Raw genomic sequence first — 144,179 nt, forward strand, 5'->3', positions numbered from 1 at the left:
GCCTTTACTTATTAACATTAGATTAATTCCGTCAACAAATATTTATTTAACACCAACTAGCGCCAGTGTACTAGACTTTGTTTATTGTCTTTCGTAACATTATGTCCATCTTATTTACCAAGCGTAAGTCCATGCCCAGAACATAACAGATCCTAAATAAATACTCACTGAATGAATGAATGAAATGACCTGATACTAAATCCAATAAGAAATTTTGAGATGATTTGAGGGGGAAAAAAGGAACAGGAAAATATATTATTGTTAGACAAATTTATCTCAATCTTGCCTTATTGTTTTAGTACTTAATTTGCTTTAGACACATACATGGACCCCCAAATTTAGGCAATAAAAATAAACTTGTCATACAAAAGTCATTAAATATATTATTTATAAAATTACTGACTTAAGTCCACAGTACATTACTGAAAACTCTTGAGAAGAGGTATATTTTAATATTAAGATTCTTTAAGTGCAATTAATATAAGGTATGTTCCTTATATTATGTAACATAGTCAATAGGGTAAGGGCAATACCCTATAATAAATGTTAAACTTCCTATAGCAAAGACTCATACCAAATAGGATTGAGAAGGATAAGCATTCCTTTTTGTTCAGGTCAAGTTCTATCATTAAATGGATTTTCTATGAAGCTATTTAAAAAATTGATACCTTTGGATTTGGAAATAGCAGATAAGGACTGTGAACTTAAAATCACGTATTTTTCTATAATAATTCAATGCAGTATTTCTCCAAAATGTGTTTTTTTTAGCTTGATTTTTATACCTAGGCAGTTTCTTTCTTGTCTTTAATCCCACTGAACTAAAAACGCTATTTGACAAATTAGGTCACCGGGATGGCAGAATTACTTCCCTGCGTATGTCCTTCATTTTCACACGTAGCTGTTAATCCATGAGCACTGGTCACATGCTGTGTCCAGTCCACATCTGTGGGACAGCGCTTGTGTTCACCACACCAGCTTTTCTTCCTGAGTAAACAGGAAGACTGCATTTCCCAGCGTCCATGACGATTATGTCTGGGTAATAAGATATTACCAGCCAGTAGAGTACAGATAAGAGGGATAGAAGCCATTTCGAAGCCCATCTCTTACAAACAATCCACGAGACCTTTCGGCTTTAATTTCCTATTCCATAGAAGTCCTGGATATCACGTGTTCCAAATCATACATGCACAGAGCAAGGCTGACATAGGGGTGGTGGGCTCTCATGTGACTGAACAGTAAACTTTCACAGTGTTAAGACACAGATTTTGGGATGTGTTTGTCACATCAACACAATTCACAACGTAATCTTTTCCCTACATGAAAATCAATCCTATGTGAAAATCGAGGCATGAGACCTCAAAGATAGAGCAAAAACTGATCAGGCAATTCTCCCTTACATATGACTCTCATGTATACCACAAGTTAATTGGCATGTCGTGCAAGGCTGTGGACTGAAATGTCAGCTAATAAGTACTAGTGATAATAATTGCCTTTAAACCCTGACTGTCAACAATCCTTGATCAAGACATTTTGCTAAAAGCTCATTCAGCTTTCTGAGTTTCTCACCTCCAGTGTCCATAGCATCTGTGAGCTGCTCTACCCCAGGTTTTTCTCCAGAGCACCAGCATCTCACCCAGCCAGAGCCCACCAGTGCAGGGGAGTTAATGCCCCACCGAGCAACTCATCTACAAGATGGTGAATCGGTGAATGAAATGTCTAAACCTCTGTCACATGGTGGGAAAATTCCGAGGTTCATGCTACACAGTTCACTAGAGGATCCCAGTAGGACTGAGTTATGCTTTCCAGAATAGCCAGAGTCAATGACATACCCTTCATTGTCTTCCTAACCTCCTCAACCCTTTCTGCTTCTATACTCTGGCTTCCTGGGATTACCTCCCAAAATGAATGGCCTGTTCTGGGGAGAACCAAGCTAATTCACTACTTCTGTGCTGAATTTATCTATAAATTCAATCAGTTTCATTCCCAATTGGTTTATTAAAAAGGAATTATGTATTGTTTGAAAAGGATGCAAAAACAGACATTAGTCAAAACAGACAACAAACTAGTTATTGAGGGAACAGATTTCTGACCCAATAAAATCCACTTTTAAGGCTGGCACTTTTCTGTTTGGGCTTCTTTGATGTAAAATCCACACCAAAAATCATGTATTCCAGTACGTAGAGATTTATAGTCTATATTTTAAATGGGAGCCCGAATCATTTCTTATGTCCATGGCATTGTTTTGAATTATAGTTTGTGTACTTATATAAGGTGCTTATTTTTTTATCACTTTTTTCCTTCAGTGAGCCATTTTTGAACCATTGATCCACATTTGTGGGTCATTACAAAGACCTACATTACATTTGTGGGTCTTTACATTGGGAATGTAAAGAAGTATCATAATGATCAGTTGGAGCCTCTGGAAAGTAGATGCTGAAATGGAATTGCGAGTTCAAATGTTTATTAGGACCAAAGCTGTGACAGTTAAGAGGGGATGGAAGCAGAAATGGGCAAGGAAAATCTTCAACCTCAGGGAAAATCTTCAACCCAATGATGGGAATCTGACATCTCTGAAAGGAAAGGGGGTGGAGAGGAAGCAGGATTGGGAAGGAGGTCATCTGACCACAACATACATCTGACAGTCACAGGCAATCCAATAGAAAGCTTCAAAATAAAGATTTCCCACTCCAGTATTCTTGTCTGGAGAATCCCATGGACAGAGGAGCCTGGCAGGCAACAGTCCATGGGGTCGCAAAGAGTCAGATATGACTGAGCACACGTGCACACACACACATACACACACACACACACACACACACACCAGGCCCTAGGACTCAGACCGTGCTCAGTCATGGCTAGAGGGCAACTGCCCAGGAAGGCTCTGCCTTTCTTCAAAGGCCAAAAGCGGATCCTGAAGGTGCTAACAACTGGAAGCTCTCAGCTAACCACTCTCCTCGCAGCTGAATGGCAAATTCTTTCCTGAAAGAAGATCCAAGCAGCACGCCACCATCGCTGCCACGATATTAACAAATATAAACATCAATATGAAAACTACGTGATAAATTACCTATGATGAACTGCAGCCTATTAATGGAACATAAAGTGAGATGATCTAACCACGGAAATCCTTGTTGCCCATGTACAATCTTTTAAAACATGAGATTTGTTAATAACGTGGTAAGGTTTCAATAAAACATAAATAACATTTTAATTTTGTGAAATGTGAATAAGATACCATCCCTGCCTTTTTCTGTCCATTAGGTTGTGGCGAACACTCAACCTTATGTACCCTACCCTTTTGCTAGCCATTGGAGGGAAAACTGTAACACAAACTGTAGCTGACTCATGAGTGCTCAGGGCTTCCTAGGTGGTGCTAGTGGTAAAGAATCCACCTGCCAATGAAGGGGACACAGGAGATGCAGGTTCAATCCCTGGGTAGGGAAAATCCCCTAGAGAAGGGAATGGCAACCCACTCCAGCATTCTTGCCTGGAAATCCCATGGACAGAGTAGCCTGGCAGGCTATAGTCTATATAGAGTTGTAAGAGTCAGACGTGATTCGTGACTAAACCACCAACACCACATTCTCTGTTAAGTCCCAGGAAGGTGTGCCTGGGAGGAGAAGTTTCAATGTCAAGGACATGATAGAGTATGCCCCCCTAAGTGGAAGACAAGTCGTGGCACACAACACTGATGGGGAATCTTTTTGGATTCTCGAATCAGATTTACATAGCATTTGTGTACCTCTGAGCAATTAATTAATAGGTAATACAGAAATCTGCCCAGAGCAGATTAAGAGGAGATTTTCCAGATGGTCTAGACCACAAGGTTTCCCAGACAGCCTCTGAGCTTGTCTGATGGACGCACTGATCTGATAGTGTCCATGATGCAGGAAGCAGGCCAATATGTTATCAAGACACTCTGCTAAGCCTTGAAAGTAGTGTTACCACAGGAGATCCTGGGGTTTTGGAGCTACTTCATGTCATCATCAGCAGGCAACTGTTCTCTTTTTGAGCAACAACTCCTGGCATGCTTCTAAAACCAAATATGTGATTACAGAGTCAGGGTAAATATGCAGTCTGGGCGGCCCTTCATGAACTGTAGATCTGAACTGTCAGATCCAAAGAACCGCGTTTACCCTACAACACTCCAAGAAGCAGTATATGAAAGAATAAGCTTTATGGGCCACAATGCTATTTAAGTAAATGTGTTACTTACTTGGAACACAAAAGCATACATTCATATATTACAGGAAGTGCTTAATAAAAATCTCATTAAATAAAGAATAAATAGGTGAACCTGTTCTTAGCAATAAAAGATTCCTACTTATACAGGAGGCTATCAAATAGTTTCTGAAGTAAATTTTGCCACACATCAGGCTTCATTAATAATATTTATTTTAAAGATCACTTTTTATCGTAACAAATATAAAGTCATCAATGTTTTACAAATTGTCAAAAATGCCTTAAGTACAAAAAAAATTAGTAAAATGAATGTTATATTGTATATTATTTGGTATATACTTAATACTGTCAACATGCATACCATATGTCAGAAAAGCTCATGCATTATTGGAAGAGAGAAAAAAATGAAAGTGCTATATTAAGACTTCCCAGGTGGCTTAAGTGGTAAAGAATCCACTTGCAATGCAGGAGATATGGGTTCAATTCCTGGGTCAGGAAGATTTCCTGGAGGAGGGTATGGCAACCCACTCCAGTATTCTTGCCTGGAAAACCCCATGGACAGAGGAACCTGGTGGGCTACATTCCATGGGGTCCCAAAGAGTTGGACACAATTGAGTGACTGAGCACTCACACACGCAAAAGTGCTATATTATCTGATTACAAATTCATTGCTTCGGTTAGTTTTCTTTCTTCAGGAATACCATTTACCTGCAATATGTAAGAATGAATATGAGTGTGAGTTAGACATGGACAACTTTTAGACTTTGAGCAAAACAAATTATAGCAAGGTGTAATTTTCTATCTTCTTAACATAATTATGTTGCATTATTTCTTTGCATTTGGTTTTCAACAACAACAAGAAAAAAAAGAGGAAAGTCTAAATTAGTCCTCTCCTTCCTGGAGAAGGAAAAGACTACCCACTCCAGTATTCTGTCCTAGACAATTCCATGGACTGTATAGTCCACGGGGTTGCAAAGAGTCAGACATGACTGAACGACTTTCACTCTTGGGTCAAAGTTATAATGTTTTATATTTCTCAAAAGGTATGGTCTGAAAATTCCTCCCACAATAAACAAAAAGAATGGGTTCTGACTGTGGGATGTATGACTGCATTGTTTAATCACAGCTCTTTAGAAAAAATCATGTGGGTAGAAAGGACAGAGAAAATGAGAGAATCTGAAGGGATGTCAGAACTGATGGCTTCGGCTGGTCTAAATGGTATTACTACTTACTGTCAGCTCTTAACTGCTCTATTATCTGAGCCAGTGCGTAAGTGCAGGATTACAACCCCAGCAGTTAGTTCATTTCTTAAAGTTCTGATGATCTTTTAAGAGAAAACAACTAACTAAAGAAAACAAACTTCAAAATATACTCTCCATTGGCAAATTCCATAGAGGAAGCTCAAATAAAATATCTTGATATCCAAGAGACAAACACTGTGCTTAAATCACCTTCATAAAGAAAACTGTGATACCAACATAATGCTTTGAGGTACTTGCAAAAAGCAAATTATGTAAACCCTGCACAAATGTTGTTGCCTCCTTGTGATACTAAGATAACCAGGATGGAGGGACAGCAAAGTTGTGCCCATGGAAATTTTGACACATCCATAGCACTGAATCTACACATGTGCACACAGAATGGAATAAAATTGATAAACAAACTTTATTTTTTCATTCAAATGAATAGAAAGGGAGTAAGGAGTGTAACGTGCCCATTTAGCTCTTCTCTCCAGGAGTCACAAGTCTATTTGGTGTTACATTTATCAGAGGAAGAAACACAACAATCTATCACAATTATAAAAGATGCTAGGGTGGTTTCTCTCCCTTTAGCATTTAGGTACTTTGGGGACTCACTGAAAACGAGAACGAGTCGAAAATAACCAAGAAGAGATGGTGCAATAATATACCCCAAATAACAGAAAAATATAAGAAAACAAGAAGGTAATAGGCTATAGTGTTAACTAAAAAGGAGATGAAAGCTTTCCTGACTCAAGCAAAATGCTTGTTTCCCAAAACCTGTTTTAGAAAAATAACTTAGAAAATTAGGCTGAACAACCTAAAATCCCCCTAGGGAAATTCATTGGCTCTTATAACACTTGCTCAGGCATAAATTGTCTTTTAATTTGGAAATGGTGCCTATTACTAAAATGTAGCAAGCTAACAAGTCTACTTGCTAAGAATTTATGCAACTATTAAATAAATCTCTCTAACATCATATACTTAGGTTTCTTTATTTCCCCCAATGGGAGGGGAGAGAAGTAAAATCTAGATTTTGTATATATTCAAAAGAATATTTACTATTTTTCTAGATATTATCTTCCTTCATTCCTTGTCTGAAATAATTAAGAAACAGAGGAAAGACATCTTAGGAGAGATTGAAGCCTATGAGGAAGAAGTTCTAGCATTTTCACTGTAGAAATACCCTTTTAAAATTTTATCTCTTGAAAAAAAGTCATGAAATTAGTGGTAGTAAGGACTCATTTATTTCTTTGCTCTTTAGGCACATTTATAGCAGTTTGTTCCTTCATCAATCACCTGAACACTCACACAATAGAATCACTGCATCAATATATTGAACAGTCTTGTTGAAACATGTTAACATTTAATTAAAACATAGCAATCAAAACTCTGGGGAAAATTCGTATAAACGTTATCTCATACTTAAAATCTGATGAACAACTTCATTATACTTGCCTCAAATCTTTGAAAAGTTGTCAAACGAAAATCTCCTTAAATTCCCCGAAAGCATTAATAGAGAAGATAATTTTTTGAATGAAAATATGCACAGATTTTCTATATGTGCCTAAAGTTTTAACGAGACTTACTTAATAGCTTCCCCACCACAATACCACTATTCATACTCAGAATTCCACATCCAACTTACAGTTTTAAAACTTCTCTTGCTTTTCCAAAAGAGCTACAAAGGCATTACTGGTTGCTTGGCAATTAGAACTAGGAATCAACCACTAATTAGAAGACAATCATGAATAAGTTATCTACTTGGTACAGAGATGAATGAAATAATTGGCTGTGGAATATTTTTAGGGACACTTGAAAGAAATAAACTTAAAGAAAGCAAGTCTTAGGGAAACAGGGAGAATTGTCCGCCATCTTGTTATTGGTCATGTTATAACAGCTTTTTAAAGCTGCATTAAAACCAGGCCAACCATTTTTCCTTTATCCCCCTGAAGCCTCACTGATTAGCCACAATGGTTTTCTTTTGTAAGAGTCAGTTTCAAGCTGCTCACTTACTGAGACAAATCCTGGAAGCATCCAAGCTAAGAATCTTTCATACCAAGGGGAAGAATAGGGAGCTTTGCTGAAGGAAGGGGATTTTATTCAGCCTTCCTTAATTAGACAGGACCTCCATGGATGCTTTTGCTTTAAGATCATTTACGCTGTGTTTATCACTCTGATGCCAATCTATGCAATAATCTAAGCTATTATCCTGAGGTTCTAACTCTGATTAAAGAATGACACGACTGTTTTGCCTTACTTGGTAGAGCTAAAGCTTCATAAATTATCTACTACTAAACAATCTTTTAATCTATTAGCTTCATTCATAAACATCAACTTACTATTTTTAGTACTCACCTGTAGTCTGCTGTTGGGGAATCTGAGTCTGATGTGGCAAGTTCCTAGAAATGATTAACATTTTTTAGTAAAACTGTTTTTATTCACACACATGTAAACAGAGAGCAGGCACATTAGAATGAAAAACTTCATAGCTAGAAAGGACCCCAGAAATCATCTAATCCAGCACAAACATGGTCCCCCAACCCTCACAAGTTTATGGATGAGGAAACCGAGGTCTGAGAAAGATGAATAATAACAATATTTGATAAGATTCAGGGAGTTTCTGCTACCTGTTAAATTTTATCTCATGAGAACACAAGGAGGTAGGTATCAATATTATTTTTCCCAATTTACAGATGAGGAAGTAGGCCGAGGTTCAAGGCTACATAGCTAGGAAGTGGTAGATAAAGATGTGAACACAGGGACTCCTGGCTGCATGCCTATAACCTGTACACTTTCAGATCCAGGTCTAGATCACATGTACACACTCACAGAACAACATGTATCACCATCTTCAGTCACTGTGCCAAGTCCGTGCTCCTCCCTCCAACTTCCAGGAAATGACACTGGCTATCCACCAGCTGGACAAGTCAAAAGTACAGAAATCCTCACTGACTCTCCCCCCTCATTCAGTCCCCACATCCAATCACTTGGGAACCCTTCATGAGTCTCCTCAGTCTCCTGTGAATCTGTTCACATCTCCCCATCTCTACTGCTGCCTTGGTGGAAGCCATCACCATTTCTCATTTGGGTTTTTGCAACTGGTCTGAATTGTTTCCTCATTCCCGTTCTTGTTTCCTCATCACTTACTGTGCACACTGCAGCCAGATGATCCTCCAAGGCACAAATCTGACTATGTCATTCAAATGAACACATTTCATTATTTCCTTATACCTACCTGTGAATTAAGTTTCAAGTTTCTTAGTGTGGTGCAGAAGTCCAACCCAACATACCTAGCTCCTATATGGAGCCCTCCCTGCACTGCTTGAAACGGAACCACCACCACCATGGCCTCTGTGACCTCTTGCCGCCAACTAGCCCTCATTTATCCTTGCAAACTCAACCCAAAATTTGTTAGAGTGGCCTCTTGTTACTCCCATAATTTAAAGTATCCCACAAGGAATGTTAATTAAAATATTTAACTTATTACTTTTAATTTAGAAAGTAACATCTCAAGTACCACCTCTTCTATGCCTCTGTCCTCTCCAGGCATTCCTTCCCCAATTAGGTTACCATTCAGCATGCTTTCATACACATGTTCTCACTGTACTTCTCCTCACTTAATATTTAATTGCCCCAAAGTGCCTTAACAATAAGAATGTTCCTATTTTGTATAGTACCCCTAGCAGTAAGCATACAACGTTTGAATGAACACATACAAAAATGAAGATACTTAAAAAGATTAATGTAACGTGCATGTTCACTGACACACATTCACCCACTCATTTTCATATTATGATATGAAAACTAGTTTACAAAAATGTACAGTTTAGATTCCGTGTAGAAGAAATTCTAGGAGTCAATAGGGCTTAGATTTTAAGCCAGGGATTTTCAAGGTTTTTTTGTTTCTCTTCAGGAATGGAATTCCTTTTAATTGAAATCTTAAGCAGAACTCTTGATGTACAAAAGAGATAAATGTGAGGTTGCCTGGGTTGAAACAAGGGAGCCAGGAATGCCGTCTCCTTTGTTTCCTTTGCCTCTCATGCTGGCCCCTAAGGCATTTTAAAGAAACCTCCAAGAAACAGAGTTTGAAAACCACTGATCTGAATCATTTCAGCCAGGCAAATATTATGCTCCAAATACAAGGGCCTAAACTGGAAAACAGGACATGCTAGTTAAACATTGTTTAAACTCTTAAACTAATCCATAGGAATGTTAATGACCTCAAGTGATTTTTTTAAAAAAATTTCTATTCTATTTAAAAGATATGGTTAAGGAAATAAAATCAAATTTAATTCAGTTTGAAAAAGTTACTTTATAATTCATCTCAATAATCACATTCTTTTTTTTTTTTGCTATTACCTATCAGCCCTATTTATCCTTGTGAGGTCTCAAGGAGTATTTTTCTTTGTTTATTCTTTCAGTACTTCACAAAATGTATTTGTAAATGCTTTTGATCACAAAAGTAAAAAGATGAATTTACAAATCACGGAAAGGACATTAAGTTATAGATTTAAAGATGGAAGAACAAACATCTTTACTACCAAAGTCAAAAATGTAATTTCATTGGCATTTGGGAAGGGGATATTTGCCCCTTCAAGAGGAAACAAGAGTTTTGTTTTAACATCTTAGGTACAACTAACTTTGGGTCTATTCTACATTGGAAACAAATACAATATACCTTACACACACACACACACACACACACACATCCTCATTTCCTATCATCTCTAGCTCTATTTAGCCTATTGATGGATTAAATCAATACATTTTGACAAAACAGAGACACCAAATAGGACAAAGAAAATCTCAAAAACCCTAGATAAAGATAACCAAACTCAGAAATCAAGCTGTGAATGACGTGACTGCCGCCCACTCCCACCCCACACACTGGTCAGCCCTCTTACCCTTCTGTGGAGCACAGTTTTCAAATCATAGATCTGAGTCGATCTATACCCTGTAATTTCTTCTCTAGCCATCATTTTTTCCCCCTCTTCTGCTACAACTTTCTAAATAGCTATGGGGTTGGTTAGGTTTGAAGAGAACTGATTAGTTGAGAAAGTGCCACACACAAATAAGCAAAAAATTGAGAGAAGTATGAGCAACTGTGTGTGCTACATTGGTTTAGAGATTTAAAAGTATCTGCAGCGTGTGTCCCAGTTGGTTAACGATGTACATATGCTCCTTGCAACTTCAACGGAAACTTACATGAGTTGCATATATATAAGCACAGTGTGTACAAAAAGGTGCTCAACAAAAAATTTGTGGAGATTCAACCTCCTCTGTCTCCAAGGTGTATACACATACCTGATTTTGTGGTTGTTCAAACTTGTGGCTACGTGTGAGCCTGTGAGTGTTAATATACCTATGATGGGCATATTTGAAGTACGTATTTCATTTAAAGGCGGAAGGGATACCTCATAAGAGCGCTGCTTAAGGCATACTGAAAAAATGCCCCACTACTGACTTCGCTATAGCTGAGCAGAGAATGCAGTAAGAAAATGGAAACGTTTTCATCTTTGGTGAAAGCAGGTTGCTAAAGGCAATTAGACAGGAGAGTGGGGTCTGACTTCAAATAGAAGTCCTATAATCCTTCAAAGAAAGGACCTTTATAAAGTCATAAGACTATTTAGAATAATTAAGTTATTAAAGGACTAACAGAAAGATTATTATGGGTAAACTGAACTATGTAGAGAAAAGATTTACAAAAACTGTAATTCTCTGAATTATCAGCATTAATTATTTTCTATTTTACTACCATTAATTACAGGTATTTAAATAGAAAATTATGTAAATTAGCTATTGCACAAACTCTATCCTTTAAGATAGCAAAGGTAATAACTTGCAAATTAACAAATAAGTGATTTAGGGGGAGTACACAATCATTTATTATTTGTATAACCATTTTAAAGTAATTTGATGTTCTTGGATACCCCGTAGAGTTATTCTATGAGTAAGGTTGAGGATTATCAACTCATTATATTCCCACTTGCTTGAAGATCCAGAGCAAAGAAAGGTTAAGTGATTTCTATAAAAGCCACAGAATCTGTGCCAGAGTTGAAAACAAATGACATTAGTTTAGTAACGGGGAACACAAAACACTTCTCTTGTGAATTAGTATGGATTCATTTAACAATACGAAATAGTAACATCTTTGGGGCATTTCTCAATTATCAACAAAAACTGGTATTACCAAACCTTAAATTTTCTACAAATTCTTTTCTACAGAAATGCTGATTTGGGTCCTATGACTACTTTTACTAAGGAATCAAGTCATTATTTGGCTCAAAGAAGGAAGGAAGGACACAAAGAAATTGGAAACATCACCACAATTTTAAATTTCAAGATCTAATTTTAGTTAAAATCGATGTAGAATATACATGCAATATAAAGAAGAAAGGCGATATTTGTTTATTTTAGGTTTTTCCCTCCTACTTTTATAAAGCCAAAAGCAAGTCTACCACAAGTTTAAAATGGAGTCAAAATCACTAGAATCAAAACCCATCAGAGAGATATACTTATTGCTTTTAGTGTATCCTTGCTGAATTTTTTAAAAAGTCAATGGCTCTGACATATCCTTGGCTGCTTGACACTTCTTGTCAACAAGAAATTATTATCTTCATCTCCAGAAAGTCTCTTCAACTGATAATAACTTTTATTGAAACCTAATTTTTTATTTATGGAACTTTACCATGAAGTTGGTTCTCACTAGTACCCAAGGGAAGACAAATGGAAAAATACTTTAGGTAAAAGCAAAATGATTAGTTGCTAAATATCTATAATTAGAAGACTTAATTCTACTTTTATACGTTAATTTGTAAAAGATTAAACACAACCTACTTCCTGTTTTGAGGGAGACCCAATCACCCCAGATTAGGTGTTACGTTTAGCATAATGAATAAGGAAAATTTTGGTATAGCCAAGTAAAATCTTCCTGGAAAATGTCTGGATTACCTTCCCTTATCATTCCTTACATAAACTCTTCATTGAAGATGCCTCCCATGAAGGAAAAATCAACTGATATTGATGTTGGTATAAGAAAAAGATAATGAGGAGGCAGATCTACCCCAAAAAAGACTGCATGATACATTATAAATTTAAGAATAAATCATTTTTTAGAAAATTGAATATTGGGGAGCCTCTGGTCAATGCTGTCCATAAAACTGCAAAGTGAGTACAATTTCCTGGGTGGTTTTTATCCTTTCAAGGTTTACCATTTCTCCATCCCATTAAGACATCATTTTCTAGTCATCACTCACCTCTCACTTCTCCACACCATCCCCTTCTGCAATTTAAGGGAGTGTGAAAGCAGAGAGGTTGATGGGCATAATAAACTCACGAAGCCCAACAGTCTAGACTGCCACATGTTCCTTCGCACAGACCCCTCAAGGGGAATTAGGAGAAACTGTTTCCCTCCCACCACCCTCAGCAGAAATGCCAGAAAATCTGAATCCTAAAATGGAAGCACTTCAAATATTTAAAAGCTGGGATTCCCAATTTTATTTTTCCTGCTCCACCATAATACACCCTAGAAGCAGGGCCCTGGGATCTGTATTGTTAAAGTCTCACAGGGGAGTGTGGCCTCAAACTTGGTTTGGGGATAACCAGGCTAGATTATCTCTCAATAGTCCTTTTAGGACCTAAAATTCTATGCCTTGGAATCTGACTTTCTTAATTTAAATTACTGTGTGTTAGTCGCTCAGTCATGTCTGACTCTTTGTGATCCCCATGGACTGTAGCCTGCCAGGCTTTTCTGTCCATGGGATTTCCCAGGCAAGAATACTGAAGTGGGTTGCCATTCCCTTCTCCAGAGGATCTTCCTGACCTAGGGATTGAAACCGGATCTCCTGCATTTCAGGCAGATTCTTTATCATCTGAGTCACCAGGGAAGCTCATAATTTAAATGAATATAAAAGCTTACCTATGGGGCCTGGCGTGCTGCGATTCATGGGGTCGCAAAGAGTCGGACACGACTGAGCGACTGATCTGATCTGATGAGATACATCGTGTGTGCTAAGTCACGTCAGTCGTGTCTGACTCTTAGCAACCCTATGGACTGTATGTAGTCTGCCAGGCTCCTCTGTCTGTGGAATATCTCCAGGCGAGAATACTGGAGTGGGTTGCCATGCCCTCCTCCCGGGGATCTTCCTGACCCAGGGATCGAACCTGCGTCTCTTATGTCTCCTGCGTAGGCAGGCAGGTTCCTCACACATCAGTTAAAACTATATTATATTTTTGATATTATGTCTTTGGTAAGAACCATAACATCTAATCACAAAAATGATTCTTTGGGCAAAGAGAATTTACTCTTATTTTTAAGTTTTTTTTTTTTTTATATGCACAATTTTTAAAGTCTTTATTGAATTTGCCACAACATTGCTTCTGTTTCATGCTTTGGTTTTCTGGCCAAGAGGCATGTGGGATCTTAGCTTCCCAACCAGGGATCAAACTTGCACCCCTTGCACTGGAAGGGGGAGTCTTAATCACGGACCACCAGCAAAGTCCCTAAAGCAAACTGACTTTTAAGAATTACTTGAGAGTGTGCTTTCTAGCAATAAATTGTAATAAGTCAGGAAACTGCTTTTAGTGGAAAAAATTCTTCCTATTAACGGTCACATATTCACTAAGCTACAAAGACAAGCTGTTAAACACAGATGTAAGAAGTCTGACTATACTTCAGGGTGGGGGACATTTTACAGAAGACCTGACCAGTGCTCCTCAAGACTGTCAAGGTCATGAGAAACAAGGAAAGTCTAAGACACTGCCTAGAGCAGAAGAGACTAAAGAGATATGCCAATTATTCTGTCCTAGACAGAATCTTGGAGAAGAAAAAGCTCATTGAGGGAAAAACTAGTGAAATCTGGGCGGGGGTGGGGGGGAACAGTCTGAAGTCTGGTTAATAGTAAAGCAGAAATGTTGGTTTCTTGGGCTTCCCAGTTGGTGCTGGTGGTAAAGAATCTGAGTGCCGATGCAGGATACATAGGAGATGCAGGTTGAATCCCAGGGTCAGGAAGAAGCCCTGGAGGAGGGCATGACAATCCACTCCAGTATTCCTGCCTGGAGAATTCTATGGACAGAGGAGCCTGTGGGCTACAAAGAGGTGGACGTGACTGAAGTGACATAGCACGCGTGCGATGTTGGTTTCTTAGTTGTGACACATGTATTATGGGACAGTAAGACGTTAACAACGGGAGAACTGTGGTGGGGGCACCTCTGTGAACTCTGTATTATCTTTGCAACTTTTCTGTACCTTTTAAATCATTCCAGAATTAAAGTTTATTAACCAATAAAGACATTGGGGCTTCCTAGGTGATGCAAGTGGTAAAAAAAAGTCTGCCTGCCAATGCAGGAGACACAAGAGATGTGGGTTTGATCCCTGGGTCGGGAAGATCCCCTGGAGAAGAAAACGGCAAACCACTTCAGTATTTTTTGCCTGGAAGATTCCATGAACAGAGGAGTATGGTGAGCTACAGCCCATGGGATGGCAAAAGAGTCAGACACAGCTAAGCACACACACGAACAATAAAGACATTAGCAAACATCAAATAAATATGCTTTATATTTCTATACATGTAATAATTTTAAGCTCATCTGTGCTGTCTGTCTAATCTGAAAAGGAGAAGGAACAGAAAATAACTTCCTTTCTAGCAAGTCCCGTGTCTCTGGACCTGCTCCAGTTACCCTTTCTACTATCTGTTCAATCACATTGCCTGTAGCCTGAATCAGAAATCCTAGAGGTCAATGATCACAGCATCTATCGCTGACTTGCTATCAAGACTGGTAAATAATCTAATCCTGGTTTTGACCTGATTTAAAGTCTCTTATCCATACCTCAATTTTATTATCTGCCAATGATTAAACATTTTTTACTATCTAATTTAAGGGGCCAGTCTGGAGTCATATGAAGCCTTCTACCAAAAAGAAGGTTGTGTAATTGATAAGTGACAGTGGCAGCATCCCCATTACACAGCTTTCTCTAGACTGCAGTGCTACAAGGCTTGCTATACATCAGACTGACTTCTTTAAAAGACCCAAACAGGCTTCTATGCAGCTCTGAAGAAAAGCTTTGAACGTTCTTAAGCCTTGCTTAGAAGTCAACATAAACGTGCAACCCTATCTTATGCCTAAATATTTCTGATGTCAAATCTGAAGAATAAATACAAAATGATGTAGCTATCCACATTATGAACAATAAATTCAGTACAGTCAGTATGCCTATGTGAAGATGAAACTCATGCCCTTTTAGAAAAAGTTTAATAAATACCAGGCAGCTCTATCCAAGAATATACCTGGTTATCAAGTTCTGTAATGCCTCATCAAATATAATATCTCATTTTAACACTGAGAATTCAGTTTGATCCAAATGACCAAAATATTTATGTATGTGTGTACCTGAGCTGAAACAAACCTTCAAAAACAGGTTAGGAGCAAAAACTGAATTCGCATAAAGGACAATTGTGATGAACCCGATACAATAAATTCCCTATTTTCTGGCATGGTTGGAAAATGAGGTTAATCACATATTCTGGCTTATAGAGAGTTACCATAGAGACCATGCACATATTATCCATTTCCAAGAATAAAAGAAAGATAATATACACTCAACACCGAAACTACATCGAATGTAATTTAATTTTCCTCTGATGAGTCAGACGCACTTGATGATCTTGCAGTGGCTCAGAATAATCATTGTGAACATCATCAATTATCTATGTACCCTATTTATATAGAAGTGCTAGTTAATGGACTTTTTCCATTAGCAGAAATATGAATAATATAAAGGTTTTCTGGACTTAACAATACATGTATGGTCAAATTGTTGCAAGTTCAATAAAATAATCTATTGCATTTGCAAATAGGGAGATCTGATCAACATAATGACAGTCTTGATGGGGTTATGGAAGGACCAGGAAGATGCATTTATTTATAAACTAGACAGGAAATTTTATTTTACTTGGGTATTAGTAGCAACACTGTCAAATCCTAGTCACAGAGAATCAAAATAAAGCTTAAGGAGTTATCCTTATTCTCAACATATATAGTTAGAAAGCACATCTAAAAAATGACCCAGCCTTTTATCCTCCCTTAAAGTTTTACTGACTTATTGTAAAGTCACATTCAATTTCCCCTATTCATTGTAATGAATATTCTTCTCTTCTAAAATTTGACAGCATTGTTATTTTGTCAGTAGAAGATTCCCAAACTTCGTTCTTTACCTCTTCTGATCCTTTCCCATGGATTCACAGGGCATATCAACACACTAAAGGCTCTGAGAACTCCCCCAGTTTAAACCAAAAAACAAAAAGTCCTGTTTATCAAATTTATGTGACTGCTTCTTTTTTGAAGATATATATCAACCTTTGAAGAACAGGTATTGACATTTACTAGCATTCTTAGGGAAAGAATGTGAGAAATGGAAACTTGAAAGAATTCTTCAATTCTTTTCAGTTTGAAAATGAACAATAAAGCTTTTCATAATTTCTCCTGTCATCTAAGAAAGACAGGAGAGATTGCAAAATTGTGAACTATTACAATATTCTTGGATACTGTAATATTCAACATTCTTGAATTTCCTAATTTTTCTCAACGGCTTCTAATAATCCTAAGAAAGAGGTTTCACAGTGACCCCACTAACCATTTGAGGACATAAAAATCCATCAGTTCCGTTCAGTACAACTCGATTTTGTGAAACTTTAATATTTATATCAATGATAGAATATTGTTTCCAAAACTCAAACTTTTAAACATATGCCATTTTCCCTACTGCTAATAGATTGAATCAGTTACTCACAGACACACACATACACACACGTACACACAAATACATACCTTGGCCTATTCAATAATAAGAGCATACTGCTAGAGGACTTCAGGAAAATATTCATAATACTTTTAAAGAGTTTCATGCTCTACTGACTGAGCTAGCTAGGCACGCTTTCATAATACTTTTAGATTGGCAAAATCTTTTGATAAATTTATAGCCTGTCTATACTACTCATATTAATCACTATTTAATCTTCAAATTACCACATGTCATTTACATGGCTGTAAAACAAGCATTTGCAAAGTAAAAATGTACCCAATATGCTGTTCAAATAAATCTCTAACCAGTAAGAGGTTACTTTTATATCCTATCCTAATATCTATGTGTGAGTATCTCTGTATGTATGTATGTCTGTGTGTTTGGGGGTGAGAGGGATAGATATATTCATTCTATTTACAAAAGTCAACTGAAAAAGAGAAGACTCTCAAAAGTAAACTGTGACTTCCTTAGGGAAACTGAATTTAACCCATTTTAACATATGTTTAAAAAAGTAAGAGTCGTGTTCTTCGAAGTAAATGACACTTTCACCTACAAGCTCTTTACACTAAAACAGAGTTTCTAGATATATCATGGGTTCTCAGGAACAAATGGGCAATCTCCTCAACTAATTTCCTCTACACCTACCCCTTACAAAGGTGTCCTCCAAGCTTTCTGACCACAGTCCTTCTAGCACAACAGAGAAGGTCTGTACTAAAGTGTCTTTACAGCCAAAATTGGAACTATTCATTTTGATATATAAGAAAATCATTTTTAAAAAAACCCCAAAACTTAAAAACCCTGAGGCAAAAATTTAGATTAAATAGCTCTCTGGTAAGAACATTAAACAACAGGTTAACAGAACCAAATAATTCTAATAATAGCTTTAAAAAATAATCAATTTGCTATGCTTTAGGATATGCCTCTCTTTTCACAGTTATCTCATCTTTGAGCAAGCATATGTGAGTTCATTCATTGTGCTAACATTAAGGTGAATGTCATCTTGTTTAGACTAGTGAAGGAAAAAAAAAATTTCCTCAAAGTAATTTTATGTATGTGCCGTGGGGTTAGGATCTACACTATCAGTGTTCTTTGGGTACTTTTCTCCTCCAGTTATAAACAAACAAACAAATGCAACCATAATGAAGAGCTCTGGTCTTGAAAGACATTAAGCAGATACATTCATGCATTAATAGTGACGATTCCAAGTGGACACTTACTGCTGTGTTTGCATCAACGGCATATTGGTGCTCTCATAATTGTCTGTGTGTAGAGGGGGTATGATTTCTCCAGTCACAGGGTGAAATACAGGAAGTGTGGACAGGGGCCATGCTATCTCTCTATTCTTGGACATGTCACGAAGTTCTTTGGTAGATTTCTGAATAGCACTATGATGGACCAGTTGGATGCTAGGTCAAAAAGAAATAAAACAACACAGATTTAAAATCACATATTAGCTCCACAGATTATCAGTTTGAAAAAGTTACAAAATCTTTTTTTTTTTAAATAAGAAAACGTTATTGCACTTTGGGCATTCTACAAGTTATTTCAGAAAAAGATAAGTTTCACATACTTTTAACAACAAAACTGAAAATTAGAAACTAACTTTTAAATAAATGTTATTTCTCGTTAAACTAAGCTATAAAGCACTGTGTTAATATTACAGCCCTAGGTAGCAAACTACTATTCTATTTAATCTCTACGATTAATATAAAACTACCATAGCTTTTATACTGTTGCTTCTGATGGGGCATTTATATATACTCACATAAGTTTCATTTTATGGTAGGTTATTACTGTAGATTCAGGAATACGTGTATGAAAGGTCTTTTCATCTGTTCTCTGGTTTATAGAAATGCAGATTGGGAAATCACATAATATAAATGGCAAGTTAATATTCTGAACCTGAAATATTTTAGGTTTAATTTTTACCTATATAATCTTAGTTTTCACATCTTTTTTATTCTCTACCCCTCCTAAATTTCTCTATTTAGAAAGCAGCTTTCACATGTATGAAATAAACTATGAAAGATGATGAATGAAAAAAAAAGCATGACACATGTATGGCACGTGATGAGCAACTGAGACATGAGAAAGAAATGACAAGAAAATAACAGGAAAGAAGACACTTACTCTGGTGTTTGCATGTTTCTCTTTTCCCTAGAAACAAAACAAAATTTATGAATTAAATAATAGCATTGAAATTTGGAACATTAAGACTATATGCGCACAGATCTCGCATGAGGTGGAAATGCTGACATTGTTACTATTAAATGCAACCAGGCAGCATTTGCCAGCAGGTTTATGACATTACTTGGATGAATACACACACAGAAATGGAATACTGATGAGAAACACAGGAAAAAATGGGAAAAAATGGAGATTAAGCATCGAGCTCTTGGAAATAAATTCTATGACATAATGAAATCAGGCTACATGAAAAAAATGGAAGAATTTGTTACTTGCTGCTTTATTAATATTTTATCATTTGCTTTGTCACCCTGACTTCCAGATAATCTCAGGAGGTTATTTTAATTGACACAGATGTCCTGAAAGCACTAACTATTCATGAAGTGAAGACTCATTGCTCAAATTATCATTTTATTTTCATTAATTTACTCCTAGGTTTATATATATCTACATAGGTACTTTTAAACATTTAGGTTGTACTGCCCTGCTTGACATCCAGAAAAATTGCAAGAAGAAATCTTAACCATCATTTCTGATCAAACTGAGACTGAGACAATTTATTTAAAGTGCAATTACCATGTCAATAGGTTCCACAGTCTCTGCTTACACAGGACGGCTTATATAACCAAAATAGCTAGCCTCAATTATCCTTGGGACTGTTTTGGCGGTATGAGTTTACATTTAGCCTTAATCATTTTTGAATATAATAATTACAACCTCTAGTTTACTAGACTCAAAACTATTTTAATTCATTTGAAAGGAATAAAGTACTGTAGTTTGACTTGAACAAAATTTCATTTACAAGGTGTTTTATGAGCTAAATGAAACTTGGGTTTTAATGGAATCTTATATATTATCTTAGCAGTTCTATACTTTTTTATTAGTGTTTTAAAGTACTCACACTCCTTCCCGTCGGCAGCACATGATATAAGCGAGTATTAGAAAAAGGACCAGTGCTACCGCCGAGGGCACAGCCAGGGTAACTAGGAAATCCGTGTAATAGTCTCTGCTTTTCAAAGAGTCAGAAGGGGGTTTGTACTCTCCACCATCAGGCAAAATCCCTTCTCCACGAATCACTTCCTGATAGGTGGACACTTGCTTTGTTTTATCAACCTGATACAAAAGAAGATAATTACACATGAAATTAATAGTTGCAAATATTATGACAGCTTAAGATCTAGACATACCAAGACAGACTAACTTCTAAAAAGCAACCTTTCCTGATTACTTTATCACCTTGAACTTGCAATTATTTATGGAAACTAGGAAGAAGTAATAAATGAAAGTTAACAAGTTAAAAATTTATATTGGCCTTTCTAGGTCCTTCCTACAACATATATACATACATATATATGTACACAAAAAATGTGTACATGTGTATGATTGTTCTTTTTCACTTTACTTCCCCCAAAGCAAAAGTCCTCCACATGACTATGCATACTTCTTGTTTCTTAGTGACAAATCTCTAGTGCAGATGTCAACAAACCGTCAACTGACTGATAACCAGTATGCAGGTATGGTTTCTAAGGTTAGTGAAAGGGAGTCAAAAAAGAGAGGGAGAGAGATACTTTCTAAATGCTTGCAACTTTGATCCTCTGCCATCCAGCAGACAGGAGTCATTTTTAGGAAAAATAAACTATTTTCCTTAAAAATAATTTAAGGAACATTCAATGCTATTGCTTCAGTAAATTCTATCCCAGGCACAAAAAATGTATAACACTTGTACTATATTAATTTACCTCCACACTAACTGAATTGCTTTCACTAAGCTGCATTTAATTATGCTAAGGGTTTTATTGAAGGACACAATAAAACAGCCATGTGAAATTTGTTACTACATTTGTTCCCTGCCTTAAAAAATATTGGGGAGAATTATCTGCAGCATTTTTCAGTATCCTAGCCCTTAAACACCACTTGAAGAATTTTGCTACTGATATAGTGCTAGGATATCTTTTGCCAAGGAATTGATGCTCTGCCTCCTTTAAGAATGAGAACTAAATAACAAATTAACTTCCTCATTTTACCAGGGACATTAGGAAGCTTATTGTCAAACTTGACCTTAGGCTTTATGTTTTGGTAAAGTGCAGGTCCTGATTTTCCAGTTCTTTTATATTTGCTCTATTATGCTTATTTATCTGACTCTTATTTAAGCGTCTTGAAATCTTCTGTGGTAAGATGTAACCAATACATACATACATGCAAAAGAAAAAAACAAAAATTCCCAACCTTTCTTTTTATGCAGTCTCACCACAGAAAATGCAGTCTTCAAAGCATGTCATTTTTAAACCTTTAGAAATTAGATAATTTTCCTAACCATGAATAGTGTACAGCTCAAGCACAGGTAAAATGGCATCTCTAGGGCTCTCTGTGTGCTGCTTTGGTGAGAGGGATCTATTTAAGTTACGACTGCAGCCACTCCATCTTTTGTGCGCTTTTACGATTAGCACATGGCCAAAACATTGAGCTTTGTAAATTCAACATTCATTGAGTGGAACACGTAAACCACACAGCATCTGAATACTTTCACTGAGTTTGAGAAAACAGAGAAAGAGCATTATCTTCCTAAGGCACATGTGACGTGGAAAGAGGATGCTGGGGCACAGGGCGACGGGTGCGAAGTGCTTCAGTGTGAGCAGGGTGTTCCCCGTCCCGGATCTGGGACAGGCACCTGCAGCTGGTTTGCTAAGACATCACGTGACACTTGTGTTTGTGTGTCAATAACTTTGTTCAAATGTCAACTTTAAACTTAGACCTAACTCACCACCAATCATTAAGAGTGGACTGAAGTTAAATCTAAAGGTCACTAAAGGAGTAAACCAACATTCCTAGCTTCCAGAAAGGAGGATCAAAAATATAATAGAAATTATATGTACAATATCATATGTATCTGACATACATATGAAATCTTACTCACATGTTCCTAAGTCTTTGAGCATGCTAATTAAAAAGTGATTTGGAAAAATAATATTTAAGGGGTTCTGGGTAAGATTCTAACTTTCCTCTTCTTTTCCTTTATTCCTTGATCTTTCCCGACAATGAGTTTCCAGGACACAGAATCATAGCACACTTTTGCTTTAGTTTCAGATTTATCATTGCACTCCAGTCTTGCCTTCCAAAGTGGGACAAGGCAGCATATTTGAGGCTTCCTGCCCATGTTACACAGACTCCAAAACTTGACTTAGTAGCCACCTGGATGTCCGGGGGATCATTCAGACCACCTGCCAAGCTAATCCGGCCCCAACAACTAATCAAGAGTAGACTGAGTACAAAAGTGGAGGCACACTATCTTAAATGGAGGCACTGTCAACGGTCTCACCAAATCCCTAAAAGTCAAGGGAAGTCAACTGCAGTTAACAAAGTAAACCCAGGATTTGTTCCTAAAAGCAGTTCAGGTTTTAGTCAAATGCTATCTTCGGCCACATCACTTCTAGCTACAGTTGCAAAAACAAAATAAAAACTCACCAATGAAATTTTGCACCAGTCAATGTAAAATTGAGTACGGAATTTTTTGTCACACGTTATTACAGGCTCCATTTCTTGACTGCATCTCAATTGATTCTGAGGATTTTCAACTTCTCGTAAACAAGAAGAAAATGGGACGTCGGCACCAACCATGACATAAACGCTGCAAAAATGTGAAATTCTCAGGTTATCCTTTAAGAAAATTGGAAACACTGAAATAAATCTACCCTGAAAGCAGGATTTATCCTTTTGAATTGAGGGATTATCTAGAATCATCCCTAAGGTAGAGGCCTGGGCTTTTAAAGCAGTGATTCATGTAGGGGCTTCTTTCCATTCTTTCCTTTATTCAACCAATATTTACTGAGTGTTTTGGTGTACAGACACTCTCTTGACTTTGTTACTTCCTAAAAGTTTTTTCACCCTGTATCATATTTTGATTAGATTTGATAGACTCCATTCAAAATATTCTTAAATTGTTTAAATAATATTATCACTAAGATAATTATCAGTAATAATTCTTCATCTAATTTCATTTTAATAAGATTGTGATATTACATCCTGAGGTGTGGAACTGCAGGCAGATCTATTCTTTCTAATAGTTCTATCTTTTAGGCTTTTCTACGGCACAGAGTCCCTACTGGTAGGTGCCTCAATACAAGGTCTCTAAATCTTTATCTAAGAAGCTGACGTAAGAGAAAAACTCCTGTTTAGTAAACACAAATTAGGCAAACAAAATTTATTTTCTTGATATGTATCTTGGCAACTAGGGGAACTCAATTTAATTGACCAATAAGAGTTTCACAATAAAAGAGAAGACAGATAATAGTGTTTAAGTCATCTTGGAGCAGCTTGAGCAGCTAGGAATTTCAAAGGTCTTTTCAAAAGAAAAGGGAAAACCAGAAGATTACTCGAAATAAATATTAGTTATTTTCTTAATGACAGTGCCATTATTACTTATAAAATGGAATAAACCCATCAAAATTCCTGCCATCTTTTTTACAGAAATTGACAAACTGATCCTAAAATTCATATGAAAATTCAAGTGACCCACACGCACACAAAATTCTTGAAAAAGAGAAACACAGTTGGAAGACTCACAATTAGCGATTTCAAAACTGACTACTAAGCAGTAGGAATAAAGAGAATGTGGTACTATCATAAGGCTTGGCATGTAGACCAATGGACCAGAATTCAGAATCCAAAAAGAAAATCTTTAGCAAGTTGATTTTGTCACGGGAGCCAAGACAATTCACTGAGGGAAAAAACAGTCTTTATGGTACTTTAGAACAATAGGCTATCCAAATGCAAAAGCAAGAAACTGGACCCCTACCTCACACCATATAAAAAACTGACTCAAAAAAAAAAAAAAAATCAAAAGCTTAATGTAAGAGCCAAAACAATTAGACTCTGAGAAGAAAGCAGGAACAAATCTTAATGGCCTTGGATTAGGCAGTAGTTTCTTAGTTATGACACAGAAAGTTCCAGCAATCACAGGAAAAAAATAAATTGCATTTTATCAAAATTTAAAACTTTGTGCTTCAAAGGGCATCATCAAAAAAGTGAAAAGGCAACCCACAGAATGAAAGAAAATATTTACAAATCATATATGTAATAAAGGACTTACACCTATAACATATAGAAGACTCTAACAACTCCATAACAAAACGACAAATAACCCAATTTTAAAATAACAAAGGATCTGAATATACATGTCTCCAAAGAAGATATACAAATGTCCAATAAGTGCATGAAAAAATGTTCAACATCATTATCAGCAGCAAAATAGACATCAAAACCACAATGAGATACCACTTTACATCCATTAGAATGGCTATAATGAAAAATACAGACGATAGGAAGTGCTGCTCAGGATGTGGAGAAATTAGAACTCTCCTACGCTACTGGTGGGAATGTAAAATGGTGCAACCACTTTGGAAAACACCTTGGGAGTTCCTCAAAAGATTAAATACAGAGTTACTATATGATGTAGCCATTCCATTCCTAAGTACATACCCTAAGAGAAATTTAAACACATCTATCAAAAACCTTGTACATAAAAGTTCATAGCCACATTCTTCATAATAGTCAGTAAGCAGAAACAATTCAAGTACACATCAACCATCAAATGGATAAAAAGTAAAATATCCATATAACATCACTCAGTCGTGTCCGACTCTTTGCGACCCCGTGGACTTTAGCCTACCAGGCTCCTCCGTCCATGGGATTCTCCAGGCAAGAATACTGGAGTGGGTTACCATTTCCTTCTCCAGGGGATCTTCCCGACCCAGGGATCAAACCCAGGTCTTCCGCATTGGATGCAGACGCTTTAACCTCTGAGGCACCAGGGAAGCCCCCCATATAATATAACTCAGCCATAAAAAGCAATGAAGTACTGTACATACTACAACATGGATGACCCTTGAAAACAATATGCTAAGTGAAAGACGTTGGTCCCAAAGGACCACATATTGTATGATTCCATTGATATGAAATGCCCAGAATAGGCAAATTCATAGAAACAGCAGGTAAATAAATTGTGATTGCCTAGGGCTGGGGGTTGTAGTGGTGGTGACTGCTAATGCATGTGAGAAGGGAGTGTCAGAAGGATAAAAATGCTCTAAAATTGACCGTGGTAATGATTGTACAACTTTGTTAATAAACTAAAATATATTGAGTTGTATATACTTTAAATAGGTGAATTGTATAATATGTAAAATATATCTCAATAAAGCTGTTTTTTAATGAAATGAAATAAAAGCATGGCACAAAAATTCAAAGTTATGTGACTGTGAAGCCACATCCTTAATTAACAGCTGTGTCCCAGAGCACACTTACACAGATTCAGCTGGTTGTGCTTTATGTCAAGTTAAAAATTTATAAGTTCAGAAAAAGTAGAAGAAACCACTGGTAAAGAATTCACAGGATTAGTGAGTAGAAATAGATTCCATTTACAGGAATATTGCTCATTCATAAAAAAGAACAAAATAATGTCATCTGCAGCAACATGGGTGGGACCTACAGACTGTCAAACTTGAATGAAGTCAAAGACAAACACGATATGGTATCACTTATACACAGAATCTAAAAAATAGTACAAATGAACTTACTAATAAAACAGAAATAAAGTTACAGATGTAGAGCACAAACTTATAGTTACTGGTGGGAAAGTGAAGGGTGGGAGCAGGCATAAATTGGGAGACTGGAATTGACATATACACTCTACTACACAAAAAATAGATAACTAATAAGCATCTACTGCATAGAACAGGACACTCCACTCAGTACTCTGTAATGACCTATGCGGAACAAGAATCTGAAAAACAGCAGATATGCATATACGTATAACTGACTCACTTTGCTGCATACCTGAAACTAACACAACATTCTAAATCAACTACTCTGCAATAAAAATTTTAAAAGAGAAATACATTCCATTTAGAACAACTTGTTACTCTTAAGCTTCATATAAAGCCAATTTCTATCCTCTTATTAACTGCCTTGCAAAGACCATATTTTCCCTTGATAACTGTGAAATATATTTGTAAATACAGAAATTAAATATTTCAAAAATTGTTAAAAGTCCTCTTGCTTTAACATAACATTGATGTGCATTTATAATTAGTAAGATTTTAAATTAATTCACTTCAAGATAACATAAATAGGCATAAGCATCAGTTTTGGGTGCTCTGAAATGTTTTTTTTCCCCTTAAATTACAAAAGCAATATAAAAACATTACATAAAACTTGGGATATAAAAACAATTAATTTCTATTACCAAGATCATGATTTTCATTTTCCAATGTACCTTGCAGAATACTTTTCAAGTGCATATATTTTAACCTAATTGCAATCATCTCCAAACTATAATTTTGTATCCCACTTTTTCACTTAATGCATCATAAGCATTTTTCTCATAAGCATTTTTCCATATTTTATAGTCTTTGCAATTACATTTTTATAGGAATATAATTTTTAAGTGCACATGAATTTATTCATAATTATTTCAGAGCTGGCCACATAAGTTGCTTCTAATGTTTTGATGTTATAAATAATACTGTAAAGATGATCTCTGTGCATATTCTTTAACATTACTATCTTAAAAGAGATGCCTAGAAGTGGAAACATTTTTATGACAGTTGACACACACTGCCAAATTACTTTCATCTCCACTTGGACGATCCAGCAGCTTCACAAAGTTAGTATGTTCCGAACTGAGCTCATCATCACCCTATCCCACCTCCACCTGTCACCCCTTCCATCTTCTTCTCTCTCAGTGATTGGCAAGGGCAGATGCTCAAGCCCCAGTATCACTGACTCCCGTCCTTTTCCCTATCATCTGTCTCTGACATTTGCCCTGAAAGAGCTCTCGCACACACCTGTCCACTCTGTCCCTTCCCACAGCCAACACCCCAGTTCTAATCAAGGGCGTGAAGCAGCAGCACCCTGACTATGCGCCTGGAACTCAGTCTCCCTCCCTGTCCTCAGGGCGTCTATCTGCAGCAGGAAAGATACCGGTTTAGAAACAGAAGCATTTGTATATTTGAAAGCTGCTAAGAAAGTGGTTCTTACAAGTTCTCATCACAAGAAAATAAAAACTAACTGTGAGGTAATGGATGTTATCTGAAGTTATTGTGGTGATCACTTCATAACATATACTTCTACCAAATCTTCATGCTGTGCACCTTAAACTTATCCAATGTTACATCATCAATTATAACAAAACTGGAAAAATAAACAAGTTAATTTAAAAACTGCAAACAGACTACTCCAGAGAAGTAGATATTGGATTAGACTTGTAGGTTAAAAAATAGGTATTTATTGTTTTTTGTTTTGTACAGCCAGTAAGTTTTAACATCTTGGCTTTTTAAAAGATAAATTTGTATGAGGCCATGTGTAATAATTATAATAATTCATGCTATACATGCTAAAATATATTTTTCATAATCTGCTCTTTTCCTAGATCTTTGATATGCAGTTTTTGATTTACAGCTATTTTGACAGGCTAGCTTTTTGGTAGGCAGAAATTAAAAATTTTTATGAAGAGAAATGAGGATGATCTTTACATTTATGATCTTAGCCATGCTTTCAAACTTTCAAATATACGTAAACAGATGGCATGGCAGTGTATTATCAAGTACAAGGCTCTCAAGAAAATGTTAACAAAACACGGTGACTCACAATCTTAGGAATTGAGTACTCGAAATAAACCTTGCTCCTCTGAAGAATCCTTTTCTTCCAATTTGAACAACTCAATTTCCCTTGAGGTAAAACCCATTTACTATGGTCTTTACGCATACAAAGTGCAGAACCATGTTACAGGTAAAAAAAAGTATGTCAAAACTCTCCTGCTTTTCCAGCAATAGTCAGATAAACAGATCCAATGATTATATTGTTTACCTAGTTATCCAAATGATGAATGTATTTTATTCGTGATTTTATGTATATAAGAGACAGAGGATGGTTTAGAGAAGAAAGTGTCCAGGTACGTTACATGCTACCTGGGAACTCTTAAAAATGCATGTTGATTCTTGCCTCTGTTCACTTCTCTGTTCTGTGCATATCAGTCAGTTTAAAAATAAGATGAAAAACAAAGAAGACATAAAACTAAATAAAGCATCTAATTCAGAACAAAAAATAAAGAATAAAGGTCATTTCTAGACTCTACTTCTACTACTGTTTGTTACTCCTCTTTACTGAAGAAGGGAAGAATGATCTTATCAACTGGCACCCAAGACTCAGACCTTTCTGGGGGATTTTGTGGGAGGCTTTTCTTGCTTGAAGAAAGGAGGCATTTGGGTTTGATCTACGCTTTTAGCTTGTGCAGTGCAGGGGGCTCAGCAGGCCTACTTGCTAAAATGAAAATGTTAACATACACGATTGTTTGCAAGGTCCCTAGTGCTACCCAAGATAAAATCCAAACAGTTCTTCCTGGAGTACGAGGTCTTAACATGGTCTGGTCTTTGCCTCTTTAGTCATTATTATTTGTGGGTCCCTGTCCCCCATTTGCACACACAAAGCAACTTTCCAAATCCACCTGGCTTCTTCCCACCTAATGGCTCTTGCTCAAGCTGCTCCCTCTGCCCAAACTCTCCCTTTATCATTTTTTGAGCTGGCTTATTTGTTCATTTCAGTTCAGTTCAGTCACTCAGTCATGTCCGACTCTTGGCGACCCCATGGACTGCAGCACACCAGGCTTCCCTGTCCATCACCAACTCTCAGAGTTCACCCAAACTCATGTCCATTGAGTCGGGGATGCCATCCAACCATCTCATCCTCTGTCTTCCCCTTTTCCTCCCGCCTTCAATCTTTCCCAGCATCAGGGTCTTTTCAAATGAGTCAGTTCTTCACATCAGGTGGCCAAAGTATTAGAGTTTCAGCTTCAGCATCAGTCCTTCCAACGAACATTCAGGACTGGTTTCCTTTAGGATGGCTAATTTGTACTCATATTTTAAACCTCATCTCCTCTATGAACCCTCTGACATCGACCAGAAGTGGGGGAGGAGTCATCTCCATGAATACCTTAACTACGATACATACAACACTGTTTTCTAATTATCTGATTACTTCCTGGTCCCTAAGAGATGTGAGCATAGACTATACTCTTTATTTTTTAAATTTAATTTTATTTTTAATTGGAGGATAATTACTTTATAATCTTGTGATGGTTTCTGCCATACATCAACATGAATCAACCATAGGTGTACATATGTCCCCTCCTTCCCCATCCCATCCCTCTAGGTTGTTACAGAGCACTGGTTTTGAGTTCCCTGCATCAGACAGCAAATTCCCACTGGCTACCTATTTTACATATGGTAATGTATATGTTTCAACTGTATTCTTTAAATAACTGTACCCTAGAGAGTAATACATTATTCCCCCATAAAAAGTATTTACTAAATGCTAAACAATGGAAGAAAGAAAATAAATCTATGCCTAGAACTTAGAAGAATAGAAATTAAAGACATATAGTTACAGACATATAGATACAGAGTTGCATGGATTTTTTTAAATTGACTTATGTTTATATTTATAAAAATGGGCTTATATTGGCTTCCAATTATGTTATTAAAGGCTCAAAAAGTCCAATCTCATATCATCATTCCCTAAAAGAAAGAATAGTTGCATCAAAAATACAGGAGGCACATTATTTAAGAATAAAAGGCTATCTTATCAATCACCAACGATGGGGACTGACTGAGCAGAGCACTATAGACTGCCCCGGACCACGGCCTTGCATCAGATGAGTCTTTGGCAGCCTCTGACTTACATTTTCTTCTCCAAGTGTAACTTCTCTCTGAGCCCTTCACAGGGCAAAAAGCAGACAATTAATTAGAGTGCGGCACTCTGTGAGATTGTCTAGAGAATAAACTAGGATTCTCTGTTGCTGACTGAGGCTAGATCCACAGGCTTTGGTAACCAGAGGAAACAGTGGTAGGTTTGACAATCTCTTATGAAAAGTGAGTATATTCTTTAATCCTCACACCCCATCATTCCCTTCATAACCACCATTTACACCACATCACTCACCCTGAGTTGGCAGCTACGCCATGCTCAGACTGAAATATGAACCTGCTCCTCTTTCCACCAGCTTTATCCCAGGCTAAATGCATCCACGAGTCCTTAGTCTCTGGCTCAAACTCAAGAGCAAAAGCAGCCCTGAGACCACACCCAGAGACAGAGCACAGTTGCCCTGGGGTTATGGGTCTGGCAAGTGAAAGGGAATCTTTTCAGGAGGTTCAGCTTTCCTTTGCAGGAGCTTATTCACTCTGAAGGAAATCTTTACCATTGGTTTCTGTTAGATTTAGAAGTTTAAAAGCTGTCAGTGAGGTCTGCAGAAATGAGGGGGGGAAAATGCACATTGAGAAAGACGAGGAGCTTGGGCGCTGTAGCAGGGACTCCTGGTGACTGATATTTAATGCACTGTGGGCTGTGGAAGGGCTGGAGGCTTACTCTGAGGGTCTACTACTGAGAGCTCCTCTTGGCCATCTGCTGCGAGTTTGACTGATGTGGAAAACTTTTCAGTTAGTAAATTGTGGCTGCCATGCATGAGAATAGGAAATAATTTAAGGAGATTTTTTAAAATCACGGACTGAAACTCACTCAAAGTATAAAGCAGAACACAGTTAGTAGGTGTTTAATACTTCTGAAGTATATTTTTAAATAAAATTTTAGAAAATAAAGTGATGCAATTCCTTTGGATCTCTGACCATACCCTTGATCTTTCCAGTATTTCATTTTTAATGACATTTATAGGCCATATTACTTTCAAAAGAAAGTACAGAGGCAAAAAGTTTAATAAGTGGATTAGGAATCATGATGTTGTTATTCAGTCGCTAAGTCACATCCAATTCTTTTATGAACACATGGACTGCAGCCCACCAGGCACCTCTGTCCATGGGATTTCTCAGGCAAGAATACCAGAGTACATTGCCATCTCCTTCTCCAGGGGATTTTCCTGACCAGGAATTGAACCCACATCTCCTGCATTGCAGGTGAATTCTTTACTGCTGAGCCACCAGGGAAGCCCCCCCCAAAGTTCAACAAGTAAATTAAGAATCATGATATTCACCATTAAAAAGGAAGAAAGGCACAAGAGGTGAGTTAAGCACTGAATTTATTCTAAATTTAAGGCAAATATGGTAAAAAAAAAAAAACAAAACCTATTTTTGTTACCTTGACATTACATAACAACCAAAAAAAACATGCAAAATGATTTCCAGGGACAAATTTTTCTTATGCAATTATACTCAAGTAGGATCCTACTCCATTGGTGCTCATATAGGTACACTGGAGTAATAAAGTTGGCATTGGGTACAATTTATAGAAATTCTATTTTAAATGACTTACCATATGAATACTTTGCAAAGGTTGCAGCTTAACATTAAATTAAAACTCATGGAAAGCATTTCTAGTTGGGAAGGGATCTGAGACAACAGGGTCCAAATAAATGCCACGGGACTGACAACACATGCCTCCTGCTAGCAGGTGCTGGGGGTCATCAGCTAATGACTAGATTCCCAACAAGTACTTGTACAACAAGAAATTCTGTTCTTAATTTAGACTCACATGCTCAGGCCCAGCCCTAGACTCAAAAGATCCAGGATCTCTAGGGGGGATCAGAGGCCAGCAACCTAGATATATTTTTAATAAACTCTACTGGCAATTCTCAAGCTAGACACATTTGAACAGTACTGTTTTAAGTCAGAGTTTGGTTTAGAGAGGTGTTAGCTCAATTTAGTCTCTGTGCTGTGCTAGTCACTCAGTCACGTCCAACTCTTTGTGACTGCATGGACTGCAGCCCACTAGACTCCCCTGTCCAAGGAGATTCTCCAGGCAAGAATGCTGAAGTGGGTTGCCATGCCCTCCTCCAGGGGACCTTCCTGACCCAGGGAGCGAACCCAGGTCTCCCGTGTTGCAGGCAGATTCTTTACGATCTGAGCTACCAGGAAAGCCCTTAATTTAGTCTAGTGGTGGCTAAAAGTGCCTCTGTGGGTGGCGCCTACACTACTGATTAGGGAAGGGGTGAGTCCAGAAGAAAGCACAACCATGGCAGACTCTACCAATGACTGGTTTTCCTGTTGCTTCCTCCAGCATCTTTTAGTCATTGTTTTAACAATCACTGTGGAACACATTACTTTAAGAAACTGTTGAAAAGACTCCAGCGACTTCCCTGGCAGTTCACTGGTTAAGAATTTACCTTGCAATGCAGGGGACGTGGGTTCGATCCCTGGTGGGAGAACCAAGATTCCATATGCCATGGAGAAACTAAGTCCATGCACTCCAACTACTGAGCCCAGCACCACAGCTAGCCTGTGCATGGCAACCACAGATCCTACATGACACAGCTAAGACTCAATAGAGCCAAATCAACAAACATTTCTTTAATAGACTCCACATTTGGAGAATGTGGGAGATACTCCTGTTCATCTCCTCCTATGGTTCTACTTTAATTACTCACTGGGAAAAAGATCCAGGTTGTAACCTCTGAAGTAAAATGTTAAGCCCAGAATTCTGTTTTCAAAGAGAAAGCCAACCAGCAGACAGGCAAGAAATAAAGCAACTGTTTTTCTCCGAACACTTGCAGGTATGCTTGACTGACTTCAAAAACCCATTATTACACCATACGAGATACAACTGAATTCTGAAATTTGTGAGTTGGACTTTGCAGGTCATTGCTTATGCTTCCATCCCCTTTCTGACTACTCACTCTACCTTATCTGTGTCTATTTGGGATTTCTTCCCTTATTTCCAACAAAGTTCTCCTTTGAAGTTGCCCTTACATTTGATTCTTATTAATCCAGACATTCTGGTTAATTCCAGATGTCCTCTGTATAAACGTTACCAAGAATATGGATAAAAGAGAAGATGGAAAAGCATATGTTACGCACAATGTGATTTATTCTGTATCTTGTACTTTTATAGGATTTAGTTTTTTTTTTTTTAAAAGCAGATCTGCCTCAATTTGCAGATTAGAAATTAAACAGTAAAATTTCATCAATGTGGGCATTCAATCTGTCATTGTGCTCGGGTATAAGTGTTTTATAACCCCTACAAGGGTGTAAGTCACATTCTACATCTGTAAGACTTGAGAATAGACAAGTCCCTTTCAAATGCATTCTCTCTTTAATCCTCACCACAACCCCAAGGTTGTTCCCATTGGAGCAGACGAGGAAGCTGAAGCCCAGAGGGGTGCAGCAGTTTGCCCAATGTCACCCAGCTTGTGAGTGACAAGGCCAGGCTTTAGGAATGGGTTTCAAATCCACCCCAGCCATCAATCATCGCCACATGGTGGAAAGAATGTTAAAGGCGAAGAAATAGTTTCCTAGAATAAAGTTACAGCAATCTGTATGTCCTTCTGCAGCTGATAACTGGGGCATCAATTTCCTTTGAAACTCAGGGCCCTAAATAATCAGCTTCTCTACGGAAGGTACAAAAAAGACTTAGCACTGTAATTTATGATGCAAGTCCTGATCTACAATTAGCTTTCAAAGGACCTGGAACATCAGATATAAAGGACCATTAACGTAACCTCTTTGTCAATACAGAAAATTGCTATTTTTTTTCCACATCTCTGCAATACCTACCGCTTATTAAAAAGAAAAATGCCACAGGCCCTCTTCCATCTACACTAAGTTTGGTAATATCACCACATTTAAAAATCCACACTTAAAGCGATGAGATGAAGTCCGCTTACCCCTCCTTCATGTCGTTGATGGGCAGTGGGACCCGGCCGCCCCGGTCGAGGGCTGACGTGATGTTTATGGCGTTCAGGCGCTCGGGCTGCCACACATTTTTCACGGCCCCCAGGAAGTCTCCAAGAACCTCGCTGGCCAGCATTTCTTCTACGTTCATATTTTTAATGAAGAATTCTGCTTGATAGGGTAACGGGAAGTCTAATTTTGGTGGGAAAAGGGTATGCACACCTTTAATGAGGGAGTCTTTGGAAAGGGAAACAAAATAACTTGAGATTTGTTGACGTGTCACAGTCCTGGCTTTGGGGAACAATATTATTCCTGACTTCAAAGGCTTTCGGAGTAACAGAGGCTATATCTTATCTAAAAACACCACATACATTTGACCCAGAATTTTATCTATGATGTAATCAAATCCAAGGGACAGCAGGGCAGTTTGCAATTATAGGAAAAAGAAACAAAGAAAGAAAAGGCAAAACGCCAAATCTCGTATCTGTCTCTAACTTGCCAGTGGCCTGCCAGCCTCCTCACCCGGCCAACGTACCCAGGTAGAAGCAGCATTTCCAGAACTGAGAAAAATATTTTGTGTTTGTCTTGTTTTAAAGTTGACAGATCTTTTTCACGTTGTTTAATCATTACAACCCTAGGCAGTGCTATTTCTATTTGAACAGAGGAGGAAGCTGAGACACAGAACAGTATCCTTTCAAATAGAGAAGATATGACAAAATACCGGGACTTGTTTGTGGGTTGCTTATATAGGATATGGAAAACCGTATTTTTAATTTGCAGTATTATTGATCTTTTTAGAGCATGCTAAAACATTACATTTAACTAAAATAAATATTGACTGCATTTTCAATAAGTACTTTGAAATCATAACTATTTCATTCTTTGGATCACTCCATAATTAGATATTCTAGAGAAATCGTAAAGTTTCTGTTGAAATTCCATATCTCACATTGTTAGAGATTTACCTAGCTTTTTTCGTCCTCAACGTCTCATCAATAATTTCCCTCTAAAGATGCCAAATATTTTAAGCCAACCCAATGTCCAATTCAGACTCTTGATATAAGAAACTTGAAATAAATATAATTGATTTCAGCTTCTCAAATGTTAGTCTTGAATTATAAAATGTCATTTCCTATACTCTGGCTGTTCTATTAAGACAAAGAAGAGCTTTCTTCTCGTTTAGTAATATTTCTGTAATAATAAAAGCTACTTTCAAGGGAAACAGGTGAATTACCATATTTAATACTCACAATCAGAAAGCGAGTAGGTACTTGTATTTTTCTCCATGCTTTCAGAAGAGGAAGCTAATTTTTAGATCATATGAACTTACCTCACATGATTTTTACCTGAGCTAAAAGAGACTGTGTATATAAAGTGCTCACCAGAGCTCCTAATATACAGTAAGAACTTAGAAAATATTAAACTTTAGCAATTCTTATAATAATATGCACATGTTACTTATTTGGATTCTGCCGTGAAAATTTCTGGACTATCCACAGATTTAAAGTCCCCAATAATAATTACATTATGTATTGCTGTTGTTGTTCAGTGGCACAGTTGTGTCCAACTCTGTGACCCCATGGACTGCAGCACGCCAGGCTTTCCTGTCCATCGCCAACTCCCAGAGTTTACTCAAACTCATGTCCATTGAGTCAGTGATGCCATCCAACCATCTCATTCTCTGTTGACCCCTTCTCTTGCCCTCAATCTTTCCCAGCGCCAGGGTCTTTTCCCCTCTGACTTACTATAACTCATGTACTATCTGTCCATTCTTATTTAATAAATAAAAAAATTATGTAATAACTGAAACCTCGATGACCTCATTTATTATGAAACCTCTTTAATATTAAAGGACATTTGATGTCAGAGCTGAAGTCAGGAGATATTCTGGCTCTAGAGTTTTCAGGAGAGTTTTCTGGAGTGTAGTGTCTCTAAAGATTAAGTTTTTCAAAGCCCTAATCACAGAAGGCTTTTCACCCTTCTCCTACACTGTAATTTATTCTGCTTATGATTTTGTTAGATTTGTTTGATGTATAGCCCATCTGTAATCTTCTAAAATATGCTGTTTATTCTCTTTGATGTAGATAAGTTTCCTGTTTTATACAGATATGCTTCCTGTTTTATATAGATAAACAGAACCTTAATCATGTTACATTTCCCCCACCCCCACCCCATACTGAGAAACAGTCATGCAGAAAAATGTCAGGAAGAACAGTTTCTTGGCAATAAATAATATTTATAAATAATACCAAGTATAGTTTGTTGAGTAGGCTAGAATTCTATCATCTATTCACTTCATTCGGTGTTTTTAAATCCACTTGTCAAAAAAAGCATACAAAACTTTTTCCTGTTTATCATTGAGGCTCCTCCTTGGAGAGCTGCTCCCTGGCCTTCCCTAATGCCTGTGACCTTCCATGGCTCCTAAAGAGGCTGGCAGCTGCCACACCCTTCCGTGGCTCCAGGCAGTATAAGCTACCCAGCCAAGTGCTCTTGCCAAGTCTCCTAGAGATGAGTCACCGGAGCTTTCTAACTTTGGGGAAATCCCGCACCTGCTATATTTGGACACCACGGAGGCCAAGGGAACAGGAGGCCAACAGAGCGGTGGCACTAAAACCTGATTTAGAGACTCACTCTACATACTCTCCTTGGGCTTCACATTGTGCGATTCCACACGACTCATTTCCCATTAGACGTCCCAGAGCAGGAGGCAGCTCCCAAACAGCAGGAGACAGAACTGAGCATGGTTATCCTGATGCTCAGCTCCCGTTACTGCTTTTCCTCACCTTATCTGGGGGCCAACAGCCCACGTATAGGTCGCCCACAGACACATACCCTAATGACCACATGCATTCCAGCAAAAAGAGCAAGGAAAAATGACTGCCTGGTGGTGCACTGGTTTTCAGAGGTTTGGCCACTGCTGTTGTTCACCCAGTCGTGGCCAACTCTTTGTGACCCTTTGAATGGTAGGCACACCATGCTCCTCTGTGCTCCTCTATCTCCTGGAGTTTCCTCAAATTCACGTCCATTGAGTCTGTGAGGCCATCCAACCATCTCATTCTCTGTCCCTTCATTCTCCTCCTCCCCTCACTCTTACTATCTAATGCAATCTAATAATCTATAAAAGGAGGCTTTCTAAACCCAGATATTCGTTCTCTCCCAACCCTAACTTAGATAAATAGCCCCTCAGGCCAACTTTCAATCCTATAGTTGACTAGCAGTCTTCCATTAGTATCTGCTTGAATATGGTTCCCACACGTCAGCATCACCTGTTAGGATATAGTCTGTGTCAACTAGACTGAGACCAGACTTGAAAAGAAAGCAGTTGAAACCACAGGCCAGGTTATTTTTCAGTTTGTTGTTGTTGTTCAGTCGCTAAGTCGTGTCCAACTCTTTGCTTGTAGGGATTCAAAATACCTTGCAAAAGACTTCTGAGTCCCTCTGAGAACACACTAGTGAGGTTAGTGGTCCAAGCCCACTGTAATATAACTAAACTGACAGATCCCCAAGGAAAAGGAACGTCACAACCATTCTTCTCATTAAGGATATTCCAATTTTACATAGACAGCTTGACAGCAAGTACCCAATTACAACTGGGTACAAAATTACAAAAGCCCCTGGGAAGTGGAAAAGTGGACAGAGAATCTTCTGTCCTGGCCAAAGGAATGGGCACTTGGACTTTCTTCTCATATATGAAAGAAACAGTGAGAGTCGTACGGTCGTGTCCAGCTCTTTGCAGTCCCATGGACTGTAACCTACCCGGCTCCTCTGTCCATGGAATTCCCCAGGCAAGAGTACTGGAGTGGGTTGCCATTTCCTTCTCCAGGGGATCTTCCCAACCCGGGGATCGAACCCAGATCTATTGCACTGCAGGCAGATTCTTTACCAACTGAGCAGCTAGGAACAGTCATTTTAAATTTTAAACTAGCACATTTGTTGTCTGCAATTAATACAGCTAAAATGCCAAAAGGAAAAACTCATGTTAAGGGGTTCAAAATCATCAAGCATCCTCCTCAATTACGTATTGCATTACATTTTCATTTCTATTGAAATTACTTTCTTTCATAGAGTGTAAAGATAACTTTAAACACAGCCTTTATTGAATTACTATGAATTCCAAATTAGTAGGCCCTGATAAAATGTGTTGTACTAGAAAACAGACGGAGAAGGCAATGGCACCCCATTCTAGTACTCTTGCCTGGAAAATCCCATGGATGGAGGAGCCTGACGGGCTGCAGTCCACGGGGTCGCAAAGAGTCTGACGCGACTCAGTGACTTCACTTTCACTTTTCACTTGCATGCATTGGAAAAGGAAATGGCAACCCACTCCAGTGTTCTTGCCTAGAGAATCCCAGGGATGGGGGAGCCTGGTGGGCTGCCGTCTATGGGGTCGCACAGAGTCAGACATGACTGAAGCGACTTAGTAGCAGCAGCAGCAGAAAACAGAAGTAAGAATTTTCCTATTCAGGATACAGAATTGTTTTTCTGTGCTGGGATGGGGTGGGGGGAATATTGTATCAGTTCTTCTCCCATCACCCTCATAAATGATATCTGGTATAGCATCCCATGATTTAGAAATTTTAACCACTAAGTTTTTAGGGGTATGTCTTTCCCAACTGAATGCCAAAACAGCATCAGAATATGCTAAGTGTCGGAGTAACTCTTGTGTCCCTAACCTTCTAAATCCTAAGGTATCACTTAACAATTTGAGCATGTGTAATTCTAAATTGTTGATGGACTCCAACAATTACTCCAGCTAAATGATTAGCTATTTAGAAAGGAGACTGTGACCCAAATGATGACCCAAATGATGGTTTATTTCCATTAACATTTCTTTATCATCAACACAACTAGACTACGAGCTATGATAGGTTTTAAAATAAAATCATACCAATGATGAATTCTATGACCAGCCTTACGTCAAGCACATTTTGAGCCTTAAATGATCGCTTCCTTACCTCAGAGTTACAAGAGGAATGGTATTAGTCCCGCTGAACAGATGATTCAACCAAGGCCTGGAGAAATAAGTGGCTTCTATATTTGGCTCCCTGTCCTGAGGTTTTCAGCACCAAAACAAGTCATGATATTTTGTCATGAATTTTATTGCTTGTTTTCTTTTCTACATTTTACTATTTCATTAGGTATGGTAGGTATGTGGAGCTTTAAAATCCTGAACTAGATTTTATATACCTATAAAACATAAGTGAAATACTTGTTGCAAATAAGGAAACAATCAATAACATATTTTCCCATACCTACCTTCTGCTGACATTATATTAATTATCAAATTGTGCCTTGCGGTCTCAAAGGTACGCCTATTATAGGCTGTTATCTATTAGAAAAAGAAAGTCATATTAAAGAAGTGAAATGTTATTTGAAAAATGAAATTCATTAAGGGCTAAATGAAAACAAATTGTCGTTCTTTCCATTTTCATTATTTGTCTATATACTTACAAAATATTCCTTCTCTGAACAACAAGAATCAGAGCTTTTAGCAATATTATGGGAAATAGATAATTAGTCAGGTCTATTAAACATGCTAAAACAACAAGTTAAAATCAGAAAAACCCTTTTATAGAAGACTGTTAAGTGCCAGTGGCAATGCAGATGCATCATTAGTAAATGGATTAACTATTATGAATTACTTACCAGAGCCATTCTAAACTTGGGGAAAAAAAAAACATACAAAATCTATTTCTGTACTTTTGAATGGAACTTAAGGATCATACCAGAAAGTGCACTTTAAAACAAGCGTATCTCTGTGTTGTCTGCATTTAGTACTAAACTGCACACCAAACCGTCAGGAGATGTCAGGACCCCTTTGGAAATCATATCTCACGATGGAGCACAGCAGTAGGGATCACAGTCTAATGGCACATGCTCAAAACCACAAATCAATTCCTTCACAAAAAAAATTGGTAAATGTTTGTGGAGTCAATGAACTTACATCAAAGTCAACTCAGAAACAGCCACTGCAAACAACAAACAAAGCAAAGGCCAACAGCAGGATGTGGCTTCAAAAATCTAGGAATAATTAACTTTATAACAGATATGAAATCACTCAGACAGGCCTGCGGTACCTCAAAAAAACAAAACAAAACAAATGATAGTCTTAGCATCCCAGCATTGTCCTGGCAGTAATCGCAGCCACAGTTGACACTGAGACAAAAAAATAAGACAACAGAAATACCTTGCACACTCAGAACCAGTATCAAAGATTTTAAGCACCACAGATGAGCTTTAAATATATCACCCTCATCAGAAGTATCATTTGAGACAACAGTGAAAAATCAGAATTTGGAAATTAAAAATTCCCAAACTTTAACAATATTTAAAAGTACATATTCTGAAAAGTGTATTATTCCACAAAGATAAAAGAACTTCTCTCTCCACGATCTGTCAGATTTCTTTTGGATTCAGTGACTTCTTTGCTGCTCTCTGCTGGGACACATGATCCATGAGGTTCACAACCAAACACTAAAATTAAGACTAGTCGTTAAATAAATGGGGCATTATTGTTTGCAAAGAAGCAAAAGACATTTGGGAATGCTCATGAGTTTAAAAGTTTACTCTGCAAAATTTTAATCATGTTCTCAATGGAAAAAATACTAAATATTATTTGCTATAACATCTTAAAGCTAATGCTCAGGAAGAAAAAGTTAAACGTTTTCAAATTAACTGTAATATTCTTCTGGCTAGCCTTAACATAATTATCAGAAAGTTCATTATTGTAAATTTCATAATTCTAATAAGTTTTTAAAAATCATAGGCGACATAAGAGAGCGAAGAACATTTTCATAAATCGGGAGGAAGGATTTTATTATCCAGATTTATATTTAATGCTTAATTTTAAAAGCTATAACAGAATTCAGTTCTTTTGTCATTTCTAATGAGATATTTAAATACTATAATATCATCTATCAGAGTCTACTTATCATGATGTGAAGCCCTTCATAGCAAAGAGATACGCACATGTGTACACTTTTGGATACCTTATTTCTAAAACAGTGGCGGATTTATTTTAGATGCTTAATAAATATCTACTGAATAAATTATGGATGTAAGTGACTAAATATTTAAGATATGCAAAATCTTTTCACTATATTATTAAAAGAATTTTTTAAAATGCTAAAAATGTTTTTATAGATGGATATGAGTTATTTACAGATAAAACACTACTTGTGTTAGATGAAAGATATGCTGTTTTCATCATTTTTAAAGATATTATTTGATACTTATTCATAACCTTATATTTTGGTAGTAGGGTATAATGAACCCCTGTGAATCATGGCTCAACACACGTGTTTCTCTTCTGTCCTAGCTGCTTGCCTTTCTCCCACCAGAGAAACCATTTTGGATTTTGTGTTTATCATCCCACTAGTTTTAAATATAGTTTTATTATACATGCATGTATGTTTAAAATACATTGTTCACTTTGATAGCTTTTGAACTCTATAAAGACCATAAACTAGTCTTCAGAGGTGTGGGATTTTTTCCAGCATTATGTGTAAAGCATTTATTCCTGCTGCCAGGCAAGTCTAACTTCATTCTTGCTGTAAGTGTTCACTATGTGAAATAATAGTTCCAGGAATTATTTATCTACTCTCTTGTTGATGGACTTCTGGGTCTCGGTTGGTTTGTGTGTTTCCAATGTTTTTCTATGCAAACATTGCTCAAGGAACATGACTGTGCATGCCTTTGGGTGCTGGACATTTGCAAATATTTCTTTTTGTTTTGTATTTTGGTCACACCACATGGCTTGCAGGATCCTAGTTCCTCGATCAGTGATTAAACCCCAGGCCACAGCAGTAAAAGCACCGAGTCCTAACCACTGGAATGCCAGGGAATTCCCTGCAAGTATTTAAGTTCATACGTAGAAGTGGGATGGCTAGATCATAGGGTACCACGATATTCAGCTATGTAAAAGTGATTAGTCCAATTCCCACATCCACTGCCAAAGAACTTTACTGAGGGTGAAATTCTCACTGCAGTCTTAATCTGAATATTCCTTATAGTGATTAAACTTCTTTACTTAAATGGCATTTATGTCTTCTCTTTGTAAAAATGTCTGTTCATGTCTTTTTCTTACTGAAATTGTAGGTGTCCTTTTTCATATTTTACATACTTCTTATTAGTCAGTTATATATATTTCAAATATCATCTTCCAGTTTGTGGGTTGTCTTTTCTTTAAAGTTTTCTTTTGATGAATGGAAGTTCACAAGTTTACTATGGTAACTTGATCAAGTATTTCTCTTAAGTAAAAAAGATTTAGGTTTTATTTAAGATATCCTTTCCTACCCCCAAATTCAGAAAGATACTCCTCTACATTTCTTAAATTAATTTATTTTAATTGGAGACTAATCATTTTACAATATTGTGGTGGTTTTTGCCATACATTGACGTGAATCAGCCACGGGTATACATGTGTCCCCCCATCTTGAAAAGCCCTCCCACCTCATCCCTCTGGGTTGTCCCAGAGCACTGGCTTTGAGTGCCCTGCTTCATGCATCGAACTTGCACTGGCCATCTATTTCACATATGGTAATACACGTTTCAATGCTATTCTTTCAAATCATCCCACCCTCGCCTTCTCCCACATAGTCCAAGAGTCTATTCTTTACATCTGTGTCTCTTTTGCTGTCTCGCATATAGAGTCATCATTACCATCTTTCTAAATTTCATATATATGCATTAATACACTGTACTGGTGTTTCTCTTTCTGACTTACTTCACTCTGTATAATAGACTCCAGTTTCATCCATCTCATCAGAACTGACTCAAATGTGTTTTTAATGGCTGAGTAATATTCCATTGTGTATACACAGCTTCAAAAGCAGAGACATTACTTTGCCAACAAAGGTTCGTCTAGTCAAGGCTATGGTTTTTCCTGTGGTCATGTATGGATGTGAGAGTTGGACTGTGAAGAAGGCTGAGCGCCGAAGAATTGATGCTTTTGAACTGTGGTGTTGGAGAAGACTCTTGAGAGTCCCTTAGACTGCAAGGAGATCCAACCAGTCCATTCTAAAGGAGATCAGCCCTGGGATTTCTTTGGAAGGAATGATGCTAAAGCTGAAACTCCAGTACTTTGGCCACCTCATGTGAAGAGTTGACTCATTGGAAAAGACTCTGATGCTGGGAGGGATTGGGGGCAGGAGGAGAAGGGGACGACAGGATGAGATGGCAGGATGGCATCACTGACTCGATGGACGTGAGTCTGAGAGAGCTCCGGGAGTTGGTGATGGACAGGGAGGCCTGGCGTGTTGCGATTTATGGGCTCGCAAAGAATCGGACACAACTGAGCAACTGATCTGATACACAGCTTTCTTATCCGTTCATCTGCCAGTGGAAATCCAGGTGGCTTCCATGTCCTGGCTATTGTAAATGGTGCTGCAATGACATTTGGGAACATGTGTCTGTTTCAGTTCTGGTTTCCTCGGTGTGTATGCCCATGCCCCGCAGTGGGATTACTGGGTCATATGACAGCTCTATTTTCAGTTTTTTAAGGTATCTCCACACTGTTCTACATAGTGGCTGTATCACTTTGTACGCCTATCAACATTGTAAGGGGGTTCCCTTTTCTCCACACCCTCTCCAGAATTTACTGTTTGTAGACTTTTTGATGGCAACCATTCTGACTGGTGTGAGATGGTACCTCATTGTGGTTTTGAGTGACGTTCAGCATCTCATGTGTTTGTTTGCCATCTGTATGTCTTCTTTGGAGAAACATCTGTTTAGTTCTTTGGCCCACTTTTTGATTGGGTTGTTTATTTTTCTGGTATTGAGCTGCTTGTATATTGGAGAGTAATTCTTGGTCAGTTGTTTCATTTACTATTACTTTCTCCCATTCTAAAGGCTGCCTTTTATTCTTGCTTATAGTTTCTTTCATTGTGCAAAAGCTTGTATCATGTGTTTATTTTTGTCTTTATTTCCATTACTCTGGGAGGTGGGTCATAGAGGATCTTGCTGTCATTTATGTCAGAGAGTGTTCTGCCTGTGTTTTCCTCTAAGAGTTTTATAGTTTCTGGTCTTACATTTAGATCTTTAATCCATTTTGAGTTTATTTTTGTGTATGGTGTTAGAAAGTATTCTAGTTTCATTCTTTTACAGGTGGTTGACCAATTTTCCCACTTGTTAAAGAGATTGTCTTTTCTCCATTGTATATTTTTGCCTCCTTTGTCAATGGTAAGGTGTCCATAGGTGCATGGATTTATCTCTGGGTGAATCAACCTTCCTGACTTCTGACTATATTATAAAGTTACAGTCATAAAGACAGTACAGTACTGGCACAAAGACAGAAATACAGATCAGTGGAACAAAACAGAAAGCCCAGAGATAAATCTACATTTTTATATAATAGCTTAAAAATGTGCTAAATCTTCAATATACCTAGACATGAATTTTGTATTTCTTGGGAAGTAAGAATCTAATTTTATGTTTGCCATGCGGCTGAGTTTCAGCCAACAGGCTTCCTTTTCCCTAATCTGTGATATGTGGTACCATTTCTTTAGATATATACTGTTGTTCTTTAAGTACATGGACCTGTCTCTGGGCTCCCTATTTTACTCATTGGTTAATTTCTCTATTTGTGTATCAATACAAACTTATGATTGGTTACTACAGATTAACAATAAATCTTGATATCTGGAAAGGAAAGAAATTTTACTCCCTTTTTTTTTTCCTCTTTAAAAGGAAAGTCTTTAAAAGTCTTGATTTTTCTTGGCCATTAATTTATCAATTTTAGACCTAGACAATTTTAGTTGTCAAGTTTTGTGAAATAACCTATTGAGATTTTTTTATTTGAACTGCACTGAATCTATAGATCAATTAGGGAGAAATCAATGCTTTCATGATTTTGAGTCTTCCTATCCCTGAATGATAGGATAGCTTTTTATTTATTCAGGCACTATTTAAAATCAATAAAATTTTATAATTTTTCCCATATATACCTTTTGTTAGATTTATTCCAAGTACATTAGAATTTTATTGCTAAAAATGGTATCTTTTAAAAACTTGCATTTTTCTCAATACTTATTTAATAAATAAATATGATTAAGTTTTTTATATCAATCCTATAACTAACTGCCAGGCTTTCTTAAGATTTTAATAGCCTACAGACTCTTTATATCATTGACTATTCCATTTCTTCCTTTCAAACACTTATAAATTTCTTTATTTACTGCACTGGTTAGGACTTCTAAAATATTCTGTAATAGATGTGATAAAGGGAGCTATCCTTGTTTTGTTCCTGAATTTAAATGGAATTCTCCTAGTGTTTTCCCATTAAAAAAATGATGTTTGCTATTAGTTTCCATATATAACCTATTAGGTTAAGGAAGCTCACTTGCTTTCCTAGTGTGCTCAGAGTTTCTTTTCTCTTATCAAGAAGAAGTGCTGAATTTTAGTCAACGCTTTCTTTGAATCTATCCAGGTAACTGTGTTTTTCTTTTTGAATCTAGCAATGTGGTGACTTCCATTTATATACTTCTTTTATAACTTGACTACATATTTTAAAAATTATTTTGACAATAACTCCAAATAACTTTCCTATATCTACATATATTCTATATCAACACTGCCTTAAGAAAGCAGATTTATAGACAGACATCATCGAAAAGTCATGTTAATACAAACTTCAGTTCAGATGAAGAAACACCTTCTCTCAGTCAACATGGAAGTTCATATCCACAGTCCATGGCTGATTAAAACTTTGGAGAAAAACGCAAAGCATGTAGCCTCCTGAGAATTTGTAAAATTACTACAAATTTCTGGTGGTAGAAAACATGCCACCCATGGCCTGTGCAAACCCCTGGCAATTCCACAAGCAGTTCCGATGCTGGTGCCCTGGTCACTACCAGTAAGTCTTTATAGAATTGGAGAGTTAAGTTCAAGAGGGAGGGGACATAGGTATACCTATGGCTCATTCACGCTGATATCTAGAGGAAACCAACACAATATTGTAAAGCAATTATCCTTCAATTAAAAATAATATGGGGAGCATGGGTATACCTGTGGCGGATTCATTTTGATGTTGGGCAAAACTAATACAATATTGTAAAGTTTAAAAATAAAATTAAATTAAAAAATAATAATAATAAATTTTTTTTAAATTCCAATTTAAGATCTTAGAGGCATTGAGGCCTAAAACTGTAGAACTCTCTTGCCATTAATTGCCAGGGTAATTCTGATTTTGTTAGGTATAGTAAAGAGTGAAACACTTTTAGCATTTATATCCATTCATTAAAAAAAATTAATTCCCATTAAAGGTTTGATGTCATCGTTTTTATTGTCTTAATGTCTTTTTTTATTTTGGCCATGCCACATGGCATGTGGAATCTTAGTTCCCTGACCAAGGATCCAACCCATGTCCCCTGCAGAGAAAATGTGGAGCCTTAATGGCAACCTACTCCAGTGTTCTTGCCTGGAGACTCCCAGGGACAGAGGAGCCTGGTGGGCTGCCGTCTGTGGGATCACACAGAGTCAGACATGACTGAAGTGACTTAGCAGCAGCAGCAGCAACTACTGGATTTAACCACTGGACTGCCAGGGAAGTCCTTATTGTCTTAATTTCTAATATCTTCCAAGTATGATGTCAGGTACTGATAAAAAGCTGATTAATTATAGCACCACCATAACTCCCAAAGTCAAGGTCAAACATATCTGCATGGCTTACAGAGCCCTACAAGATCTTCCCGTATCAGCATCAACACCTCTGTTCCCATCATTTGGCCTCTGGAGTGCATGCTGTCCTCTAACTACCTCTAAAGTTCTCTAAGACCATGTGGTTTTGTTTATGCCTCAAGATTTTGATGTGCTGTATCTTCTTCCTAAAATAGCCTTCCTTCTACTTAGTGAATTTCTATTTACCCTCTTACAACTCTGCATCAGACAGCACCTTCTTATTATAACAGTTATGTCAGTGTTGGCTAAGTCTGAATTTCCATTCCAGTGCTTCAACCCCAGAACTGTAAGACATGGCAGGGGATGGCTACTATTCATTTTTCTACCATGAACACCTATCATAATGCTCAGTACATGGTAGGGGCTCAAAAGACATCTGTTTAAATGCTTGTATTTGAATGAACATGAAATCTGAATTTAAAATCTGGAGGAAATAAGTGGATTCATCTTCTTAAATAGAATTCATAGGAATCTATTTATTTTAAATGTCTTTTAATTTTTTTCACTAATTTAGACTGCCCTTTTTATATACAAAAGCTGAAACAGAAAACTCTGTAGATGAACAGAAAGAAATGGTATATTTCCAAATGTTATCTCATGTGTTTCCATGCATAAAATACTGAAAACCACTGCCATATAACTTTAATTACATTTGAAACTCAAATTACAAATAAACAAGAATATAATTTTGCTCTAAGTAAATTACCTCAATGACCGTTGGTTTCCCCACATTTTCGGCTGTTGGAGACCCATAAAGGACTCCATCGCTATATGGTGTTCTTTGGATATATCGAAGCCATCCAGGACGGTCTGGGTAACCCATTAAATTTGTGTTAAATGTTATGGGATCATTACTAATCTCACCTAGGTAAGAAACACAGAAGTGAGATATAAAAGTTATTTTCACGTGCTGCTTTGATAGTTTCAACAAAAATATGTCTGTCTAAAAAGTTTTTTCTTAACATTTGTAGCAAATTAAATAAAACCCAAAGAAATCCATCTGAGAATTTACATTAGGACCTCACATAAAGAAGAAAATCATTTTGGTGGTTTAGTTTGTCTAGAAATCTGACACAACGAAGAGCATATTCATGCAATTTTTTTCAAACCATCTTTTCCTTTAATTTTTTTTTGGGGGGGGGCGTGGGGTCACATAGCAGTGGAGAAGTTCTATCAATGAGACGACTAACTTTCAGGAAAATCAGGTTCCTATGCTCATTCTTTTGAGAAATCTTTCTTTCATTCAACTCTGGACACTATCAACTTAATCTTAAGGGATATCTCAAAATTATAAAAGTATCATGAAAACAAAAATAACGTAATTCCAAAACACTGGAGGATGAGTTGAAAAATCCAAATCTAAAAGAACTTCAATAACATGACATTTATTAATAATAAACGATAACAACAGCATCATTTTATTAGCATGTACCAAGCCTCATTGCTGTGTCTAGCCTCTACAGGCACTATTACTTCATCTGATTCCAAACATACCAATAAAAGTAGTACTATTACAGCCGTAATTTTACCGATGAAATATGTAATTTTCCATGTTAACTCCTCATAGTCAAATTAAGTGGGGAAACAAGAATTTAATCCTGGTTGACCCCAGAAACTATGCTCTTAACTATATGAAACTATATGTTTTCTTCTGCTGCTTAAAAGGTTTAGCTATACAGTTTGCAAAAGTACAATGCCTCATGAGAAAACATTTTATAAATAATTGATGAAAAGATTGCCTTTTTTTCTTGAATATTGGTGAAAACATGCTTAACTAAATGAGTATTTTCAGATATACTACTCATCATATCATCTACAAAAATAATATTTATGCCATACTTTTCAGAAAACTCATTTTTGTTACTTAAGTAAGAGTCATAATAAGAATATATTTTCTCTTGCTATTCTTTCTATATCTTCATTAACTGGATGGCATTTATGACAATTGAACAGAACATAATTTAAACAAATAGATGATTAAATAAGGCTTTGTAATTGGTATTACTTTGAAGAAAAATTAATCCCCATTATATTATCATGAGGTTATATAAAATTATTTCATATTGTAAAAGTTTTTTTGAGAATTTTCTTTTACCATTATTTAATTCTCTTCTATGATATGTGTATAATTTTCCAAAAGTCAATGTCCGAGGTAAGACTCTAAGTCTTAATGTGGAAAACCATAATTTTATAGCTATAATTATTTCTATGAGAATATAGGTAGATGATTTGTCAGAAGTACAAAACTCAAGACTAGACAATCAGAAATATGCTTTCTTCAAAATTCAAAAATGAATTATTTTCTGTAATTAAATGTTGAATCTTACAATGGGAAATATCCTATAACAATCAATTTATCATATATACTGACCATGTCAAACAATGTCAGAAATATCTGATTAAACATTATCTGGATTATGCACACTGAATAAAAAGAAAAAAAAATTTAATAAATTAACCTCTTTTTTTTTCCCCCACCAAGAACATACCAGGTTTGGGGTAAGGTGGAAATTCCCCCTTAAAATACTCTCTTTCCAAAACATGAACAAAGAGGACGCCTGCGGAGGGGTAGACATTCCGATCAGAGTGTACCTTGGAGAAAATAGTGTACACTGCAAACAAAAAGGCAAGAGAAGAGACAGAAAGACAAATAATGAGGTCTGCTTTTGCAGATTCACTTACACTGTCAAACCGGGTTTCACTATAGAGGCATTTCTGAGAAAAATGAAGCAACATGCAAGATAGTTAAAGTTTGTTTTAGGACAAAACATGGAACAACTCTCAACTTGGTGTGTTTACAGACTTTTCAAGCACTATGTCAGCAGATTTAGGCACAATTAATTTTTTAAATTGTTATTGAATAATAAAGACAACCACAACATCTCTTTGGTAATTTTTATGGAGATTATTACCAATGAAATACATCATGAGAAGTGGTCAACTATATCATTGCTACAGTATCTTTTTCATTTTACCTTTTTTCAAAGAAAAGTATAAAGAGCAAATTTTAAACGGTAAGAATCTCCACTGTATTAACTGTTTGCCAGACAAAGCATAAATACCATTGATAAATATAAGGTGACTTTCAGAAATACTTACAAAAAGGCATTGGGTACTCTTTGAGTATTAGTTCTCATACCTCTCCTAGAAATGATTTATTCCACTTTACCTGATCTTGACATTTAATAATTCATACATATAAGCTAGTCTATTACGCTATCTCCTAAATAAGCAAAAACAATTACATAATAAAATTCAGGGCAAATCACTTCTTTAAGTGAAATGGGGCAGATTTTACGATTTACTGGTTCCTGAAGACACATGATGTGAGTACATTAAAATGACTAAATTGGTTTGATTAGTTTCAACTTATCATTTTTTCCCTCTGATATCATCATCTCCACCAACACATTACTGCCATTACCCTTGTCACCTCTCCAATCTCTTTTGGTTTTCTATCTTCTTGTTTGGCTAGTGGCTGCAATTTTTAAACAGATAAACCCTATCAGGCAAGTTCTTTCTCTTAGTCACTGATGGATTTGTAAATGCAGTAATTAACCTTAAGAACCCAAGGCTGCTCACTCCAGGCTCACAACTAACTAAAAGCTCTGAAGAGTAAAATCACTGACAGTAATTTTTCAGCATAAAAATAGGAACTCACAAAAAACATTGCTGTATCTGTGAAAACTTGCCCCTGCAGTTCCATGGATGGCTGCCAAAAATGAGGAACTGAACTAAGACATTTGGCTGGTAGCTTCATGTATCCATAGCTTTACTACGGAAAACACAACTTCAAAAGCTAAAGTAACAGACGGAGGGAAGCAGCAAGTAGGTGTAACCGAGGTCCGTAGGGAGACTTGCTTCCGGACCTGTTTTGTACCAGCACTAGGAAGCATTCCCATGGTTTTAAGCACCAAGAGCAATTAACTCACCTGTGAACATGGTCTCATTCCAAAAAAAAGAATGAACAAATACATCGTAGAAATATAGTGGGGATGAGAACTGGAGATTTTTCACCAATCAAGATTCCAGTGTCCCCGGAGTGCTAGGTGCTATGGAGACTGTGAAGATGAAGGAAACCCAATCCCTGTCTTCTGTGAGTTCCCCTTCTGGTTGGGACAACGACACCCACCTAACTAGGTATGACTCACAGAGAGACAAACTGCTGTGGCAAGACCTGGAAAGATGGTGAGGAGCAATGGAAGCTGGAAAGATCTGGTAAAGGTTTACGGAAAAAGTAGAATTCAATATGGCTTTTTGAGTACCAGCAAGATTCTGAAACTCAGAGATGGACAATTTCGGTGGTGAAACATGCAAGATACAATCGTGGGAGACTGTGGGGCCCTTTTGAGAAAGGGAATTAAGCCACTGATGCTAGATCCTGGTAGGGAGAGGAAAACTGGGAAGAAGAACCAAATTACAAAGAGCTGTAAACTCCTGCTGAGAAGTTACTTCATGCTATACAGAAGGGTGTTTAAATTCTAGATCACAATCTCACATCCAAAGCACAGGAATGCTTTACATAATTTAAAGAATCTCTTCAGAGTTTATCCACTTCATTCTTTCTAGAGATTAAAAACATGTTAAGTCCAGCACTGGACTTTACCTGTGTTGTTTTTCTGGGCACCTCGGAGGTGTCTGGCATATGTGAATAATTGTATAAATGCCTACTGAATGGATTAATCCAATCTAATACATAGCAAAAGGTACAGGGAAACAGTTCTTATGTTTGTGTACTAAACATATATAATGCTTAACTTCAATTTCAGTTTCGTAACTTACATTAATTCCTATATGTGTGTAGCAGTTTATGAGTTACCATTCTTCATTTACATTATAAACTACTAACAGTCTCCCTTAGTTTCTGCTGCCATAAGGTAGCAAATGCTAGCTTCTAAATCAAAAATAAAGGTTGTTCATATTAAATAATATTGAACTGATTCTTTTTCCTATATGGCTTGTGGCCGGGCCTGAAACGGAACCATAAAAGGAGCCTGTCACTGCTTATCATCTCACTTCAAGGACTAGTATAGAACATCTCACTTTCTGCTTTCACACACAAAAATTTTTTTCTATGATCTACTGAGCCAAACCACAATCTACCATGGCCCTCCTGGGTTTTAAGATGACATGCATATTTCTTTATTCATGTGTACTCAATTGCCTTTCTGCAATCTGCTGAACTGCATACTTGCTGGTCAGTTACCTTGGTGACTCTGCTCCGCTTTAAGCACAGTATGCCATTCACTTGGAGGAAAACATGATACAGACGTACAGCACATTCATCGCCTTAGAAATGGAAAATGACTAAGCCACTATGTTTTGTTTGTGAAAATAATACTTCCTTTCTGTAGCATCAGTTTAAATGATGGGCACCCACACAACATTTTAAAGAAGTGCCCTTTACCTTACCTTTCCCATTTGTTACTTGCAAAACAAACAGCTCTTCAATAGAGGCTATTGGGGCAGTATTTACACCTAGCTTCCTTTCAAAAACAACAAATGACACAGAGAATTCAAAGTGATGAGCTCCTATTCTAAACATGGGCTATACAAACAATACTGAGCAAGTCTGCATTAACACCAACCAAGGCTGTTCCTTAACAGTGAACACATGTTGCACTCACAGATGTTTAGGTAGTCCTCACAAACAGTAAGTTTGGAGCATACTGTTTTCTCTCAAAGGAAGTTTTGAAAATCAAATTTAAACACTTGAAGAATCTCTGAAAGACATGTCTCTGAAATACACTGAACAGTCTCTGAAATACACAAGCATACTGTGTCCTGCTAATCAAGCTGAGGTCACAGGGTCTGGCCGCTCTGTGTATCGCATGGCTCTGCAATCGTCTATGGCTGCAAATCCATCACCTCTGCAAGCACATGCCATTGGATACAAATGAAACAGGAAACCAGTCTGTTGCTAAATCCATACAAATCCATCACCATTAATGGTCAAAACAATTAAACCAAAAGTCCAACTCACAGGGGGTCAAAAACATCATCTTCAAACCACAAGGGTAGCTAGATGTGCAAAGATTAAAAATTGAAAACAGGTAGTCATAAGTAACAGAATTTTTTACAGGAAAAACTACATAGCTGAGTTAAGAAGAGCAAAAGAATATGTGGGCACAAGTGGTTGGGGTAATATTTCACCATCTTGATGCAGCTCCAAAATCCCTTGTTAACATGCCAGCAAAATCTTTCCATAAAACTATATTCTCTGTATGCTTTCGTCATAAGGCATAGAAACTACAGACCATTTTCAACAATGTATATTATGTGAACACAGAGAGCCAAGAACCAAATAACAGACAGTGATGGCAGTAGCAATCAAGTGGGACCTCATGCTAGCTAAATAGCATCCTGTCTTTCTTTATTAATAGTCCATTTGAAATTTTCTCCCCATGGGAGCAACACTGAGATGAAAATAGGAGGGTGCACATTTGTGTGCTTATTTACAATTACTTAAAAACAAACGCAAATCTGCATGAGTTAACCAAACATCAAATCTGAAAGGACTGTGGTGATACACTGCCAACAAATCTAGAGCAGGACACTTCACAATTATCAAAATGATTTTTCAATGGCATATACATGTGCACAGACATATATAAAGTCCACTCTCCACAAAAACGTCCAGAGAACACTTACAAGCCTTTGTCTGCATCAAGAAGGAGGAGATGACTATAAAGATAAACTGGCTGCTGAGTGTGGGACCAAGTCTCAGCTAGACTGAAATCTTAAAGCCTCCTTTCCTCTGAAATCTTTAAGAAGTCATAAAGGATTGTCAGTATTCACATAGAGGTGACCTTTATTAGGCAGCTATTATGTTGATCTCTCTCTCATAGAATGCTTATCAACAAATTAATCACTTTCAAAGGTCCACTTACATTATCATCTTCTAATTTTTTTTTGCGGTTTAAGAGAATACGGTAAAATCTCAGTTTACCAGGAACCCCAAGGAAGGAAACATTTTAGAGAGCTGAGTTTTCTCAAGTACTCGGCGGTCGATCCTTTTTCATTATGGGTATAAGATCATCATTTAGCACATCAATTATTGCACTCCGCTCTAGTATACAATGACGCCCTTACAGGCGTTTGGTTGCCTTGCCATTTACCGATCATGCTAGTGCTTAGCAGGTAGCCGTCTGCTAATGCGTTTTGAGGTTGTGCGTTTTATAGATTTTCTGTTTTCTCATCTGTAGACAAGCTGTCAGCTGTCATTTCTCATTGCTGTCAGTAATGTTTCCTCTAACTGCTTCTCTGGGCCTTCTAATTTGCAGCTATTAATCCGCTGCAGGCTTAGAAACCAGACTACCAAATGAGGTGGGATTGCGTGTTAAAGTAAGAACAAATTTGTACTGTCGTATCACTCACAAGGCTCTGCTAGAGCTGAAAAAAAGAAGCCTGCATCTGCCACGTCTCTTTTGGCAACCCAGAGACCCTTTTGTGGCATATTTCCCGATTCTTCGTTGACACAGTATATTCTGAAAAGATGATCTTACTATAATTGGGAGCCAGCCATGATTTGAGGAGATGGCAGCATAAACTCTACATATTAAATGTATTCAGAGAAAAAAAAAAGTGTACCATAGAAAGCCTTTATTTAATCCATATGTAACATAAACAAACTGTCAAATCAAAATGAATGGATTTAATGTGCTCTATAAAAATACTTTCTTACATATTTGCTGGGTGGGAAATACACTGCACAATTTAAACAAAGAGAACTATTGATTAAGTGATCTATTACCCTTAGCAATAGTTAAATCAGTCTAAGACTACAACACACTAAAATAAGTAATTTATTAATAAGAAATTGAAGCCTGTTTACAAGAGCATTTCAATTTTGTTAATTTGCCTCTCTTGGAAGCTACTCACTGGGAAGCATGACAAGGGTGCCTTATCCGAGTGCAAATTAGTTAAATAAGACTGAACGTTTTTCAGATGTTCACAGTACTGCTTTAATAGTAAGTATTATTTGAAAAAAATTTTGGATAAAAATGATGAAGACGACTTTTAAATATGTTTAAGATACAAAGATAATACTGAATAGCCACTTACCTGGTACAGCTTCTCAAATAAACTTTTGCCGAAGCAACTAAATTTCCCAATTCCTCAAAATCCTATTTATAGAAGAAACACTTCTCTGCTAAAGTGAAGAATTGTATTATTATTAAAAAAGAAAGTTACACAAAAAATACAATCGCTGAAAACCTATTTTACTGTATGAGCTTCGCTGATAATTGAGAAGTGTAAGTGCTGACAGAAAAAATAACCTTTGCCTTCTCTTTACCCACTCCAGTGTTCTTGCCTGGGGAATCCCAGGGACGGGGGAGCCTGGTGGGCTGCCGTCTATGGGGTCGCACAGAGCCGGACATAACTGAAGTGACTTAGCAGCAGCCGCAGCCTTCTCTTTTATAGCTTTAATATCTAAAAGCTCTTTATGAGGCTCAGAGCCCTGTATACACAGCCCTCCAAGAAGCTTCTACCGATTAATCAGAATTGATTGTAAGAGATGAATTCCATTTTGCTATCTCTGCATCAAGAGAACTCATTTTAGGGTTTTCAGAGGCAGATACATCTACGGTTTTCTCCCTAATTTATTTTTCAATGTGTTATCTCTATAGTCTAATTGAAATTTAATTATTAAAGCAGATAATGTCTATAGAAAAATATTTTGAAAGGCATCAATATCCAGCTGGTATACAACCTGTTTTGCCTTTTTTTTTTTTCCTCTTTAAAAGTTACTGTGTGTTTTATCAGTCCAGCCTTATAAATCTTGGCTTAGAATCAAAAGCTTTTCTCGGCAGTCTGCCCTTCACCCCTTGAGTTTACTCAACATCAAAGTCCTGAAGACCATTCATTCAACAGTGGTCAGCTATTGTTTTTATTTCAGTCCCAGATAGTCCACACTTGGGCGATAGAATTCATCACCGGGAAGGCATTAAATTGCCTTTTCAAACGTCATTCCTCTAAGAGATAGGACCACTTTTCTTTACATGAGGTAGAAAAGAAACCACTACCTGGATCTTTTTTTCTACAAAAAAGCGGAAAAGTTTCTTCCTGAGATTTTTCCTCCCCAACCAAAGCCACTTACTAAAACCATTTTTCGACATGGAGTTAAATATCTTGATTTTTCCATGGAAAGATCACATGTGTTTGTTCTGTTGTTATTTTTTTCATAAATGTCAGTTGGAAAGTGGTTGCAAACCATTTTTTTTTTCAAACCATTTTTAATTGATAATCAATAAACTTGGTCACATAGAACACTGCAATTGAAAAGGGCTTTATATATCATCCGTCGGGATGTGCCAAACACCATTCTCTACTAAGGGACAGGTCATTGCACCACTTCCTATTTGGATATGGCCTCAGCATTCTACTCAACCCAGGATTCCTGCTAGTTAATACCAGAGTTACCATCCATAAAAACAAGTTCAGTCCTCCAATTTTAGAGTCAACAACATTGAACCCAGAGAGACTGAGGGACAGGTTCAAGTCTACAGGACTAGAAAGAGGAAAAGCCCGAATTTGAACTGGGAGTAGTTATGCATTTTGTTGATTTTGATAACATAAGGTAATACACTTGGTGGCTGTCCATTATTATACCCCACTACAGTAAACTCAGTGCTTGCTGCATATAGATATTTTAATAATGCAGAACTATAATAATAGGATTTAAATTAGAGGAGGAGACCAGGAAGGGAGAAAAAGCTAAAGAGTGAGTTCAAGAGAAACTGGGGAAATAAGAGAACACAGAAAACTGAACTGGTTGCCTCAGCAGATTCAAGATGTATTGACCATTTCTATTTTGAGAACTATAGTTCTGGCTCAGGTTCCAAGGAGAAAATCATTGTGAGGGCCAGTGGGAGCATGAAGCTTGAAGCAGGAAGAGATAAGGATCTCTTGGCAATTCTGAAAAATGTGACAGTAAAAGCCTTGGGATAGTATATTTCACTAAGAATACCACCATAGCAGAGGATTCAACTGAGCTTAACAGCTGGTGAGAGAGTATCTATAGAAAATCAAATAGGAATGGAGTGACATGCTGAAAAGAGGACAGAAAGTCTAGAGATCAAAGTTAAAAAGAAGAAACCAAAGAAAAGGGAAAAGAAGGCTGCAGGTAAGTGCAAAATAGTGTGAAGTCCAGAGGAAGGGTTTTGGTAATTTCATGTGAAGCAGCAGTAATCAGGGCAGATCCCAAATCCTTGGGAGATGACAGAATAGAAATACTATGCCAAATCTGGGGCCATAACTAGAAAGATTAGATAACAGGAAGAGTGGATGTGCGGAAGAAGCTGAAGGTCCTCAGCTTGATTAAGGAACAACCAGATAAGGTGATGCTAGTCACTCTCACTTTTCACTTTCATGCATTGGAGAAGGAAATGGCAACCCACTCCAGTGTTCTTGCCTGGAGAACCCCAGGGATGGGGGAGCCTGGCGGGCTGCCGTCTATGGGGTCACACAGAGTTGGACACGACTGAAGCTACTTAGCAGCAGTGGTAAAGAACCTGCCTACCAATGCAGGAGATGTAAGAGATGTGGGTTCGATCCCTGGGTCAGGAAGATCCCCTGGAGGACGGCATGCCAATCCACTCTAGTATTCTTGCCTGGAGAATCCCAAGGACAGAGGAGCCTGGCGGGCTGCAGTCCATAGGGTTGCAAAGAGTTGGACACAACCGAAGTGACTTAGCCCACATGCACGCAGATTAAGTATTCAGAAATGAATACCTTGAAGGAAAAAGAGAAAATTCCTTGAGAGTATCTAAGGAGGGTGTGGGGAAATGGCTATGGGACAAATCGCTTAGATCCTAGAACAAGTGCATCTACTGCTTTTTAAAACAAATTTTTGCAAACTCTCCATGAGAAGTTACTGTCACAAAACTCTGTTTTCTTTTAGATATTAGAGATGAAAATTCCTTAAACATGCAAAGGTGTTTATGGGTTTGTTTCAAAAACAAAAGAGCAGAAGAGATCCTGGGAGCCTCGGTCCTACTGTGAAACCGATCTGGGAGTAGAAGACTTCAGCTGAGGAATAATTTGATGCTATCTAGAAAAAAGTTAGTGACCCCAACTCAGAAATGTAAGAAGAAAATGAGGTAAGCCAGGAATCACTTCTATAAATACCAAGAAAGTCTTATATGGCAGTAAGTCCATTTTATCACAAAAAATTCCTGTTCTTTTCAAAGTATTTTTAAATTGCTATTTTTTAATAGATAATTTGATTACCCCAAAGTTATAGAAACCAACCTACTGTTCTGCTACATAGCACATAGGGTAGAAATTTGGGGGTGGAGGTGAGGGGATGGGAGGAATGTGGTTAAGAGGGATTGTAAAGACAAATAATCCAGAAATATTAAGTGAAAGCTCATGATGATAATTGATATTTTTAAAACAACTAATCTTTCCGTTGTTAAGTAAGTCTTTTTCTTCCTGATGAAATGCATTATTTCAAAGGTCCTGACATATTGCTAATGGACACATTAAAGATAGGGAAGAAAAATTTAGAAGGACAGTCAATCATTTCAGGGTCAGGACATCTTTTCAACAGAAAACAAATGCCATCTAATTATTTAATATCAAAACATACTAATTTGGTTTTGCAACAAAAATCATTCAAAAAATCATTGATAATCAGCCAAAATATTTTATGACTTTTGCCATTTTTCTAAGGTTATGCAAATACTGTTTTTAAGAGATTTATATTAAACATACTTCTTAATGTTTTTCAATGTTACAAATAGTTATAATAACTGCATTGCAATAAATTGTATAAGTGGCAAGCTAGTGACTGGATAGGTTAAAAACAAAGTATTATTTTTAGTTTTTAAAAAAGGCAAAACTACAGCAAAGTAAAAAAATAAACCTGGAGAATAACGGATTAAGAACACAGACGATTATAAGGTTTAGAAGATTAGGAAAATAGATTTTTTTTTCAGATTGACTTATCAAAAAAAAAAATCCACACATGACTAAAAAAGCAAAAGGACTATCGGAAGCGGACATTTACCAGCTCCCCAAAAGGGATTCAGATTATAACCTAAACTCACCATCTTTCTTCCCAGCAGTCATTTTTCTGCTGATAATAAAATTGTTGGCCTGTTTGGTCTTCCATTTAACTGTTCCATTTATGCCATCAGCACAGCTTAATAAAAAAGCTTTTCAGAATGAAACAAATGCACAAAAAAAGAAATTAATGTCAAAATAAAATGACTATCACAGATTACCTATTACTTATTAACTGGGATCAGATTCCTTCCAGCCCAGCAAGCTACTGAATTCCATTCAATAAATATTTGTTGCATGTCAGTATAGGGAATATGTGGGGATACAAGGTAAAGATGCAGTTCCTGCCCTCCAAGGAGCTTACAGTCTATAGAGACTGATGCTTCACGTACAGAAATACATATGTCATATATAGAAATATATATATATATATATATATATATATATATTATATAACCCCTTCCCAAGTGGTACAGTGGTGGAGAATCCACCTGCAATGCAGGAGGCGTGAGAGACGCAGTTTCAGTACTTGCGGTAGGATGATCCCTTGGGAGTAGGAAATGATAACCCACTCCAGTATTCTTGCCTGGAAAATTCCACAGAGAAGTCTGACAGGCTACAGTTCATGGGGCCACCAAGAGTCGGACATGACTGGGTGAACACACAATATATATGCATGCACAGAAATATATCGTATACTGTATATGTATAGCAATTACACATATACACACAGTGGTAGAAACCGTAACCGCTACTGGAGGGAAAACAATTTTCCCTGGTGAGGAACATTACGATAACTTTAACATGTCTTTTAAATCTATAGTTGAGTTTTGGTAACATTACACCAGCAGCAATGAACAGAGAATCGGAGCAGGGGACACTAAACAGGGGCTGTCTCTGGAATGTAAAGGAGCAATCAGCATAAATCAGGGGTTGAAGAAAAGAAGAGTAAAGGTGGGGCCAGTTATAAGACATCATGGGAGATAATACTGATAATCCTTTTCAAATTGCTAGACGTGGGTTAAAAAAAGAATCAATGATGGCTTTGAATGTTTGACCCAGAATGCCACAGAACAGTACTATATTGACTGAGTGAGTGCAAGTCTCTTCGTTTCCAACACTTTTGCGACTCCATGGACTGTACCCTGCCAGGCTCCTGTGTCCATGGAATTCTCCAGGCAAGAATACTAGAGTGGGTTGCCGTTCCCTTCTCCAGGGGATCTTCCCAACCCAGGGTCTCCTGCATCGGAGGCAGATTCTTTACTATCTGAGCCACCAGGGAAGCCCCAAAAGGAGTTCATTTCTGGAGAAAGATGGTAACTTTAACTTGGGATATGTCAAATTTGGGGTACCAATTGGATATCTAGGTGAAACCAGCTAAGAGGAAGATGGAAATAGAGCTCTGGTTCATAAGAGAACCTAATGCAGGCTTCAGATACAGATTTGAAGTTCATCACCAGAGAAATGATTGCTGAAGCCAAAGCCCCAGTGTAATTCCTTAAAGAGATCATGCCCTTAGGTAACCTGTGTTAGACTGTCAGGTACAAAATGATCTGGAGAAGATACACATTAACGTTCTTGGCTTACTTGCCTATCTTATTCCCAATTATCCAAACTGCCAGTCTTACTGCTTACTCTCCCATCCTTCATCCTTATCTTCCAGACTTGATATTTGGGTACCATTTCCCTAACTACAACATTGGGTCACCATCTCATTCTTTTTTCCTCTAGCCATCTCAGATATGTTCCCTCTGGGTTTAGCTCAGTCCCCAAATCCCCCTGGGTGCACCCCGTACCTCCGCCCAAGCTTCTGGAGCTGAAATACACAGCAAGAAGGGATCCACAAAAAGTGAAAGGGACAAAAAAGGCAGAGGAACATGTTAATAAATACATTCACGTAGCCAAAACCCACGATGATTCAGCAAAGACAGAAGAGACAAAGCAGTCAGAGAGGCTGGACAACTGAGCTTGAAGTGTCATATTTATGTTAACGGAAGAGATGCCAAAAAGGAGTGTGATCAACAACCTCACTTACTGTGAAAAGGTCAAAAAGGATGAGAGCGTAGAAAAGATGACTGCTAGACGTGAAAAGGGAGAAGTCAGCGGTGACTCCTTAAAGGGGAGCTCCAATAAAGTGATAAGAGTAGAAACCAGAAGCAAAAGACCAAGATGTAGATGCAACAGATGTAGTAAATCTTTTAGGAATACTTGCCAGAATAGGGAAGCAAAGAAATAAAATGATATGGCAGACTGAAGAGCAGCAAGGTAGAGAGAAAGGCTGGTCCTTTTAGTGTGGGGAGACAGACTGTGTTTATAAGCTGAGGAAAAGACACAGGAAGAGAGAGACAGAGACTAGGTGTAAGGAAAAGGAGCATAAATGACAAGACACAATCCCAGAAAAATTAGAACGGGTGCGACCAAGCATATATAAGCAAAGAAAATACTTTATGAACCAGGGTGTAAGGACAAGTGAAGACAGAGATATTTGTTGGGGGTACAGAACACCTAATGGTGAAAGGGCTCCTCACTTTAGCGAATCAGAGATGAAAAGTTTATTTTCTTTTCAACTGAATTTTAAACTTTAAATTAAAATTCTGAACTTTAAATTACAAAACATACCAAGTCCCCTTCCAAAATGAAAAGAGAATACAATTCAAAACCCAAGTTATTAAAAATAAACAACTGAACAAAACCCCAGGTGATCATTTCAGTGATACCTGGGAGTGGAAAGCAAAGGCCTTAGCATCCCACGTGAGTAAATGACTTGGTTGGTATTGAATTTTTAAATCATGCAAACGTAAGTATACTAATTTTCTATCTTCTAAAAGCTCAATCTCATGGCTGATTCGCCTAATAAATGGTTTTTTCACCTAAGAACTGAAGTTATGTCCTTTTAAATCTAGATGAAGAATACCGTAGTCGTTTCCCAAGGAATTTAACATGAAATAGGGTCAGAAGTGTTCATGGTCTCTTGTGGCAAAATACCCCACCCCCCAATTTTTCCTAATTGCTGGGTTCCAAAGGCAACCTGCCGGTTAAATAAGAATCATCTGGGCAGCTCTCTAAAAATACATATTCTCACACACCCTATCAAATGTATAACAAAGAATTTTAAAACACATATTCACGATTCCACCATGGAGAGTCCAGCTGAGGTGGGTTACACAATTTCATCAGGTGATTCTCACACACAAATACGAACTCTAGAAGACCAACAGAAGCCTTACAGAACCCAAGAGTATATAAGATATTCAACCAAGTACGTCAAAGGTGCCAGATGTAGGGGTAACCTTATCACTGAAACCTTCACTCTCTCTTAACTCCAGCTGGCCCGTGCTGTTGCTGCTAAGTCGCTTCAGTCGTGTAGCCAATTTGAAAGAACACGAAAGTCACTGCTGGGCAGTGAGAAATCTCAACCTAGACAGACACGAAGCAGGTAGCCAAATTCTCCTCCATAACTCTTCGAAGAACAAAGTATCTATGTGGACCTGAAAAACACCACCTACATTTAAATCTATCGCATCATTTAGTCCCAAGCTAGGTGCTTTCATGTAGATTGTCTAGTTCAATCCTTACAAAACCAAGAGAATGTATTAGCATGTCTGAAGGTTACAGACACTTGATCCTATAGCTGCTGCTAAGTCGCTTCAGTTGTGTCCAACTCTGTGCGACCCCATAGACGGCAGCCCACCAGGCTCCCCCGGCCCTGGGATTCTCCAGGCAAGAACACTGGAGTGGGTTGCCATTTCCTTCTCCAATGCATGAAAGTGAAAGCAGAATGGAGTAAATCCTGCAAGCAAGCAGGCACTGTCAGAGTTCCAGACTTCTTCATCGATTGGGAAGTTACCATAAAAAAAGTATGGGGTGTGTGTCCACACAGTACCCCTTTTGTTCCTTTCTTTATTCTAGTCCAGTGGTTCTCAGACCATGCTGTGCCTAAGAGTAATTGTTCACTTATATACACAAAACTACACATATGTACTTTATAGTAGCTTAAAGGATTGACTTGGGTAACTTAAGTTTATGGAATTTTTTTGGTCTTACACTCTGGCTTTCAGAACCTCACGAAACCCGAAAGATTTAATGCCACTGTACACCCTTGCTGGGTGAACCCACACACCATGGCTCATACTTTCCAGGTCCTGTGTAAGTGCAGTCTACTTGACTTTTACAGAAAAATTTCAAAATTCAAATCTGATTGTTGCTTCAATTGTTAAAAATTAGAGGCAGGGTAAAATATTTTAAAGGGCTTCCCAGGTGGCTCAGTGGTAAAGAACCCTCCAGCCAATTCTAGAGATGCAGGATTCACCGGTTCAACCCCTGGGTAGGGAAGATCCCTTGGAGGAGGAAATGGCAACCCATTTCAGTATTCTTGCCTGGAGAATCCCATGGACAGGAGAGCCTGGCAGGCTATGGTCCATGGGGTTGCAAGGAGTCGGACATGATTAAGCAACTGAGTGCAGCACAAAACAGTTCAAACACATCTTAAAAATAAAGCTCTATTTTAAGGCTGGCATTGCTTTGAGCATGTTCATTTTTTTAAAGTTTATATTGATCCATCTAAAGTCCTACTGTGACCACATAAGACCACAGTCCAATAAATCTCAATAAAAAGACAACTTTTTACGCCTCTGCTTACCAGACAGCATCAATAAAGGCAAGACACAACACCATGGATAACATGTCTGCTTAAAGATTCGAGTCCCACACCTTGAGGGAGAAATCCCAGTAATACTGAAATATCTATTTTTTGTTACGCATTCAAGATCATGGATCAACCCAACTAACTCCTTGTGTAGAAAATTATTATAATCTCTATAATGGTGACTACGGTCTTCTTCCTTAGATCTTGAATTTCCCCTTTAGTTCATTTATGCTTAATAAAAAAAGACTTTTTGAAATTTATTCTTTATTGACTAAAAGATTATTTAAATTAAAAAAAGAAAATTATTACAATCTGTACATTAAGAAATGGAGAATATTTACTGGTGGAAAAAAGCTAGTATTTTAATAACTTTGATTTTCATTGAAAAAGATCACCCCATTTTTTTCTGTGAGAACAAATTTCCTTTGTTAGGATGGGAAAAAATGGCTCAAATTTTTAAAATATTTATTCTATACATTACATTTCAAGATTAAATCTAGTGTTTAAAAAGAAAAATGTCAGCCTGTATAGACTGGTTCTTGGACTTTTTCCAAAGATAATGGACCATCCTCAGAAATCCTGAAAGGAACTCCACTGTGCTCATTGGGTTCATGAGCTACAGTTGTACCTGGATGTGAGTTTCGCTCTAATTCATAAATACAAAAGCAAAGAATAAAATGAATCTTGTGTTTACAAAACCCAAACTAAGACAGTCACACAATTAGCTAACATAGCATGATATACAATTTAACCAATTCTTCAATGCTCCCTCTTAAAAATCCTCAAAGCCTGAATGAATCCAGTGGTGGCTGGCAGGACCTTAAATTCCCTAGAAACCATCCAATACTTAAAGTTTGTCTTAAGGTTCCATGATTCATCTGGAGTCTCGTAGCAGCGTGACTACATCTCATCTGGCCGGGGGCAAACACTCTCTGAAGAAACATTACTCTTTCCCAAACCTGAATAATTTGCTGACTTAGGGAGGTGGGGTTTGCTATTTAATAAAAGCCATTGAAGAGTTGTGAATAGTGACTGATTGCTGATGATCTAATCAAAATGTCAAGGGATAGAAATAATAAATAGTAACTTAGTCCGACATCACTGTTCAAGTAAATAGCAGGATACGCCAAATGAAATGTAATCTCGTTAATATACTTACCTTAGAACCGAACTGTCGTGTCTTTCTCTGCCCACTGTTTCATCAGACTCTTTTCCTATTTCACTCAAAGGGGACACAGACGAGAACACAAAGGGGAGCACAGATGGGATACACAGCTCATGCCCCCCTCATCTCTTCCCCTCTCTCACCATCCCCCATATCATTATGTCTCTCCTTTGCCTTCTGTTTTCCCTTCCTTTTTTCATGCAACTGTCCTTAATATTTTGTAAACTGTCTCTTATACTGAAATCTTGTTTTTATATTTTCCTCTCTTAAAAACGTTAGCTGACATTATCACTGGCTACCAAGTTTTATGTGCTAAGTGCAAGGTACTAAAGGTTTTCTAGATAACTATTTCAATCCCTACATCATCAGCTATGTAAAATAGGTATTATTAGTTCCATTTTAAAATAAGAATAAGAACTCCTAGGAAATTATATGACTTAATCCCAGATCATATGTCTAGTAAGAGGCCGAGTTGGATTTTGAACCCCTTTCTTGGCTGACTGCAAAGACTCCATCATCTACTCATCAATACTATCCCCAAATGGTTAAATGAGGATGCAATTTGTGAACTACGTATTTTATGTAATTTGAGATAGTATTATTATTACCAGTAGGTCCTCTTCAACTTATTTTTCTTTCTAGAACAAAATAAGTTTTCCCTGACTGCTAGATCAGAAATAGCTAGCAATGAGGAAATGCCCATGGAAATTAATCCTGTGTGTTAGGTACAGACACAAACGATTCATTAAAAGAAGAAAGTTAAAAGGTTAGCTGGAACCTACGGAGAGAAAAATGGCTTTGCTGAGAACTGTCCACCCCAACCTCCAAGGGAGTCAAGGAAAAATATTCCTAAGAGAAGTATAACAGCAAGAATTTAAACCGAGAATGCCAAAATAAGAAGCCTCTAAACTTTGTTAAAACAGCAGAGCGTGGCAGGGCAGAACATAAACAATTACTTAATATAATGTAAAGTTATTAGAATTTCATAATTTTAGCATAAGCTTGGTAAGATTTTAGGCTTCAGAATGAAATAAAAATTAAGAACACAGAAAGGCTGGTGTTTAGTGTTTAAAATCAGCATCTCTGGAGACAGAGCACCTGGGTTCAAAATCCCAGTTTCTGTCCACTGGGCAAGTTATTCAAAGTCTCTGAACCTCAGTTTCCTCAACTGGTAAGAACCAAACAGTGCTCACCTCATAGAGACATCGTGAATATACATAAAACCCTGACAAGAGTGCCTAGCGCACGATGACATTCTCAAAAAAAATGAGTTGTTATTACACTTAAACTTCACTTAATATGAAGGAAATTTTAGATTTCTTTAAATGTGTTTTGTTTTTTTAAAAAACAGACATTCAAATGAAAAAACCATTGTCACTGCAGTTGGCATTACAGAATACAGCATTCTTTTTTTTTTTTTTTTTGCCTCCTTCACAGTCAGGAGACACATGAAAAAATGATATTTGTATGGCAGAGCGGAATAAACGCTGGAGGCTGCTCTCCAGCCGAGACAAACGCCCAGGGGTTCCAACCATTCCAGGCTCCACAGGGCTAAGAAGATGGCATGGTAGCAAGTCTTCATTCCCAGTATCTGCCAAGGCAAACTGGTGGAGAGCCGCAGTTTAACCCTTCTGAGGAAAGCCAGGTGGAATGAGAAGTAAGTTATATTGACATCTGTACTGTCTGACTGTCATAAACTCTTAGGTATTTATTCTGAGGAAATAATGCCACAAAAGCAAAAACTGCATGGGCACAAGATTCAACTTTGCATCACATATCAAAACCGGAGAAAAACAGAAACATCCAATCAAAGAAAAAGCATTGGTTTGATAGACTAGTTCGTGGAGAAGGGAGGGTTATCCACTTCTCTTTGTGGTTTAAGAGCCCAAGCAAGGCACATACTGGGTTTTCACTGATGGGATACAGTACTATCTATATTCTATCTCAAAAATACTAGATGAAGAAGGAGATCCTTGAGATCCACTGAGATCCTTGAAAATGGGATACATAAAACATGCAATAGTTATATGCATAACAATTTAATGTCCCCATCTGCAAAATGTTGGACCATTTCAAAATTATTAAAATCAATGAAAGGCAGAATACAAAACATGATGCAGACTGAAATCTAGCCTAACAGTGCAATCTAGTGGGAAAGGATTAAAAGGCAAAGCAGTAAGAGCGACTGGGCTCAGGAAGTAAAACTGTAGGAAAAAATTCTGTCCAAAATAAAAAAACATAGAAATACAGTAATAATGAGTGCTTATTTGAAACTGTCATTATTTTTCTTTATTATAGAAGCCACACATTTTCACTGTAATACATCCAAAGAGTATAACCAGGAGGGTATGAAATATAAAAGTTCCTTCCTACATATCTATTGCTGTCCCTCCAACGCCACTGCTAAGGGTATCCCCTCTCAACAGTGCTCACATCATTCTATATTCTATGCATATATAAATGTATGTTTGGATACAAACACATATAAACACACACATACCATGCTTTTCTACCCATGATGTGATCACACTTTTTTTCCCTAGCATGTATCTTGGACACGTTTACATGATATCACATTTTAAGACTGCATAGCTTTACCCTTTGTGGCTCAATTATAATTTATTTATCATCACCTCAAGCTCCCGATCTTTCCCTTAAAGTCTGGTCTTCTTCCAGCATTCCTTATCCTGAGAATGGCGTCACCACTCATTCTCATGAATATAACAGAAATCTAGAAATCATCCCTGATTTTTTTTCCTAGAGAAATCGTCTCTGGTAACCCTCCACCCAAAATTCAACCCCTGACCCACTCCTATTGCTATTTACCCCTCAACATGTTCTTCCAAACTTCATCTCCCCACCACTACTCTAGCAAGGGAGGTCATCTATTCCTCTCTGCTCTGCATTACTAAGTAGACTTGGAACTACTGCTTCTATTCTGACCCCTCCAATCCTTTTATCACAATGCAAAGTGCTCTTTTTGAAACGCAAATTTGATCAAGTCCTGCTTAGAGCCCTCCAAAGAGGTAGGTTTTAGATTTTAGGATGAAGATTACACTCTTTGAGGCAGTCTAACGGGCCCAGCAAAATTTGCTCCCTGACCCCCGCATCCAGCCTCTTCATACTGTGCTTCCCCTTCTACCCGGGCACCAACCTCACAGGACTTTCTAGAGCACCTTCTGTTTGCTAGGGCACCCTGCTACAGAGCCTCTACAGAGCTCTTCTTTTGACCTCCAATATACTTTTCCTCTTCACCTCACTCACATCTACTCATCCTTCAGGTCTGAGTACCTTCTCAGATAAGCCTTCCTTAATCCCCCTGACTGGCCAAATCCCCTGCTTAGAAATTCTATTAGTATTTGTAACACTTACCATAGTTCTAAGGGCACATTGATATGTGTGATTGATTAATCTTTGTCAACACCCTAGTTTAAAAGTTCCCTAATCTAGGACCGAGTATTCCATAGCATTTAACACAGTCTCAAAACCAGTCAACACTCAAAAAATAACTGAATAAAAGAAGTACTAGCTAGTAAGAGGAGCCACGATTTTTTCTAATTTTTCATTGACTACCATCAATATAAATATCCTTATACTTTTATTTTTCATCACCCAAAGGAGTATCTTTGTAAGCTAAACTCCTAGAATGTCAATGGCTAGACAAAAATAACGTATATCTCAAATCTTGATAAGCACATGTAGCAACCTGTTCTGCTTCTACTTCTGCAGTACTGGCCTTTGATTAGAATCAGCTCTGTAACTACAGAAGATGAAAGATGGTAAAGTGCTACATCGATTAACTCTTTCAGAGGAGAGAAAAGCTGCTGTCATTTTACTGCACAGCGAGGAGCGCCAATTTGCTAAGGAGAAAAGAAAAATGAAAAACCTTGGGGCTAATTTTGCTCTCCCTCTGCATTCCAAGGTAAAAAAAAAAAAAAATCAACTTTTACTTCTCTGTCTATTGCTGAAGAAATCCCAGAGAACTAAAATATTTCACTTGAACTGCTATAGCAAAATTAACTGTGATCTCTTCTTTCAAATTGACAGTGAACTCCAAATCTCCATAAGAATCAAAGTGGTGACCAAATGAATGAGTGGAAAGCTAAAGAATGGGAAAGAATTTACACTGGAGCTGCCTAACTCCTAAACATTTTTGAAATGAGAGGCTTCATTTGTCAGAAAAGAGAAATGTCTGCCTTCCGTGTCACAACATAAGCGGGGGCAATATCCGTGGTACAGAATGCCAAAGAGCTAGTCTAAAAAAACTGATTAGTCCAAGGCAATTAACTAGAAAATGAGACATGCTAAAGATGAGTGCTTTTAAAGTGATGAAACACATTTAAACACTATTGCATAGACACTGCATAGGAATTCTCAGATGAAGACATAAAACGTAAGATTTTTACCAAAGTGACCCAAGAAGAAAACAGCACTTTTCTAACATTGAGTTTGGCAAGAATATAACATTAACAAGTATACCAGCAGTACATGTTTCGTAGCAACCTGCTTATTTCCTAAGGTAACTTCCTGAAGTTTTAAAATTTAAACACTGGGGATTATTTACTTCCCAAACCCAGCAGCAGGAGCAAGTACTGCATTCAAGGAATTGCAAGTAGCCTCCTGCAGATCAGGTGCACGAGCGTTGACAAGCCAGGCACTCAGGCTTTGAGCATTTCTCTCTCGGAAATATGAGCTCAGCTCAGGATGCCTGTGGCATCTTCAACAACTGGGAGCCGGGCCATCGGCCGTCGCAAGCTGCCCAGCACATTACTACAAGCCCACAAAAGTGCATTACACTTTTCTAAAAGATAGAGAAAATGAGAAGAGAACATGTTTAACATTAAAAATACACTTCACATATTCAGGGTTCGAGTGACCATATCTCTGACCTCACAATCTGAGTGGAGGAGAAAGTTCTGGGCGTGGGGAGAAGGGACAGGAGTCAAAGAAGCATGACAACGTTGATTTTAAAAGATGCCTGAAGAATGGTGTCTTCCTTCTTCACATTTGTCATCAGAATCCCCTTAGTTTTCAAGGGTCACTCACAGGCATAAAAATCGTCACCGTGGAGTGAGACGTGTTGGGCTTATCACTTCTTAGAACTGAGGTCCTATGTGCCTACTCCACTAAGGAACTTTGAGCAATCAATCACATTTTCACAGTTGGAGATCGTAATCAAAATAAACAATCCATAGGCAGGTGGAAAGAAAATCTGCCCCAAGACATGTTTGAGACATGAAGCCGGTGCTCCTAGGGCACTGACGAACCAGGCTCACTTCAAAGGGAGTTAAAAGAGCACAAGGTCAGCGGCCTACTTTTGATTGAAAGGTTTTCTTTGCGAGTGAAAAGCTAAAAATTGTAACTGTTATGTATTACAAGGACATAGAAGAGGGGACTGCAGAAGGAAGAAGAATGGCCTCACATTTCCCCTGGGTAAGAGGCTCTAGCAGCGTAGGGCTCAGCTGTCCTGTACCAGCGGCTGGCAGCAGTCTGCTCCCCCTTAACCCAGGGCGCCCCCCGGACACCCGCAGCGAGAAACACCAGGGAAGGAACAATTTCAGGAAGCAACTGAAAGCCACTTTAGTTCTCAGATTTTCACGTTTGAAATGAAATGAAAAGGGAGGAAAGCATGCGTTAAAATGTCCAGTTGCAGCTGTTTGCAAGTTGTAAGAAATCAACCTGCAACCCACAGGACTACTCTTTCTTTTAGACAGTTGATCAGAAAAAATAAAATGTTTACACCGTGACATCAGTGTCTCTGCTGTCCTGCACTAAAATGTTATCATGGCCTCAAATTAAATATTCATTGCAAGAAAGATAAATATTTCTGGCACTTGAAAATAAAGAGACCAAGAAAGGTGCTAAGTTGATTCCCTTCTTGAGCTTCACTGTTAGAAAGGTCTCAAGTTGAAACCCATCTCTATCTTTCACCCACTACAGCTGGTTCTGCTTTCTGAAGCAAACAGAAGAGAGTTTATGTCTACTTTTAGTCTTTAAGCTAAACGTTTCCAGACCCTTTGAGGATACCTCCTATGACAAGATTGCCAGACCCCTCACCATCCCCACGGATTGTTCTGGAAGTTGTCTAATTTGTCAATGTCTCTCTTTAAATGTGACAGCCAGAAATGGACACAATACTACACATGTGGTTAATTAGAGCAGGCTACTCTTAATTTTTGTGACATATGGACACTGTACTATTACTGGAATCTAAATTTAATTTTTTTTTAATTTTGCAGCCACCATGCCACTGGTTCATATTAACTGTCCTTCTCCTCAAAAACTGCTACCATATAAAGTCATCTCCTTCCTTTATACAGGCCAATGAATTATGAGGCATTTACTGCTACAAAATATATTTCTAAATAGTAGCCTACTTAAACCATATTAACTCTCAATTCTGTTATCTATTTGTAATAGACTTTTTTGAAGTCAACAATGGATTTTAAAGCAAGCATCTTAGAACTTCATCAAAGCTATCCATAAAAATGTTGAAAAAGAGAAGACCCAGGGCAAAGGCTTGTGATCCTTCACCTAGGACCACTCTCAGACCCAAACCCAGTAACCAATTCGGATTGCCCCAGGCTCACAAAGCAATCCTGCTTGTCTATACAGCATCTTACATACGAGAGCCTCCGAAAAGCCCTGACAAATGCTTAGCTGAAAGCAAGATTCATTTATCTTTCAAAGCAAAGTGTAAAAAATCTACACATACGAAAATTAAGAGTCAAGTGAAAATACATATGCACGTGGAACAAAGACTAGAAGGGAAGGCACATCAGTGCAAATGTTTGTTCTCGTGTCAGACTGTGGAGACTCTACTCTTTTTTATTCAACACGGTCTTTACTATAGTTACACTGTTTGAAAACCTGAAGTCCCCGGAATTTTGCTCAGACAGAAATGTGTGTGGAAGCTGTTCAGAAGCCATCCGCGTGAAACAACTTTAAGAGCATTGAGCCTCTATCTGATTCTACCATCCTGAAAACCCCAATCGGGAAAACCAGTCACTTGAAAAGACTTGTTGATCTTCAGAAACACTAGCTTCCTTTTTTCAATTCTGCAGTGCTGCTTGTGGCTTAATATTTCTAGAAATCAGGGAGGCAGCAAACAGAAGAACTGCATCCTAAAGTTTAGAAAAAGCCTTGATGCCTTGCATGTGCGTGTGCCCGTGTGTCTATCTGTCCATGTCTCTCTGTCTGCCTGCCTGCCCGTGTCTGCCGGTCTTTCTGTCACGTCTCTGTTGGAGAAGCTGGAAAGGACAGAAAGAAACAAAAAGCATCATGTTAATATTTCCGTGAAGCTCTGGACTTCACAGAGCTCCAGCCCAGGGATCTGTAGCGGACATGTAAACATATGTTATCTATTCACGTAGAGTCCTTTTTTACACCAAGATTGGGTAATAAGATCAACAACAGAATCTACCCTTGGGTGTTTAGAACTGAGGTAACAGTAAGTTAAAAGAAAAGGGACCAGACAGAGTAAGCATGGACGCTTAGTAAAAAAGAAGAAAAAACAAAGTGTCTGGTTATTTTAGAGAAAATGCGATCCATAAATACTGCACTTCTTAAAACCCCGACCCATCTGAATAACTGACGGAGAATTTTTTAACATGTCAAGGTTTCCTCACTGCTTCAACGTTTTATTTCAAGCCTGGTTTTCATCAGTTAAAACCAGTGCTAGAAACTGGATATGCGTTATCTTTCTCATCAGTTTTCTCTGGTGCTGTCCCTTGCTAATTTTCAATGTCCGAGAGACAAGTGAAAATTCCACTTTGCTTAGAAAAACAATTTGCCTACCACACTAGAATTTAAAGTAAATAGATGAGGTCGATCAACAGCTTTTAGATTTATGGCAAACTCTTTATAATAAATGGATAAAATGATCAAGTATTAAGTCCAATTAATATTTGACAACTGAAAATTTTACTTTGCTGAGAAATAAATTTTTCCTACCACACTAAAAGTTAAGTCAAATTGCATGTAGTAAATCAGCAGATTCACAGATCCAAAGCAAACTGTCATCTAAATCAGATAAAATGTCTAACTAGAAAGTCCAGTTATTGTTTGGCAAGTGAAAATTCCACTTTTTATGAAGTATATTTTTCCTACTCTAGACATTAAGCTAAATATAAAAGGTAAATCAACAGCTTCACAGATACATGGCAAATTGTCTTAAATAAGTAAAATATCCAATTAGAAAGCTATTATTTGACAAGTGAACATCCCACTTGGATTTGAAATACAATTTTCCTACTACACTTGAAGTTAAACACAGGTAGTTAATCAACAGCTTCATAGATCCACAGGAAATTCTCATTAAAATGGATTAAAATGTTCCCATACAATGCCCAGTAGTATTTGATAAAGTAAATAATGCATATTAGCATCTCTTTTTGCTATGCGTGTAATCTTGTGCAAGACGGGTAAGAAACAGATAACACTGGGAACTATCTGAGAAAATCCAAAATTCACTTATGACATCAAATATCAAAAGAGTGTTTTAAATTCTTATGTATTTATGTGGGGGTGATTTTTAATGTTGTTCTGTGCTTTAGGTAACATGAAAATGTCATCTCAAGTATTTACCTATTAACACTGTATTTTTGTTTTTATGTTTGATATTGTTTTGCTGCTTTAGATTAAATTTTTTTCTCAAAGCTACTATCTATTGTTGCTTTTTTCCTTAGAAAAATCTATTTCTAAGCAAAGTAAAAATGTTTTCATATATAGAGAATAAGAAACACAAGGATATATACCAGATTACTATGTGTGTGTTAGAATAGTGAGATCAGAGGAAACTCTCAGTTCTTTGGTTTTAAATATTTTTGTACTAATGTTCATCTAAATTTCAATTAGAAAAAGTAATCACTATTATTTCCATTTTTAAAAAGATTCTAAAAATTTAATGTTATTTAGAAAGCTAAGGCTCCTTGAAGAGAAAAAAATGGAGGAAATTAACTTGACCCCATTTTTAATTTTTAGAAATTATACCCGTGCAACTCTATGAAAAATATACATTATTTAGGCACATGTATATAGAGAAAGTAGAGTCCATAATGTTTACCGGGGTTGTCACAGGATAAAGAGGTTACAGGTGATCCTGATTTTCTTTTTGAGGTGTTTTTTTCCTCCAGTTTTCTGGATTTTTTCCCCCTAAATTTTGTACAATGAATAGGAATTACTTTTATTATGATAAAGATAAACACTAAAGCTGGGTTTTTTCCCTCCACCCTACCCCCCCAAGAAAAGTCCTGGCTAACATTCTGAAATAAAAATTCAAATAGGTTCAAACTTGTTGAAACTTTTTTGATTTTTAAACCTGAGTTTTTTCTATCACCTATCCTGTTTTTTAATCTCATTTTTTAGAGACAGAATGTCTATCAATTACCAAACAACTAGATGAAGTAACTTTCCTGGATTTAAAAAAGTAGGAAGAATTTGACGGTCTGGCAGTCACCAGAACAGTATTCTAGAAAACATAAGAAATCCTGAAAGCATTCAACATTGCAGGGAAGAGTGAACATCCTAAGCATGGAAAGACACTAAGGCACTTCTAAACACTATAATTATATTCACCCAACTTCCTTGGAAGGTATCTTTCAGTGTTGGAAATCTGCACTTCATTTATTCATATATCTGATGGTCAATATTTTATTTCTGATTAAAAAGCAGAGTTTCAATAAATGTGCTAGAGTTTTGTTTACTCTTAGAAAGGCTGGCTTTAACTGAGATCTCTACCATTCTGTCATCTACAACGGGTCAAATTCTTATCTATCTTCTATGTACAAATTAATATATAGCAATGTTACTCAAATCTGCTATTTTAGCCTTTAAATACAAATCTCATCTGTGTCTCATCTGTGTCTCAGGAACCTCATGCAGTTGTAGACAATTGGTTTTTCATTTTAACTTAAAGTTCTTTTACTAAGATTATCAACAGATTGTCCCTTTTCTTAGTGCCTAACACTTTCCTAAATTGAAATCCACGTTAAGGCTTTTTATTTCAGCTCCTTCCTCATCAGTATTTTAGTCTCGTAACTCACTGCAATTTTCTCTAATGTATACGTTAGAGAAAAATACATACGTTTATAAACATACACAAATATTTGTGGCCAAATCTTGGCAACGCGCTTCAAAGGATTAAACTTGCGGTTACCGTGACTAAAGGTATTCATTCACCCTACAAGATTTAGAAAAACGTAACGTTGCAGAGAGATCCATGTCTCTGCGTAAACCTCGTAATCATCACCAAAAGGCCGTAGCTGGGAGTCTCCGAAGCCCGCCAAATACACTGGAGGCATCCACAGCTGTTTTTAATTGTTTTCGCTTTCTCGAAATAGTGTACTTGGTGGGGCAAACCGTTGTGTTTTCAGCGTCTCTGGCCCCCAGCCGAGGTTAACCCTGACCTCAATGCCCTGTTTAGCTCCTAGCATTTCACGATTCCGTTTCCCTGCTCCGCAAAACCTAAGAAAAACGAGATTTCCGTTGCCGAGAAATTCGCTTAGGCAGAAAGGAGAATTAGGCGTGTCAGATGCATATTTTTATGTCCCCTCCAGATCGGATTCAAGAAAAGGGGGAAAAAAAGATGTGGTGTGTTGGTAGAGCTGGGCACAGCTCAACACCCATTTCCTAGGGCTCGCCTCTGGGCCACAGAGCCCCATTCGCAAGGTAAGCCCCCAACCCCCAGATGGTCGACGACCCCCAGCCTCTGAGGCAGGGATCCGGAGAGGTTCATCACCCGGACTGCTGGGGACGGGTGGGGGGCAATGGGAATGGAAACTGGAGATGGAATTTCGGTGCTGCTGGGCAGGGAGGGGCCCCCGGGGGCGCAGAGAAAAAAGGCCAGGGGTCAAGCCTGGCAAGGGAAGCACAGGGTTCCAGAAGTGGGGTGCGGGGCATCTCGGAGGAAGCGTGCACTGGGGACTCTGCAGCACGAGGGGCTCATGCCCAGAAAATGCACCCAAGTACCCCAAACCCGGGAAGGGGGGGTGGGGAAGCAGCGGCCTGTTGGCCCCAGGACCTCCCGTCGCGCGCGGGACACTAACCTGTCAGCAAGAAGGTGCCAGTGGTCGCGGGGCTCATCCTGCGTGTCCCCCGACCCTGTCCCGTCCAAGCACAAGGGTCTCCCAGCTCCCACCACCAGGGCAATTGCATTCTTGGCCTGGCTAGGCCGGCCGTCCTCGATTCTCCCCTCCCCTCCCTTTCTTCTTTCCTCCCAGCTCGGCCAGTTCAGCATCAGCATCCTGCACCCCCCTCCTTAATCCCGAACTCCCTCTAGCGGCGGGCCAGTGTAGCGGGGCCGTCGCCCCCACCCCCATCTCCCCCATCCCCCCATCCCCTCCGCCCCCGCTCCTCCTCCACCCCCCCCTAACCCGCGGAGCACGCTGGGATTTGGCGCCCCCCTCCTCGGTTCAGCCTATATAAAGCTCCGGGTCGGCGCTCCCGGTACACGCGCTTCAACTTCGGTTGGTGTGTGTCGAAGAAACCTGACTACGACCTGAGGAGACCAGCGGAGACGGACCACCGAACCTCGAGGAAGGTCCGCTGAGCGGGCTCGCGTCCGGAGCCACTCCGGGCTGCCGAGCAGCCAGCGGCGCCCACGCCTGGCACAGGTGTGGGACCCCGTCTTTCCAGCCTTCGCAGAGGAGTCCTCGCGTGGTGAGTATGCGGTGAGGATGTTTCTTTTTCTTTAAGATCACGTTCATTCCCCGTTCTTATCGAGAACTGCGGAAGATGGAATAGAGCCTCGAATGTCTCCACGCACACCTTGTCACGCCTTCACTGGCTGCACCCCAAAACTGCGTGGAGAATCCAAGCCTTCAGGGCTTTGATTCCTAGTACCTAAGTCTAGATACGGGTGGTAGACAGATATGAGCTGCGGACAGACATGAGCTGCAGACGGACATGAGCTACAGACCAATTTGCAGATGTGCTGCAAAGTGATATCCGCTACAAACTAATTGGCACTTCAGATGCGCTACCAACTGATGAGCGCTTCAAATGCGCTACAAACTGATAAGCGCTTCAAATGCGCCACAGACCCGATAGGCGCTTCAATGCGCTACAGACCGATGGGCACTTCAATGCGCTACAGACTGATGGGCGCATCAGTGCGCTACAAAGCGATGGGCGCGTCAATGCGCTATAAACTGATGGGCGCTTCTTTTGCACTGAAACCAGTATGAACTGCCGCGATTTATGAATTGCCGCGATTTATGAACCACAGACTGATGAGTGATTTGCGCTTTAAATGCGCTACAAAATGTGAGCTGTGGAAGATTAGCGCTACAAAAATGATACGATAGCACTACAACAGCGCTTCGTTGCGCTACGAGACTCAGGAACCGCAGAGGTACACGAGCTGTGGAACGATTTATACCTAAAATGCGCTACAGAGTAATAACAGCTGCAGAAATAGACAAGCTGTACTGTTTTGCGCTACAAAGAAACCAGTTGAAGCGGACAGGAGCTGAAGAGTAAGATCACTCTGTTCTTAGAGGAACCCCACCCTTTGTCTCTAACACACCTTTGGAATGGCTCCCACTATGTTTTTCTCTAGGACGGTTCTCTGCATGATGGTGCTGTTAGACAAAATGGAGCCCTGGGCAAAAATTAGTGTTTAACATTCTGCCCACACCATTCCTGCTATGGCAGTGGAGTGGAGGGGCTCTGACTGTAAGCGTAAAAGGCAATCTTTTGGTGGTGGCGGGGCTGCCTTGCTTAGTTGCACTTGATTGAAGTGGTGGTGTAGTTGTAGTGATGGCGCGAATTGGCATCCAGCAACAGTTTGTGGAAACTGTTGGTTTGCTTAGTATTGGGAGGCGTGGGGTGGTGGTGGGGGACTGGATCTGGGGGTGATTGCTCTTGTTGCATGAAATGAATCTGGCTGGTGGAAGCTGGTGGGAGGGGTTTGGGGAGGGGGGGATCCTGGGAGAGGCATGCAGCCCGTCTTAGACCTGCCCCGCCCATCCTAGCGCGCCTTCTCTGCAGTATCTGCTCAGAGCAGGCTTAGCGCCGCCCAGTGCCTGCTCCGAGCGCGCCTCCTCTGTGGCGCGCCTTCCCAGAGCGCGCCTTCTAGATCCCGCCTCCCCGGAGCCCGCCTCCTCTGAGGCGGCTTCCCTAAACCCCACCTTCCCCTGACCCCCCCCTCCTTTAGGTGGCACCTCCAGACCCCGCCTCTCTCTGAGCCTGCCTCCTCTGAGGTAGCTCGTCCAGACCCCGCCTTTCAAAACTTGGCCCCACCCTGAGCCTGCCTCTTCTGAGCTGGCCTATGGCCCCGCCTCTCCAGAGGGCGCCTGCGCCTGCGCAGTGCGCGCCCCCAGCCATCTCATCAGGGTTCCCCCCCCCACCCCTTTTGCGCCTGCGCACCTTCGCTGCCTGAGCCTGGCTGCACAGCCCCGCCCTCCTGCGGTTTCTCTCCTGTGGTTTCTCTTCTGCGCAGGTTTTGCCTTTTATCCACTGGTGTCTAATAAATATAATAATAATATATAAGGACAGTTAACAACAATAACAATTATACATGGCATTAAAAAGCCACTTTTTATAAGCACTTTGTATATATTAAATAACATAAACCCACAATTTAAATTCCTGATAGTGGGTTATATGAAAGGTGTTTCCAAACTGACATGGCTGGCACCTCTAAAGGCAGTCTAGCTAAATGTTTTTACTACAAATGAAAAATAAAATAACATTTTTAAGTTTTGAGGTTTTTTAAAATCTTAATAAAAATTTAATTTCTTTAAAGTAAACTTTTTAAAGTGTTTTGGACACACTAGTGGACCTTTGTGTTGGGACCCAATGGAATCAGATGCTTTGGTGAATACAAAATAAAGAACTTGAACTTTGTTTCACAGGAGTTTTAAGTCACTTTGTTGGTGCTACTGGCTTGGCCTCTAAAGGAGGATGATGTGTATTTCTGGATTTTTTTCTTGGAATCTCTAGGGCATTAGCCCTGGCTGACTTGCCTACATATTATTAATTGGGTCTGGCATATTGTGGGCGTTCATTAAATGATCAGAGTAAAATGGTTTATTCAGTGTCTTCCTCCGTGTGTGCAGGTGTTTTCTGGTTTTTTGTTCCGGGCTCTTTCCTGTGGTGTTTTGTTGTCCTGGGTTGTCCAAGACGCTGCTTGTTTTATCTTGCTCACATTTAACAGGATCTTACAAAAAAAAAATTGCATTTTTAAGTTTGAATAATGTAAGCTGTAATTATAATTCAAAACACCTAAGTTAATTCAAAACACTAAAAATAATTAGCTTTTTTATAAACTAAAAAGCAAAGCTAATTATTTAAATTTGGGGCAAGTGGTTTAGTTAATGGTACATAATTGTCATATTTAAAATTTGTGTAACAAAGTGGTTACATTACACAATACAGATTGACGGTTTTAGCTGGCATTTTAAAATATCTGTATAAAACAAATTTATAGTTTACTGCCAGTTAGATATTTATGTTTCTAATTAAATGAAGAAATTTTAAAACCTGGTTCCATATGTTGTAAACCATGAACCAGGACTATTACAGGGGCATTTGGAAGCATTGGCTCCCCAAATTTGTCACTCCCAACCAATCACCCCCTACACACACACTGCCTCCAACAAGTATATAGTCTATGGATATATGGATAACATGTCATAATTACAGCTTCAAATCCCCAGGTTCCATTTGGCCACCTTGCCGCCCTAACCCCTCTTCTCTTTGGAAATTCTGTGTCTGCATTATAAAGAGGTTCAAAACAATGGTTTTTAAAATGTGCATATTATTAGAATTTGCATTTCATCAACTGTACAGTTCTCAAAAAGAAATGTGGACATTTGCAAATGTAAAACAATTAAGCATTGTTTGGTGAAGTATCATTTACTAGTGTGATGGTTAACGTGTGATGGGTTTTTTGCTGCTGTTGTGCTTTGGTGTCTTTGGTGGGGGCATTGAGGGAGGGTAGGGTGGGGGGAATAGAAAGTTTCAAAAATCATTGTGAAGAGTCAAAGATTAATCAAATGTATTTAATTCTTAAATAGAGTGGTACTGAACTGTTTTTCATGTGTAAAGGTGGCATCTGTCCCAGGTGGCTTAGCTATATGCTGTGTGTTCTTTGAGGTTTTATTTTAGGAATGGGGCCTCTTGACCCCACCTCTGCAATCCAGTGCCTACTAAGGAGGCATTTAAGGAGCCATAGTCTTGTCATTCAGATCAAGTCACAGTGCCCCTGTTGCCTGTCATCTGGTGCTCCGGTTGCTGTTTAAACATTTGTAAACTTTACTTCGGCTCTTAACTTGCTTGCCCACTACCCTATCAGTTTTAATGGTTAAACAACTCTGTTCTGGGCAGTTGACTCTTTTAGGACTTAAGAGTCCCACCCCAAAATTACAAACCCTGGGGGTGGGAGCCTTAAGCCTGATGCCTGGTAAAAGTTAGGGACCTCAAACTAGTGATCTCACAGGTCAAATAAGGCCCTGAATGTTTGACTGGCACTGGATTTAAAAAATCATACAAGAGTTAAAAGAGTTTGTAGGGGTGGGGGGAGGTATTCATCCCCAAGTGATATAGCTGTAGCACCTCCCTATTGTCCAGTCTCTTTTCACATTTCTATTATCTTCCTGTCCCCAAAAGCATTTGAATTTTAAGGTCTTACTGATCTGCTGGTTCCATAAACAATTCAGTGATTGTTTACTGATTTCCTAATGTATTGTTATTTTTGTCCTGTCCTTTTTTTGCAGATGTGAAAACCATCAGACCTGGGCCTCAATAAAGCCCACCCCAGTGACTGTGATTGACATATAGGTGGTTAACCTTTCTGACCTGCTCCAGGCCGTGCTGTGAAATGCCTTTTCCAAAGTCTTGTCTCTAACTTTTGAAAGTATTAGTGTTTTGATGACGGAAGTGGCACCTCAGTCATCATGACATGAAACAATGACCTGTGCTTATTAGTTGCTTTTTAATGGGACATTAAAACACTTCATTTAATTAATAAAAATGGCATTATTTGGTGACCTCATATTCTGATTGTCACCAATGTAATCGTCTTTAAGCAATTGGACATGAAACAATGTCACAGGCTATGATGTGTTAATTACATCTCATTTTTTCTAAACTTGAATGTCTTATCTTGAATGTCAACTGTTAATTGTTTCCGTAGTCTGTTATTAAAGTAATTAAGTAACAGTTTAAAAATATTAAAATGGCACAGTAATTCTGTCCCTTAAGGACTCTGCTTGCTGCATAGCCTCCTTGAAGAGGCCGAACCAACAGCCTAGGGCATAAGGGGAAATGGCTGTGGGTGGTGGGGCTGGGGCAGGGGAGGGGCTAAAGAACTTGGAGGCGTCTCAGAAAGAGGAGGAGGAAGGGGTATTTCTCTGTAGCCAGGTACCATGTTTAATTACCATCACCTTCCCGCCCCACCCGTACCGGATTGATGAAATATTAGCAGTTTTTCACCTAACTCCTCTGAATAGCATGTTTACTTTTGTGGCTTTATTTTGCATAATTAATTTGCTGTCTGTTTTTGTCTTGGTGGGACAGAAAGGAACAGGTAGCAAGGACTGCCAAGTTAAAATGTAATGAATAGGCAGTCTATGGGCTTTATATATTCCATTTTTAAAGTTTTGAGCACTTTCCTAGTTTTCCAAATATGAACACTCAATGCCCATTTTAGAAATCATTGATGTGTTAAAATAATTACTCTAAGTGAATTTAACCCTGTTTCCAGGAAGTACACGTGCCCCTGTGTGCTAATTTATATATGTGTAATTTATTGTCACCCTACCCATAATTAGGGCAATAAGTTCCCTCCTCGCTTCCCCCTCACACAGTCATTCACCCCTATGGACACAGTCTTTTTTTTAAAAAAACTGAGTATCTTTAGGTGGGATATGGGACCCAGTTTGCCATAGTTGCAGCCCCTCCCTGTTTTAATCTCAGCCTCATTATATAGAAAGTTAAAGTTTCTGTTTTTATTAATAACTTTATTAATATCAGCTAACAGTTGTTGAATATGCACTATGTGCTTTACTTGCATTATCTAATTAAACCCTCATTGTAAGTTTGAGGAACACTATTACTGGGATTCTTTGAATGTTCTATTTTATAGTTTAGCTACTCCTAAGAGGCATCAATCAATAACTGTTGGTTGACTGCATAATAAGGAGAGAAAGCAGTATATACAGGTTGCTGCTCAGTACCATTTCTGTCCCAAAGGGGAAATCTAATTAGGGTTTGAAAAGGAATTTAGACAGTTCTCTGCTGCCTTTGTGGCAGTTGTTGTTTGTTTTGATAACCATTCATAGTTACCTTGTCTATAAAGGTGGATCAGGGTAGGGACAGCGGGCCAAAGGGCCCCCCCCTTGATGGGTTGATGAATACAGTCATTGTGATTTTAACCCCCCCCCTCCACCTTTCTTTTTCTTGGTTCTCTATTGGCTGGAATAGCAGCTGTTTTTTCCAGTAACAAGTAGTTATCATTTTGGCTTTATTTTACATAATTTTTTGGTATCTTTGCCTTGAAGGTTTCTTGCTCTGCTTATAAAGGTTCTTATTTGGAGTGTCTCTACATTATTAGTCAGTAAAGGTAACCATGCTGCTTATAAGAGTTGCATATTGTTAAATTATGATGAACAGGTGATTCTTGAGGAGGAAAGGATCATTTGGACATCAAAGAGGAGGATGCTTTTCATTGTCCACAGTCCTAATTGATTAACATCTTTTTTGTGGGGCTTTGGTCTGTTTATTAAATACTGATGTAAACAAGGGGAATAAAGAGATACTTTAAATACTCATGTATTTAAAGTACTTTAGCAGATACATCGTATTGTGGTGCTTTGAATGTATGTGTTGAATTTATGCTTTTATCTTCACTTACAGAAACAAAAAGCTTCTGAAAACCAGAAGGCGAAAAGGTGGACGCGGAGGCCAGGACACAGGCCTCCATTGCCACAGGAGTGAAGCTACTACGCGCGGGAGGTCTCCTCCCACCCCAACCATCACCCTGGGGCCCGACTGCCCACCACCTCCGCCTCCTCCTCCCCCCAACGATCCTTCCTCCCCCTCCAACTCCCCCTGCAGCAGCCAGAGGGGCCAGTACAACCCAAACCTGGGAGAACGCCGGCGGGAGGATCTCTCAGAGGAGATCAACAACCTCAGAGAGAAGGTCATGAAGCAGTCCGAGGAGAACAACAACCTGCAGAACCAGGTGCAGAAACTCACCGAGGAGAACACCACCCTCCGGGAGCAAGTGGAGCCCACCCCCGAGGAGGAAGAGGACGACATTGAGCTGTGCGGTGCAGCGGCCGCCGCCGCCCCAGCCTCCCCTATCGAGGAGGAGTGCCCAGAAGACCTTCCCGAGAAGTTCGACGGCAACCCAGACATGCTGGTTCCCTTCATGTCCCAGTGCCAGCTCTTCATGGAGAAGAGCACCCGCGATTTCTCTGTCGATCGCGTGCGCGTCTGCTTCGTGACCAGCATGATGACGGGCCGCGCTGCCCGCTGGGCCTCGGCCAAACTGGAGCGTTCTCACTATCTCATGCACAACTACCCAGCCTTCATGACCGAAATGAAGCACGTCTTTGAAGATCCCCAGCGGCGCGAGGCTGCCAAACGCAAGATTAGACGTCTGCGCCAGGGCATGGGGTCAGTGGTCGACTACTCTAATGCTTTCCAGATGATCGCGCAGGACCTGGATTGGAACGAGCCCGCCCTGATCGACCAGTACCACGAGGGCCTCAGCGACCACATCCAGGCAGAGCTGGCGCGCCTCGAAGTGGCCAAGTCGCTGTCCGCGCTCATCGGCCAGTGCATCCACATTGAGAGAAGGCTGGCCCGGGCTGCCGCCACCCGCAAGCCGCGCTCCCCGCCACGCGCGCTGGTGGCGCCGCACGTCAACAATCACCATAACCACCAGGTAGACCCGACTGAGCCCGTGGGGGGCGCCCGCATGCGCCTGACGCAGGAAGAGAAAGAGAGACGTCGCAAGCTGAACCTGTGCCTCTATTGTGGGAATGGAGGCCACTACGCTGACAACTGTCCTGCCAAGGCCTCGAAGGCTTCGCCGGCGGGAAACTCCCCGGCCCCGCTGTAGAGGGACCTTCAGCGACCGGGCCGGAATTAATAAGGTCCCCCCAAGATGATGCTGCGTCATCTCCACACTTGCAAGTGATGCTCCAGATTCATCTCCCGGGCCGACACAGCCTGTTCGTCCGAGCCATGATCGATTCTGGCGCTTCTGGCAATTTCATTGATCACGAGTACGTGGCCCAGAACGGCATTCCTCTGAGAATCAAGGACTGGCCCATACTTGTAGAAGCAATTGATGGACGTCCCATAGCTTCGGGCCCCGTGGTCCACGAAACACATGACCTGATCGTCGACTTGGGAGATCACCGCGAGGTGCTGTCGTTCGATGTGACTCAGTCTCCGTTCTTCCCCATCGTCCTGGGGGTGCGCTGGCTGAGCACACACGATCCCAACATCACGTGGAGCACCCGATCGATCGTCTTCGATTCCGAATATTGCAGATACCACTGCCGGATGTATTCTCCGATACCACCACCTCTCCCACCACCAGCACAACCGGCGTTCTATTACCCGGTAGAGGGGTACAGAGTTTACCAGCCTGTGAGATACTACTACGTGCAGAATGTGTACACCCCAGTGGATGAGAACGTCTACCCAGACCACCGTCTGGTGGACCCTAACATAGAAATGATCCCCGGAGCGCACAGTATTCCCAGCGGGCATGTGTACTCACTGTCGGAATCTGAAATGGCAGCCCTGCGAGATTTCGTCGCCAGACATGTGAAGGATGGGCTGATCACTCCCACCATCGCGCCAAACGGAGCCCAAGTTCTCCAAGTGAAAAGAGGGTGGAAGCTGCAAGTTTCTTACGACTGCCGGGGTCCTAACGGTGTCACCATCCAGAATCAGTATCCTCGACTCACAATTCCAAATTTAGATGACCAAGCTCACCTGGCGACGTACACTGAATACGTACCTCAAATTCCAGGATATCCGACCTACCCCGCCTATGCGTACCCGACCTACCCAGTAGGATTCGCCTGGTACCCCGTGGGGCGAGATGGACACGGGCGATCCCTCTATGTCCCCGTGATGATCACCTGGAATCCTCATTGGTACCGCCAGCCGCCAGTGCCCCAGTACCCGCCGCCGCAGCCTCCGCCGCCGCCACCCCCGCCGCCACCCCCGCCTCCGTCTTACAGCGCCCTGTGAATAGGCATCCTGCCCTTCAGGATCTCCGCCCTCAAAATGAACTCCTGTTCAGCTTCTCATCAGTGACTGTGTGCTACATTGGGCCACTGCACCTTCAGACCAACCTGAGCACAGGCTTTCCTCTGAAATGGTTACAGAAGGTCAGGGCCACCCTGGACTGAAACCCATCTCAAAGCACCCACTGACCTCCACTGTTTGGTGGGAGCAACAAAATATTTACCAACAAATTATCTCTGGTTTTCCACTGTAACTGCCAACCTAATTAAAATTCATAACAAGTTTACTTCCCAGCAAACCCTGGAAACCTGGGTTTTACCTGCTGAAACCTCTGTCACCATCTGAATTATGAGCTGTCAGATTCCTCACTTAAGAGTTACTGAGAAGCTGATGCAAACACAGGAAATGCTGTTTTCTTTACTGAGGGGGAGGTGAGGAGGAGGACATAACTTTCCTTGCAGTTGAGGTACTTTACAGCCTTGGAGGAGCGAGGCCTTATTAAGGAAGCCACAATTACTGGTGCAGTGCCAACGGCTTCCGTGATCTTCTGGCTGCACCCTTTGAAACTTCACCATCTTCAGACTCCATTTCCATGACTCAAGGAGCGGCAACTCGACCAGTTCTCTGGGGAGCAGGCAAAACCCCTTCAACAGAACACCTCAGGCCTCAGGAGGAAGTGCTCTCAGAGGGATTTGTGCATGTTTGAGTGTGCCTTCACATCCTGGTGCAAATCATATGTACCCAATAACTCTGACTTTGTCACAACACCTTACCATCACCATGCCAGCAATGGCTTCCACACAAAACAAAAAGCCTGGTAACCAGAGACTGTTGGTGGCTCCAGGTGGTTAGATATTTGTGAAATGTGATCACCTCTCAGTCATGTATGAGGGCTAATGAGTAGCTAATAAGGACTCCTAAATCCCTGTACCCAAGTCTTAAAGGAGAGACTCACGGTTAATGGTACCACCTTGACCTGGAACTTCAGAAAGAATTTTCACGAGCATTGTTCACTGGCTGGAAGGGTGCCACCTGAAGTCTTGGGAGCATCTGTCCTTGTCTCTGCCTCCATATGCACCTGGGCATTTCATTACCAGTCCCCTCACTAGACTATAGCACTAGGATGCTAGGGGAGGGGGAGTGTATTTTACCATCCTGTAGAGGATGGAGCCGATAAGCTGCCAGTGAATGAAAGGCCTCAGAAAGCAACCCAAAGCAACAGACAACACAAGAGTTGTCTTTGATCCAGTGACATCGGCTGGTGTCTCCTGGATGCTTTGTGCTAACCTGGGACTGCCTGACTTCCTTTAGCCTGGCCCCTTGCTACTCCCTTGAACTGATTGTCTAACCTCTCTCTGTGTTTACTGCTGCCACTTACCTGCTGCAGGATTTGACAGCCTTCCTGCCTGGTTGCTGAGACTCCATTTTACCTCCATGGCATGGAGAAGAAAGAGGCAGGCTTCTGGGAGCATGTGTTTCAACACAGTCTCCAACAGTTTGAGCAGTAGCAAACGATATGGTGTATGTTTCAAATAGCCTGTCATGAAGAGGAGTCCAGTGGTGAAGTTTCACTTTTCATCAGCGTCACCCTTCACATATTCATTATCACTCACCCTTACCCTTGCATGTTTAAATACTTAAAAGTTTTAGCTGTAGGTTGATAGTGTCCTTTAACACTGTTTTAAAGTAGTGACTCTGCTTTCAAAGTTATTTCCATTGAATTACTATCCAGCTCTTCTTAAATCAATTAAAATTGATACGTAAGGTAGTGTAAAATAGTTCTTTACTGTGAACTTCTCTTACAACACTGTGAATAAGAGGCTCCTCAGACTGGAGTGCTTGTATAATAGTTCATCCTGTTCATCTTCAAACTTCTATTTTAACATCATCTATAGTTTAAATTTTTTTTTGATTGGGCCTTTAAAAATCAAACAAAATGAGACATAAATTCAAAGAAAATACCTAATTGCCTAATTGGCTATTTAATCCAAAACAACTTTTTTTCTTTTTTCCAATGGAATCTGAAAGCTTGTCAGTCACTCATGTGTTGTAGGTTAATTTCTTTTTAAATGGTGCATTTGTGCTTCTGGACTTTTTGGAGCATCACGTCAGTTTACCTCAATCAATCCATCCTCCATCCATTTGAATTCAAGTTGCTTTGTGTCAAATTTACAGTTGTCAATTGATCTTCAAGCTGCAGAGGGCCTAGAAATGGGCTATTGTCTGCAGCCCCAGCATGTGCACACGGACATTGCCATCACTGCAAGCGGAAGTCTGGAGATGTGACGACAACGATCATGAGGGAGCATGGTGGTGTGAGTTAACAACTCACAGAGGAAATCCCTGACACACCTTTGGTTGTTTTGTAGGGCTTGTGAAAATCTGTTTGGCAGTGTGTACTATGCCCTATAGCTCTATATACTATCTATATGCGTAGGTGTTCAAGATAAGTAATCTCAAACTTATTCTGTAGAATCAGAATTTATTAAGTTTCCTTTAGCTCATGTGTTTTCATCAACTTTGTTTTAATTGAATACTTTAAGACTTTTGGCATTTTCCAACAAGATGCCTTTATTCGTAAGAAAGGAGAAAGCAAATTAATCTCTAAAGAATGTGGAAAGGGAGCAAAATAAAGATGATAAAACATCAAAGTTACTAGCAAAGCCAACAGTCTGCCTTTTGAAACAATGACAAAATTGATTGACTTTTGGCCCAAATTGTCAGTGTTAGTTAAAAAATGAAGGAAGAAGATATAAGCTCCCATTGTTAGGCAGACCTGGAGAGAACTAGCTAAGGTCACCATGCTAGATTGTTGAAGTGGAGGAAGTTTATATACATTTCTGAAGGGTCAGTTTAGTTTGAGCAATGAGGTACTTGTATTAGATACTGGAAAATGGAGAGTTGGTTGGAATAAATCATGTGAGTTGGCACAGTGAACTTCAGGCAGGCAGAATAAGAGGGCACACCTCCACAGTGCAGTCAGGGTTTCTGTTTAAGTTTGCAGGTACCTTGTGGACTCCTGAATTGATCCAGTCATCATCCACCACAGACATCTAACATCAGAATTCCAAGACTGGCAACAGAGAACGCTCTGCTGGAAAGACCTGGGCAGAAATGAAGAGAACCACCTGCAGAGATGAAGAGCCTGATGGGAACCATGCCACGCTTTCATCTTAAAGAAAGAAGGTGCATCAGTTAGGATTGAGAGTTCTTTGTTGTTTCAGATTGTAGAAAGCTATCAAAGTGGTCTGTGGAAACTTTGCTTGTTTTTTTTTTTCTTTGTGTAACGATTTACTTGGGGATATATATAATCATAAGTATTTTGGGGGGGACTATTAAGTAATCTTAAGTGGGTGGGATTAGTTAAAAAGCATGATACTATTAGATACCGCTATAAGTAAACGTGCACCTCCTTGTGATTCTTTCCTCTATAATTGCTACCCCTAAAGATTTCAGATAAACTTGAAGGGAACTGCAGGGAGATCAACCTTTTGGGGGCTGTTGGACACGGATAGAAATTAGTGGGAGAAAGTTCAGGGATGATTGGATAAAAATAATCTAATAGAGGCTCTTTGCCCTGAGGATTAACTCCGGGGATTGAGATTGTAAGCAGTCTTTAGAGAGTTAAGATAGATAGATGCCCTTTGAGAAATTGTTGCTGGAGTGATATTGATAACTATAGATGGTAAAGATTCATGGAAGTTACAGAAAAGTGATGAATAAGAACCGTTGGTTATGCCCCTGTCAGTGGCCCTTCTTCTTACCCCTGCCCCTTCTTCCTAACTCCGCACTGCCCACCTGCCCCTGCGCCACCTCCCTACCCTTGCCCATTTATTGCTGTTTACTCTGTATTTCTCTCTATTTGCTAATGTATCAACTGATGTTATAATAAAAATTCAATAAAGATTTAGTGGTTAAGTGCAAACTGTGTCTTGATCATTTCAGCGTACGCTGGACATCAAGTGGACGGGGTAGGGGGAGGATGGGGAAGGGGGAGGAAGAGGAAAGGAGGGGAGGAGAGAGAACAGAAGAGACGGTGAAGGAAGAAGGAGGAGTGAGGAGGGTAGGGGAGTCTAGAGGATGGGGCTGGGGATGGGAAGATGGGTGGGAAGGGTGGCGGTGCTATATATCAATCAAGCAACACAGTGTCCATTATTTACCCAGAATATTCCAAGAAATCGATGAAATCATTCCCAGTGAAACCTTTAATGTATAAAATAAAGCCCCATGATTAATAGCAACTCTATGGACATAATATAAAAAACTTCCTAAGCTGAAAAACTTAAGGCCACACAATTAATAGAGATTCTATTGACATGTATAACTTTTTATATGAATTTACCATGGGGTCACAGAGTCGGACACGACTTGGTGACTGAAGGACAACAACAACAACAAACTTGGAATACCTGAGATTTATTAATAGAAAATTATTAAAAATTTAATAATTTAAGGATAAAAGAGAAGACATACCAAATGTACTCAGGTATGACATGAAGGGAAATGAGCAGACATGTTTTTAACACCAAATAACACTAAAACAATAACACCATGAAAATCATCTAAAGTGACAAGGGAAGTTGAGGAGGCACTCATCCTATCGAATTTCATAACAGTTGTAGGATAATAGGTTGCATATAGAAAACCTGAGCTAAAGGTATGATGATAATCATTTCACAAAATATATGTTGTCAAACTATTAAAGCTGCTCACCTTATATATATCAATAAAACTGGAAGAAAGAATAACATTGCCAGCTTTTGCCATTCCTTAGAAAAAGAAACCCTGAAAAAAAGGATTCAGTGATAGGCAAATTTTGAAGGGTTACTGGGTTTATTGATGGGGTAATGACGTAAATGCAGTCGTTTATTGGGAGGTACACATGGGAACGATGACTAAATGGAATGATCTGGGGTAAGGAAGGACACACAACCTGAAAACTTTCACCGTAGAAGAACACCATCCTGAATGGTTACTCATCTAGCCCAGAGTTCATGGGCTTCGACAGTGCGCCGAGTAGTGGGCGGGCTTTGAAAAATTGGTGGGGGGACACAAATGCTTACTTGGGGCTGGGCGATACTTAATTTAAACAATATGCTGTTGCTGCTGCTGCGAAGTCGCTTCAGTCGTGTCCGACTCTGTGCGACCCCATAGACGGCAGTCCATCAGGCTCCACCGTCTCTGGGATTCTCCAGGCAAGAACACTGGAGCGGGTTGGCATTTCCTCCAATGCGTGAAAAGTGAAAGTGAAGTCGCTCAGTCGTGTCCGACTCTTCGCGACCCCAGGGACTGCAGCCTACCAGGCTCCTCCGTCCATGGGATTTTCACCACTTTGAAAAAAATGGGAGTATCCATACATTCCTGTTTTGTTGCACCTAGACTCCTTCCCTTTTTGACCTCCACCTCACTTCCTAAACCACATGATTAAACAAAACTTAAGGGAAAATACACAAATTATGAGTGAGTGAGTGAGTGAAGTCGCTCAGTCATGTCCAACTCTTCACGACCCCGTGGACTGTAGCCCACCAGCTTCCTCTGTCCATGGGATTCTCCAGGCAAGAATACTGGAGTGGATTGCCATTTCCTTCTCCAGGGGATCTTCCCGACCCAGGGATCGAACCCAAGTCTCCCGCATTGCAGGCAGACGCTTTAACCTCTGAACCACCAGGGAAGCCCAACACCAATTATAAAAACATATAAAAGCAATTAAGTATTAATGTGGAAAACTTTTTGATCCATACCTCAAAAAATACACTCGTGAAATCCAGATAGATCAAGAACTACAGAAAGGAAGAAGTGCATAATGGCAGAACAGGGTAAACAAAATTATTCATGGAATTAAATTAGCAATCGCAACTAAGACCAGTAGTTTTGAATTCACAAAGAACTGTTCAACATAATGAAAAGATACATGGTATACACCTATAAACTATGTGATAACTAGCTTATTTACCAAGCAACTACTATTTTCCTAGAGACATTAAATACCCAGCCCCCACCCTTGACTCATTTTGGGGCTTCTTTAAAAATATATAAAGAATAGAGATGGTAAATAATAAATTAATAAATGTGTGCACGTGTGTGTGTGCATGTGTGTTCTGGCTTCCTTGAATATATACAGAGAAAAATATGGATAAAAATTAAATAAATACATGTGTGTGTGTATGTGTTCTTGCTTCCTTTCTGAATATAGGTAGAGAAAAATCTACCTGGATAAAAAATATGTGTGGGGTGTGTGTGTGTGTTCTGGCTTCCTTGAATATATTTATAGAGAAAAATCTTCATGGATAAATAACTAAATATGCGTGTGTGTGTGTGTGTGCTCATGCGGGTTCTGGCTTCCTTGAATATGTGTAGAGAAGAGTCTACATGAATAAATAACAATAACTTAATTAAACAATAAATATGTGTGTATTCTGACTTCCTTGAATATATATGGAGAAGAATCTAGTTGGATAAGTAATAAATAAGTGTGTGTGTGTTTCATGTGTGTTCTGGCTTCTTTGAGTATATATAAAGAATGTAGGTGGATGAATAATAAACATTTAAATCAATAAATAAAGGTGTGGTCAATAAGTATGAATTTCTCTTAACGTGCCAGACACTAAGGTAGCTTTGGGGGACACAATCTGGGCACAGACCTTGCACTGAGATGCCTACTGTGCTTGAAGGATAAGCACCCAAGGATGCTCTAGCCAGGGTGCCCCAACTTTTTAGGCATAATAGTTACCCAAGTTATTTTTGACCAGGAACAATTTAACCATCATTTACTGCAAGAATCTTGCTTAATTTGTGGCATTAGATATTTTTTCTAGAATACACTAAATTTCTCAAGTATTTGTTTTTATTAGTGTTTAAAGGAGAATTAGAAAGGACCAAGAGAAAGAGAGCCTAGATGGCTCTTTTCCTCCCAAATTAATCTAAGAAACCTTTTCAGCACACAGTAAACCTCCTCCCTAATTCTATTCCCAGATAATCACTAGAGATGGATGATACACATACATCAGAAATCTTGCTTCCTGGAACTCAGGGTAATTTACAGAATAACATTTTGATCTAAGACAATAGCTATTATTAATTATTAATTACTCTGAAAGATCATTGATTATTATTTTTTTGTCTTATACTATTTTGTCTTATTACTATTGTCTTGTAGTCCAAACATAAGACAGCAGCTGGATTAAAATGATCAGTTATAGAACTTTGTATCATTGACTAGTTCTTTTCAAGCAGTCCATGTCACAAACCAAGAATGAAACAGGTGCAAGTTTTACCTAGAGACAGACACTCATGAAAGTTTATAATGGATAAAATTCTTTTCAAAAATAACAAAAAAATTTTTTATATTCTAAGAGCTTTCAACATTATTGAAGGAACCTGATGTTAGAATAAGTCTAATAAAAAACACAGCATCTTACCTTCTAAGCCTAACCAAACTTTGGGACTAGGTATTGTTCATTTCTGTAACTTTGAATCACCTGAGCACTGCCACCCCAATTTTAATCACTGCCTGCCGTTCTTAAGACTAATCACAAATAGGGTAAAAGCATTTCGCTAGTTTTAGGACCACAGAATCTGTATATCGAATTACCAATTTTGTGTCAATACAACACTGAAATAATGCCCAATTCTGAGAAAAAGGACCCCTTGAACACTCTTGTGCAAAGGTAAACTGATGCAACCACTGTGGAAAACAGGATAGAATTTTCTTAAAAAAAACTCAAAATAGAGCTACCAGAGACTCAGTGATTCTACTCCTGGGTATATATCTGAAAAAAACAGAAACACTTATTTGTAGATACATGCATCTCAATGTTCATAGCAGCATTATTTACAATTGCCAAGATTTGGAAGTAGCCCATGTGTCCATCAACAGATGAATGGATAAAGATGTGGTATATATATATACACATATATATAACTCAGTTATTAAGTAAAATAAAATTTTGCCATTTGCAATGACATGGATTGACTTGCAGGGTATTATGCTAAGTGAAATCAGTCAGAGAAAAGACAAATACTGAATGATGTCACGTATATGTGGATTCTAAAATGTGAAACTAATGAATATAACAAAAACAGAAAAAGACTCAAAGATATAAAGAATGAACGAGTGGTTCCCGGTGGGAAAGGGGAAAGTTAAAGATAGGAGCTGGGCATTAACAACTTAGTGACCAGAGATGTATGTCTTTTGTTACCTGAATGTTATTGACCAGACACATTTCAATATTCACTTTAATAACAAATGGCCAGCCATAGGCATTAGTTTCTGCAAAAATCCCCAATCAGTAACGTTTTAAGAGCTAATAAATAAGCAACAGGGATATATTGCACAGCAGAGTTCTCCTACTGAGAACTTCTCTACCACCCACATGCCCCCTCCCCCCGAATCCGGGCAAAAAAAGAGCATTAACTTCTGCAAATGTGATGGGAAAAAGCTTAAAAAGTGCTTCTTATCTGGGAATAACGGGTATCTTTCCTGAAGGACCCAGAGATAAAAAGTGAGACAATCTGCTGACCTTCCTGAAATGGTGAAATAAGGAAAGGTTCGCTGTGGTCCAGTTAATTTAAACCTGAAGTTACATGTTCTTTGTTCTTTTCTCCATGTCCATTTGTGATCACCTGGGGATCAGATTTGACATTTGTGACTTACTCCAGCCCAGGAGGTCACGGTGGATTTTCATTTTCCATGAAGTAGAATTTGCACATTATTTAACTCTTCTAACTGGGGTTAGCTGTAGGCTAGAGAACATTCAAGTTGGGACTGTCCCAACTATTGCACAATTCTTTAATGAATTGGCTTCCCAACTGGCCTGTGGCCAGCTCCCATTAGCAACCCTGCCGACTCAACACTTAGCATTCCTTTGCGCTTTCTAGCATTCATCCTGCTAGCTACTTTATATTTTTAAGAAATTCCTCAAGTTTTCAGTATCATTAGAACATCCTGCTTTGTTTCCAGTGCTGTAATAGATTTGTTGCTTTTCGTGTATCATTCCTGTTTTTCAGGGTGATCTTAGAGATGAAGGAAAATAAAGTCTGTCATCTTGGTGTGAAGGGCACATTTTTTTTTCCACTTCACAATGGGTAAATAAACCAATGGGTAAAATCAAAATGAACAGGCTAACTTAGACTAAATAGGCATTGGTCTGATTTAAAATTCAGCTTTTTATCAGTATTTTTGGAATTTGTGCTTATGCCAAGAATAATGGACATGAACATCTTTATTACTTTTAAAATGCTAAGTATTATTTGATGTTTATACAGTTTGATGTTTGTACAGTCATTTCAGTACTCCAGAGAAATTTTTTTCTTAATTCTTTTCTGAATCACATCTATGTCCGTTAACATAAAAAACATTAACATAAATAGATTTTTATATGAGGAATAACCATTTATTATGGTTATTTTGGAAGGTGAAATTTTGACTGACATTATTTTTGTTTCTAAATGTATTTTCTACAACAAACACACATGTAATTAAAAGGGGGACATTTGTTTTCTTTCAGTTTGCTAGACAAATGTTATACCATACCCACCGCTACATAAAAAAAGTAATTACATTTTTGAGCAGTAAATTTTAGGTATGGAAAATCTAAGGCATGCACAGTCTTATATATTCTGGTTGCACAGAGATCTTTTTGTGAAGTTTAAAACTTCATGCGTTATTTCTTTTCTACTTTTTCCTGCCAGCTGCTGACCTTCAAATTAACATTATTATTGAGATGACTCCTGAGAGTCAGTGTGAAATAGACATTTTGCTGCTGGAAGTTCCTAGATTGCTTAGTACTACTTGGCAGTATTGTATAAAGGAAGAACAAAGTTATAAAAACCAAGATTAGACATTAGCTCTGTCAGCACACCTTAAAAGAACTATAATTTTGTTAAGAATGTGTAACATAAGAGTCAGTGTTAACTATTTTATTCAACAATAACATTTATTATGCAGAAGAAATAATGTGTTACTAGCATTAGAAGATGAAATCTCTTCTAAGGTAACCTGGCAAATACATCTTTTAAAAAAACTATTTATTTATTTATTTATTTGACTTTGCCGGATCTTAGTTGCGGCTTGCGGGATTTTTAGCTGTGGCATGCTAACTCTTAGTTGCGGCCTTTGGGATCTAGTTCCCTGGACTGGGGATTGAACCCGGGTTCCCTGCATCAGGATGGAGTCTTAGCCACTGACCACCAGGAAAGTCCCAAGATAACATCTTTTAAAATAAAAAATGTTTTCTATATCCCTTAACTGTTTATTATATGATTATTATTAATCAGAAATAATTTCCTCCTTGTTATCATTTAAGTCAATGGCACCCCACTCCAGTACTCTTGACTGGAAAATCCCATGGATGGAGGAGCCTGGTGGGCTGCAGTCCATGGGGTCGCAAAGGGTCGGACATGACTGCGCGACTTCACTTTCACTTCTCACTTTCATGCCTTGGAGAAGGAAATGGCAACCCACTCCAGTGTTCTTGCCTGGAGAATCCCAGGGACAGGGGAGCCTGGTGGGCTGCTGTCTATGGGGTCGCACAGAGTCGGACACGACTGAAGCGACTTAGCAGCAGCAGCAGCATCATTTAAGTAGCTTGTAAAGAGTCCTTTTCACATTAACATAGAAATATACAACGTGGATCAATGTACGTTCCTTACAAAAATTTGGTGGCATCTATATTATTAGTAGGTAATAAAGAATACACATTTTTGTACCTAAAAATAATAATAGAACATGGAAGCTAGGAGTTTATGTGTTTTTCCAGAAGTTAAGTAAATAGCTGAGCTATTATATAATGATCAGTTCAACTCCCAATTTATCACTACTTTCCTGTGAGTCCTGGGAAATCCCTATTTTCTATCACTGTTGGCAATACAATGACAAGTACAGTAACATTTGTAGCTATATGATATATTAATTTTGAGAAGCTATAGGTTACATTTATAAATTGGATGGTCTAGTGAAAAAAAAGTATTAAACTTGTAGTATCTTCAAAACCACCATGAGATAGCATTTCACACTTGTTAAAACAAGTACTATTAAAAAAAAAAAGAAAACAGAAAATAACAAGTGTTGGCAAAATTGGAACCCTGATGCACTGTAGGTGGAAATGCAAAATGTTGTATATGCTATGGAAAACAGTGGCCTCAAAATATTGAAGATAGAATTAGCAAGCCCGCTGCTGGGTATATACCCAAAAGAATGGAAAGCAGAATCTTGAAGAAATATTTATACACCCATGTTTATAGTAGCATGATTGACAATAGTCGAGAGTTGAAAGCAATCCAAAAGTATGTGGAATATATAGAAAGGAATATGATTCAGTTTTGAAAAGGAAGGAGAGCGTGTCACAGACTACAACATACATGAATCTTGAGGACATCATGCTAAGTGAAATCAGCCAGTCACAAGAAGTCAAACACTGTACTATTAGACTTATTCAGTTCAGTTCAGTCACTCAGGCTGTCTGACTCTTTGTGACCCCATGGACTGCAGCATGCCAGGCCTCCCTGTCCATCACCAATTCCCGGAGCTTACTCAAACTCATGTCCATCAAGTTGGTGATGCCATCCAACCATCTCATCCTCTGTCATCCCCTTCTCCTTCTGCCTTCAACCTTTCCCAGCATCAGGGTCTTTTCCAATGAGTCAGTTCTTCACATTAGGTCGCCAAAGTATTGGCGTTTTAGCTTCAGCTTCAGTCCTTCCAATGAATTTTCAGGACTGATTTCCTTTATGATTGACTTATATGAGTTATATGATTACACTTATATGTGTTATCTATAGTAGCCAAACTTATTGAACAGTAGAAGAGTTGTTACCAGGGGCTGGAATAGAGGGAGAAATGGGGAATTGTTACTTAATGAAAATGTTCTGTAGAGGCATTTCACAACAGTGTGAATATATTTAACCTTAGTGAACTATACAGTTAAGATAAAAGCTAATATGGCAAATATTATGTTTTTTTTTTACCACAAATAAAAATAGAAAAAAGTATATAAATCTGTCTGGATAGGATTAACTTTATGACTTTATAAGAAGGCAGCTATAGGAATGGAGAACTCAATAAAGGATTCTCTCTTTCTAATCTCTCTTTATGCTTTAAATGCCTCCCTTAGAACATCATTCATGGGTTATAGCATATTCATTATCGTGAGTAAATAGCTAACATAATGACCCATAGTCAAGTATTTACATTTTAAGAACATTTATATCAGATTGTTAAGAGTAAGCTTTGATAGAATAGGGCTTCCCTTATGGCTCAGCTGGTAAAGAATCTGCCTGCAACGCGGGAGACCTGGGTTCGATCCCTAGGTTGGGAGGGTCCCCTCAAGAAGGGAAAGGCTACCCACTCCAGTATTCTGGCCTAGAGAATTCCATGGACTGTATAGTCCATGGGGTAGCAAAGAGTGAGACACAACTGAGCGACTTTCACTTGATAGAATAAGGGAGGAAAAAGAGCAGAAGGGAAGGTGTCCTTGGAGAAGGAGGAGTCACAGCCCGGTGAAGACTAGCTGTTTACCAAAAACTTCACCTATTAACTCCACCTCAGACCTGCAGAAAAATGTTCCCTTCCTATTTCCTGTTGCCCTGGGGAAAGATTCTGTTACCATAGTAAAGGGATTCTCTCTGCGTAACCTATGCATGCCTTTCTAGGGGCACACAAAAGAGACATTGTGACGGAATGACTTTCACAGCTCTTCGCCTCTACTCCATTGGTGCTCTGTTTTAAGCAGCATTTTCCCTGTTTTTGAAATTAAATCCCATATCGATTGTTTCTCCTCATTTTCACATCTTCCTTTAGTTCAGCTGTAGAACAATACATTATGATCCTTACAAGGGAACCAGAAGTGGCAATTCATTTTAAGATCCATCCCAACACAGATCTCCCAGCCTTGTGCTGTGGGACTGTCTTCTGGAAGAAACTTCATTTTTCATTTTGCAATTTCTACATATATGAATACTACTTCCCCCCTACCACCAAAAAAAAAAAGGTTACCATGGAAACCGGGGAGTTAGTAACTTGGAAACTTTAAAAGAAGCGTTCAGCTGCTGTGGCCAAAGCCAGGATAATAAACATGCATTTACCGGGGGGAATACAGAACTTTCTGTCATAAAGTTGGCTACTTTTTCGGCCAGGTGCTCCATAACTCTTCTGCAAGTGTATTCCCAATACAGGAACAATATTTTCTGTATTACTGATGTAGGAAGATGTTTATTCTTTTGACATAGCAGTATGGTGGTTAGTGAAAAAAATTAATTAAAACGATTTATATTACCTTATGTGTGTACATCTTTCCCTTCTCTTCAGCCTAAAGCTTCAAAAGGGCAACCTTGAGGGTTTTATAGGTTTAAGTTTCTTTTATTTTTAGTTAAGAATTGAAGTGATTTATTGCACAAAATTTGGATAGCAAAGTTACAAAGGTGAACAAAACCCATAAACTCATTCTCCTAACTCGCTCTAGTAAGTGATCTATGTTCTTCCAGTATTTTTTCTTAAGCATGTTTTTAACATAGTTGAGATTATTGAAGGCTTTCATTGCAATAAATTTTGTTTATCACCTAGATCTTGTACCATCAGATATTCAAATTGACAATAATCCATTCAGCTGTTTCCTATTTCTTAGGCTTGATAATAGGAAAGGGTTTGACTGTTGGTAATAGGGGATGGAGAGGGGGGCATTATCAATATGTAAAACTTCCTTTTCTAGTCTGAATATTAAATGCTTTAAGCTCTTCTTCCTCTAAAAAATGCTCCTAAAAATACTCTTTGTCCAAAATTGTTCTGTGGTCGTTCTTGTTGTTCTTGAAATATTTCTTCTGGTTGGCGCCCACATCAATCTCTATTCTTTCATATTCTTGTGGCAATATAAACAACATAAACTGTAGCCCAGAATTCACACATGGAGTCTGAATATACTAATTTAAGACTGAAAAAATATGCTAAGTAAGTCTTTGATCCTCAGTATGTCACTTGCAGACACTGCTGGGAATCTAGAAATCACATGTAGGGGCAGGTAGATAAAGAGTTTTCCTCACAAAGAAATTCTGAAGCTGGAGAGATGCTGAACAATTAGCTAAGATGAGGGTGCCGAAAGTATTCTCAAAACAACCCTGTTTTTCCTGCAGTTTCTTTGCACACACAAAATGATAAAAATAATACTCTTTCAAAGGCCCAGAAGCCATCCCAGCACTTGCCTACAAGTCTCAAAGAATAGGAGGCTTTAACATCCCTGAAAGTCCCAAGCATAGTGAATTTGCCATTAGCAAAATATTTGAACTTCTGAGGACCAGAGGCTGGAGATAAAAGAAAGGTAATTTATCCTTAAGCTGAAACTACAAAGGCTATATATATATTTTATTTTCAGCTGCCAAACTACTACTATGTAAACATTGCTTAGAATGCCTCTTTAATCTAGATGCTCTATAAAGTGAATAAGATGTCAAAATACTCTTCTAAAACAAAGAATTCTAAAGTTCAGTAAAACTTAAAAACTGAGCAGTATTGGCCTACACCCTGCACAGTGCTGCAAAAAATATAAAATAAAATAAAGCTAGAAGTCATTAGCTGGAACCTGGGGCAAGTACATAGGAAGGTCAGTAATGTGACACGGTATAGGGGAATTAATCTTTGACAAAGGAGGCAAGAATAAACAACGGGGGAAAATCAGTTTCTGCAGCAAGTGGTATTGGGAAAGCTGAATAGCCACATGTAAATCAAAGAAGTTAGCACACATTCTTACACCACATACAAAAATAAACTGAAAATATCTTGAAGACTTAAATACAGGACTTGAAACCATAAAACTCCTAAAAGAGCACATAGGCAAAACATTCTCTGACATAAATCATACCAGTGTTTTCTTAGGTCAGTCTCCCAAGGCAATAAAAGTAAAAGCAAAAATAGACAAATGGAATCTAATCAAACTTATATTTTGCACAGCAAAGGAAACCATAAATAAAAGGAAAAGATAACCTATGGACTGGGAGAAAATATTTGCAAATAATGTGAAGGACAAGGGATTAATTTCCAAAAATATACAAACAGCTGATATATCTCAGTAACACACAAACAAAACAAAAAAATGGGCAGAATACCTAGACATTTCTCCAAAGAAGACATACAGATGGCCAATAGGCACGTGAAAAGATGCTTAACATTGCTAACTATTAGAGAAATGCAACTCAAAGCTACAATGAGGTGCCACCTCACATTAGTCTGAATGGCATAATAAATGCTGGAGAGGGTGTGGAGAGAAGGGAAACCCTCCCCTATACTGTTGATAGGAATGTGAATTGGTGCAGCCACTAGCAAGATCAGTATGGAAGTTCCTTAAAAAGGAGTTACTATATGAAAGGAGTTGCTGTATGATCCAGCAATCCTACTCCTGGGCATATACCCAGACAAAATTATAATTGGAAAAGATACATGCAGCCCTATGTTCATAGCAGAACTATTTACAATAGGCAAGACTTGGAAACAACCTAAATGTTCATCAATGGATAAAGAAGATGTGGTGTGTGTGTCTGCATGTATATATACACACACAGTGGAATACTACTCAGCCATAAAAAAGAATGAAATAATGCCATTTGCAGCAACACAGATAAATCTAGATATCCTCATACCAAGTGAAGTGAATCAGAAATAGAAAGACAAATACTGTACGATATCACTTGCATGTGGAATCTAAAATATGACACACATGAATTTATCCATGAAAAAGAAACAGACTCACAGACAGAGAGAAAAGACTTTTGGTTGCCAAGGTGCAGGGAGATCCAGGGACGGAAGAAGGGAGTTTGGGATTAACAGAAGAAAACTGTCAGAAGGGATAAACGACAAGGTCCTACTGTGTAGCATAGGAAACTACATTCAATATCCTGTAATAAATCATAAAAGAATATGAAAAAGAATATGTATGCATACTTGAATCACTTTGCTCTAACGTGATTTAGAGCAAAAAGCGATTTAGATCTAAAGCAAAAATTAACACAGCATTGTAAATTAACTATACTCAATAAAATAAATTTTTAAAAATAAATAGTCACTGAAAGGCACAAACTTTCCATTGTAAGACTAAGTCCGGGCATCCCATGTACAAAACAGCAATTATAGTTAATAATACTGCTTCATATACTTAATGTTTCCAAGAGAATAGATCTTAAATGTATACACCACAAAAAGAAATTGCTAATTATGTAACACGATGAAGAGTTAGCTAAGATGGTAATCATTTTCAATATATAAACATATCCAATCAACAAGTTCACCTTAATTGTACACAATGTTATATGTCAATTATATCTCAATTAAGTTGGAAAAACAGCAGCAGCGATAATAACAACAAACTCTTAGTCTCTGGCAAAAAGCCAGAAGCAAGTAATTGTGAACTGTTTGCTTTACTAACAGGAAAATGTATGCTTTAGTTTTCCTCTCCTAAGAAGGTTTACCTAAAAGTAGGTAAACTTAGACCCCCCAGCAATTAATGTTTCTTTATTTACCCGATTTGAAATGACTATCCAGATAGTCAACAAATTCTCTTCAGTTTAGTTTAGTTAGGAAAGACCCTGAAGCTGGGAAAGATTGAAAGAAAAAGGAGAAGTGGGCAGCAGAGGATGAGACGGTTAGATAGCATCAATGACTCAGTGGACATGAATCTGAGCAAACTCCAGGAGATAGTGAAGGACAGGGAAGCCTAGCTTGCTGCAGTCCACGTGGTCACAAAGAGTCAGACATGACTTGGTGACTAAACAACAACGGTTGCAAGTTACCAAAATCTGAAGACTGCTTTAGACAGACATCCCCAAAGCATAATTATTTCTAAACAGTTTTAAAAGGTCTCCTTCTTTCCTCTTCACTCTTAGAGATCACATAGGAGTAAAGTTTCTGAGAGCCCAAGTAGATGATTTATATCTCAAAAGCACAAGAACAGAAATATCAATTCCTTCTAGAACACTAACTTCCTCTGATGGTATATGCAAAGTCCAGCTTTAAAATGATAAAAACAATTCCCACCTTGGCCATTTTCAGAGATTTTTTTTTCTAGGTTCTAAATAAGCCAATTCAGTTGAAAGAAATAGCAATACTACATATCATTCACTCACATTGATATGCCTCACTTTCAGAGGAACAGGAATCAGCATGCAAGTTAACCGATACCGATACCTCGACGGTTAACTGTGGCCTTTCTTAAGCAGAAAGCAGTTGCTAGCCTGCAGCTGTGGCCACCACCTATTGTCTCTTTCTTTCCTGTAGAAATGGCAGCCAAACATCCCCACAGTAACCTTAGGAGGGTCTATGATTTCTCGGTACTCTCTCGGTGGCCCCCATTCATCAAGGACAGTTACCAAAAGGGCCCCACACACCAGCGGGTGGCCACGCCAGGGTTACACCTGCAACGTTTGGGCCCCACATGCTAGGTCCCTGCAACTTCCCATCCCCCATCTTTATTTCCCAACATCTGGTAGCTCTTAGGAGTTTCCTGGGTCTCCTGGCTGATTCTCTACTTGTTGTACCGCACCCTGAGGCCTCCAAGGCCTTGCCCAAGAATAAGCCCGAAGGCAGTCACAGGGACATCAGTGGTTTAATGTACAGGGGAATCTTCATCTGAAGTAAGGTCCTGGAGTGAAACCCTGTCATGTGCAGACAGCAAGACTTGGCAGCAGTGTTTGCTGCCGGGGGCAGGGGGAGGTTATCTACCAGGGGAGGAAGTGAAATCAGATGGGCTCATAGGTTATCAAGGAAACAAGCCTTTGACAAGCATAGTGAAGAGTTCCGATGTAAAGCCAGAAATCATTAGCCAGGGCCTGGGGCAAGTATGTAGGAAAATCAGCTGGGTGAGTAGGGTGTAGGTGAAGCAGGCATTGGTTGAACAGGGCATGTACAGAGAGCAAGAGAACAGCCACCTCGGGAGTTCCCTGGTGGTCCCGTGCAATGGTTAGATGTGTTCACTGTTGTGGCTCCAGGTTCAACCCCTGGTCAAGAGAACATCTTGAGTGACTTGACCGGACAAGTAGCTACAGCATGTTTTAAATGGTACTTTGGGGCTTCCCTGGTGGCTCAGAGGTTAAAGTGTCTGCCTGGGATGCAGGAGACCTGGGTTCGATCCCTGGGTCGGGAAGATCCCCTGGAGAAGGAAAAGGCAACCCACTCCAGTACTCTTGCCTGGAGAATCCCATGGAGGGAGGAGCCTGGTAGGCTACAGTCCATGGGGTCGCAAACAGTCGGACATGACGGAGCGACTTCACATTCACTTTCACTTTCACTTCACTTTACCACTAATATCAGTTCAGTTCAGTTCAGTTCTGTCACTCAGTCGTGTCCGACTCTGCGACCCCTTGAATCGCAGCACACCAGGCCTCCATGTCCATCACAAACTCCTGGAGTCCACCCAAACCCATGTCTATCGAGTCGATGATACCATCCAACCATCTCATCCTCTGTCATCCTCTTCTCCTCCTGCCCTCAGTCTTTCCCAGCATCAGGGTCTTTTCCAATGAGTCAGCTCTTCGCATCAGGTGGCCAGTGTATTGGAGTTTCAGCTTCAACATCAGTCCTTCCAATGAATACCCAGGACTGATCTCCTTTAGGATGGACTGGTTGGATCTCCTTGCAGTCCAAGGGACTCTCAAGAGTCTTCTCCAACACCACAGTTCAAAAGCATCAATTCTCCGGCACTCAGCCTTCTTCACAGTCCAACTCTCACATCCATACATGACCACTGGAAAAACCATAGCCTTGACTAGACGGACCTTTGTTGACCAAGTAATGTCTCTGCTTTTTAATATGCTGTCTAGGTTGATCATAACTTTCCTTCCAAGGAGTAAATGTCTTTTAATTTCATGGCTGCAATCCCCATCTGCAGTGATTTTGGAGCCCCCAAAAATAAAGTCCGCCACTCTTTCCAGTTTCCCCATCTTTTTGCTATGAAGTGATATAAATCTTATGAATGTCGAGGCACAACTAGAATGTGTGTTTGTATCTATTCTTTTTATTGAGAATTATTTTATTATAAAATTGTGGGCTATTTTTTGCACTAACATAGATGTATTACTGGGTTTCTCTCATGGCTCAGTGGTAAAGAATCCGCCTGCCAATGCAGGAGATGCAGCTTCAATTCCTGGGGCGGAAAGATCCCCTGAAGAAGGGAATGGCAACCCATTCCAGTATTCTGGCCTGGGAAATCCCATGGACAGAGGAGCCTGGTGGGTTACAGTCAATGGGATTGCAAAAGAGTCAGACTTGACTTAGCGACTTAACAGCAAAATGTATTATTAGATTTTATTAAGAAAATTTTCTATAAAGTAGATAGCCCAACATTTTCTGTCTTATGAACTCTCCAAGTGTTAAAAATCATTTCCATTTTATATGCTATACAATAAAAAAGTAAATTCAATAATTTTTACAAATATTTTATTTTACACATCAACAAAAATACAATATCAGTTTAGTTCAGTCGCTCAGTTGTGTCTGACTCTTTGCGACCCCATGAATCGCAGCACGCCAGGCCTCCCTGGAGTTCACCCAGACTCACATCCATTGAGTCAGTGATGCCACCCAGCCATCTCATCCTCTGTCGTCCCCTTCTCCTCCTGCCCCCAATCCCTCCCAGCATCAGGGTCTTTTCCAGTGAGTCAGCTCTTCACATGAGGTGGCCAAAGTATTGGAGTTTCAGCTTCAGCATCAGTCCTTCCAATGAACACCCAGGACTGATCTCCTTTAGGATGGACTGGTTGGATCTCCTTGCAGTCCAAGGGACTCTCAAGAGTCTTCTCCAACACCACAGTTCAAAAGCATCAATTCTCCGGTGCTCAGCTTTCTTCAAAGTCCAACTCTCACATCCATACATGACCACTGGAAAAACCATAGCCTTGACTAGATGGACTTTGTTGGCAAATATAATATAATATTTATTTAAAATAATAATTTTAATACTCAAAATATTTAAAATGTCAATATCTGATAATTTTTAAAATACATAAGGATAAATTTAGACCCTTTCCTATTGATTAAGAAACACAGGTGCTTAATTTTCTTGCATTAATTATGTAAGACAATGCTTACTATACTTAAAATAATATTTAATATAAAATAAGCTTTATTTTGGGACTGAATAGATGTTTAAAGATATATGAATGTGTAATTAAATGTTATACATCAGAAAAAGCAAAAATGACTTTGCAATTTTAACATAATCTTCAAAAAATCAACTGATTAGTTAATTTTTTTTAATTATAAGTCCAAAGCTGTGTTTTCAGGCAATTTCTGGAGATCTTTCCAAAATAAAATAATAACCTTGGGGTATAGTAATTATTGATATTTTTACAGCACATGGCTAACACATTATGTTTTCTCCTTTTAACATAAATTTTTTAAGTCCTTCTCTTGAAGAACTATTTAAGAGTACTATAGCTCCTGGATTTGATTAAAAATAGCTTTTTTATTATAACCCCTGAGGAAGCAGAACTGCCTACTTCTGAGTATGATTAAATTTATGAGATTGATTTATTACAGTGACAAACTATATCAAAATTGAAACAGTAAACTTTTCCATTAGAGTACAATAGATTAAAAAATTTTAATATATAATATTTTAGGATTAGATTCCATTGTGGACAATGAAGGCATTAACAAACGTCCTGACTCTGTCAATTTTTTCTGCACAATGTACAGTCTCAGAATATTTTATATGAGTTACCTATTCATTTGATAATTCTCATGAATTCCTTATATGGTGATGAGTTAGTTCAGGACTATTAATATAAAGTATATCAAAGTAACCTAAAATATTTCTGGCATCTCTTTTTATAAGATAAATGTATAAATCATCGTGATTTTCCAGGGGCTCTTTGAGAAATGCCATAGATAATTTTAATTTTGAAAGACATATGATGCTCATTTTGGCAGCACCTAAACTAAAACGGGAATGATACAGAGATTAGCATGGCCCCAGAACAAGTATGACATTTAAATCTGTAACGTGTTCCATATTTTTCAGCAAATGTTGCCAGAAAAATTGACTATTCACATGCAAAGTAATGAAGTTGAACTCTTACCTTACACCATATACAAAAGATTAACTTAAAGTGAATCAGAGACCTAAACATCACAGCTAATACTAAAAAGACACTTGGGAGAAAACCCACTTAAGGTAGTTAAACTCAGAGGACAGAAAGTATAATGTTGGTTGCCAAAGACGAAGGAAGAAGGGATGGGGAGATATTGTTTAGTGGGTATAGAGTTCCAGTTGGGGAAGATGAAAATGTTCTGGTGACAGATGGTGGTCATGGTTGCACAATAATGTGGAGTGACTTTTTGTACTTGATGCTATTGAACTGTATACTTAAAAGTGATTAAGATGGTAAATTTTATGTTACATATATTCTGACACACACACAAAAAGACATCCTAAATGTTTAGTTTTTTTAACTTAGGATCAGTAATTCTTTAATAATCTTGAGGAAGCAAAATAAAGTTATCAAAAGGATTTGGTCATCTGATTGAGACAGAAGCACAATTACCTGTGAGCAGGGATGAGTATACATAAATCAAAGTAAAAACTATATTTTACAATAAAAATAGAAGGTAACAAAATAGTAAGGAAATTTAGCTGTTCTGAAGAAATGAATTTTTTTAATAATCAAGGACATAAAGTCAGCACAGATTACTAAGAACTTATACCTTGAACATTACCAAGAAAACTATGGATATTAGTCTTAGCAAACTTAGTGTTAGCAAACAGCTCAGGTAAGATTATGAAGAATGCTGTTCACCATACAAACAGTAAAGGTAGAGAAAGGACATTCTTAGTATCCATGCAAAAGACATAAAATTATGACCAAGTGTATCATGTTCACAGCTTATGAATAATCATATAAAACTTAGAAATAAAGCCAAGAGAGTACAGTGGATCATTAGAAAGATGGTAACGATAACCCTGTATGCGAGACAGCAAAAGAGACACAGATGTATGGAACAGTCCTTTGGACTCTGGGAGGGGGCTGGGGTGGGATGACTTGGGAGAATGGCATTGAAACATGTATAATACCATATGTGAAATGAATCGCCAGTCCAGGTTCAATGCATGATACAAGGTGCTCGGGGCTGGCGCACTGGGATGACCCAGAGGGATGGGATGGGGAGGGAGGTGGGAGGGGGATTCAGGATGGGGAACACCCGTGGAGGATTCATGTCAATGTATGGCAAAAACCACTATAATATTGTAAAGTAATTAGCCTCCAGTTAGAATAAACAGATTTATATTTTTTTAAAAAGCACACACACACAAAAAAAAACATCTGAGTATTATTTTTAAGAAAATGAAACTGGCATTTTGACCTATATTTGACCATTCTCTTTCCTATTTGACTAGAGCTCAGACAATGTAAAATTCATGTGATATTGTAGATTTTTATGTGATAGAAAAGTTAACTTCCAGAATTATATTGGGGGGTTTTTTTGTTCATTTTTTTCCTGTGAAGTAACAAGTTTTGCATCTCACCTAAAACCTTACTCTTATATTGGTGCCTATAAATAATTCCTCAAAACGTTTTTGAATTAGCTTTACCATCTTACTTGCTAATGTTAGGAGAGAATTCTCATGGGTGTCTCACATTTGTGTGTGTCTTATGAGCAGGGGTACTAACTGCCTTTGTACAGGATTATCTTTTAAAGAATGTTTGTATAGTAACAGCCTTGGAACACAGTATTTGTGTCCAGAGAAATGTGCGGGTTTGCTTAGAGTCTTGGAACATAGAGATAGGTGCTCCTGAGTCGGATGGGAGTCAGGCAAGTTAGCATGCACTACCTAAGCTCAGAGTTTCTCTCCTGAAAGGCACCCTTGTGGAGGTATCACCTGGCCTTCTTCATATCATTGTGCGGAAATTGTGGTTTGAAAAACTGGCACCAAATATGCTTATGTTCATACAGCTTGCTGTGCTGTGAGTAATACATTTCTTCTTGCCTCTGACCCAAACATCTTGTGTCTTCTGCTGGCAACCATGAATCCTTGGCAGGCAGCCTTTCAGCTTGTAACTAGGGTAAAATCTCCAACCCTTCACAGTACTTGATAGTCTCTTCACTTTTTAAAAAATAAGCAAAATACGTGTTCATTCTGTATTGATAAGAGAGCTTTGTTTCAATTATTTGAAAAATGTACTTCACATGATGATCGATCCTCCCCTGAGATACCCGAGTGGCCTAACCTGCGGGTTCAGCAGAACAGCATTGTGCAAGAACTGAACTTAACGTGTCCTTAAGCTGAGGCATGTCTTTCCTTGACCCCTGCAGGGGTTCCAATCAACTGTAGAAACTTAACCTTTGTTGACTCACTGTCTCCAGCTTTTTCCTTTCTTTCCCCTCTCCTGACTTTTGTTTTCTTTCTTGGTTAAGTGTGTGAGTTGGTCTATGCTTTGTCTAACTGAGTGTTTGGGCTAAGTTGCTTTCCACAGTCAACTGGAGTCAGTTGAGCATCTGATGTGTATATAATTTGATTTGTGTGTGGCTGATCAATGTTTCCTGATTGATTGCAACAATTTCTGATAATCTCTTTGAACTGTCCTGACATTTAGTAATCTCTGTGAGGGTGATGGAGATCTCTTCTTTGTCAGGTGAGAGATAACAGAGAATCTGGTTTGTTTTCCTTTTTGACTGTTTGTGAACCCATATCAACTAAGAAAATATTTCTGTGTCCATTGGAAAGGAAAAAGAACTGGGGAGTTTTTGTGCTCTGTGTTTACATTTACCCATAGCTGAGGTTGGAGAAGTAGAACTGCAAACTTTTTCTGTGGTTTTTGTGACTGAGAAAGTCTTTAGCTCCTTCAGGGTGATTTCAAATATTTTCCTATCTCCAGAGGGTATTAGTAAATTGGACTCCAAAGTCTTACAAAAGCAGAGTTCTGTTCTGATTGTTTTATATAAGTTAATAAGTTAGTAAATACATATAATATTCCCAGAATTTCTAGAAGTTAAATAAACTAAATTTTAATATTATATATAGGTTAGTCTTTAAAAACTGCATTTCTAAAGAAACTTAGTTCGGAAGCATTTTTATATAAGAATCTAAAATCTAAATAAAATAAAATAAAATAAAATCTACATTATGAAGATAAAATTTTGGACAAATCAGACTAGATTTGTAATTTTGGTTTAAACTAGGGTTTCTTCAGTTTGGCACTGTTGACATTTTAGGCCACATAATAAGAATTTAAAAGATTAATGTTCATTTAAACATACTTTAGTATTTTTTTTAATCCTAAAAATACTTGTGGAAACAAAGATAACTTACTGGATCATGGAACTGATGTAAGAAATCTTAGACATTTATATCATGAAAAATTAAACTCATCTTGTATTTAACTAAAATATTTTGCTAAACATTTTACAAGTTGATAAAATTAGCAAGAAGACATTATGTTGATTTTAAGCTACAATTAAAATCCTCTAATTTGTCCAAAGAATTATCTTTTTAAGAAGAATATCTTCCTGGTTTTTTATATATAAGTAAATCTCTGTAATAATCTCAAAAATTTTAATGACTGTGAAATTTTGCCAAAACTTCTCAATGTTGAGTTTTTCTTTCTAGCTGGGAACCACATGCATTGCTTAAAATCACAGTTAACTTTTCTTTTGAGTTTCACTCTTGGCAAGGAAAAACATACAAAAGAATCACAAACAATATAATATTTCCTCCATCCCCATTATATTTTGGAAACTTTAAACATTATATCTGCATTAGATACTATAGAATTTACACATCATGACTGAGCAAAGTTCATGAACAAATTAACTTCCAAATTTCCAAAGAGAAGGGGAAAAGAAAAGGAAAGAATAAGAGAAAGTCAGCTTAAGACGGATATAGAATTATCAATAAAAGACTAATTATCTAACCTCTGCAAGGAAGGGAAAGGGGTCAGATGAAAAGGCTAATTATCTAACTTCTGCAAGGAAGGGAAAGGGGTCAGATGAAGGAAACTCTATTTATACAAAAATACACACAAGATTAATAAAGCATTACAGTTATCTGAATAATAACTAAGGTTTTTAGCAAAACCTTATGATTAAAAAACTGGTACTCAGAAGATCCCTTGGAGGAGGGCATGGCAACCCACTCCAGTATTCTTGCCTGGAGCATCCCATGGACAGAGGAGCCTGGTAGGCTTCTGTCTATGGGGTCGCACAGAGTCGGACATGACTGAAGTGACTTAGCAGTTATCCAAATGAGCAAAGTATATACCTGAACAAAATTGGTTTGCAGAAATTCACAGAACAAACAGTAAAATGTACTGATTTACAGTCTTATCTCCTTGGGGCATGAGCTTCCTAGATGGCACAGTGGTAAAGAATCTGCCTGCCAACGCAGGAGATACAAGACATGGGCTCGATCCCTGGGTCAGGAAGATCCCCTGGGGTAGGAAATGGCTACCCACTCCAGTATCCTTGCTTGGAAATTTTCATGGACAGAGGAGTCTGGCAGGCTACAGTCACAAAGAGTCAGACGTGACTTGGTGACTGAGCATGTATGCATGCCATGGGCCAGAGTTCTCTAGAACAAATGGTTGTGTCATGATAGCATAGGTGGTCTGAGTTCTCGGAACCTTTCTGTTCTGTGACCCCTACTATGGCTTGCCTAGTGGCATACGTGGAAAGTATCGTTGCTTTCAGATGATTTCCCTTATAAAAATCAGTAAATATCTTTCATAGGAATACTTTTCTTTTCTTTTCTCAAAATATACCCTTTCTTTAGAGTGGTATTATCTTTTCATTGATCTGGTAATGTTTCTTTTTTCCATTTTCTTGCAAATAAGTTACTAGTTAATAGCATGCATGCATGCTAAGTTGCTGTGCTAAGTTGCTTCAGTCGTGGCCAACTCTTTGCAACTGGAGAATACTGGAGTGCGTAGCCATTCCTTTCTCCATGGGATCGTCCCAACTCACGGATCCAACCCACATCTCTTGCGTCTCCTGCACTGACAGGCAGATTCTTTACCACTAGTGCCACCTGGGAAGCCCAGTTGTTAATAGGTTAGAGTTAGAAGTTTTGACAGGGTTTAGATCTCAGATTCTTTCCAGCTTCCTGGGCACACTGGGCTCTCCTTCCTTAATCTGCTCCCATTTATAGCTAGCAAGCATTCATCAAACTTCTAAGGACAGTAACAATTTTTTCTGACTTTAATATTTTGCAATTATTTCCCTAAAAATCTAGGTTGAGAAAAACTAACAGTCTGACCTTATGGCCCTTTTGTAAAGCAAACAAGTCAGACATTTTCATTCTAACATAACCAGTAAAATAAAAAATAAGATTACAGATGACAGAATCTGTCCACTGTGATACGACCACTGGTCACTTTGTAACACAACTGCTTCATTGTTTTGGATTACAGTAAAAATGTTTTCCTCCATTGTAATGAAGTGAAGTAGCCTGAGATACATATGTTACTGCTTGGATTTATTAAAACAGAGAATTAAAACCTAAATTTTAATATTGCTCGATATTATAAACATTTCTAGAAACCATCCAAACGAGCTTTTTAATTCAACGAGTCAGATTAGGAGGGAGACAGAAACAGACAATACAGATACCAAAGGAAAACGACCACACTGCGTGTCCAAGTGTCAAGAGGAAGATTTTAAAAGTCAAAAGTGCAAAAACTAAAAAAGCTATGGGGATGCCTGGAGGGTAATTAGATATTTTCTAAAATGTATAACAATTTGAGCCCTAGAAGATAGAAAGAATATGAAAAGAATGCAAGATATGGTCATGTCCAAGGTTTTTTGAAGATAAACAGGAAGCTATTTAAGTATGTCAGGGCACAAAGAAGTGAAAAGCCAAATAATATGATGAAGCAAGAAGCAACAATCAGTGGGGGCCCCACACTCCTTTTGGAAGACAAAAGTAGGCATCTTCTGATTAATGTCAGTAAACTGTTCCTGACAATCAGCACTTACACACAAAATTGTTACCAGAAGCCTGTGTCCCAATTATTTTAAACAGGAACACATTTAATATGTTAACCATCAACTCAGTGCCTCCAACGAGTGTCTTAAAATACAGAAAACAGTTGCATATGAGTAACAGACTCTAACATTAGTCTGTTACTAACTAGTCTGTCTCTAACATTAGGATGTGAAATTATTATAATTAAATGTGTTGTGTGCAATAATGCTGCTATGCCTTCTTTTTTTTTTTAACACTATGGGCATCATAAGAATCACAATAAAAAAGACTTTCTATTGGCATTATGTTATGCTTGTCAAGGCTTCTACTCTGATTCTGTCATTCTGTCAATTGTATTTGGATCACGAGTCGAAACTTTTCCCTCTCATCATTTTGATTTAAAAAATATTGCATTGAGCTTTGGGAATGAAAATATACATTTGATCCCATATAAACACCAGCCTAAAATATTGTTTTGAGAAATAAACATGTTTTATGAAGTTAGGGGCAGTAAAATCTAACAGGCATCCTAGTGGGAAAACCTTAATTGTGGAGTGAATCGGAAATTTATGCCTATATTTAAAAAAATTGTGACTTATTTGAGGCTTAAATCTGTAAATTATGTGAAATTTCTCCATCCCCTTTTGAAAGGTACAGTGATTATAACTAAGACTTAGTTTGAGCCCCCATACCATTGTCATAAAGAATCATGCTAGGGACTTCCCTGGTTGGTCCAGGGGCTGAGACTCCACACTCCCAATGCAGGGTGCCTGGGTTCGATCCCTGGAGGGGGAACTAGATCCCACATGCCACACTAAGAGCTTGCACGCCACAACTAATAATCTCATAGGCTGCAACTAAGACCTGGCACAGCCAAACACTATTTTTTAAAGGTCATTCTAGAATTTTGCTTAAATGGGAAGAAAACTCTGATACACTACCATAAGGATGAATCAGAGAATATTAGGCTAAGTGAGATAGCCAAACAGAAAGAGACAAACACTGTAAGATGCCCCGTATATGAGGCATCTGGAGTGGCCAAATTCATGGAGAGAAAAAGCAGAATGGTGGTTGCCAGGATCTGCAGGGAAGGGAGAAATGGGGAGTTGTTGTTATTTTTTTTTTAAATGGATATAGAGTTTCAGGTTTTTCCAAATGGAAACTTCTGGAGATTGGTTGCCCAACAAAATGAATATACTCAACATTACTGAAATGTAAACATATGGTGCAAATGGTAAAGATGGTAAACTTCATGCTATGCTTTTTTTTTTTTTTTACAAAAAGAAAAAAAGGCGGGGGGAGAGAATTATTCTAGATGCTCACCTTACTCAGAAACCATCTCTAAATGTTCTTGGTATGACATATTATATCTTTAGTGATTAAGCATCTTTTTGCCCAGGAAGAATCAGGAGTATGTATAAAAATCTAAAGATAATAAAATCCATAGTGTCAATATTTTGCACTGAGGAATCTTGCATGTTTGCCTCTGTGGTGGTTTAGTCACTAAGTTTTGTCCGACACTTGTGACCCCATGTACTTGTGAGCCTGCCAGGCTCCTCTGCCCATGGGGTTTCCCAGGCAAGTATACTAGAGTGGGTTGCCATTCCCTCCTCTAGGGGATCTTCCCAACCCAAGGATTGAACCCAGGTCTCCTGCATTGCAGGCAGATTCTTTACCCACTGAGCCACCAGGCAAGTCCTATTTGCCTCTGTATTTTCTTATTTATTTGAATTAATACCCTTGTAATTCCATATGCTAAAGTGTACTTGTGTAATTGATTTAGGTTTGTGGTATTAAATTCAGTTCTTACTAAGTTTATGTACATTCTTTAAAAATTTAAGATAACTGAATGAGATTAAGAAGAGTTAAGTAGCCAGGAAGGCTGTACTTAAGCTAGGCAATTGTTTTGCCAAAAAGAAAACTGAACATTTTAATGTAAAATGCTAAACGTAAAAGGCAAGGTAATAAACTGAGATGTTTAAGGGAATTTAATAAGGTTCTAAAATCCAGCTTAAAAGCAACTGTAAAAATGTTCTAGACTTTTAGAAAGAATTCAAAGACTATAAAGGTACATTAAAAGCTTAAGAAAGAATCAAGTAAATAAAATATTCATTTAAAAAGTAACCTAAGTAAACCTCTAAATGGCCTTTTCTACACATAAAAGCTGTCCTTGAGGGCAATTAAACACACACACACACACACACACACACACACATACACACACACGAAACCTCACTTTCACACAGACAATAATACGGAATGGAAAGAAGGGAATGAGAGCTGGGTTGTAGCAGCTAACAAGAAGTTGTGAAGTATTTGGGAGAACAGAAATACAGGTAAACTCAATGACTGCAGAGAACCACAGCGAAAAATGGACGTGCAGACTGTTTTACTATTTAAATTATATCAAACTCTTCTTGATAATTTTTCACCTCAGAGCCTTCCCTCAGTTCTTTATTCATTAATTGCCTCACCAGCCGGCAATTTGTGAGTTCTAGGGTCGGCCTGAACCTGTGGGGCTAAGACTACCAGGAGCCTTGATAATGAGCAAGGCTTAATTCTCTCTTCCTCGCAGGAACAAAGAAACTTATAATTCTGCTCAGGTGCAAAAGCAGTTTGAAACTCTGTCTCCGGTTCTCAAAGATTTTTCTCACAATCAAAGAATAGATTTTCCTTTCTTTTTAAGCAATCTGCAAAGCACCTCACTCAGTAACGTGTACATTGAATAATTTGGGGGGAAGGTATTAAGAATGACCTGGTGTGATACCATTTTAATGAGCAAGTTTCTCTCTATAAGAGCTCTGGGCTTTGGTGAATCAGAGGCACAGTTTTAAATGAGTCAGAATCATGTATTGATCATCCTCTGTGTGTAGATGATCGTGTTAGTGTTACTGACAATTTAAATGAATAACAAAAGAAAAAGCCTTGGATTTCAAAGAGTTTCTAACAGCCCTTTTGGAACACGGAACACTTACAGACAGGTAAGCCCAGGGTGACATGCTGCAGCCATATGTCACTTCAAGGCCTTGAGTCACACAGCAGGAAAAGAGGAAAGGAAATGAAGGCTCCAAGTAGGCTGTAAAAATGAAATTGCCTTCAAAGGAATCCTCAGGCCAACCATCACATGGAAATGTCATGCAGGGACTGGAGGAATCCATCCAAAATTATACCTCTTACTAAACACAGAACTTGGTCCAACTATCAGTTTGATGAAGACTTTGCAGATTAAAAAAATGAAAAGTCACTGCCCTCAAGGAGAGCCTGTAAATACTGGTAGATAAGACCAGAAGGTGTATCATGTACAGCTTCGCCCCAGGCCTCTACAGCAATCAGCCGGAAGAACCACAACTTGGTCAGCGACTGCCAGCTCCCTCTCACTGGGGGACCCACCTTGTTGCTCAGGACCAACCAGAGAAAGCAAAGTATGTGTACTTAGTCACTCAGTCGTGCCTGACTCTTTGCCACCCCACGGACTGCAGCCCTCCAGGCTCCTCTGTCCATGGGATCTCCCAGGCAAGAATACTGGAATGGGTTGTCATTTCCTACTCCAGGGGATCTTCCTAACCCAGGGATTGAACCAGAGTCTCCTGCATTGCAGGCAGATTCTTTACCATCTGAGCTACCAGAGGCCCAGTATATATTTATATATTTTTAATGTATTTTTATATATTTATATTCCCAAATCAGTCATGGAGGAGGACCCACCTCTCCTGAGCCTGCTTCTGGCTCCCCACCAGAGGCCTATCCTCCCACTGTCCCCTCATCAAGCCTCCTTTCCTGTCTTGGAGTCACTGCTAAGAGCAAGTGATTGGATTTGAGTGCCCCAGCTGGTAGCAAGCTCTGAATACATCACCTCCTAAAATTCTAATTTGGGTGGTACTCATTTATTTCCACAGTTCTGGTGGAAGCCCCACGTAGACACTGTGGTCGCAGACCCCAGACTTCAACCAGACACAAGAGACCCCCCTCAGTGCCCCCGAGGGCACCCCAGGTGTCTTGCTGCTCGTGGCCTATGGAGGGCACGCCAGAAGAGCAGGTCAACACTGGGGGGGAGTCAGCACTGGGTCTGAACACTGCACTCTTTGCAGAGCTCCTCTGCCATTTATCCTCAGATTATTAGGCAGGCTTTGTTACCGGTTCTCATTTGTTTGGTGTCCTTGGTGGAATCAGGTCATTCTTCTTCACCCTTTTTTCCAGTGTTGTGCACTTTCTGTTTTGTGTTGTGCTGTCTGAAAGTGTTTTTTGTTATAAGAAAGAGAGTCCCAGTTGAAAACACAGGCTAGGTGTCCATCAGGGTCCCACTCAAACATACCCTCTTTTGGGCTTCCTTGTAGCTCAGATGGAAAAGAATCTGCCTGCAATGCAGGAGACCCGGGTTCAATCCCTGGGTTGGGGAGATCCCATGGAGAAGGGAATGGCAACCCATTCCAGTATTCTTGCCTGCGGAATTCCATGCATGGACAGAGGAGCCTGGTGGGCTACAGTCCATGGGGTCACAAAGAGTCGAGCACTGCTGAGTAACTAACACTCCCACTGCCAGGCTCCATAAGTCTGCTTGGCTACTTCACAGACCCATGCATTTGTTCTTACCCAACAGGTGTCCATTTGAACAAATTCTGCTAAGGGTCACCAGAAACCTGATGAGTGTTTTCTCCCATCCTGACTTTTTATCTTGAGAGTTTGGCTTTGATCTAGGCTGACTGTTCACTCTGGAATCCTGCCTGTGGGGTGAAGAGTTTGAGGGGAGGTGTGAAGATTATTGGGTCTACATTTGAAGGCAGCCAGGCAGCCTTCTGATTAAGAGCCCAATATGTGAGGACCACAAGCATCACATTAGTAGCTCTCATGGCGTCATCTAAGCCTAAATCCTATCCTCGGAAAGAATCTTCCCCTGTATACTCCTATTACCATCCTTTTCCTGAGCCTCTCTTACTAAATGACATAACTTCACCAAGGATGATCTGGGCCTTCAGGGGCACTCTGGAGAACATTTGACTTGAATGAAATTGTTCACTCAAGAGGTGCCTTAGAAAAGAAAGAAAATAAGATTTCGGCGGGGGGGGGGGGGTCTGACGGGAAACAGTTTTTTTGATTGGTATGAAGAAGCCTCTAAATGAAATCCTAAATCAAAATTTGCTTCACTTAAAAGAGTCTTTGACCAAAAACAATGAGCAATGTAATGAACTCAGCAAAAGCAAACTAGTCTTATTTCCCTGGTAGGGTCTTCAGTCGCCTCTTTGTATCCCTTCCCTTAAACTCTGATCTCTCTCCTTCTTCCTCCCCTGGTCCAGATCTTCTTTCTCCTAATGATGACCCCCCAAAGACTCTAAAATAGCACTTGGTTCTAAAGATCCATTCCTTCCATGAGCCTGGCATGCAGACAACTATAGAATTTAAACCTTTGAACCAAGGTGAATTAAAAGCTGTAATTAAGGATTTCCCCAACACAGACAAGACCAACAACTATTCATAGATGAATATAGACTTATTTCAGATGCATATGACCCAGGGTTATCTGGCCTCTATCAGCTTGTACATATGATAGTCAGAACTTCAAACCTAAATCCTAGATGGGAAAAGTTGATTGAACCAACTCAGAAAGGAACCTACAAGATGTCTTTCTGCTTTTCAAAAAAAAAAAGTAATGTACCAGGTTTTAGTTGGAGCACGTGGCATCCAGTTCCCTGACCAGGGATTGAACCCTAGGCCCCCTGCATTGGGAGCATGAAGTCCTAGCCCCTGGAGTCCCCAAGATCTCTCTTCCGACAGTCAACCTGAGGGTCAGAAAGAAGCTCAAAAAGGAGACCATAGTATTCTAAAAGCCTTACCTGAAACATTTCCAGGAAAAATTGTTTGGGCCCTAATTGACTTATACAAACAGAAAAGAAAGATGAAACTTTAGGAACAGGTTCTCAGTCAAGATTTAAAAGATCTAAACTTCCCCTGTGATTCAGTTCTGACACAACATATAGATGATGTCATCCTTTGTTCTGAGAACAAGGAAGCCTGTGGAAAAACGATGCCGTTTACAGTCACAGCAGAAAAAAGACTTCAAGTTTCTAAAGACATTACAGTTTTCCCAAAATATTACTTATTATTTAGGGCATGACCTAATTAAGAAGAAAAAAAACACTCTCCGAATAAACTAATAATATCCAAATTTAGCCTACAGTCCTTATAAAATGACAGTTGAGAGAATTCCTAACTTAACCGGATGTTGCAGACACTTGGGTGCCACATTATTTTGAGTTTCGAGCACTTCTTTATGAATTGAAGAGTTTGCAGTTCCTGACTATGGAGACAGCTGAACAATCTCCAACTGGTGAAGATCAGGGTCTCTAGCCTCCCCCTGAACTGGTCAGGCTCTCACAAGTGACGGAGTGAGCGAAGAGTGAGGGGAGGTGGACTGAGAGGCACACAGATGGACACCGGCCAGATCCCATGTGCAATCCAATTCTGACCCGCAACTTCTGCTGCAGTTGGCCCAGAGAATCAAAACTTGGCTGATGACTACCAGCTTTCCTAATTTTTGCCCTAACTTCCAACTTGGGAGGAACCAGAGAAAGCTAAGTAATCTATACCAAACTAATTACACAGGATGCCTCATTTCTAGTTAGCCCTTTGGTTCCTCTATAATGCTTTTGCATGCCCCTGTCTGCCTCTGAGTCTCTGCCAAGTGATGGAGACTGCCTTACTCAGACTGCAAACTCTGAATAAATAACCTCTGTTTATTCTCACTTGGGTTGTTTTTATTTACTTCCACGTCTTCCATTCAGAATGTTCCTATTTGAGAAATTTTGGTTTCTAGTTATAAAAGTTTCTAAGCACCATCCATCACACCTAGAGCCAAGATAAAAAGGATGCAACTTGATCCCAAGGGCTTCCCAGGTGGCTCAGGGGTTAAAGAAGCCACCAGCAATGCAGGAGCTGCAGGAGATGCGGGTTTGATCCCTGGGTTGGGAAGATCCCCTGGAGGAGGGCATGGCAACCCACTCCAGTAATCCTGCCTGGAGAATCTCATGGACAGAGGAGCCTGGCGGGCTACAGTCTGTAGGGTCACAAAGAGTCAGACATGACTGAAGCGACTTAGCACAGATGCACAGAGAGGAGACCTGGGTTCAGTCCCTTGGTCAGGAAGATCCGCTGGAGGAGGGCAAAGTTACCCACTCCAGTATTCTTGCCTGGAGAATCCTATGGACAAAGGAGCCTGTACAGTCCGTGGAGTTGAAAAGAGCTGGACACGACTGAGCACACCACCACTGATCCTGAACTGCAGAGTCAAAACCTCTGAGTGAACATGCCACTTTGTCTTACCTTCACTTTCACCAAAGTCACGCTCAGTGAAATACCAGCCACCCCTGCAATAAAGATAACATATTATCTTCATCAACGTGATGGAAAAATAAGCCCACAGTGCTGCGCTTGCTGCTTTAACATCTATTGCCTGCACTATTATGTAACTCTGTAGGGACAGAGGTCAACATGCAGATTTTTTGTTCAGTAGAGACATAAATAACTTCTATCCTGTATCATTTATTGTCCTGTAAGATATGAAACAGCTTAGTATCTACCTCAGAAATCTACTACTAATATTCTTTTATTAGATTAAAATTTACATTCCTGGCTCCTCAAAAGCCCTCTGGACTAGTTTTACCATCTTACTGGCTCCTTCATTGATTGATAAGTTGAATAAAATCTTTAACCCATGTTCATTTGATAGTCTCCTGAGGCATGATTTTGTTTTATGAAAATTATACTTTAACCATTTAAAATGTAAGCTCTTAAAGGAAGAATGTCACATTTTTTTTTCTTCTTAAATACTGTAATATGAAAATATATACGAATAGCTGTCCTAATATTGACTCAACCATGCATTCCTGGGATGTAGTGTACATATTGTGGTGCCAAATTCTAAACTACAAAATATGCAATTAGAATTTGGCACCACATACGTGCATACAATGGAATATTACTCAGCCATTAAAAGGAATGCCTTTGAGTCAGTTCTAATGATGTGGATGAACCTAGAACGCGTTTTACAGAGTTAAGTCAGAAAGAGAAATATAAATATCATATACTGACACATATATATGGAATATAGAAAGATGATACTGCTGAATTTATTTGCAGGGCAGCAATGGAAAAACAGATACAGAGAACAGACCTGTAGACACAGGGGGAGGGAAGGAGAAAGAAGGCAAGATGCATGGAGAGAGTAACATGGAAACTTATAATACCATATGTAAAATAGATAGCCGATGAGAATTTGCCGTATGACTCAGGGAACTCAAACAGGGGTTCTGTGACAATCTAGACGGGTGGGATGGGGAGGCAGATGGGAGGGAGGTTTGGGAGGGAGGGGACATGGTTGTACCTATGACTGATTCTTATTGATGTTTGACAGAAAACAAAATCCTATAAAGCAGTTATCCTTCAGTTGAAAAATAAATAGGTGGCAAAAAAAAAAAAAAAGAATTTGGCACTACAAAGAAAGGAAACCAGGAAAATGATATTTCAGTAAGATAATAACAGCAAGGAGATAAAAAATATAAGACCAAATAGTATAGCTGGAGGTGAAAAATACAAAAACTGAAATGAAAAATTCTGGAGGGGTTCACTAGCGGATTTGAGGAGGCAAAAGAAAGCATCAGATAATTAAACAATAAGTCAAATGAAATTATGCAGTCTGAGTAGAAAGAAAATAAAAGGAGGAAGGAAAATAAACAGAGCTTAAGGTAACTGTGGCACTCTGTCAAGCATGTGAACAAATGGAAAGCCCGGAAGAAGAGGGGAGAGAGAATTGGCATAGTTGAAGGATACGCAATATTTCAAGCAATAGTGGCCCCAAATTTCTCAATTTAAAAAGCCATGAATCTATACATTCAATACGCTCAACCCTGCCTGTTCATTTTTGCTCATTTATCATTTTTAAATATTTTATATATATATTTCATCCATTCTATGGCTTGGTTTATAGTGTTTTATTGATAGATGATTTAATTTTTATATCAGCAGTTCTTTTTGTTTATTTATATTCTGGGGGTTCCTGTATTGCTTATTAGTTACTTCATCCTCTTCAATATTATACAATTATTCTGTTACATTTGCTTCTAATATTTCTATGGTTTAATTTTTAACATTTAAAACTTGATTCCATCTGCAATGAACACTTCCCATGTGAGAGACTGGGGAAATAAAACCTTTTCTTCTAAATGTTCAACCAATTGCCCTGACATCATAATTGAATAATATATTCTTTTCCCAACTTTCGCCCCTCAACTAACTTCTAATGCTACCTATCTCTACCCCTACCCTTTAAAATTTAACATATACATGGGAAAATGTATAGACCCTTTGATCTGTCTCTTTCTATACCAGCATCTATGCAGATTCAAGAAAATTTTCATATCTAATAGCACAACTACTTCAATATTATTTTTTTTCACAAACTTCTTGGCAAGTTTCATTTATTTATTCCTTTACATGAACTTGAGAATTATTTTATTGCATCAAGATTAAATATCTTTGGAATTCTGATTGGAATTGTATTTGATTTATATATAATTCTGAGGAGGGTGGATATGAAGACTTCTCATCCTGGAAAATGATGTCTTATTTAACAAGATTTGGTTTATAGTACTTGATAATTTTCAAAGTTCTTTTTACAAAATTTCATTCTTTTTGTCAAATTCATTAATTTAATCATATAATTTTTTCCTGCATATCATATAACTTATTATGGATGCAGGAAATTTTTCCATTTTGATTTCTATCTGGTGATTTATATCATAAAAACTATTAATTTTTATATGTTTTTGTTAGCTGTTTATTAAATTCTCAAACTAGCTGTCATAGTTTACAACATTGAGCCTCTTTGATTTTCTTGGTATAGATCCATAATAACTATAAATAATAATAATTTCTTCTTTCAATAATTATTTCTTGTGCATTTTGTATTAGCTACACTCTTTAGGAAAAAATGAATAATAGTGGGTGAATAGTAGATATTCTCGGAGAAGGCAATAGCACCCCACTCCAGTACTCTTGCCTGGAAAATCCCAGGGACGGGGGAACCTGGTGGGCTGCCGTCTATGGGGTCGCACAGAGTCGGACACGACTGAGCGACTTCACTTTCACTTTTCACTTTCATGCATTGGAGAAGGAAATGGCAACCCACTCCAGTGTTCTTGCCTGGAGAATCCCAGGGATGGGGGAGCCTGGTGGGCTGCCGTCTATGGGGTTGCACAGAGTCGGACACGACTGAAGCGACTTAGCAGCAGCAGCAGCCTAACTTCTATATCCCAAGATCACTAACCCTTTCTTGCATATTGTTATATTTGCCAGGAGTGTTTTCTCCCTACTTCTTCACAGGTCAGACAGGGTCTCACCTTACAGACCTCAGCTTCTCCTCAGAATCACTTTTCCTGAATAATCTGTCTAAAACTTACTCTTCTGGGTATTGTTTGCCTGATTCACTGATTTGATTTTCTTTACATCAATTTTCAAAAACTATTATTATCTTGCTGGGGTGTTTTTGTGGTTTATTTCAGGATTAGCGAATTTTTTCCATAAAGTTGTAGGTAGGGAATATTTTAAACTCTGGTCCTTTTGGTCTCTGTCACAGCTACCCAATCCTGTCACCCTTGTGTGTGAGCAGTCATAAACAATACATGAAGAAATACATGTGGCTATGTTCCAATAAAACCACAGCACAGGCAGCAAGCCTGTGGATGGGGTCTGTGACTTCTGGTGGTTCCTTTAGTTGTCTTCTCTCAGTTTACCAAATTGAGTATGGATCAAGATTTCTACTTGAAGCACATGTTCCAGCAGAGGCATAGCTGCATCCTTTTAGGTTTTTATCCAAAATGCTATCTTTTCTTTTCCTCTCTGGCTGACTTTACATTTGCTTTTAAAATCACATTTCTTCTTGGAATTATATTGAAGTGTGCTTTCAATTATGAAAGAGTTTATGTCTTTTCTTGTTATTCATTTTAATTTTTTATATTTTAGTGAAAGAGTATTACTCGTGTTCTTTATTCAAATTTTTTCCAAGCTTCCTGCCCAATTATAGGAAATTTTTTACAGTTGTTTTGAGTGAAATAAAATAATAAATACATATAGTGATAGAGACACAAAATATCATATACATATATATGTATATTTTGTTCAAATGAGTATTCTTAGTTATTTGATAAATATCAGTGATTATCATATCAATTTTGCTGTATTTTTATCATTATAAACATCCCTCTTTTGTAGAATACTTTTAAATTCTACTACATCTGTTCTTAGTAATATCAACCTCTGATTTTTGATTTGTGTTTGCCTAATGTATCTTTTGGAGAAGGCAATGTCACCCCACTCCAGTACTCTTGCCTGGAAAATCCCATGGATGGAGGAGCCTGGTAGGCTGTAGTCCATGGGGTCGCGAAGAGTCAGACACGACTGAGCGACTTCCCTTTCACTTTTCACTTTCATGCATTGGAAAAGGAAATGGCAACCCACTCCAGTGTTCTTGCCTGGAGAATCCCAGGGACGGAGCAGGCTGGTGGGCTTCCGTCTATGGGGTCACACAGAGTCGGACCCGACTGAAGCGACTTAGCAGCAGCAATGTATCTTTCACTTTCCACTTTCATGCACTGGAGAAGGCAATGGCAACCCACTCCAGTGTTCTTGCCTGGAGAATCCCAGGGAAGGGGGAGCCTGGTGGGCTGCTGTCTCTGGGGTCGCACAGAGTCGGACACGACTGAAGCGACTTAGCACTAGCAGTGTATCTTTCTCCATCCCTTTGTTTTAATTCTTTGTTTCTTGCAGCAGTTTATGGCTAGATTTTGTCAAACCAATCTAAAGTTTGTCTTTTTATGAGGGAATTTAATCAGTTGTTCAGGTTTATTTTGTTTTATCTAACCTATTTTATATACTCCTTTGTATATTTTGTTATAACCTTGTTTCCCTTCCTAGGGGCTTCTTGCATTGACTGTTTAAAAATTATGTTTCCCTTGGTAATTTATTCTATTATATAACTCTACAGTCTATTTGAATCGACCATAGTTAAACTTCTAATTCTCTCTAATGGCATGCCAAAATGAAACAATTTTTGTAATGCTGTGTCCCAACTCTCTCTTCTATCATTCTCTGTTTTTTTCTGATGCTGGGGATTGCTGGTCTCTGCCTGAGCACTGTGGAGGCACAATATCCACTCGAATATTCTCAGGCTCTCTTCAATATTCTAACTGAATGTAGATAGAGCTAATGAGGAGGGGAGACTGGGGGCAAGAATTTCCTCCCTCAGAATGTATCTACAGTGAGAAGGTGATGTCCAGCCAATTTCCGGTTGTTGACCCTCTTCCTGTCAATGGGCTGCATCCATTCCCTGTTGCATTGTTCCAGGGCAAAATGTCAAGCATGCATTGGCTATGATTAGACTTGTTTAAACCTTAACATCTGCTTGTAATTAGTATGAACCCTTCCAAGTTTCTGATATATGATGAATTCTAATCCTTAGTTTCCAGAGCCATTGCACATGTTTTTCTAATGTGTGTTTTCATAGATATTTCATAAAAATTTGGGGGTTTCTTTAATAGATATTTAAAAAGTAACACATGTTGCCTAACGTTTAGAAAATGCAGAAAAATCCCCAGAAAGAAAATATCCATAACCCATTTATAAAAAGATCATTTCTTTTATCAGACTGTTTATATATATATTATTCTAATTCTGATTTTATATCTGTTTTTGTAATACTACAGTCTATTTGCAAACTGTTCCATATTTTAAAATTTTATATACATGAAGTTTTTTCATTCTATTTAGTATTCTTCAACAGCATAATTCTTATTGCTGCTTAGCATTTAATCTATAATTTCCAGAGAATTATTTTCAAATTTATTGGTAGAGTTGTGCTAGTATTTTCCCTTTACCTTTTAGTATCCCCTGGACTATGCAGATATCTGCTTTCTCATTCTTAAATTTGTTTATTTGCAGTTACTTTCTATTATTTTTATTAGTGTATGTAGAGGTTATTTTAAAATCAACACTTTTTAAAACTTTGGTAAAATTTTATTTTAATATAATTTCAAACTTATATAAAAGTTGAATGAGTAGGAGGACATACCTATATGCCCCAATTCACCAATTGTTTGCATTTTGCCTGCTTGCTATATTATTTTATATGGTATATTAATTATATATAATACAATATGTACTGCTATCACTGTTCTACATCACGCTACTTTTTTTCTGAGCCATTTGGGAATAAGCTGAAGATATGCCTACTTTTCCCTAAGTGCTTCCATGTGTATTTACTGAGAACAAGGATATTCTCTTACTTAACCATAGTATAGTTGTCAAAATTAGGAAATTAGACATTGATACACTATTGTTGGCACAGCAACCCACTCCAGTGTTCTTGCCTAGAGAATCGGTACTATGGATAGCAGAGCCTGATGGGCCACAGTCCATAGGGTCACAGAGAGTCAGACACAAGTGAAGTGACTGAGCACATGCACACACATTATTGTTGAAACCACAGTTCATATTCAAACTTACTTACGCCTCAATAATGTCCTTTATAGCATTACTTTAGTTATCACATCTTTTTATCACAGACTAAAAATCTGGAAGAATTCTTTCTTGAACTTAATGTTTTGAAGAGGGCTGTTATTTTTGTTGTTGTTATTTACTCTTTTTAAAAAATTAATTTATTTATTTTAATTGGAGGCTAATTATTTTACAATATCGTGGTGGTTTTTTGCCATACATTGACATGAATCATCCATGGGTGTACATGTGTCCCCCATCCTGAACCCCACTCCCACCTCCTTCCCCACCCCATCCCTCAGGGTCATCCCAGTGCACCAGCCCTGAGTGCCCTGATTAATGTGTCGAACCTGGACTGGTGATCTGTTTCACATATGATAATATACATGTTTCAATGCTATTCTCTCAAATCATCCCACCCTTGCCTTCTCCCACAGAGTCCAAAACTCTGTTCTTTATATCTCTGTCTCTTTTGTGGTCTCGTATAGAGGGTCATCACTACCATCTTTCTAAATTCCATATATATGCATTAATATACTGTATTGCTGTTTTTCTTTCTTATTTACTTCACTCTGTATAATAGGCTCCAGTTTCATCCACCTCATTAGAACTGATTCAAATGCATTCTTTTTAATGGCTGAGTAATATTCCATCATGTATATGTACCACAGCTTCCTTATCCATTCGTCTGCAGATGGACATCTAGGTTGCTTCCATGTCCTAGCTATTGTAAACAGTGCTGTGATGAACATTGGGGTACATGTGTCTCTTTCAATTCTGGTTTCCTTGGTGTGTATGCTCAGCAGTGGGGTTGCTGGGTAGTTTGGGAGTTCTATTTCCAGTTTTTTAAGGAATCTCCACACTGTTCTCCATAGTGGCTGTACTAGTTTGCATTCCCACCAACAAGTAAGAAGGTTCCCTTTTCTCCACACCCTCTCCAGCATTTACTGTTTGTAGACTTTTTGATAGCAACCATTCTGACTGGCGTGAGATGGTATCTCATTGTGGTTTTGATCTGCATCTCTCTGATAATGAGCGAGGTTGAGCATCTTTTCATGTGTTTGTTAGCCATCTGTATGTCATCTTTGGAGAAATGTCTGTTTAGTTCTTTGGCCCATTTTTTAATTGGGTCATTTATTTTTCTGGAATTGAGCTGCATGAGCTGCTTGTATATTTTTGAAATTAATTCTTTGTCAGTTGCTTCATTTGCTATTATTTTCTCCCATTCTGAAGGGTGTCTCTTCACCTTGCTTATAGTTTTCTTTGTTGTGCAAAAGCTTTTAAGCTTAATTAGGTCCCATAGGCCAGGGGCTGTGGCCGGGAGGAGCTGCCCCACGCCCCCATGCCCGAGGCCAGGGGCAGCAACGAGAGGAGTTACCTGGAGCACGGGCTCAGGAGGGCCTAGAGGAGCTATCCCACGTTGAAGGTCAGGAAGGGCGGCGGTGAGGAGACACCCCTCGTCCAAGGTAAGGAACAATGCCTGTGCTTTGCTGCAGCAGCCGTGAAGAGATACCCCATGCCCAAGGTAAAAGAAACCCAAGTAAGACAGTAGGTGTTGCAAGAGGGCATCAGAAGCAAACACACTTAAACCATATTCACAGAAAACTAGTCAATCTAATCACACTAGGACCACAGCTTTGTCTAACTCAATGAAACTAAGCCATGCCCGTGGGGCAACCCAAGACAGGCGGGTCATGGTGGAGAGATTTGACAGAATGTGGTCCACTGGAGAAGGGAATGGCAAACCACTTCAGTATTCTTGCCTTGAGAACCCCATGAACAGTATGAAAAGGCAAAATGATAGGATACTGAAAGAGAAACTCCCCAGGTCAGTAGGTGCCCAATATGCTACTAGAGATCAGAAGAGAAATAACTCCAGAAAGAATGAAGGGATGGAGCCAAAGCAAAAACAATACCCAGCTGTGGATGTGACTGGCGATAGAATCAAGGTCCGATGCTGTAAAGGGCAATATTGCTTAGGAACCTGGAATGTCAGGTCCATGAATCAAGGCAAATTGGAAGTGGTCAAACAAGAGATGGCAAGAGTGAATGTCGACATTCTAGGAATCAGCGAACTGAAATGGACTGGAATGGGTGAATTTAACTCAGATGACCATTTTATCTACTACTGCGGGCAGGAATCCCACAGAAGAAATGGAGTGGCCATCATGGTCAACAAAAGAGTCCGAAATGCAGTACTTGGATGCAATCTCAAAAACAACAGAATGATCTCTGTTCGTTTCCAAGGCAAACCATTCAATATCACAGTAATCCAAGTCTATGCCCCAACCAGAAACGCTGAAGAAGCTGAAGTTGAACGGTTCTATGAAGACCTACAAGACCTTTTAGAACTAACACCCAAAAAAGATGTCCTTTTCATTATAGGGGACTGGAATGCAAAAGTAGGAAGTCAAGAAACACCTGGAGTAACAGGCAAATTTGGCCTTGGAACACGGAAGGAAGCAGGGCAAAGACTAATAGAGTTTTGCCAAGAAAATGCACTGGTCATAGCAAACACCCTCTTCCAACAACACAAGAGAAGACTCTATACATGGACATCACCAGATGGTCAACACTGAAATCAGATTGATTATATTCTTTGTAGCCAAAGATGGAGAAGCTCTATACAGTCAGCAAAAACAAGACCAGGAGCTGACTGGCTTAGACCATGAACTCCTTATTACCAAATTCAGACTTAAATTGAAGAAAGTAGGGAAAACCACTAGACCATTCAGGTATGACCTAAATCCAATCCTTTATGATTATACAGTGGAAGTGAGAAATAGATTTAAGGGCCTAGATCTGATAGATAGAGTGCCTGATGAACTATGGAATGAGGTTCGTGACACAGTACAGGAGACAGAGATCAAGACCATTCCCATGGAAAAGAAATGCAAAAAATCAAATGGCTATCTGGAGAGGCCTTACAAATAATTGTGAAAAGAAGAGAAGCAAAAAGCAAAGGAAAAAAAGAAAGATATAAACATCTGAATGTGGAGTTCCAAAGAATAGCAAGAAGAGATAAGAAAGCCTTCTTCAGTGATCAATGCAAAGAAATAGAGGAAAACAACAGAATGGGAAAGACTAGCAATCTCTTCAAGAAAATCAGCGATAGCAAAGGAACATTTCATGCAAAGATGAGCTCGATAAAGGACAGAAAATGTATGGACCTAACAGAAGCAGAAGATATTAAGAAGAGATGGCAAGAATACACAGAAGAACTGTACAAAAAGATCTTCATGTCCAAGATAATCACAGTGGTGTGATCACTCACCTAGAGCCAGACATCCTGGAATGTGAAGTCAAGTGGGCCTTAGAAAGCATCACTACAAACAAAGCTAGTGGAGGTGATGGAATTCCAGTTGAGCTATTTCAAATCCTGAAAGATGATGCTGTGAAAGGGCTGCACTCAATATGCCAGCAAATTTGGAAAACTCATCAGTGGCCACAGGACTGGAAAAGGGCAGTTTTCATTCCAATCCCAAAGAAAGGCAATGTCAAAGAATGCTCAAACTACCACACAATTGCACTCATCTCACACGCTAGTAAAGGAATGCTCAAAATTCTCCAAGTCAGGCTTCAGCAATACGTGAACCATGAACTTCCTGATGTTCAAGCTGGTTTTAGAAAAGGCAGAGGAACCAGAGGCCAAATTGCCAACATCTGCTGGATCATAGAAAAAGCAAGAGAGTTCCAGAAAAACATCTATTTCTGCTTTATTGACTATGCCAAAGCCTTTGACTGTGTGGATCACTATAAACTGTGGGAAATTCTTCAAGAGATGGGAATACCAGACCACCTGACCTGCCTCTTGAGAAACCTGTATGCAGGTCAGGAAGCAACAGTTAGAACTGGACATGGAACAACAGACTGGTTACAAATAGGAAAAGGAGTTCATCAAGGCTGTATATTGTCACCCTGTTTATTTAATTTATATGCAGAGTACATCATGAGAAACGCTGGACTGGAAGAAACACAAGCTGGAATCAAGATTGCCGGGAGAAATCTCAATAACTTCAGATATGCAGATTGACACCACCCTTATGGCAGAAAGTGAAGAACTCAAAAGCCTCTTGATGAAAGTGAAAGTGGAGAGTGAAAAAGTTGGCTTAAAGCTCAACATTCAGAAAACGATCATGGCATCCAGTCCCATCACTTCATGGGAAATAGATGGGGAAACAGTGGAAACAGTGTCAGACTTTATATTTCTGGGCTCCAAAATCACTACAGATGGTGACTGCAGCCATGAAAATTATGACCAACATAGATAGCATATTCAAAAGCAAAGAGACATTACTTTGTCAACAAAGGTTCATCTAGTCAAGGCTATGGTTTTTCCAGTGGTCATGTATGGATGTGAGAGTTGGACTGTGAAGAAGGCTGAGCGCCAAAGAATTGATGCTTTTGAACTGTGGTGTTGGAGAAGACTCTTGAGAGTCCCTTGGACTGCAAGGAGATCCAACCAGTCCATTCTGAAGGAGATCAGCCCTGGGATTTCTTTGAAAGGAATGATGCTAAAGCGGAAACTCCAGGACTTTGGCCACCTCATGGGAAGAGTTGATTCATTGGAAAAGACCCTGATGCTGGGAAGGATTGGGGGCAGGAGGAGAAGGGGACGACAGAGGATGAGATGGCTGGATGGCATTACTGACTCAATGGATGTGAATCTCAGTGAACTCTGGGAGTTGGTGATGGACAGGGAGGCCTGGCGTGCTGTGATTCATGGGATCGCAAAGAGTCGGACACGACTGAGCGACTGATCTGATCTGATCTGTTCATTTTTGCTTTTATTTCCATGAAGAGGGCTGTTATTTTAGAGAAAGTCCCTTAATATAACTTTGTCTGATTTTTCTTCATGAGAAGATTTAGGCAGTGCATTTTGGTGGAAATATCACAAGTGATGTTGTGGCACTTTCCATGCATGATATAAGGAGAAATGATGTTAGTTTTGGTCTCTTGGTTAAGGTGGTATCTTCAGGTTTCTCTACTTTAGAGTAATTGTTTATTCCTTTGTCATTCATAAGTAATTTGTGGAGAGAGAGTTTCAGAGTATGGAAAAGGTCCTGATCTTTCCCGCCCATAAATTTTAGCATCTCTGATTGGCTGATTTTTAACTTAACCACTCCTTCTATATTTACTGCCATTTTACTAGAGGAAAGCTATTTATTCTTTCCCTTTGGTTTTTTACATCTGTGGGTATATTTTATCTCATAAATCCTTATGTTATTAAATTGGTTATAACTAATTACTCCATATATTTTGGTATACAACCTATCCCAAAGTTACCAAATGTGAATTCTTTAAAGCTGTCTTTCTTATCCTTTTCTTTAAAATAAACCTTAATATTATACTTCTTTTTTCTTGAAGATATCTCTAGCCTTTCCCATTCTATTGTTTTCCTCTATTTCTTTGCACTGATCACTGAGGAAGGCTTTCTTATCTCTCCCTGCTATTCTTTGGAATTCTGCATTCAAATGGGTCTATCTTTCCCTTTTCCTCTGCCTTTTGCTTCTCTTCTTCTCACAGCTATTTGCAAGGCCTTCTCAGACAACCATTTTGCCTTTTTGCATTTCTTTATCTTGGGGATGGTCTTGATCATTGCCTCCTCTACAATGTCACAAATTTCCATCCATAGTTCTTCAGGTACTCTGTCTATCAGAGCTAATCCCTTGAGTCTATTTGTCACTTCCCACTGTATAATCATAAGGGATTGGATTTAGGTCATACCTGAATGGTCTAGTAGTTTTCCCTACTTTCTTCAATTTAAGTCTGAATTTAGCAATAAGGAGTTCATGATCTGAGACACAGTTAGCTCCTGGTCTTCTTTTGCTGACTGTATAGAGCTTCTCCATCTTTGACCACAAAGAATATAATCTATCTGATTTTGGTGTTGACCATCTGGTGATGTCCATGTGTAGAGTCTTGTCTTGTGTTGTTGGAAGAGGGTGTAGGAATGTACTATGACCAGTGCATACTCTTGGCAAAATTCTATTAGTCTTTGCCCTGCTTCATTCCGTACTCCAAGGCCAAGTTTGCCTGTTACTCCAGGTGTTTCTTGACTTCCTACTTTTGCATTCCAGTCTGCTCTAAGGAAAAGGACATCTTTTTTGGGTGTTAGTTCTAGAAGGTCTTGTAGGTCTTCACAGAACCATTCAACTTCAGTTTCTTCAGCATTACTGGTTGGGGCATAAGCTTGGATTACCGTGATATTGAATGGTTTGCCTTGGAAATGAACAGAGATCATTCTGTCGTTTTTGAGATTGCATCCAAGTACTGCTTTACAGACTCTTGTTGGTTGTGATGGCTACTCCACTTCTTCTAAGGAATTCTTGCCCTCAGTAGTAGATATAATGGTCATCTGAGTTAAATTCACCCATTCTAGTCCATTTTAGTTCGCTGATTCCTAAAAGTCGATGTTCACTCTTGCCATCTCCTGTTTGACCACTTCCAATTTGCCTTGATTCATGTACCTAACATTCCAGGTTCCCATGCAATATTGCTCTTTCCAGCATGGGACTTTACTTCCATCACCAGTCACATCCACAACTGGGTGTTGTTTTTGCTCTGGCTCCATCTCTTCATTCTTTCTGGAGTTATTTTTCCACTGATCTCCAGTAGCATATTGGGCACCTACTAAGCTGGGAGTTCATCTTTCAGTGTCATATGTTTTTGCCTTTTCATACTGTTCATGGGGTTCTCAGGTAAGAATACTGAAGTGGTTTGCCATTCCCTTCTCCAGTGGACCACGTTTTGTCAGAACCCTCCACCATGACCCGTCCATCTTGGGTGGCCTACAACCAGGCCACATTCAGGACAGATCATATCAGCAGCTCTGTAGTCCTCCACTAGGATCGCATCTGGATGGTTTGGACATGTGCCTCTTGGAAGAGCATCTGAACGGCTGGTAGAAGCCATCTTCACAGTCACTACGGCTTCAGATATAAATAATAACAGATGCAACTGCAAATAAAGGACAAAAATGGTATGTACCTAACAGAAGCTGAAGATATTAAGAGGTGGCAAGAATACACAGGAGAACTATACAAAAAGATCTTCATGACCCAGATAATCACAGTGGTGTGATCACTCACCTAGAGCCAGACATCCTGAAATGTGAAGTCAAGTGGGCCTTAGGAAGCATCACTATGAACAAAGCTAGTGGAGGTGATGGAATTCTAGTTGAACTATTTCAAATCCGAAAAGATGATGCTGTGAAAGTGCTGCACTCAATATGCCAGCAAATTTGGAAAACTCAGCAGTGGCCACAGGACTGGAAAAGGGCAGTTTTCATTCCAATCCCAAAGAAAGGCAATGCCAAAGAATGCTCAAACTACTGCACAATTGCACTTATCTCACACGCTAGTAAAGTAATGCTCAAAATTCTCCGTATGTTCAAGCTGGTTTTCAAAAAGGCAGAGGAATCAGAGATCAGATTGCCAATATCCACTGGATCATGGAAAAAGCAAGAGAGTTCCATAAAAACATCTATTTCTGCTTTATTGACTACACCAAAGCCTTTGACTGTGTGGATCACAATAAACTGTGGAAAATTCTTTAAGAGATGGGAATACCAGACCACCTGACCTGCCTCCTGAGAAATCTGTATGCAGGTCAAGAAGCAACAGTTAGAACTGGTCATGGAACAACAGACTGGTTCCAAATCAGGAAAGGAGTACGTCAAGGCTATATACTGTCACCCTGCTTATTTAACTTATATGCAGAGGACATTATGAGAAATGCTGGACTGGATGAAGCACAAGCTGGAATCAAGATTGCTGGGAGAAATATCAATAATCTCAGATATGCAGATGATACCACCCTTATGGCAGAAAGCAAAGAAAAACTAAAGAGCCTCTTGATGAAAATGAAAGAGGAGAGTGAAAAAGTTGGCTTAAAACTCAACATTCAGAAAACTAAGTTCATGGCATCCAGTCCCATCACTTCACGGCAAATAGAGGGGGAAACAATGGAAACAGTGACAGATTTTCTATTCTTGGTCTCCAAAATCACTGCAGACAGTGACTGCAGCTACGAAATTAAAAGATGCTTGCTCCTTGGAAGAAAAGTTATGACCAACCTAGACAGCATATTAAAAAGCAGAGACATTATTTTGCCAACAAAGATCCATCTAGTCAAAGCTTTGTTTTTTCCAGTAGTCATGTATGGATTTGAGAGTTGGACTATAAAGAAAGCTGAGCACTGAAGAATTGATGCTTTTGAACTATGGTGATGGAGAAGACTCTTGAGAGTCCCTTGGGCAGCAAGGAGATCCAACCAGTTCATCCTAATGGAGATCAGTCCTGAATATTCATTGGATGGACTGATGCTGAAGCTGAAACTCCAGTACTTTGGCCACCTGATGCAAATAACTGACTCATTTGAAAAGACCCTGATGCTGGGAAAGATTGAAGGCAGGAGGAGAAGGGCACGACAGAGGATAATATGGTTGGATGGCATCACCAACTCAATGGACATGAGTTTGAGTAAGCTCCAGGAGTTGGTGATGGATAGGGAATCCTGGTGTGCTGCAGTCCATGTGGTTGCAAAGAGCTGGACACAACTGAGCGACTGAACTGAACTGAAATGATACTGCTTTTTTGGTAGCTCTATTAACCGTTTCCTGTTTTTAAATTTATTTCCATGTATATTCATGCTTATGTAATTAATTGTGTATATAGGAAATGCCTCATGAAATTTCAACCTTTTACTCAAAGGTCTTCAGTAAGAATAATCTTGACTTGGTAAGAAAGTAATTTGCAGGTAAGACAGAACATGCTATCAGATGTGAAACACACTGATTTTCTATTGTTTGTTTTCCCCCATTTTAGCTTTAATGCAGCAGCTTGCAGCAAAGCAACTGTTGTTTCTATCTTTAAGATAACTATCTTCTTATGGGAGTAGGACCTCATTGGATTTGTTAATGTTCTAATAACAGTAGTGTCTGAAACATGAATCTATACTATCCACCACAAACATCTGATTTTCAGTACCATTTTACTCTCTTTCTTTGTATGAACTTGTAGATCTTTACTCTCTATATACTCTTTACTATTTCTTTACATTCTTTTGAAAATTTTTATTCATTTCTTTTATGCTGCTGCTGCTAAGTCGCTTCAGTCATGTCCAACTCTGTGCGACCCCATAGACAGCAGCCCACCAGGCTCCTCTGTCCCTGGGTATCACAAATTAGTGAATATAGTTCCCCGTACTATCCAGTAGGACATTATTGTTTCAGAATGATAATGAAACTAGAAATAAATATATAAAACTAAAAATAAATTATAAAAATAAAATTATAAAATTCGCAAATGGAGATTAAACAACATTCTACTGGACAATCGATGGGTCAAGTCTAAAATCAAAAGAAAAATAAAACTTATCTTGAGATGAATAAAAATGGAAACACAACTTACCAAAATTTACCGGAGCAGCAAAGTAATTCTAAAAGTTAGTTTATAATGATAAACTCCTTTATTAAGAAATAAGAAAAATCTAAAATAGCCTTTTTTTGTATACCTCAGAGAATTAAAAACATTAGACCAAACACAAGCCAAAATTGCTAGAGGGGAATAAATAACAGAGATCAGAGTGGAAATAAATGAAATAGAGACTAAAAGACAATAGGAAAAAATCAATGAAATTAAAAGCTGGTTTTTGGAAAAAAATAAATAAAATATAGAAACCTTCAGCTAGACTTACTCCGAAAAAAGTGAGAAAATTCAGATGAATAAAATTATAGAGAGGATACATAAAGACTACTGTGAACAATATACAGCAACAAATTGGGCGATCTAGAAGAAATGGATAAATTTCTAGAATTATACAACCTACCAAGGCTGAAACATAAAGAAATAGAAAATCTGAACAGATCAGGTACTTATAAGGAGATTGAAAAGTAACAAAAACCTCCCAGCAATGGAAGTCCAGAACCAGAGAGCTTCACTGGTGAATTCTAACAAACATTTAAAGAAGAAGAATTAACATCAATCCACAAACTCTTCTGAAAAATAGAAGAGGAGCAAACACTTCCAAACTCATTTTTATGAAGCTAGCATTACCCTGATACCAAAGCCAGACAAGGATGCTAGAAGAAAAAGAAAATTATAGGCCAGTATTCCTAATGAATGTAGTTTCATGAATGCTCAACAAGATATTAGCAAACTGAATTCAACAGTAAAATGAAAAGCCTCATACACCATGATCAAGTAATATTTGTTGCAGAGATGCAACAATGGTTCAACATATACCAATCAATGTGATACACCACATTAAGGAAATGATGGATAAAAATCATAGGATCATCTCAATAGATGCAGAAAAAGCATCTAACAAAATTCAACATAGATTCATGAATAAAAACTCTCAACAAAGTGGGTGTACCTCAATACAATAAAGGTCACATATGAGAAACCCACAGCTAACATCATATTCAGTGATAACAAGCTGAAAGGTTTTCCTCTAAGACTGAGAACAAGACAAGAAAATCCCTTCTAGTCGCTTTTATTCATCATAGTGTCTGATATCCTGCTGCTAAGTCGCTTCAGTCGTGTTCGACTCTGTGGGACCCCATAGACGGCAGCCCACCAGGCTCTGCTATCCCTGGGATTCTCCAGGCAAGAACACTGGAGTGGGTTGCCATTGCCTTCTCCATTGTGTGAAAGTGAAAAGTGAAAGTGAAGTCTCTCAGTCGCATCCGACTTGGTCTGATATCCTAGCCAAGGTAATTAGGCAAAAAAAGAAATGTGTGCACGCATGCTAAGTCGCTTCAGTTGTGTCCAACTCTTTGTTACCCTGTGGACTGTAGCCCGCCAGGCTCCTCTTTACATGGGATTCTCCAGGCAGGAATCCTGAAATGGGTTGCCATGACTTCCTCCAGGGGAATCTTCCCAACCCAGGAATCGAACCTGCATCTCTGATGTCTCCTGCATTGGCAGGCAGGTTCTTTACCACTAGTGCCAAAGCCCCCCAAAAAGAAATAAAAGTAATCAAAATGGGAACGGAAGAAGGAAAGCTCTATATATTTGCAGATGACATGATACTACATATATAACCCTAAAGACATCGCCAAAAAATCTTTAGAGTTAATAAATGAATCCAATAAAGTTGCATGATTGAAAATCACTATACAAAAATTATTTGTGTTTCTGTACACTAACAACAAACTATCAGAGAGGAATCAAGGAAAAACTCCCACTTATTCAGAAAGAATAAAATACTTAGGAATAAGTTTAAACAAGAAGGTGAAAGAGCAATACATTGAAAACTGTAATATTAATGAAATAAAGTGAAGAAGATACAAACAAATGCAAAAATATTCCATTCTCAAGGATTGGAAAATCAATAGAGTTTAAATGTCTATACTACCCAAAGATTGAACTCTGATCCACAGATTTCAATGCAATGACTATCAAAATCCCAATGATATTTTTTAACAGAAGTAGAAAAAAAATCCTATAATTTGTATGGAACCACAGAAGAATAGCAAAGCAATTTTGAATGAAAAGAATAAAGCTGGAGGCATCACACTTCTTGATTTCAGAGAGTCCTTTGGACTGCAAGGAGATCAAACCAATCAATCCTAAAGGAAATCAACTCTGAATATGCATTGGAAGGACCGATTCTGAAGCTGAAGTTCCAATACTTTGGCCACCTGATGCGAAGAGCCAACTCATTGGAAAAGACCATGATGCTGGGAAAGATTGAAGGCAAGAGGAGAAGGGGACGACAGAGGATGAGATGGTTGGATGGCATTACCAACTCAATGTAGATGAACTTGGGAAAACTCCGAGGGATGATGAAGGACAGGGGGGCCTGTAGTACTTTCAGTCCATGGGGTCCCAAAGGGCAGGACCTTGGCAGCTCAACAACAACAGCAAAGATAGAGATCTTTTTGCATAATATATGTTTGGATTAGAATTGCCATATCAAGTACCTACAATCACAAAATTACTGAATCTCTAAGTTAAGCTCTTACTTAAGTCTATGTTACTTTCTATCTGATACTTAAATCCCTTGACACTAATCACTTATTAGTGATTTTCAAAACTAGCAAAAATACAGTGAAGGAACTACAGGTACAACCCATTCTAATTTTGCATTTTTCTAATATTTCCCTTAACTCATTTACTATCTGGTTTTGTTTGTTTGTTTGTTGTGATTTTTTCCGTATTTATTTTTCACTAAGTAAATTTAAAAAAAAAATAAAGACTTAATGAGAGAATGAACTTATCATCAGGCCAAGCTACCTCTTTAGAACTTCTTTTTTCCTTTCATAATCAAACTAAAAGACATAAGTTGATGATTTAAATAAATAAAAAGATCCATTGAAACTGGGAAAAAAAAGTTGATGATTATATTTAGATGAAAAAAAAAGTGAAAGTGTTGGTCGCTCAGTCGTGTCTGATTCTTTGAGACCCTGTAGATTATAGCCCTCCAGGCTCCTCTGACCATGGAATTCTCTAGGCAAGACTACTAGAGTGGGTAGCCATTCCCTTCTCCAGGAGATCTTCCCAGCCCAAGGATTGAGTCTCGGTCTCCTGAATTGCAGGCAGATTCTTTACCGTCTGAGCCACCAGGGAAGCCCTTATATCTAGATATTGCTAAGTAATAATATTGCGTACCTAGAAGATTAATAGGTATTCAACTTTAATCAACCAAATGCTAGGCTGATATATTTAAATGAGTCTATTTTAATAACTTTTTGTAAAAAGCAAAACAGAGGATAATGTTGAAATCAAATTCAAAATTACAACTTAAAGAGGGTTTGAATTGAGTAACTCCATTATAAGAAGAAGAAAATTTGTCTTCTTCACAAAAAGTAGTTGCTATGGTAATGGATCAGGATTGAGATTTGATTATAAACTCATGTTTAGTTTAAAATAAATACAAGAGGATTATATAGAGAGAAATGAGTATACTGGCTGATAGACACATATGTGTCTCTTGCTCTGTCAGCTAAGAGGGCTTGAAGCAGTGACGATCCAGTGGCAATGGGGAACCGGGGCTCCTGGGAGAAATGGCTGGTTCTAGTGCAGGGGCAGGAAATAGGATAATCCTGGAGCATATCATAGTGCTAGAAATATGAAAGTGGCAAAAAGAAAATCAAAACCCCACATGATGGGACACGTCAAAGGGACACACAAGCAAAATGAAAGACTGACCGGTGGTCAAAGCTGCAACGATCTGGGCAACTAAAAAACAAAACAACAACAACAAACAGTACTGGGCTGTAACACCAAGTATAAAATAAATATCTGTAAGTCCATTCTTATAGAACTAAATGAGTAAACAAATAAAGGACAGAAGAGACAAACGTCTTGTGCAGAGAGTTCCAAATAATTTTTGCAAATACTCTGATGTCAAGAAATGGAGGCCATAAAGAGTCCACTCTTTTAATGAGGACTGTACATAGCAACCTGCTTCCAAAGTATACAGTATGGAAAGGAGAGGGGAAAGCATCTTTACAGTGGAGGAACCTGGCAAACAATACCTAAGGCAGCTGACTGAGGTTAGCGTTAAAGTGTGTGTTCAGTCACTCAGTCATGTCTGACTCTTTGCAGCCCCATGAACTAGAGCCAGCCAGGCTCCTCTGTCCTTGGAATTTTACAGGCAAGAATGCTGGAGTGGGTTGCTGTGCCTTGCTCCAGGGGATCTTTCTGTTTCAGGGATCAAACCCATGCCTCGTGCGTCTCCTGCTTTAGCAGGTGGATTCTTTACCGCTAGCGCCACCTGGTATCACACTGATACAAGGTCAATAAGGAGAACTGGGTGTGAGGGTAGAGCATTCTGTAAAGCATTATCATCTTTTTTTGTAAATCTAAAACTGATCTTAAAAAATAAAGTTTATATTTTTAAAGTATACGCTGAAGTATGAAAAGTCCACTTGGTTTGGACTTTACATATAAACTCTTAGCAGTCTAAAAAGGTCAATTTAGACTTTCTAGTGAGTTTGAGCAAGTTCCAGGAGATGGTGAAGGACAGGGAAGCCTGGCGTGCCGCAGTGCACAGAGTTGCAAAGAATCGGACACAACTGAGCGACTGAACAACAACAACAACAAGGTCAATTGTACTGAGTTGTTATTTATTATTCATTCTTTGGAGAAGGAAATGGCAACCCATTCCAGTACTCTTGCCTAGAAAATCCCATGGATGGAGGAGCCTGGTAGGCTACAGTCCATGGGGGTGCAAAGAATCGGACACAACTGAGTGACTTCACTTTTCACTCACTTGGTTTGTAACATTTTTTTGATAGAATGATTCAAAGTCATTTAATGTTTTTACTCCCTTAGGCAAAAACTTCTCCATCTGCTCTTCAATATGCTATTCCGTAATCTTTTATTGCAATATTTTTTAATAAAAATTCTTTGCAGAAACAATACATTGTAGAGTTGGGTTTTCAACTTTATTGAGTAAAGGACATTAACTTGTCCTGTTGTAGGTTCAAATAAATCTTGCATTTAAAATATAGGTCTCATATAAATTACTTTTGTTCTGAAAAGGGAAATGTGCCTTGTGAGATAGACAAAATACAGTGCAATATGTGACAGTTGTAGATCTGGAGGGCAGAAAATTTCCTGAAATGAGAAATTTCAAGTATAAGATTGAACAAGTTATCCCAATGATGATCAAATAATGGTAGCCAGGACATAAAGAACATAAATCTAAGCAAAGCAAAATCTAAGAAACTCAAAACACATCATAAATTTAAAATATTTATACATATTAGAAACAACAAATAATAAACGTCTTCACCTTTTTCACGATTTCTTAGTAAGGCAGAGGAAGACAGGGCCCTTTTTGCCATATTTATATAAATATAGAGTTTATTCCTTTTTCTCTATTTTGGGGACTATTTATTAAAATCAAAGACTCTTTCCTGACATTAAAATTCTGCATAACCTCAGAAAAATTCCAGAAAGAAAGTTATTTCCCACTTTGTTCAGGACTGCATATTCTATGATGCAAAGGGGGAGAGTTGAGTTCAAAATAGGAGTTTTCTACTAAAGCATGATGATTGACAAGTACAGAAAGCAGTCTTTAGATACTGGGGAAAGAAACTGGTACTGCTAAAAAAATTACACCTATTGGAAACAGGATAAAAGCATGACTGTATGTCATTTCAATATCCTACTGAAACCGTCTGATGGGGCCACCCAAGGATTATCTAATCCTCCAGGGGATAAACCTTTGTTTAACTTACTAGTTACCTTTGATTAAGACCCAGATTCTGTGAATTGTATGTCGATGATACAGATTTTTTTTTTCCCAGTAGAGGTGCAAATGGTAGAAAAGATAATATAAAAGGTTATGGGCCCTGTAGGATATTAATCAGTTTTCTCTCTCACTGAGTACGTATTTCAGCAAGATTTTTTTGTCTGACTGACTTGATATAAATCAATGTTAATCTCCTTCTCTCTAGCTCTCTTTCTCCATGTATATATTCCAAAGGTTCTTTAGGCAAGATTAACCATTCTACTGGCACCCTTATTAGGTCAAAGGCATCTTTGATACATGTTTATCCTACATCTGTATGACAGTCATGCTATAATAAAATGATTCAAAGTAATTTATTTTCCAAGTGAGAACTTCCACATACTTTTCTCACCCTCTAAAACAGGTTACTGAAAAAAAAAGATTTATGCCTAAACACACTGGTTTAGGGCTACATCGCTGTCACTAGCATTCACCTCTTCCTTACTGTTACATACGTCCTAATTTATTTACGACAGGGGTGCAACACAGGATTTGTGAGCTAGGATCAGTGGTGACAAGACATAGATAACTTAATTTTTCATAGTTGAATAGTCTGACCTTGTGTTAGATGAATGAGTTGAATATACATAAGCTTTCAGAGCTTTTAAGCAGATATCAGTTGCAGAAGATGCTTTTATTTAACACTTACACTTGAAACAAAAACTATTTCATTAATGAAAATCATATTTAATCACCTCTCATTAAGTATTATCTTCAAGGGAACAAAACAGATTCCAGTCTGTGGGTTATATGAGGGGAAACAATGTAATCAATTAACATAATAATAATTTATTATCTTTTCTACCAGAGAGGAATAATTTATCAAGTAGGGAACTTTATAAATTGTACCTCTTGTGATCCAATCATGACATGATCAAAATACATTACATATAGATATTTGACATGCATGAAACAAGGGCAGAATAACTACTATGGTGAATTTCATTAGATAAATATGTAGACAGATTAATAAACAACACATCATCTGGCTACTCAGGTAGCCTAGGAATAAAGTTTCATGACAGTGGTCCTTCCTGGAGATTATCATACTAAGTAAAGTAAGTCAGAAAGAGATAACATTTACAAGTGGAATCTAAACAGAAACAGACTCATGGACATAGAGAAGAGACTTGTGGCTGACAAGGGGGAGGTGGGTGGGGAAGAAATGGATTGGGAGTTTGGCATTAGCAGAGGCAAATTATTATATATAGGATGGATTAACAGCAAGGTCCATGTCCATTCAAATTTATGTTACATGACAAACACCATGTAGTCAACATCTAATTGTTGCCCACATATTTTCTGTTCAAAATATTTAGTTATGGCCACCCATATTGCAGTTTCTGAAACACACATATTCAGAAAACTTGAGGGTTTATCATACTTTTACTGAAGTACTGCTTTTGTCACCGAGGCAAAGTATACTTGTAACCAGAAGGCCAACAAACCTAGTAAGCTTTGGGGTTTTTCAACTACTTTAAGTGACAAATTAATGCATAACACTACCATTTGGACAGTCTTCAAATATAAAGGTGACATAAATAAGTCAAGTGGAAAGGCCAGCCACACTACATCAGGGACTAAGAACCTCAGTTCTGATAACATTCACACACGATCAATAATTAAGAAATCACCTCGGACTGCTTTCCTCCAATCAGAGGGCTGGGCTGACTTTGAGAAAACAGTCTAAGTTCTTTCTCTTCTATTTCATAATTTATTGCCTTCTCTAACTTTTTCCGACAAGAAAAATAAATTCAAAATAAAATTCTTACGTTTATGAACATATAAAAAAGAATCTAAAATTTAAAGAGATATTTCTACCACGGGGAACAAAGAAATAGTTGTCATAGCTGTATCTAATTTTACACTTGATCTGAAAAACTAATATGTTCTTTATATTACAACTGTGAATTTTTGATACTAGAAAAATGTTCAGTTTATTGTAACAATGCCTGTAACTGTCCCAAGTAAGAAAAAACTATGAATATCAGTTAAACTTGGACATTAGGCAGTATTTTTGATAAATTGACTAAAAATTTAACTATATTAAATGCTAGGGATTATGAAGAGCTTTTAAAAATAAATTGTTACTTGTTTACCTGAGAACAATATAGATACAAATAGCATAAATTATTATAGTATTCACTTTTGAATACAATTGATGAAATCATTAGTAAAACCTACATAACTGAAATACTCAACTTTGACAAATTAAAACTTGTTTGTCAATATGGATTCTATCAGCTTTTGTTTTCCAACTCTCTAATTTTTTTTTCCTATCAAAAAATTTCCCACATGTATTATCTTCAGAATCATTAATATCCAAGTCAGGTTAATGTAGTCTAATTAAATAATTTGGCACCTCAGGTAAGGAAAAAAAATACGCAAATAATTTCCCGAAGAATTAAAACCTGGTTCTCTCTATTATTGTTGGTATTTCAGTTCTGCCCAGAGACCCTCTCAAATTTAGCTAGAAACAGCTTCCATGGTAACTGAAGAATATGCTCTGATGAGTCTTGAAACAGACAAATAAAAATCTTTGCTTCTTAGCAATGGGCAGCAATTTACCTCTCTGATGCTTAATGGGAGACCTTGGAATCTATTTTGGTTTCAGGCAAAAATTGGGGGAAAAAAGCCAGTTCAGTCAATTATACAAAGTCTGAAATGTAGATATCAGTAAAGTTCAGGTTGGCATAGGATGTTGATATAAATCCCAGCTTTTAGCCTTTCCATATTTTTTCCAAAAAAATGAAATATCTTATACTACCATGAAGAACTTTAAAAATTAATTTTCTTGATCTAAGAAAATATACCACTTTCTAGTCTCACTGCTGTTTTTTAATTACTTCCTATGGAATCTAAAATGCAAAGTTATGACACTGAAAAAAATCAAAATGGTCTTTAATTTTTTATGTTTTGGTAGAGAAAAATTGGGGATGGATTAATAGGAATGTACAAGTTGGTACATGAAGGAATTAAACGCTTTACTGAGGTGAAAAACACATACAAACTTTCAAAATCTAACAAAATCCCCATGAATGTAAAAAAAAGAATTGGTATTACTCAAGAACAAATCATGACCCTACTTGAAAATATCTCTGCATAAACCTCTATGGAAAATGATAATACAAGCAGATAGTTCAGTTCAGTTCAGTTGCTCAGTCGTGTCCGACTCTTTGTGACCCCATGAACCGCAGCACGCCAGGCCTCCCTGTCCATCACCAGCTCCCAGAGTCCACCCAAACCCATGTCCACTGTGTCGGTGATGCCATCCAACCATCTCATCCTCTGTCGTCCCCTTCTCCTGCCCTCAATCTTTCCCAGCATCAGGGTCTTTTCAAATGAGTCAACTCTTCGCATTAGGTGGCCAAAGTATTGGAGTTTCAGCTTCAGCATCAGTCCTTCCAATGAACACCCTGGACTGATCTCCTTTACGATGGACTGGTTGGATCTCCTTGCAGTCCAAGGGACTCTCAAGAGTCTTCTCCAACACCACAGTTCAAAAGCATCAGTTCTTCTGCGCTCAGCTTTCTTTATAGCCCAACTCTCACATCCATACATGACTACTGGAAAAACCATAGCCTTGACTAGACGGACCTTTGTTGGCAAAGTAATGTCTCTGTTTTTTAATATGCTGTCTAGGTGGGTCATAACTTTCCTTCCAAGGAGCAAGC

General features: G+C 38.6%; 1 protein-coding gene and 1 non-coding gene across 9 annotated transcripts; one reads left to right on the plus strand and one right to left on the minus strand.

Annotated features, from left to right (window-relative positions):
• Positions 1 to 4,378: 4,378 nt before the first annotated feature.
• On the minus strand, positions 4,379 to 75,827 carry SGCE (sarcoglycan epsilon). 8 transcript variants are annotated; one of them, XM_061413463.1, is made up of 13 exons: positions 75,613 to 75,819; positions 58,802 to 58,909; positions 49,238 to 49,360; positions 47,455 to 47,612; positions 39,330 to 39,402; positions 34,067 to 34,265; positions 22,873 to 23,035; positions 20,312 to 20,523; positions 19,354 to 19,380; positions 18,441 to 18,629; positions 7,779 to 7,822; positions 6,879 to 6,913; positions 4,379 to 4,890 (listed from the first exon to the last, which is right to left on the minus strand). In XM_061413463.1, exons 1-13 carry the CDS (start codon positions 75,719 to 75,721, stop codon positions 4,840 to 4,842), a joined length of 1,491 nt encoding a protein of 496 aa, XP_061269447.1. In that variant the 5' UTR covers positions 75,722 to 75,819; the 3' UTR covers positions 4,379 to 4,839. The 8 variants fall into 8 exon arrangements, with proteins under 8 accessions (XP_061269447.1, XP_061269449.1, XP_061269450.1 ...); XM_061413465.1 differs by lacking the exon at positions 19,354 to 19,380 and having other exon boundaries at positions 75,613 to 75,821; XM_061413466.1 differs by lacking the exon at positions 6,879 to 6,913 and having other exon boundaries at positions 75,613 to 75,817.
• Positions 75,828 to 105,670: 29,843 nt separating this feature from the next.
• Positions 105,671 to 105,774, plus strand: LOC133247012 (U6 spliceosomal RNA). Its single transcript, XR_009736249.1, has one exon. It is a non-coding gene; the product is annotated as a U6 spliceosomal RNA (small nuclear RNA).
• The last annotated feature ends 38,405 nt before the right edge of the window (positions 105,775 to 144,179 follow it).

Source organism: Bos javanicus, chromosome 4, assembly GCF_032452875.1.
Source record: "Bos javanicus breed banteng chromosome 4, ARS-OSU_banteng_1.0, whole genome shotgun sequence".
In the NCBI taxonomy this organism is placed as follows: Eukaryota; Metazoa; Chordata; class Mammalia; order Artiodactyla; family Bovidae; genus Bos; species Bos javanicus.

Excerpts from the sequence above, each read along its gene's own strand:
- SGCE (XM_061413463.1), bottom strand. The coding sequence starts at position 75,721 with ATGCAATTGCCCTGGTGGTGGGAGCTGGGAGACCCTTGTGCTTGGACG. Across the intron at positions 49,361-58,801 it reads GACTGCTGGGAAGAAAGATG|TGTACACTATTTTCTCCAAG; the intron begins GTGAGTTTAGGT and ends TTTTGTTTGCAG. Across the intron at positions 39,403-47,454 it reads GGAAACCAACGGTCATTGAG|ATAACAGCCTATAATAGGCG; the intron begins GTAATTTACTTA and ends TTTTTCTAATAG.